This window comes from Mytilus galloprovincialis, chromosome 13 (genome assembly GCF_965363235.1).
Source record: "Mytilus galloprovincialis chromosome 13, xbMytGall1.hap1.1, whole genome shotgun sequence".
Classification (NCBI taxonomy): domain Eukaryota; kingdom Metazoa; phylum Mollusca; class Bivalvia; order Mytilida; family Mytilidae; genus Mytilus; species Mytilus galloprovincialis.
Window position 1 is genome coordinate 23,232,609 of NC_134850.1, and position 144,179 is coordinate 23,376,787.

The 144,179-nt window shown below is 31.9% G+C and overlaps 1 protein-coding gene and 3 long non-coding RNA genes across 4 annotated transcripts; 2 read left to right on the plus strand and 2 right to left on the minus strand.

The window, feature by feature from the left end:
- Positions 1-22,846: 22,846 nt before the first annotated feature.
- Positions 22,847-35,736, plus strand: LOC143056860 (uncharacterized). Its single transcript, XM_076230028.1, has 5 exons — positions 22,847-24,103; positions 27,989-28,119; positions 28,604-28,700; positions 29,220-29,384; positions 35,374-35,736. Exons 1-5 carry the CDS (start codon positions 22,975-22,977, stop codon positions 35,613-35,615), a joined length of 1,764 nt encoding a protein of 587 aa, XP_076086143.1. The 5' UTR covers positions 22,847-22,974; the 3' UTR covers positions 35,616-35,736.
- Positions 35,737-46,287: 10,551 nt separating this feature from the next.
- LOC143057164 (uncharacterized) lies at positions 46,288-49,926 on the minus strand. The gene is made up of 4 exons (XR_012972653.1): positions 49,632-49,926; positions 47,988-48,057; positions 47,315-47,380; positions 46,288-46,463 (listed from the first exon to the last, which is right to left on the minus strand). It is a non-coding gene; the product is annotated as an uncharacterized LOC143057164 (long non-coding RNA).
- A 12,440-nt stretch (positions 49,927-62,366) lies between these two features.
- Positions 62,367-65,363, plus strand: LOC143056516 (uncharacterized). Its single transcript, XR_012972383.1, has 3 exons — positions 62,367-62,477; positions 62,925-63,454; positions 63,952-65,363. It is a non-coding gene; the product is annotated as an uncharacterized LOC143056516 (long non-coding RNA).
- Positions 65,364-81,291: 15,928 nt separating this feature from the next.
- On the minus strand, positions 81,292-83,888 carry LOC143056665 (uncharacterized). The gene is made up of 3 exons (XR_012972450.1): positions 83,819-83,888; positions 82,166-82,275; positions 81,292-81,404 (listed from the first exon to the last, which is right to left on the minus strand). It is a non-coding gene; the product is annotated as an uncharacterized LOC143056665 (long non-coding RNA).
- Between the last annotated feature and the right edge of the window lie 60,291 nt (positions 83,889-144,179).

Sequence of the window (144,179 nt, forward strand, 5' to 3'; positions counted from 1 at the left end):
ATTCTTAATATAGATTTGCGTTTCTGTTTGTTTGGCTTTGATTTTGTTTTGTGTATATTTTATAAAAAAAAAATAGAATAATGATTGTTTTCTAATACTTAAATAGAATTTGGAAAAATTAGAAATTATTTATTAACAATATCTTACTGGTGTCGTTATAACTAGTATACGTCAAAATGGCAAAATTGTGTTCAAAATTGTGATGACTTCTCATTAAAATCAATTGTTATAAATTAAGTTATTTTTTCGATCATTGCGGCAAAATTTTTCTTAAACCCAACACACATTATAATAAAATGCAATGCAGGGCGCAGCTTGATATGACCGCAGAGGTCGAACCCTAAACAGTTGGGGCAAGTATGGAGACAACATTCAAGCTTGATACAGCTCTGAATTTGGATTGTGATTAAATATTTGACACAGCATAGGTTTCTGACACAGAATGAATGTGGTATAAGAACTTAAAAATTTTAAATTGGACATTTACCTATTATGGTCCAATATCCAAAATCTAAATACATGGTTAGATTCAGCATATCAAAGAACCCCAAGAATTAAATTTTTGATGAAATCAAACAAAAGTTTAATTTTGGACTTTTTGACCTCAATGTGGACCAATTTGATAACAGGGCCCAAAAAATCAATAAATATCTAAAAATATCTAAAATTTATATAGCATAGTGATTTAAGGAGTTGTTTAAAAAAAAAACACTTCTAGTCCGAGGGTACAGTTAATTTTCCAAACAGGAAAGATGCCAAGTGAGTGCGATATGATTATCAGTTCTCAAATGCAAATTATATCTTTGCTATCAGGTTATCGAAATTAAAAGTAACTAGAGGATATAAAGACTACAATATAATTCATGACTAGAATCTCATTTTTGTTGATTATTTTTCTTTTTCAATTTCTCTCATCTTCCATATTTTGCCGTACACTTACAGAAGTATAAACATTGCCATTTAAGGGCAATAACTTTCATATGTAACAACTGACAATGCCATCTACACTGAACTATTTGCAGATCCTGTATTTTTGATCAATTTGCTATTCAAAGTTTCTATCAATCAAGGGCAATACCTACAATAACTAGTCGACTGATGATTAAGGATTGCTGATCACTTTTGCTTTTGAAGTAATTCTTTGTCTATTAAAGATTTCAAGATAATAAGCCGTACTTTGACCTATAATGGTTACTTTTACAAATTGTGACTTGGATGGAGAGTTGTCTCATTGGCACTCATACCACATCTTCTTAAATCTATATTAAACAGAAGCTGATCTATGTTACAGGGACTATATTCTATCTGCACATGCCATATCGCAAGTTCATTTTTTTACATTCTTTTATACTATTCCCTCGTTTATTCCTCAGATTAACAAATTCTTATTGACAAGATTTCATATTTGTTTTTATTAAGAATAAAATGCAAGCTTAACATATATATATATATGGAAGTTTTTAACGACCTTGACTGACTATCCAGCCCTTGCACGGTCGGTTATGGCAAGATTAACATGAAATTGGCTTTTCTTTTCTTTTATCATTATTTTTTTTATTGAGGTCAATTCATTTTGTTAAAATAAATTTTATTTGTTCATGTTTTCTAAAAACCTACCCCAAAAAATACAAAACTTAAACATTTTATATTGATATAAAGTTATTACGAACAAAATTTATATAGCTTTAAAATTTGTTTTGTAATTTAGCTTCGTTTTGTCTATGACGTTTTAGGGGAAATAACTCTTAACTATAAACCTTTCGTATCAACGGTTGCTTAATGCAAACAATATTGTTTACTATGAATACTATAAGTAACCACATGAAATTAGTACCAAATTACAGCTAAAAATTCTCAAAATAGTTCTGTATATGATTCATAAAACATACCGCGTACGTTGATATTAAGTGTATACATCAATTATTTCCAAAAGTTAAATGACGGCTCCCAGTTCGTACTACGGTTGGTACGGTAGCAAATCGGGAAACCTCTACTAGACACATAGTGTATACTAAGGTAACCAAAATATGGTTACAGACTCGAATGCAAATCTCTGTACATCAGTTGCCTAGTGAATATTTATTTTACAATATAGAATAATACATTTCCATAGTACATAAAAATGAGAGCGACTGGTGATTGTACACATACGCAGGCTTTTGTGGACAGTAGGAATCATATAAGATTCACACGCAGTAGTTTCTAAGAGGATGCATGCTCAACAGTTTGATTTACTGCCATCAATTGGGCAGGTATAGAATTATATTAAGGTTCCCCCAGAATTTTGTCATTCTAGGTAATAAAATAAACCGCATGTCGTTCTCCTCTCGTTACCCTATATAGGCGTCATAAACTTAGAGCTACCTGCAGACCAAGAGCAAAATGAATCAAGTGTAAAAAGAACTTATGATGATTGTTCGGGGGTTGGGAATATGTATTACACGCTTTTATGTGCTTAAAAACTTTTAAAATCGGTGAAAGCCTATGGAGACATCCGAAAAAAATCATCCAGATTGTAGAGCTTTGTGCAGGTTTAGTAAAGATTGTTTGTTTGTTGTTTAATTTTTGTCCAGTGACAAATATTTCATGCATTTCAGGACGAGATTTAGAAGTGGAGTGACAATTCGATATGTTTCGCAGAACAGTTATTAATATAAAAATCAAATTGGCTTATTATGTGGAATTTTTCAAATCTAGAAGTGCATACTTGAATTACCATCAACCCCTCCCTTCGCACACACGTACACCTTTCCAGTACTAAAATCACAAGCAATGATATCAGAAAATGATTAGTATTCTAAATTAATATATTAATTAAAAAAAAAACAAGACTGTGGTTGGAACCCCCCTTTTTTGACGATCAATGCTTGTGAATTGGGACACCCCTTTGGCTGGATCCGCCCTTGCAAGAAGTGTGTAAGATACCTGGTTAACATCACGCAAATTAAATTTTACCTGAGGTTTAAATCGATAATTAATGTTTTGACACAGTCCCCACATTTAAAGTCTAATTTGTCAACCTCAGCGTCGAGTATATACCTTTTCGTAAAATGTCTAATACAATATAATTAGTTTGACAGTTTGATTTGATAATACTGTGTTTTTGTAAGTGGTGTTAAAGTTCACTAAAGTCTTTCTATTCAACATCATTCAGATTACTCCAGCGACAAACTGCTTTCTTTTTAAACTGAAACTGTAGGCGTTACATATTTAGCATCTCTCATTTCACAAATTAATTAAAACAATAAATCTGTCACCATAATCTGATAACATGAGATTCTGCTACTGTTGGTATTTCTAATATCTGTATACACTTAATATTTTAAATAAATCTTTTCAATTACACACCAATGAGTCATTTAGTTTTTCATGTATTCCCGTGTTTTAGTTTATCAATATAAAAGACAATTGTAAATTTCTAATACTATATAAAAAGTTTATAGAGTGTGATACAGTCTATAGCGAGTTATTGAATATAGATGTTAGAATATGATTATTCCACCAACAATAATACTAACCGATATGAGCAATAGTAAACGCTAGCTAAGACATCAATGACCGATCGTTTTCTTAAACCCAGTGACAAATATTTCACGACATAAATTCTGACCTAATGAAAGGCATAATCAAATAAATGCGATTCAATCCACCCAAAAAAGAAGCTTGGCTTCATTTACAAATACAAAATAGCGTTTTGAGTCAGAGTAGTATGTTCCTTTTTACTATTATAATCATTTACTCACGAAACAACCGAATTCATTTATAGAAATGAAGAAACTGGAAATATCAAACAATACAGAATCACGATATATTTTCTTCGCGATGAGAATTATAAGTTGCATTGAAAAGATTTATCGTGCAGTGTATTTAGGACTCAAAGCTATGTTTTAAAATATTACATCTGCTTAACGTTTGACAGTAACTTGTAATGTACCGCACTGAAGTACGTCCATTATTCATTTCTCATTTATTAAAATTCAATAATGAATATTGAAATCTGAAAAACAAAAGGTCTATAGTCAATATGTTCCACAACGCATATAAGAGGAGTAAAGGACCTAGATATCGAAATACGCGTGAACATTAAGGAATAGCTTATTTTGAATAATGGAACGAACTGCTGCGACCGGTCAGTCCCTTATTAAGGATAACTGTTTACACCATTCGAAAGATTATTGATAGAGGAACAATATGTTTATAAACAATATGTGCCGCAATGACCATTAGAGGGGTTACGGAGGACCTAAATGCCAAAATACGCGTGAAAATTAAGAAATAGCCATTTTTGAATAATGGAATGGATATTTTGAATAATGGAAGGGATATTTTGAATAATGGAAGGGATATTTTGAATAATTGAATGGACTGCTGCGACCCTTCAGCCCCTAATTACAAATATACGTTATATCTCATTCGAAATCTTATTAATAGAGGAACAAAAGGTATATAGTCAATATGGTCCGCAGCGAATATTAGAGGAGTAAAGAAGGACCTATATATCGAAAACTTATTAATAGAGGAACAACATGGTTATAAACAAAATGTACCGCAATGACCATTAGAGGGGTTACGGAGGACTTAAATGCCAAAATACTCGTGAAAATTAAGAAATAGCCAATTTTAAATAATGAAATGGATATTTTGAATAATGGAATGGACTGCTGCGACCCTTCAGCCCCTTATTACAGATGTATAGTTATAAATCATTCAAAAGCTTATTAATAGAGGAGGAAAAGGTATATAGTCAATATGGTCCGCAACGCATATTAGAGGAGTAAAGAAGGACCTAAATATCGAAATACGCGTGAACATTAAGAAATAGCTTATTTTGAATAATGGAATGAACTGCTGCTACCCGTCAGCTCCTTATTTAGGAAAACTTTTTACACCATTCGAAAGCTTATTGATAGAGGAACAAAATGGTAAATAAACAATATGTAATACTATTTCATTATTCATTATTGAATTTTGAATAATGAAAAATTATTAATGCAGCGCGGTTATGTACAATTTTTAAATAATTATAAAGGAACCAAATTGTAATCATCTACGGACATGCGGAAATTGATGGTCTGTAGTAATTTTACATAGTATCAGTTATAAATTGTTCATACATTAAATGTTATGCCTGCATTCTATAGCTGTATATACATTCCGGTCATTTACACTGATCAACAGTATTTACAAGAATAAACATCATCATAAAACATTGACAAATTTCCATTGCGACAGTTCAAACAATGAACAAATAACTTTGTTTAAAAACAAAAACAAAACTCACCTCGTCAAGCTGTCTTTTAATGTTCATTAGACGTCACCGTCAGCTTTACTATTCACACACAAAACAGTTCTTCTAAGGGCTTTGATAAAGTCAAATAAAATATTATTATTAACAATTTCCAGTTTAAAAAATCCATTAGAAATCCACAATAGTAACAAATCCTGAACAAAGATGTAACTCAAAGCGCACCAAATTAATTCCGAACAAAAATGGATTTTAAACACTATTCCGGGAAGATTTTAATCAACAGTTATAAAAAAGAAACAATTTTGTATTAGTTTATAACTAAAATATCCTATCACAATCTGATGAAATATAAAATCTGATGAAAACAACAGGAATAATGAGACTTGATGTACTATAATATCTATAATTAAAACTTGTGAAACGTTCAAAGATAATCTGGTGCACGTGTATATATATATGTTTAACGGCAAATGTATTTTATAGAGTTAAGTGTTGACATGGAGTTGTGGAATAAAGTTTTGAATTATTATTAACAAACAGAAAATGTACACTAAATGTAATTGAAATAAATATGTTTCTTTGAACCAAACAAAACAACAATCATATTGTTTCTTCCTGAGGACACGATATTTGAAATGGACACAATACGACGTTTTATTTTATATTCAACACCTTTACCTTCTAAAACAATTTAATTTTTTGCCTAAATGACCACATCTGACTATTTTTTTTGGGGGCGGGGGGGGGGGGGGGGGGGCAGAACTTTTATTTTGAAATGTTCTCTTTTTAGATTTGTTTGATTTTCCCTTGAAAGTCTTATATTTGTAATTTGCACTCTTCAAGACCTTTCATTTGATATCCGACAAGCATAGCTTCTGAAACTTTTCTCTTTTTGCACTTAATGACCCCATGCACCTAAATGTTTTGAGATCCACAGTATGATATTTGTAATGCAGACTTGATTACCGTTCATTTGATATGCAGAAACGCCATATTCTATAAAGTTTGATTTTTGCACTTAATAACCCCATCCAACTCATTTTTGGAGATCAGGAAATTGATATTTCAAATGTACACATCATGACCTTTTATTTTATATACAACAACCTTATCTTAAAAGAAACTTTATGTTTTGCACTCACTGACCCCATCCAACCCATTTTTGGGGACATAAATTTGATATTTGAAATGTACGCTTTATGGCCTTTCATTTGATATGCGACAACCTAACCATCTGAGAAGTTTGATTTTTTTGCACTAAATGACCCCACCCTTCCCACTGGGATGAAAAAGGGGTTTGAAATGTTCTTTTTTTAGTAGAGCTCATTAAGACCTTCAATTTGATATATCAAATGACCCCATTTGGAAAAGTGCCAAAAATTATGCAATATCAATTATATAAATAGAACTTATGAAACTTACAAAGTCAATCCAAAACATGAAAATTTCAAATTAAATTTTTGTTTTTTTTTTCATTGAATGTTATTGGTATTTGGTCAAACATATGACCATGTTCAACTCTTCATTTTCATAAAGTATCAGGTGGTAACCTGTTGTTGCTAAAAAAATACATGCCTCCGCTCGCAAAACTTCAAACTAAATTATCTCTAAAACTACAGCAGATATCTCAAATCTGCTAAGTGATAAATAATCTGCAGATGAAGGACAACATTGTAAAAAAAAATTGGACGATTCCAAGATTCATGAAGGTCACAATGAATCATCACATATATGATGCAATACCAAACTTGAGAACCGGAAGTCGTGGAGACATGGGACTACCACCATTCAACTCAGGACCACTTGACCTTTCAAATGTCTCAAGGTCAAGGTCATAGTATACTGTGAAGGTCAAGGTGAAATTTCATCATGACCTGATATTGACCTCAAATTGACGGTCTTGAATTACTGATCATCTTTGCAGTTTATAGAGGGTTGATATCTGTTACCTTCAAAAAGATATACACAAAATACTACACTTTAAAGAATCATCCCGTTGTAACTTTTGAACAGACAGTCGGACATTTTTGGACTTATCATATAAAATGTAGAGCTAGTCGAGAGGAACATTTTATACGCTGTATGTATTCAGAAAAGTCTTATCGTTTTCCTAATATGTAAGCTTGAAATTGCAGCGTAATTTTTTTTTGCACTCAGTGACCTTTGACCTTGACTGCATATTAAAGGTCACATGAATTAAAGAGTATTGGTGAAGGTCCCAAGTCTCTACGACTTCTGGTTCTCGAAATACAATTTTTCTAAAATTATGTTCAATTTTTCAAGGGGAATAACTCCTTATAAGGGTTAATAACAAAATGAGTGTACATCTTCATTAATATTGCCATCTGTTCTTGTACATGTTGCCGTTTTCAAATCGATTCTATCTCTTATACTTTTTGAGAAAAATGCAAAGGAAAGAAATTTTTTCAAGGGGATATAACTCTCATAGAGGACGATGAAATCCTATTCAGCTTCACATGGTAATACATCATGATGAGATCTACATTGTGTCCAATTATGGTCATGATATCTTTAAAACCAACGAAAGGGGGCCATGTTGAAAAAAATAAATAAAAGGGAGATAACTCCTAAAGGGGATGATGAAATCCTTAACAGAGTCATTTGGTAATACATCTTGGTGAGGTCTAGCGATGGTCCATATTTGGTCTTAATAACTTCAACAGACATCATAAGCGGGCATGTCAAAAAAATGTTTCGTAATGTAGCTTATACTACCTTTCGTTTGATATACGACAAGCAAACCTTCTGAAACTTTCCACTTTTAACACTTAATGACCTCATCCGCCTACACTTTTGAGATCGGAATTATGATATATATAACACTGAGCAGATGAGATTTCATTTGATATGCGACAACGCCATGTTCTAGAAAGTTAAATTTTTGCACTTAATAACCCAATCCAAGTAATTTTTGGAGGTCGGGAATTTGATATTTCAAATATACACATCATGACCTTTCATTTGATATACAACAACCCTATCTTAAAAGAAAATTTGTTTTGCACTCAATGACCCCATCCAACCCATTTTTGGGAGACGTCAATTTGAAATTTGAAATGTACACTTTATGTTCTTTCATTTGATATGCGACAACCTTACCATCTGAAAAATTTGATTGTTTGCACTAAATGACCCCACCCGTCCCCCTGGGATGAAAAGGTGGTTTAAAATTTTCGTTTTTCAGTAGAGTTTAATAAGACCTTCAATTTGATATATCAGATGACCCCATTTGACAAAGTGCAAAAAATGATGCAATATCAAATATATAAATAGAAGTTATGAAACTTACGAAGTCAATGCAAAACTTGAAAATTTCAAATTGATTTTTTGGTGTTTTTTTCCATGGAATGTTTTTAGTATTTGGTCAATCATATAACTATGTTAACCTGTTCAATTTATAAGACACTTTAAGTGGTAAGCTCTTGTTGATTCAGAAATACATGCCTCCGCTCGCAAAACTTCAAACTGCATTATCTCTTTAACGATAATAGATATCTCAAATCTGTTAAATGATAAATGATCTACAGTTAAAGATCAACATAATAGAAAAAAAATTGGAACAAATTCAAAGTTCACCAAGGTCACAATTAATCATCAAATATATGATGCAATGACAAACTTGAGAACCGGAAGTCGTAGAGACATGGGACTAGCACCATTCAACTCAGGATCACTTGACCTTTCAACTATCACAAGGTCAAGGTCATAGTAATATTTGAAGGTCAAGGTGAAATTTCATCATGACCTGATATTGACCTCAAATTGAAGGTCTTGCATTACTGATCATCTTTGCAGTTTATAGCAGGTTAATATCTGTTACCTTTAAAAAGATATACACACAATACTATACTTTTAAGAATCATCCCGTTGTAACTTTTGAACAGACAGTCGGACATTTTTGGGCTTATTGTATAAAATGTAGAGCTCGTCGAGAAGAACATTTTATGCGCTGTATGTATGCAGCAAAGTCTATCGTTTTCCTAATATGTAAGCTTGAAATTGAAGCGTAATTTTTTTTGGCACTCGGTGACCTTTGACCTTAGTTGCATATTAAAGGTCATATGAATTTAAGATTATTGGTGAAGGTTCCAAGTCTCTATGACTTCTGGTTCTCGAAATAGAACTTTTAAAAAAATATTTATAATTTTTAAAGGGAAATAACTCCTTATAAGGCTTAGTAACAAATTAATTGTTTATGTTTGTAAACATTGCCATCTGTTCTTGTATATGCTGCCATTTTCATATCGATCCTATCTCTAATACTTTTAAAGAAAAATGCAAATAAAAGAAATTGCTTCAAGGGGATATAATTCTCAAAGGGGATGATGAAATCCTATGCAGCCTCATATGGTAATACATCATGATAATATCTACCTATTGTCTAAATAAAATCATGATATCTTTTAAAACATTTAGGGGGGGCCATGTTGAAAAAAATCAATAAAAGGGAGATAACTTCTAAAGGGGATTATGAAATCCTACAAAAGTTCATCTGGTAAAAGTTCATGATGAGGTCTATCGATGGTTCAAATTTGGTATTGATAACTCCAATAGAAGCGGTAGGAGGGCGTGCCAAACAAATGCTGGAAGGAAAAAAAAAAGAAAAAAAAACATTAGAAAAACAATAAGGTCTTTCCTCGGGAAGAGGAAAGACCTTAAAAAGAAAAAAAAAATATACAACAACCCTATCTTAAAAGAAAATTTATGTTTTGCACTCAATGACCCCATCCAACCCATTTTTGGGAGACGTCAATTTGAAATTTGAAATGTACACTTTATGTTCTTTCATTTGATATGCGACAACCTTACCATCTGAGAAATTTGATTGTTTGCACTAAATGACCCCACCCGTCCCCCTGGGATGAAAAGGTGGTTTAAAATTTTCATTTTTAAGTAGAGTTTAATAAGACCTTCAATTTGATATATCAGATGACCCAATTTGACAAAGTGCAAAAAATGATGCAATATCAACTATATAAATATAGAAGTTATGAAACTTACAAAGTCAATGCAAAACTTGAAAATTTCAAATTGATTTTTTGGTATTTTTTCCCATGGAATGTTTTTGGTATTTGGTCAAACATATAACTATGTCAACCTCTTCAATTTCTTAAACATTTTAAGTGGTAAGCTGTTGTTGATTCAGAAATACATGCCGCCGCTCGCAAAATTTCAAACTGCATTATCTCTAAAACGACAATAGATATCTCAAATCTGTTCAATGGTGAATGATCTACAGTTAAAGGACAACATTATAGAAAAAGAATTGGGACAATTTCAAAGTTCACCAAGGTCACAATTAATCATCAAATATATGATGCAATACCAAACTTGAGAACCGGAAGTCGTAGGGACATGGGATTACCACAACTCAACTCAGGACCACTTGACCTTTCAAATATCACAAGGTCAAGGTCATAGTATAATGTGAAGGTCAAGGTGAAATTTCATCATGACCTGACATTGACCTCAAATTGAAGGTCTGGAATTACTGATCATCTTTGCAGTTTATAGTAGATTGATATATGTTACCTTTAAAAGGATATACACAAAATACTATACTTTTAAGAATCATCCATTTGTAACTTTTGAACAGACGGTCGGACATTTTTGGGCTTATTATATAAAATGTAGAGCTCGTCGAGAGGAACAAATTATACGCTGTATGTATGCAGCAATGTCTTATCGTTTTCCTAATATGTAAGCTTGAAATTGCAGCGTAATTTTTTTTTTGCACTCAGTGACCTTTGACCCTGACTGCATATTAAAGGTCACATGAATTAAAGATTATTGGTGAAGGTCCCAAGTCTCTACGACTTCTGGTTCTCGAAATACAATTATTCTAAAATTATGTTCAATTTTTCAAGGGGAATAACTCCTTATAAGGGTTGATAACAAATGATGGTACATGTTCATTAACATTGCCATCTGTTCCTGTACATGTTACCGTTTTCAAATCGATTCTATCTCTTATACTTTTTGAGAAAAATGCAAAGGAAAGAAATTGTTTCAAGGGGATATAACTCTCATAGGGGACAATGAAATCCTATTCAACCTCATATGGTAATACATCATGATGAGATCTACATTATGTGCAATTAAGGTCATGATATCTTTAAAACCAACGAGGGGGGGCCATGTTGAAAAAAATCAATAAAAGGGAAATAACTCCTAAAGGGGATGATGAAATCCTTAACAGAGTCATTTGGTAATACATCTTGGTGAGGTCTACCGATGGTCCATATTTGGTCTTAATAACTTCAACAGAAACCATAAGCGGGCATGTCAAAAAAATGTTGGAAGAAAAAAAAGAAAAAAAGAAAAAGAAACTAGTATCTCAATTGTTTGTAAAACAATTGAAAGGTCTTTCCTGTAAAAATGATGTTTTCGTAATGTAGCTTGTACGACCTTTCGTTTGATATACGACAAGCATACCTTCTGAAACTTTTCATTTTTAATTCACTTAATGACCTCATCCGCCTACATTTTTGAGATTGGAATTATGATATAAATAACATAGAGTAGAAGAGCTTTCATTTGATATGCAACAACTCTATGTTTTAGAAAGTTTGATTTTTGCACTTAATAACCCTATCCAACTAATTTTTGGAGGTCGGGATTTGATATTTCCAATGTACACATCATGACCTTTCATTTAATATACAACAACCCTATCTTAAAAGAAAATTTATGTTTTTGCACTCAATGACCCCATCCAACCCATTTTTGGGAGACGTCAATTTGAAATTTGAAATGTACGCTTTATGTTCTTTCATTTGATATGCGACAACCTTACCATCTGAGAAATTTGAATGTTTGCACTAAATGACCCCACCCACCCCCCTGGGATGAAAAGGGGGTTTAAAATTTTCATTTTTAAGTAGAGTTTATTAAGACCTTCAATTTGATATATCAGATGACCCCATTTGACAAAGTGCAAATAATGATGCAATATCAACTATATAAATAGAAGTTATGAAACTTACAAAGTCAATGCAAAACTTGAAAATTTCAAATTGATTTTTTGGTGTTTTTTTCCCTGGAATGTTTTTGATATTTGGTCAAACATATAACTATGTCAACCTCTTCAATTTCTAAAACATTTTAAGTGGTAAGCTCTTGATGATTTAGAAATACATGCCTCCGCTCGCAAAACTTCAAACTGCATTATCTCTAAAACGACAATAGATATCTCAAATCTGTTAAATGATAAATGATCTACAGTTGAAGGACAACATTATAAAAAAAGAATTGGGACAATTTCAAAGTTCACCAAGGTCACAATTAATCATCAAATATATGATGCAATACAAAACTTGAGAACCGGAAGTCGTAGAGACATGGGACTAGCACCAATCAACTCAGGACCACTTGACCTTTCATATATCACAAGGTCAAGGTCATAGTATAATGTGAAGGTCAAGGTGAAATTTCATCATGACCTGACATTGATCTCAAACTAAAGGTCTTGAACTACTGATCATCTTTGCAGTTTATAGTAGGTTGATATCTGTTACCTTTAAAAAGATATACACACAATACTATACTTTTAAGAATCATCCCGTCGTAACTTTTGAACAGACAGTCGGACTCTTTTGAGCTCAGTGTATAAAATGTAGAGCTCGTCGAGAGGAACATTTTATACGCTGTAAGTATGCAACAAAGTCTTATCGTTTTCCTAATTTGTAAGCTTGAAATTGCAGCGTAATTTTTTTTTGGACTCTGTGACCTTTGACCTTGGGTGCATATTGAAGGTCACATGCATTTAAGATTATTGGTGAAGGTCCCAGGTCTCTACGACTACCGGTTCTCGAAATAGATTTTTTCTAAAATTGTGTACAATTTTTTAAGGGGGATAATTCCTTATAAGGGTTAATAACAAAATGATTGTATATGTTCATTAACATTGCCATCTGTTCCTGTACATGTTGCCGTTTTCAAATCGATTCTATCTTAAATACTTTTTGAAAAAAATGCAAAAGAAAGAAATTGCTTTGAGGGGACATAACTCTCATAGGGAATGATGAAATCCTTAGCAGCCGCATATGGTAACACATCATGATGAGATCTAACTTTTGTTCAAATAAGGTCATGATATCTTTTAAAACAACGAGGGGGGGCCATGTTGAAAAAAATCAGTAAAAGGGAGATAACTTCTAAAGGGGATGATGAAATCCTACACAGCCTCATCTGGTAATACCTCACGATGAGATCTATCGATGGTCCATATTTGGTCTTGATGACATCAATAGAAACGGAGGGAGGGCATTTAGAAAAAATGTTGGAAAAAAAAACATTAGAAAAACAGTAAGGTCTTTCCCCTCGTAGGGGAAAGACCTTAAAAAAAACATTAGAAAAACAATAAGGTCTTTCCCATGTAGGGGAAAGACCTTAAAAACATTAGAAAAAATATACGACAAGCTTACCTTCTGAAACTTTTCGCTTTTTACACTTAATGACCTCATCCGCCTACATTTTTTAGATCGGAATTATAATATATGGAACAGAGTAGATGAGCTTTCATTTGATATGCGACAACACCATGTTCTAGAAAGTTTGATTTTTGCACTTAATAACCCTATCCAACTAATTTTTGGAGGTTGGAAATTTGATATTTCAAATGTACACATCATGACCTTTCATTTGATATACAACAACCCTACCTTAAAAGAACATTTATTTTTTGCACTCAATGACCCCATCTAACCCATTTTTGGGAGACGTCAATTTGAAATTTGAAATGTACGCTTTATGTTCTTTCATTCGATATGCGACAACCTTACCATCTGAGAAATTTGAATGTTTGCACTAAATGACCCCACCCTTCCCACTGGGATGAAAAGGGGGTTTAAAATTTTCATTTTTAAGTAGAGTTCATTAAGACCTTCAATTAGATATATCAGATGACCCCATTTGACAAAGTGCAAATAATGATGCAATATCAACTATATAAATAGAAGTTATGAAACTTACAAAGTCAATGCAAAACTTGAAAATTTCAAATTGATTTTTTGGTGTTTTTTTCCATGGAATGTTTCTGGTATTTGGTCAAACATATAACTATGTCAACCTCTTCAATTTCTAAAACATTTTAAGTGGTAAGCTGTTGATGATTTAGAAATACATGCCTCCGCTCGAAAAACTTCAAACTGCATTATCTCTAAAACGACAATAGATATCTCAAATCTGTTAAATGGTAAATGATCTACAGTTAAAGGACAACATTATAGAAAAAGAATTGGGACAATTTCAAAGTTCACCAAGTTCACAATTAATCATCAAATATATGATGCAATACCAAACTTGAGAACCGGAAGTCGTAGAGACATGGGACTATCACCATTCAACTCAGGACCACTTGACCTTTCAAATATCACAAGGTCAAGGTGAAATTTCATCATGACCTGACATTGACCTCAAATTGAAGGTCTTGAATTACTGATCATCTTTGCAGTTTATAGTAGGTTGATATCTGTGACCTTTAAAAAGATATACACACAATACTATACTTTTAAGAATCATCCCGTTGTAACTTTTGAACAGACGGTCGGACATTTTTGGGCTTATTATATAAAATGTAGAGCTCGTGGAGAGGAACATTGTATACGCTGTATGTATGCAGCAAAGTCTTATCGTTTTCCTAATATGTAATCTTGAAATTGCAGCGTAATTTTATTGTGCACTCTGTGACCTTTGACCTTGGGTGCATATTCAAGGTCACATGAATTTAAGATTATTGGTGAAGGTCCCAAGTCTCTACGACTTCCGGTTCTGGAAATACAATTTTTCTAAAATTGTACACAATTTTTCAAGGGGAATAACTCCTTATAAGGGTCAATAACAAAATGATTGTATATGTTCATTAACATTGCCATCTGTTCCTGTACATGTTGCCGTTTTCAAATCAATTCTATCTCTTATACTTTTTGAGAAAAATGCAAAGGAAAGAAATTGTTTCAAGGGGATATAACTCTCATAGGGGACAATGAAATCCTATTCAACCTCATATGGTAATAAATCATGATGAGATCTACCTATTGTCCAAGTAATGTCATGATATCTTTAAAAACAACGAGGGAGTGCCGTGTTGAAAAAAATCAATAAAAGGGAGATAACTTCTAAAGAGGATGATGAAATCCTTAACAGGGTCATTTGGTAAAACTGCATGATGAGGTCTATCAGTGGTCAATATTTGGTCTTGGTAACTTTAACAGAAAGAAGGGGCGGGCATGTCAAAAAAATGTTGGAAGAAAAAAAAGAAAAACTAGTATCTCAATTGTTTGTAAAACAATTGAAAGGTCTTTCCTGTAAAAGTGATGTTTTCGTATTGTACCTTGTACGACCTTTCGTTTGATATACGACAAGCATACCTTCTGAAACTTTCCACTTTTAACACTTTTAATGACCTCAATCGCCTACATTTTTGAGATCGGAATTATGATATAAATAACATAGAGTAGATGAGCTTTCATTTGATATGCAACAACCCTATCTTAAAAGAAAATTTTTTTTTTTGCACTCAATGACCCCATCCAACCCATTTTTGGGAGACGTCAATTTTAAATTTGAAATGTACGCTTTATGTTCTTTCATTTGATATGCGACAACCTTACCATCTGAGAAATTTGAATGTTTGCACTAAATGACCCCACCCGTCCCCCCGGGATGAAAAGGGGGTTTAAAATTTTCATTTTTAAGTAGAGTTTACTAAGACCTTCAATTTGATATATCAGATGACCCCATTTGACAAAGTACAAATAATGATGCAATATCAACTATATAAATAGAAGTTATGAAACTTACAAAGTCAATGCAAAACTTGAAAATTTCAAATTGATTTTTTGGTGTGTTTTTCCATGGAATGTTTTTGGTATTTCGTCAAACATATAACTATGTTAACCTCTTCAATTTCTAAAAAATTTAAGTGGTAAGCTCTTGTTGATTCAGAAATACATGCCGCGGCTCGCAAAATTTCAAACTGCATTATCTCTAAAACAACAAAAGATATCTCAAATCTATTAAATGGTAAATGATCTGCAGTTAAAGGGCAACATTATAGATGCAATACCAAACTTAAGAACCAGAAGTCGTAGAGACATGGGACTAGCACCATTCAACTCAGGACCACTTGACCTTTCAAATAGCACAAGGTCAAGGTCATAGTATAATGTGAAGGTCAAGGTGAAATTTCATCATGACCTGACATTGACCTCAAATTGAAGGTCTTGAATTACTGATCATCTTTGCAGTTTATAGTAGGTTGATATCTGTTACCTTTAAAGAGATATACACAAAATACTATACTTTTAAGAATCATCCCGTTGTAACTTTTGAACAGACGGTCGGACATTTCTGGGTTTATTATATAAAATGTAGAGCTCGTCGAGAGGAACATTTTATACGCTGTATATATGCAGCAAAGTCTTATCGTTTTCCTAATATGTAAGCTTGAAATTGCAGCGTAATTTTATTTTGCACTCTGTGACCTTTGACCTTGGGTGCATATTAAAGGTCACATGACTTAAAGATGCAAAGGAAAGAAATTGCTTCAAGGGGATATAACTCTCATAGGGGACGATGTAATCCTATTCAACCTCATATGGTTATACATCATGATGAGATCTACCTATTGTCCAAATAAGGTAATGATATCTTGAAAAACAACGAGAGGGGGCCATGTTGAAAAAAAGTAATAAAAGGGAGATTACTTATAAAGGGGATGATGAAATCCTTAACAGGGTCATCTGGTTATACCTCATGATGAGGTCTATTGATGGTCCATGTTTAGTCTTGATAACTTCAAAAGAAACATGGGGAGGCTATGACAAAAAAATGTTGGAAGAAAAAAAAGAAAAAAAAGAAAAAACATTAGAAAAACAATAAGGTCTTTCCTCACGTAGGGGAAAGACCTTAAAAAGAAAAAAACTAGTATCTCAATTGTTTGTAAAACAATTGAAAGGTCTTTCCTGTAAAAGTAATGTTTTCGTAATGTACCTTGTACGACCTTTCGTTTGATATACGACAAGCATACCTTCTGAAACTTTCCGCTTTTAACACTTAATGACCTCATCCGCCTACATTTTTGAGATCGGAATTATGATATAAATAACATAGAGTAGATGAGCTTTCATTTGATATGCAACAACTCTATGTTCTAGAAAGTTTGATTTTTGCACTTAATAACCCTATCCAACTAATTTTTGGAGGTCGGGATTTGATATTTCCAATGTACACATCATGACCTTTCATTTAATATACAACAACCCTATCTTAAAAGAAAATTTATTTTTTGCACTCAATGACCCCGTCCAACCCATTTTTGGGAGACGTCAATTTGAAATTTGAAATGTACGCTTTATGTTCTTTCATTTGATATGCGACAACCTTACCATCTGAGAAATTTGAATGTTTGCACTAAATGACCCCACGGTCACCCGTCCTCCTGGGATGAAAAGGGGGTTTACAATTTTCATTTTTAAGTAGAGTTTATTAAGACCTTCAATTTGATATATCAGATGACCCCATTTGATAAAGTTCAAAAAATGATGCAATATCAACTAATCTATATAAATAGAAGTTATGAAACTTGCAAAGTCAATGCAAAACTTGAAAATTTCAAATTGAATTTTTGGCGTTTTTTTCCATGGAATGTTTTTGGTATTTGGTCAAACATATAACTATGTTAACCTCTTCAATTTCTAAAACATTTTAAGAGGTACGCTCTTGTTGATTCAGAAATACATGCTTCCGCCCGCAAAACTTCAAACTGCATTATCTCTACAACGACAATAGATATCTAAAATCTGTTAAATGATAAATGATCTACAGTTGAAGGACAACATTATAGAAAAAGAATTGGGACAATTTCAAAGTTCACCAAGGTCACAATTAATCATCAAATATATGATGCAATACCAAACTTAAGAACCGGAAGTCGTATAGACATGAGACTAGCACCATTCAACTCAGGACCACTTGACCTTTCAAATATCACAAGGTCAAGGTCATAGTATAATGTTAAGGTCAAGGTGAAATTTCATCATGACCTGACATTGACCTCAAATTGAAGGTCTGGAATTACTGATCATCTTTGCAGTTTATAGTAGATTGATATCTGTTGCCTTTGAAAAGATATACACAAAATACTACACTTTTAAGAATCATCCCGTTGTAACTTTTGAACAGACGGTCGGATATTTTTGGGCTTATTATATAAAATGTAGAGCTCGTCGAGAGGAACAAATTATACCCTGTATGTATGCAGCAAAGTCTAATCGTTTTCCTAATATGTAATCTTGAAATTGCAGCGTAATTTTTTTTTGCACTCTGTGACCTTTGACCTTGGATGCATATTAAAGGTCACATGAATTAAAGATTATTGGTGAAGGTCCCAAGTCTCTACGACTTCCGGTTCTGGAAATACAATTTTTCTTAAATTGTACACAATTTTTCAAGGGGAATAACTCCTTATAAGGGTTAATAACAAAATGATTGTATATGTTCATTAACATTGCCATCTGTTCCTGTACATGGTACCGTTTTCAAATCAATTCTATCTCTTATACTTTTTGAGAAAAATGCAAAGGAAAGAAATTGTTTCAAGGGGATATAACTCTCATAGGGGACAATGAAATCCTATTCAACCTCATATGGTAATAAATCATGATGAGATATACCTATTGTCCAAATAATGTCATGATATCTTTAAAAACAACGAGGGGGTGCCGTGTTGAAAAAAATCAATAAAAGGGAGATAACTTCTAAAGAGGATGATGAAATCCTTAACCGGGTCATTTGGTAAAACTGCATGATGAGGTCTATCAATGGTCCATATTTGGTCTTGGTAACTTTAACAGAAAGAAGGGGCGGGCATGTCAAAAAAATGTTGGAAGAAAAAAAAGAAAAAAAAGAAAAAAAAAACATTAGAAAAACAATAAGGTCTTTCCCATGTAGGGGAAAGACCTTAAAAACATTAGAAAAACAATAAGGTCTTTCCTCGCGGAGAGGAAAGACCTTAATTATAGAAAATTGTATATAAAATATAGAACTGAAGGGAATCATTCATTATAATACAATAATACTTACATTTAATTATGTAGACCTCATATCATAGAAACTACACTCTTTATGCATTAACAGTCAACTTATTAGTGCCAGTTGTAAATCAATCTGCAAAAGAAATTACAATAATTACACAATTAAGATTGATCTGTTGGTGTAAATTGTTTTATAACAAGTGTGTCAAAATTTGAAAAGATTTACACAAACACACATATACTTCAGATACATATTATTATAGTTAATCAATATTAAAAGTACATATTTAATTTAATCTTGTGTCTATATATAAAAAAAAAGATAAGACAAAAAATTAATAAAGACAAAAAATTCAAATGTACACTAAACATGCTAAAAGGGATGATTTAAAAATAATACTATAATGACTTAGCATCAAATTTAAAACCATAAATGAAAACTTTAAGTTGTAAATAAATTATGGCCATGATAATAAATAATATTTCTCACATATAACATCTCATGTGAATGCTTACACAATTTTACTAAATACAGACTGAGGCATAAGTATGATGCACAAAGTCATGCATGCATATATTTTGAATTATTCTTTGTTTTACTTCTACAATATGTTATAAATTGGAATAAGGAATGATTTAACATGCGATCGGTTTTAAGATTCAGGTACAAATCTATAATACTAAAATTACGAGGTCCAATTTGTCAGCCGTCATCGGGTAAAAACGACAAATCAAAGAATTCAACTCTATATATAACTAATATAGGACAATGGTGTAGATTAAAAATTACACCACTACAGACCCTTTTGTTTTCAGCATGAATTAATATTGCCAATAATTAACAAGTTCCGGATCGAATCCGATACCGATACAAATAGTATATTCAGCTATTACCTTAATTATCTGTACGTTCCGCATTTGACAGGCGCACCACCAAACGGTGTATTTAGGATTTTGCTATATACACGGGTCATAATCAAAGGACTGACACTACTAAATTCAATCATTGTCAAATTGTTCCCTATTGTAGTTTTATTCAGCAATCAGCAGACTTTCTAAGATAACTAATATAGGACAATGCTGTTGATTAAAAAATACTCCATTCCTGGATAGCCAGGACCTTTTGTTTTCCAAATAATTAATATTTCCAATAACTGATAAGTTCCAGGTTGACGGGTTCAAATAGAAAGATTTGAAAGCAGAGAAAACGGTGTATCTTATAATCGACATGACTTATCAGATGACAATACCAATTACTAAAATAAGGGCTTAGGCATAGTTATATACTTTAATTCAGTCGCGGACCCGCGATATCACGGGTGTGTACTTGTATACCTAATAGATATTTAAAGAAAATGTTAAGGTGTTTGAATACGAGACTAATGGTCACTAATTAAGGGGGGGGGGGTGATAAAGGCATAGGTGAAAGGATGCGGGCCTCAGCCGGCATGTTGTTCGGACATTTTAACAAATTCTACTGCTTACGTTGCATGGTTGATCAGGGTTTCTGACCACCGAGATCCCAAATTTAAACATTTGACCCGCATGAATGCATCCCTGGTCAGCCTGCAAACTGTCGACGTGAAACTATTTTTATAAAGTCAATAGCTAATAAAGATTGGATTGTTTATAAGAAAGTAAAATAGTGTTAACGTGAAAAATTAATTCAAAGGAAGTTTCAACAGACTGCCCACATCATGCTGACAGCGAAACTTGTAAATAACCAAATTTTTTAAGTAAACATGCAGCTTTCTCTTCAGACTACATTCATAATCGTGAATGAAATGAATATCCAAGATCCTCGGAAGAAGGCTAAAATAATTTAAAACTAACGTACCTCAAAATATAAGCAGCCCACATCTATATTAACGTGTTGTTGTCGAACTGAAGACACTGACTTCTATCATAACAAGGTGCCCGATCAGCTGTTGGTGACAAGCTCAAATTTGACGTCGACGAAACGTTCTAGCCAATCACGTGTCGAATAGTTAGGAAAATGACGTCAGATTTAGATTGCGATGCAAACACCGAAAATCATTGCTAATTTTTTTTAAACTGCATTAACCTGCCTGCGTATTCCTGAGGTAGAAAAGCCTTAGTTTTTCAAAAATTCAAAGTTATGTTAACAGTTAACAGTTAACAGAAACACATCACAAAGAACGGTCGAAAAAAATATTTACGTGAATTTGACAGTTTTACAGTTGTTAACTACTCCTAAATTTCAAAGCAGTAAAACATTCTTGGTCATAAACACATATTTTAGGTGTCTCAAATCCCCATCATTTTTTTATTTGTTTTTTCTATAGAGAAGTTTCGGAAACTTGAGGTTACATAGTTACTAAAACTTGTACACAGGCAAAAAGAGGTGAACATTTAATTGGTGATTTTCTTATATGCAATGAAATGGTATGTGAAGTTTTGTCTATAGTACTTGACTGGATAATACTTTACTCATGCCAAGTATTTCTTTATGCACAACAAAGATACATTCTGCATGATGTTTTGAAAAGTGCAAATTTAACAAAGACTAATAGGGAAAAATAAATGGTGGTATTACACATTGAGAATGGTCTTTTGAGGTCAATGACTCCTATCAATTGGATAAAGTCTTCAATTCTATCACGTGCACTTTTTACAGTCTTATATCATATGGGGATAGAGGCCAATTTTTTTAATATTTTTTATCAATGTTACTCCATGATTAAGAAAAAGGTAAAAATATCTCCTTCAATCAACATTTAAGAATGAGACCTTATAGGTTGTTTTGAAAATGAAAAACAAAAACAGATATCTATTTTCTTTTAAGAATTTGCCTGTCTTAATCATCAACAAATTTAGATACATTCCGGTATAAACGATATATCAATGAAGTATATAGAAAGGTTACACAAGGCTTCAACTAAAGCCTTAGAATGATTTGATGTTCAAATAGTGATTGTATTTATTTAAAATGAGATATACAAATAAATCATAATCCAAACGTTAAAATGGTAAATTAATTGAGATCAAGGATAATTTATCTTATATTTTAAAGAAAAAATATAAAGAATCAAAATATTTTATTAAAATCGTGTTTAGTATCTAAATCTTTATTTAACATGAGATCTCGACAATCATAGCTTTAGAATTGTAGCAGTTTTAATGATTTGATAAGAAGACCGAAACAACAACAACAGGTGCAATATCTTAACATGTAGTGTTATGTATACATTTTATGTGATCTCAAACATACTAAAACTCATTTTTTGTATGATAAATTTCCTTTAACTCTAAAAATTTATACCTTTACGCAAATATAAATTTAAATGTTTATCTGATCAATTATGAAACAGGTGCATTTTATTCAAATATACAGAAACTTTACATCTGATCTCGGATTTTGATAAGAGGTTTTTGTGTTTCTTCCTCTGCACTCACTCATTAACTAAAGAATTATCTAATTGTCTAGTCAAACGAAATGCATTGAGTGTTTGGTACCACAAACAATTTACGTATGTAAAGGAAAGATATATAGCTACAATGGCCTTTGTCTGTATTATTTGCATATGTATTTGTTACGCTGGGTGCTGTGCTAGTTCAATTGGATCCCCTTTGGAATCATCACTACAATGTTCCAAATATCATTTTGAAGAAAAAGTATTGGAAAAACTTATTCGTCTAGAACTTAAGATGGAAATGTATGAAGCAAAAATTAAAACTTGGGAAGATTCGATTCCAACACACCTTGATAAAATTGATAGTGCCAAAAAGAAAACTGAAACATTTTTAGAATCAATGCGGGAAATACTACACCAGGAACAAACACGTTTGAATGGTTCATTCCACGAAACTGTCGAAAATGTATATCTCAAATCGGAAAATAAAGTTAAAAGTGCTTTAGATTTATTATCATATAAAATTGAAGAATACAACGAATCACAGAATAGAAGAGAAAATGCCATTGAACCACTACGGTCTTCTTTACGTCAAGAGAAGAAACAGTTTGAACAGGAACAGACAAGAATAAATAATGCCACCCAGGAAACTGTTGAGAATACATACCGTCTGTTGGAGAGTAAAGTCAAAAGTGTTACGGATTCATTATCAATCAAAATGGAGGAATTCGAGAATAAAAGTGAAAATGTCATTGATCTGTTACAGTCTTCTTTTCAGAAAGTGCGGAAACAGTTTCAACAGATGAAAATACGACAAAATGATTCATTGCAGGAAACAGTTGAGAATGTAATTCATCAGTCCGAGAATAAAGTCAAAAGTGTTTTAGATTCATTATCAACTAAAATAGAGGAATACGAGAAAAGAAGTGAAAATGTCATTGGCATGATACAGTCTTCTTTTCAGAAAGAGCGGGAACAGTTTAAACAGATACAAATACGACTAAATGATTCTTTCCAGGACGCTGTTGAGAATATATACCTACAGTCGGAGACTAAGGTCAAAAGTGTTTTAGATTCATTATCAACTAAAATTGGGGATTACGAGAAAAGAAGTGAAAATGCCTTGAAACTATTACATTCTACTCTGCTCCAAGAGCAGCAACGATATAACGATACCTTTCAGGTAACTGTTGATAATATTGAAACTCAGACTGAAAGCAAAGTCAAAAGTATGTTAGAATCAATATCATTCAAAATGAACGAATTCAGCAAATCTCTCAGTAAAAGAGAAGACGCTCTGGAACTATTACAACATAATTTTCGTCAAGAGAAAGACCGATTCAACCAGTCACTATATTTCATGGAAAATAATATAAAAGAGGACTTAAATACGACGATTCAAAACTTTATTTCGAGAATACCTTGTAAGTTATTTTCCTTTTTTAGTGTTTAAATATACTTGTCATTATTTGTATACTTTTTTGCATACTTGTCGATTCCGCTGCTGGTGAAAAACCAGTCCCTGAAGGTATCATCTTATAAGTATTTAGTACTTGAATACTGACATGACTTATAACAAACGTTTCTAAAATTGTCCGTTTATATATTCAGACATTATAAAGAAACAAAGTTTGCAACTGCCACATGCAAAGTTGACCTCAGATTGATTTGGCTTTTTAAAAGGTTCTTTTTGGTCATATGGCATTTCAACTCTTTCGGTTCCAATGCATCTTTCGCTTAAGACGTGTACATAAAATTTAGTCTTGGTATCTATGATGATATAAAAAAGAAGATGTGGTATGATTGCCAATGAGACAACTATCCACAAAAGACTAAAATGACACAGACATTACCAACTATAGGTCACCGTACGGCCTTCAACAATAAGCAAAGCCCATACCGCATTGTCAGCTATAAAAGGCCTCGATAAGACAATTCAAACGAGAAAACTAACGGCCTTATTTATGTAAAAAAAAAGAACGAAAAACAAATATGTAACACATAAACAAACGACAACCACTGAATTACAGGCTCCTGACTTGGGACAGGCACATACATAAATAATGTTGCGGGGTTAAACATGTTAGCGGGATCCCAACCCTCCCCTAACCTGGGACAGTGGTATAACAGTACAACATAAGAACGAACTATACAAATCAGTTGAAACTCATCAGATGGACAAAAATACAAGTGGACGTGGGTTTATTTACTGATAAAGGACGCATTGGAATTATAAAGTCCTATTTTTTCTTAATTAATCTACTTACATACCACTAGTTTTTTGATTGTTTAAACAAGACAATCGTGTGCTGAATTACTGTCGGCATGATCAATTGAACAGCACAAAACAAACGCAAAATATAATTCACTGTTTTTCAGATTTTCATGCACTTATATTCAAAAAGATCTACGCGTTTTATTTATTAGTAATGTGAGACATAAAAAAAAAATCTTTTCGTGCACAGTATTGTCAAATAACCAACACAACACATAACAAACACATACAAAACCCATTTAGGATATAAGGCTATTGTTGTGTACGCTATACGTTTTGTCTATACACGACCTATTAATGGCCCTTGAATGAAAACGGTTAAATGCCAAACCAATAAGGCAATTGAAAACCAAACATAAACCATAGAAGTTTGTCAAATCTGGCGAAAGCCATCGATGCACTGGGAAGAACAAACCGTTGGTGTTTCGAATGCATTTTAAAGTTTTATAAACAGTAAATTGTCATTAAAAGAATATTTGATGTAATCACAAAAGTGCTAAATACATTATGTACTGGAATGATGATACCAGCGAACATGAAACTTCAATCAGCAACAGCAGTTATTCAGTGGTTGTATTTGTCAGCATCAGGATGTAATTTAAAATCAAAGCAAGAAGTAAAACAAACACTGCACTGTTTTGTAGGTTAAAATATAATGATGAATATTAAAATTTTCTGACGTCAAGGCGTCATACATTCCGACACAATTTTCGATTTCAATTACAATTACTGTATTAGGCAAGTATTGGATACAATTTCAAGGTGGTATTTACAAGAGTAATATTTTTTTGTAAATTCCTGGTAATTAGAAAATGTATTACTTTCAAATAGCCCATTATTGACATGATTAAGCAAGAAATAGATTTTGTAAAACGGTTGCATTTGATATGTCATAGCCTTTTTTTTAATTCTGAATGTTCGTAGCAACAGACAGAACCCCTGAATTCCCCTTTTAAATGATGTTCTAAACCTATACCAGAACCTGTTCTACTTTCTAGTAACACAAATCTCACATTTAATAGATAGTTCAACAACTTGTTTGAAAGTTTACACTTACACGTAGTAATAAAGCAATATATAAAAAAAAATACCAAAGGGGTGTACAGAATTTTACACCGATGTTAAACATTCATACACCCATTCGGCTGCGCCTCAGGGTGTATGAATTTTCAACAATGTAGTATAATTCTGTACACCCCTGATTACACCAAGATAACTAATAATATCCCTGGTGGTTTGTTTGGGTTGTAGGAGGAAAGCACCAAAGAGTGTTACTATTACCAGAGGCGGATTTAGGGGGGAAGGGGGCCCGGGCCCCCCCTTTTTGGGAAAAATTTTGGTTGCTTATATAGGGAATCACTGAAGCGTGACTGGAGCGTGACTGGAGCGGGCCCCCTCTTAGGTCAATCAATGGGCCCCCAATTTCTGGATCCGCCACTGATTACTGTTAATTAACACTGTTCAAATGTTATTTTAGGCTCATAATATATGACAGTGAATCTTATTGACCTTTAACCTTATCTATCGCACTTGTGAGAACATGAAAAAAAAAAGAAAAAACAAGATCTGAAGGATTAAAAAGGGGTAAATAATGATCAGGACTAACGTGTCATATACATTGGGCTGGGTTTTTTCATGTTTGAAATGAAAATTGATTCATGTAGTACACTAAATAAAAACAATTCTTTCTTTCCGTATCTTAAAAATACAATTTCATGTGACAGGGACTGCATCTATTGAATAAGATGTTAAACATGTTAAATATGAGACTCAATTTTACTATTATTATCAATAAGCAGACGCGTATTGTTAACTTTACGTAATAAGCAGAAACTACAGTTTATTTGTCCATTGCTCATACGATTGTTTTATATGTCCTTTATCAACACAGAAACAACTAATTATGGCAAGTCGTTCTCGTCACTACTTTCTGTATACTTTTTTTCGAAATATTTACACACTGAGAATTAAAAAATGCACATTAAAATTCAGAAAGACGCACTGAGATTACAACAAAAAACAAAATAAACACTGAGAATTGAACATTACATACTGAGAATTGAAAATTACAATCTGAGATTTCATAAAGACATACTGAGATGACATTAACTGAAAAACTCACATATATAGTTATCATACTCAATCTGAATACATTACAAGCTTAAAACAACAAAGGAATAGAACTCGTTAGTCCTTCAATTTGGCATCAAATGTTTTACAAGAAACATTAGTAATACAACGTATAGAAAAAACTACGTTATAAAAGACAAATAGAACAAGAAAATCATGACTTACTCTCATTACGAAATATTAACAAATGGCGAAAAACTTGATAACAATTATGAGAAGACATTGGAACAATCTACTAAAAGATGAACAATGCATTGATTTTTTTACCCAAGAGCCTTTATGGCATATACAAGTAACAAAAGTATAAAAGATTACCCTACGAGCTCAGGGATTACTTTAAAAGAATTATGAAAGAGGACCCATGATTAAACCGTTTTCCAGCACAAACTCATGATAAACGGTAAGTATTAATCTGAATCATAGACAACTAACTTTTCAATATAAGTACGTACAGAAAAAAGGTGTTAAATCTAGAAATTTATCACAAATGTTGGTTGAAGGAAACGCAATGCATTTTAATGTCGAGAGTTTGGGAGACAAAGCTATTAATCTGTTGACTTAATAATCACGTGAATATCCATAAGTAATGAACATACTGTGTTTTTAAAGTCTCAGTGTGTAATTTACAATTATAAGTGTGTGTTTTTCATTTTCTAAAGTCTCAGTGTGTAATTTTCAAAATCTCAGTGTGTAACATCGATTTCCCAGTGTGTTATTTTAGGTTTTTGAATCTCAGTTTGTTTTATTCTCAGTGTGAAATATTTTCGAGAAAAAAAAAGGTTTGAACATAGTCTTGACGAGAACGGCTTGCCATTGAATACAAATGATAAATTAGATACTACTATCTGAAAGAGGAAAAAGATATTTGATACAAATGCAATAAGTTACGATTTAATTTTTGCAGCACACGACTCTTATTATATTGATAAAGGCAAGGAGTGCAAAGATATTGCGGATGTCAAATCTGGTATATACACTATTTCACCTGACACACTACACACATTCAAGGTGCGGTGTGAGGATGAGAACTGGACGGTATGAATATTTTTTTTTTCCAGAAAAGTTTGCTTATTTTCACTTATGATAGGGTTTTTGAAAAAGCAATAATTATATAACTGTAATTGTACAAAAAGAAGCAAACGCTGTCATACGACGACAAAGATATACAATATACCTTTTGTTAAAGTAATTGTACATGTTGGCTTCTGTGAATATAGACAATGAAATTCCCATAGGCACTGTTAAAGCTATTACTTTACTGTGCAGAAGTTTTGTTTAAATTATTTATACATTGATATGCCTCGAACTTCTCGGTGTTTAAATTAATATTCCATCTCTCCCCCAAGAAAAGGCGTGGTTTGTGAATCAGCTGAATTTACAAAAAAAAAAATATAACAGTACTGATCATCCACATCTAAGGCAGTTGGATACGATATTGGCTGTAAATTTTATCTGTGCAAAAAGCCGAACCAGAAACGCATTATAATCTATCAACATTTTATGTAAAATCCGTTTTTAGGTTATTCAAAAACGTTTTGATGGCTCAACAGAATTTTACAGAAATTGGGAAGATTATGAACATGGATTTGGTGATCTAAATGGGGAGTTTTGGCTAGGTAATTTTATTTGTATTTGTATTTATTTATACGATTTAAAAAAAAAAGGACAACACAGAAAGTTATGCATTTCTGACAAATTGATGTGTACTTTAGTTATAGTGGGAAATATTACATTCCAGAAAGATAATACATTAAAATTACAAATAACAAATATGAAATTTGTTAGATGGAAAGTTCTTGCAGCAGAATAAGGTATTGTTTAAAGATACGCTAAATATAAGCAGAGAAGCAAATTACTGTTTTAATTGATTGCTGGAAATACGTTTAACGTCTCCATAATGAGTCACTCTTGTAAAACAATTAATTAGATTAATCCAATTTATGTTCGGGAACGCGATATATAAAGAAAGTACAATAGAACTTATCGCTTTTCGGAACATGCGACACTTTACCTGATATTTGTTTTCTCTTATTAAGTTAAAAAGCGGACACATGGTCATAAGATGTACATGGTGTATCACTGTATGGTATACAAAATGTAGCTTTAATTTGCATAATGGTTGTTTTACTAAACAGGTAATAGGAACATAGAATTACTGACATCAATTGGAACACACGAGTTAAGAATAAATCTAGAGGACTGGGACGGAAGTAAAAGATATGCAAATTTCAAGAATTTCAAAATTGACGGCGCTTCGAACAAGTACAAACTTCACATAAGTGGCTATTCAGGCGATGCAGGTACTACATTTATGGTTATATTTTTATATGGGTGTTGATACAATGGTGTATTGAAAAGACGACTCTTACCAGGGACAAAATTGTGTTAAATAAAACAACATACACCGGTTAATTTCAATATATAAATTTACCATTTGAGTTTGAAGGGGAGAAGGTACTAAAGATGAAACTTAAAAAAAGACGGCAGGAGTTTGTGTAAAAAAAACCAACTACTAATTTTGAACTCGAACGTGGTTTCTAAAACATTTATAAGAAATTGAAAATATAGGTTCAAATAACAGAGGAAATACTTGCTTCACTGTCTCGAGATTGGGCAATCAGAAGGCTCCACTGTCCTCTATAGTCACAGATGTTTTGTTTTAACAAGCATTGTTATATTCCTATACCAAAGCATTAGTAAGATGACTAACAGATCTACTCAAAATGTTTTTGTCAAATAAATTTGCAACGAAAAATAAATCTTTTAGATACTTATGCATTCTTCCATTTTGTTGCTGACAATCACAAACAGAATACAATTGATAATGGAAATGGAGAAAGTGCCAACATGTTATGAAAAAGAAGAAATGACAACTCTCCAAAAAATAGGTGTTATCTCCTTACTTTATAAAAAAAATTATCCACTATCATTAGATAACTACAGGCCAATCACTTTATTAAATGTAGACACTGAGCTTATGGCCCATGCCTTAGCGTAAAGATTAAAGGTGGTGTTGTCCAAAATTATTCATAGTGATCAGAATGGATATATAAAAAATCGGTACATAGGTTTTAACATTCGCCAGATTCAAGATATAATAGACTACTCAGAAAAATTTAATATAGATGGGGTTTTATTGTTCATAGACTTTTCCAAAGCCTTTGATTCTATAGAATGGCCCTTCATGTATGAATCTCTACTAAAATTTGGAATACCACATTCCTTTTCAAAATGGGTTAAAACGTTATATAATGATACTAAAGGATGCCTGTCTAATAACGGCTGGATCTCAGAAACCTATAGTCTTCACCGTGGTATAAAACAAGGATGTCCGTTAAGTTCTCTTATTTTTGTAATAGCAGTTGAAATCCTGGCCTGTAGAGTAAGAAAAGATTCAAACATTAAAGGGTTTCAAATTAAACTTGATGAAAAAACACATAGTTTAAAAATTTCCCAATTGGCTGATGACAAAACACTCTTTCTCAGTTCAAAAAATGAAATACACCAAGCATTGAACCTAATAGAAATATTTGGAACACTTTCTGGTTTAAAACTGAGTAAATCTAAAACAGAAGGTATATGGTTAGGTAGACTTAAACATTGTAAAGAAAATATTGAAAATATACACTGGAGCAAAGAACCAATTAAAAGTTTAGGTGTCTATTTTGGATTAAATAAAAGTGAATGTGACAAATTAAATATTGAAAAAAACAATGAAACAGTCAAAAAAATTAATACTAGATTGGGAAAAAAGAAATTTAACAATGATAGGTCGAATAACAGTTGTTAAGTCGCTTATTTTACCTAATTTTTAGCTTCGGTTGTTTCAATACCCCAAATGTACATAAAAGATTTAAAAAAACTTATATACAACTTTATATGGAATAATAAACAAGAAAAAGTAAAACGTTCAACACTTACCAAAGATTACACAAATGGAGGTCTGAAAATGACAGACATTGATTACTTCTTAAATGCATTACAAATTTCATGGGTTAAACGATTAACGGCAAAGGAATTTGCTAACTGGAAAGTCATTCCAATATATTATTTCAATAAATTTGGTAAAAACAACCTTATATTTCATATGATGCCAGACAACATAAAATCATTGCCTAATTTAAGTAATGTACTACCCTCATTTTTACTTGAACATATTAAAAAGCTGGTACAAAGCAAATAATACACCAACAAGTAATACACCAATCATAAATTTTAGAAATATTAGACAGCAAATGTTGTGGGGTAATAAAAATATAAAATTTAAAGGAAAATGTTTAGTTTACAAAAAAATGTACCTAAATTGGATAAAAGATGGTATTATTTTCATTAATGATATAATTGATCAAAAAGGGCACATATCACAAAAAGTTATATTGGAGAAACTAACCTCAAAAACTAATTGGATCTCTGAACTTTTGAAATTGAAAAATTGTATTCCGAAAGAATGGGTTAGTACACTAAAATCTGACAAATCTTTGAAAACTTTTGTAAAAACAAAATTAAACTTGTCCTTGACTGTTAACAAAAAAACAGTATTAATTGAAAATATGTCGTCCAAAGATATATATAACCATTTAAATAACAAAAATGATGAGAGACCAATAGGATTCTCCAAATGGACAAACATCTTCAATCTAGAATCAATCACTCCAATAAATAATGTGCTACAATTTACTTTTACCTATTTAATTAATAACAAATATAAAATGTTAAGATGGAAATTACTCCATTACATCCTCCCATGTAAACAATTATTACTACAATGGCACATACAAGAAACAAGTATGTGTGACTTGTGTTACTTGACTGAAGATTACGAACACTTTTTTCTCAAATGTCAATTCTTTCATGAATTTTGGAAGAAAATATATGTACTTGTAAGCAAAATCAAAATTGGGTCACATATTTTTTTATTTTAAAACTTTAGTACTGGGCTATAAAATACATGATCCTATGTATAATGATATAAATCTCTTCCTAACTGTCTTAATATATTCAATTCATAAAAGTACTCATATATCAAATTATAAACAAAAAGGCATAGACGCTTATGCAGTTTTCAGAAATGAATTTTTAAACACATACCAAATTAACAAATATATCAATGCTAAAAACAGCAAATTTTTAAATGATGTAAAAAGATACATATGATCATGAATAGCTACATATATATTTTCATGTATAGAATTTTTTTTAGCAAAAGTTGACAATATATCTAAACACGTGGTAATAAGCCAAAACAGCATGCTTCGTGAAAATGTACAGAATTTTGTCTCCAAACACATTAATTTTATGCACACTTAATCAAATGAATTTTCAATTACAATGTCGAAACTTACCACATATAATTTTCAACTTAAGTTTAAGTTGTTCGTGAGAATAAATAAAACGTATAAATTAATCCGGACAATTGATCAACCAGCTGTAAAATGTTTAACGGTTTTCATCGATAAGGTTAAGGTCAATGATCATAAAGTTTTAATCTTTAGAAACAGAACCGGACAATACTGTACACGTTCCGTAATCATGGAACAATTTTGTTTTGCAAATGTATACATGTAAGGGACCGTTCAATATTTATCAGATGGATGGGCCGGTGCAAAATGGGGCGGGGCAAGCACTTTTTTTGTGGAAATATTTGGATGGGCGAGAACTTTTTTTTAAATATTTAGTGGATGGGCCAGAACATATTTTATAGGAATTTTTTTTATCCATTTCATCGGTGTGTAAGAAATTTCTTTTGCGGGCACTCAAAAACTGGTAGCTTGGTTCATTTCTGTCAACTTTAAGGATTTAATTAAGGATTAAAAAAGCTAAAATTTTCTGTTCGGACTATCTTATAAATTATTTTGACCTTATGGAATACCAAGTTGTTTAATAGTTTGGTGTATTGCTGTTAAATTTATGGATTTAATTAATAGGTTAGAAAAAAAGCTCAAATTTTTAGTTAGGGATAAATTCAGATAGTCAACTTTAATTTTTTTGTAAATTTTTCAAATCAATTTGGATTTTCAAAAACCTATACAGCTTATTCATTAATATATTGATCTTATAGGAAACCAGGTTGTTTGGTAGTTAGGTGTATTGCTGTTAAATTTATGGATTATATTAATAGGTAAGAAAAAAGCTCAAATTTTCATTTTAGGCTAAATTCAGATAGTCAACTTTAATTTTTTTTATAACTTTTTCAAATCAACTTGGATTTTCATAAAACTCAAGAGCTATCTGAATTATATATTGATCTTACAGAAAGCCAGTTTGTTTGGTACTTTGGTGTATTGCTGTCATTTTTATGGATTTTATAAATAGGTAAAAAAAAATCTAGAATTTTAAGTTTAGGCTGAATCTAGATAGTCATCTTTAATGTCTTTTATAACTTTTTTAAATCAACCTGGATTTTCATAAAACTATACAGCCTTTTCATTTATATATTGAACTTACAGAATGCCAAGTTGATTGGTAGTTTGATGTATGTCTGTCATTCTTACGGATTTAATAACAAGGTTAAAGAAAAAGCTCAAATTTTCAGTTTATGCTAAATCCAGATAGTCATCTTTAATTTTTTTTATAACTTTTTCAAATCAACATGGATTTCCATAAAACTTTACAGCTATTTCATTTATATATTGATCTAAAAGAATGCCAAGTTGTTTGGTAGTTTGGTGTGCTGCTGTCATTCTTATGGATTTAATAAAAAGGTTTAAGAAAAAGCTAAATTTTCTGTTTTAGGTTATTTCAAGATAGTCATCTTTAAATTTGTTCATAACTTTTTCAAATCAACTTGCATTTTCATAAAACTCTACTGCTAAATCATTTTTATATTGATCTTACTGAATGCCAGGCTGTTTAGTACTTTGTGTTTTTGCTGTCATTTTTATGGATTTAGTTAAAATAGCTTTAAAAAAAGCTGCAATTTTAAGTTTGTACCAAATTTGGATGGTGACTGGTCACCTTTAATTTTTTTTTAACTTTTTCAAATAACTTAGATTTTCATATAACTGTACAGCTTTCTCATTTATATATCAATCTTACAGAATGCTAGGTTTTTTGATAGTTTGGTGTTTAGTTGTCAAATTTAGGGAATTAATTAATAGGCGAAAAAGGCTGCATCAAATTCAAAAACATGCCTGCCTATATTTGCTTAAAAGGACAATAATTTCTTTTTCCAAAAGTAGAACAGATAAAGGAATATTCATATTTGAACTAAATGTATACATATATATGGAATTAACTAGCACATTTTAAATTTTGTATTAACACCAAAGTTTATTCTTTGATTTCAAGACATAAAATTTTAAAAACTTTAAAATAGAAAAAGAACCTAAATCATTTTTGATTGTCTTATAGTTTTAGAGGGGCAAGGACTTTTTTTATAGATTTTTTTAGATGGGCAAGGACTTTTTTCCAGAATTTAAAAGGATGGGCGTTAGCTTTTGTAATGAAACAATATTAAGAATGCACCGGCCCATCCATCTGGTAAATATTGAACGGTCCCTAATAACCATGAACTGTAAAACTAACTATCTATAAATATGAATTTATTGAATAAATTCCCTGGTTATCCAGTGACTAATACACAGGGATATTCGGCCAACTGCTGTAGGTCGAGTAATTTGTCACAACAGCAAAGAAAAGTGCAATAAAGATCTTATTAAAAAAAAAAAAAAAAAAAAAAAAAAGAAAGTGCCAACGTTCCAATAACTCGACTAAAGGACAAAAACCAGCCGTAGGCCTCCTATGTGTCTTCAACACAGCGAGAAAATCCCACACCTGGAGTCGCGGGCTTCAGCTTGCCCCAAACAAAAATGTGTACTATAGTTTAGTAAAAATGAACGTCACACTAGAATCCAAAACATATGAATGAACTTAATTAAAAAGAATGCACTGTTTACTTAAAACCACATTTCTTACAAACAGCTTGAATTTAGATTCTTCGAAATTGTAGGAAGAGAGTATCTTTTTTTATGATTTCATGTGATGGTATGACAGAATACAACGGTTATTACTTTTCAACATATTGGTTTAAACGAAAACGCATTTCTAGTGCGAACTCGAATACTTAGTAATAAAATTTAAAAAGTGTGTTAAAGCAATTTACATTCGATTCGAATTTAATTCGAAATAAATAAACGTGCGAACGAGAAATTAAGTTATTTTTCATTGTCCTGGAAAATCACAGAGAAAAATGCATTGTTTACTCAAACCTAGATTTTTTTTTACAATCAACATGAATTTAGTTGCTTCGAAATTATAAGACAAGAGTATAATATTTGTTTTAATTTTCAGGTGATGGTATGACAGAATACAACGGTTCTTACTTTTCAACATATGACAGATTATACCTCGGTAATTGTGCTGCTCACATTAATATAAAAGGTGCGTGGTGGTTTTATGATTGCTTGACTTCACATGGAGCTAGTTTGAATGGGAAATACACTTCTGGACCAAGTTATTATGCAGGAATACGATACCGTAAATGGAAATATAAATCGTTGAAGAAATCTACAATGATGATTCGTAGAGTATAAAAGATGGCGATTTAATGATCATGTTCTTATGTGGTTATGCATTTAAAAACATAAGACTCAACAGATTTAATCGTTTACCTGTAATGTTTTGCTTAAATCTTACATTAACGATTATTTTCGTTTCTCAATAAAATAATTATATTAATAAGTGGCTCGAGAATATCATTTAAAAATGTTCTTTGTATATTATGTTTTATTTACTTCAAAAGCACAAAATGTATTTTACCCAAAATTTGATAGTACTTTAATGTTTTTATCAGGGTGTTGGCGATGACAATTGTCAATGTGTATTGCCTTGAAAAGTTTAAGAATACAGAAATTAAGACCACCACGGATCCAGATCGGCGTAAATGCGATTTTATATGACATACATATGTAGGTGCAGTATCAATCTCTAGCGCAGAGCCCACATCCGTTCCGCACTTACTTCGTATCACTACACTTAATATAAGTGTCATTGTATTGTAGTGTACTAAGTATACGGAGAGGCTGCAGTATATACAGTAGCTACAAATAATTATACATTTTGTTGAAATTATTCTTTCATTTATGTCCGAACCCAAACGCCAAATTTGTTTACTTTGAAGTTGAAAACTTTCAAATAACAATCTATCTAGTTGGAATTTAATATCCACACACGCTGATTTTTATATGCATGGTCGCTGTGTGAAATCAATATAAAGCATATTCGAAAGGCGCAAAACAAACCATCGGATTAATAGGTCTATTGATTATCTAGTGTTAATATCATGAAAGATTTATTTCATTAATGAAAACAGGTAACGCTTATATTTGGTCAAGTATATTATATATAAAAAAGAAAATTGGGTATGATTGCCAATGAGACAACTGTCCACAAGAGACCAAAATGACACAGAAATTAACAACTATAGGTCACCGTACGGCCTTCAACAATGAGAAAAGCCGAAACCTTGTGTGAAGAAAAGAAAAATCTAAATGTCAAAAGAATAACAATACATCTTAAATTATTCACCTTTCCCAACTGTCTTCACTAAGAAAATAAGAGTGTATGCGTTGCCGTCCTAATGATACCAACACTCATATTTCAAATTATAAAAAAAAAACAGAAAGCATCACTGTAAAGTTGCCGACTAAATTTGAAGTCATATTGTTTAGTTGTGCAAAACCGAACATTGTTTAGTGGCCAGCTGAAGCACGCCTTTGGGTGCAGAATTTTCTCGCTGTATTATGACCCAATAGTGACCTTCGGTTGGTTTTTTTCTCTTTGGGCGGGTTGTTGTCTCTTTGACATATTCCCCATTTCCATTCCCTATTTTATTTCTATTGTTGATGATTTTTATTACAGACATCTCTTAAAAATTATACAGTTTACGTAGAATAAAACTAATTGCTGTCATATCGTTTGAAAAATATTTCTCGACCTGTCGTGGGTTTATTTTCACGTTATCAAAATAGACTGTGAGATTCTTGTTTAGCCTAACTTCCTGTGCAATGCAGCGTACAACCACTTTTCTCCAAGATTTAGTGCTTTTTAACTAACGTGTAGTATTGTGAGATTATGAATCAAACTCTAGCAGAATTTAAATACTTAGCAATTCGCCGTTTCAGAATCTAATGCGTCCTGGGTAATATTCCATCAGCAACAGCACCTACTATGCACTTTAACTGGAAACAATCATAATGCAGGTGCGGATCCATGATATTTTGAAAAGGGGACGAATTCCTTAAAGGTGAAGAAAAGCCACAAAGAGTAGCGTGTCGTAGTGAAACATGGACCATAAGCTAAAAATTTCAAATGAATCGTGAAAAACAAGAAATATATTTTTGGTGATAAAAAAAAGAAGGGGGAGGTTGATCTACCACTGACTGTAGAGTACACTCGAATCAAAATTCAAACAAAAATTACAACATTTTCTTTCAAATCATGAAACCATTAACACGATCAACCTTGATTTTAAAACTTGATTTTATTACATTTTAACTATTTAGGAACTAAATATTTCCAATTGCAATGTATAGTTGGCTCTTGTGCGATGGTATCGACAGATTTCAACTTAGGAGATAACTGTATTGTATTTTAAGCTCCGACGGCATCAATTGGGGATTTGATGGTCGCAAATTAAGTTTACTGGCGACGCGTAAGCGGAGACAGTAAACGGGTATTTGCGACCATCAAATCCCAATTGATGCCGTCGGAGCTTAAAATACAATATTGTTATCTCCATTCTAATGAAACTGACAGAAAACAACGTTAAATTAAAACATGTTTTAAAATCTGTCATATGCCGTCTGCGCTTGCGCGTACGTCCCATAGCATCAATTGTCAATTGATGCCATGTAAATAAGTGACGTTATCCAATCAAAATGAACGTTACAAACGTTGTTGCATTAGAATTGAATTTTTTGTATCTGGTTATATTAAGGTCAAAGAGATAGACCCAATCAACATAGTAACGTACGAACCATCAATCTATCAATGGAAAAGGCGCCATCTTTGTGCATATAGCAAAACGTGAAAGATCGCTACATTTTTCAGCTTACATACATGTTACCAGATTGTCCATGTGAGCTGGTGCTGTCATTGGTTGGAGTACGTTGTCGTCTGTTCTTTTTCTGTTTTTTCCTCTTGTGAAACAAAAAGACCATAATCTTTAAATATATATACCTCAAATATACTATTAGTACAACAATGTTAGATCTGCAAATTTGTGAAGTAAATTTTTGTTCTATCAGCGGAATTCGAACCCCTGCATCTGAGACATCGTGGCAACACCGGACAATCTGATACAGAATTTTGTAAAAACATTCAAAAATAAACATCTTTGAGAAAATCCTTTTATAATTAGATACGTGAAAATGTACAAATTTTTGATTTGCATAGGGACTTTCTCTACCTGGGGACGACATAAAAAAAATCAATGAAGGATAAAAAAAACCTTAATTCAAATAGTTATGGGTTAAGGGTCAAAATTGCCGCAAGTTTTGTTTAATTGACATTTTATATCCTTATTAGTCAATCAGTTTTCCCAAATTAAGAGGAACAAGGGGGGGAGGGGGAGGGGGGTCAGTGAAAAAACTATATTTTGATGTCGTCCCTTAGAGCCATTCACCATGGCAATAAATAGTTTAAAAGAATGTTAAATTATTAAACTAAGACATACTGTTTCGAAGAACACCCCAGTCGTGCAAAAGGGATAAACATATGAAACAAGATGATGGCCACTCGAAATTTAATAACAAAAAACCTCAAAGTTCAAAGATCTATATTTAAAAAACGATCCTAGAAATCTTTTCAAAATTAGCATTTTGCAATGTCAAAATGTATTAAATTTCATAAAAAATGTTACTTGAAAACTTAAACATATATATATATAGTTGTCATTTGTGTTGGTTTGTTCAACGTTCACTTGTAAGGCGGAACACCTGTGGTCATTTAGACGTTAAAATATATTACATATCGTATTGGTAGCTAGAATTTCAAGAGAAAAAGTGGCTGCTATCATTATTGGTATTTAAAACGGATTGAAATCCTTTGAGAATCACTACAAGCCGTGAAATTGTCGAATTTCGCTCTTAAATTACACTTAACTTAGATTTTGAGATTTTTGGAACTTTCGAGTCTGTTATAGTTTTTGGTTTTTAGACATATCATCAAAATTGGAAGCTGGAAAAAGGTTGCTGTTATCTTGATTGGCTGCTAAAAGTGGCTGCTAAAAGTGGCTACTAGCTTGAGTCTAGTCACAGAGTTATGAAGAACACTTCGTAAATATGAAATGAATTGACATTAGCGACGGCACAGTTCCATATCCAACTAAGTCAGACATCACGTGACTTTTGTGACGTATACTTGCCGCCATTTTGTATTATATTGCCCCAAATAAAATGCATAAGTGCTTCAATAAAGTTTAATTTTCTCATTAACCTGACCAGTTTTTTAATTTTTGCAAATCAATCTCTGATATTCAAACATATTTCTACCAAACAATGTTGGTCCTAACAGTTTAATTTTTGATTAAATTCTGTCAATTTAGAATCGTAAAACATTTTTATTTCTCCGTTGACTCTATCCTAAAACACCGATACCCATGTCTACATGTACAAACAATAACGAAATTACGTTCATAAAAATAAAACTTTGCAAATCGATTAAGTATATTCAAACATATATCTGGTGAATATTTCGGGATTTTTAAAAATGGCGGATGTTGTATTATCAGATTATTACATGGCATTTTTCATATCGCATGCATTATCAGCCCTAGGTTCAATATCAGCCCAAGAGCCGCATGGCTCGAGGGCTGATATTGACAGAGGGCTGATAATACATGCGATATGAAAAATGACATGTTATGATCTTTTTATCCAAAATTTGATACATTCAATAAGAAATCTTTCTATCATATGCCTCAACAGAGAGAAAAAAACACATTTTAATATAGACGAATCGACAAAAAAATAATTCAACAATATACATAATGAAAATTATTTGGAAAAGTCAACTTTTTTTAAAGTAACTTTCTAAATTATGTTTCAGAAAAACTTAAAAAATGCATTTATTTAATATTTTTTTTTAATTTAATTTAATTATTTTACACAATATACTTTCCAGTATTCATATAATTGTTTTGTACACTACTTTGTAATGTTTTTCACTGAAAACGTAGCATTAAGGTGTATTTTCCGGAATTTGCCGAGTATCACCGGAATGCCATGTGATAACGTTACGGAAAGGCATGTGATAACAATCGAAGCATGTGATAAACTTTTCATATCAGCCCGCTAAGCACCAATTCGAAAAATATAGAAAATACTTTAATTTAATGCTATTATCATACGGTAAAAATCATATGTTATTAAGTCTAAGTATATGATAAATGGAAATATTGCATCAAATAAAGGATTAAATTTATGTCTGCAAATTTGTATAGACATTGTTATAAGTGACCAGTCCCGTTAGTATAGAAAGTTCCTGATTCGGAGGAGAGACTTGTAATCATAAAATTTCTAATATTTCTGTTTGTCTGTCACGCACATGTTTCAAAACGTAATATTGGTCAGGACAACCTTCAAAAATCTGTGTGCATCAGCATATAAAATTGAGAATGGAAATGGGGAATGTGCCAAAGAGACAACAACCCGACCCTAGAAAAAAACAACAACAGAAGGTCACCAACAGGTCTTCAATGTAGCGAAAAATTCCCGCACCCGAAGGCGTCCTTCAGCTGGCCCCTAAACAAATATATACTAGTTCAGTGATAATGAACGCCATACTAATTTCCAAATTGTACACAAGAAACTAAAATTAAAATAATACAAGACTAACAAAGGCCAGAGGCTCCTGACTTGGGACAGGCGCAAAAATGTGTATAGATTTTCCGTTACTAGTCCAATGTACTGAGAAGTATTGCATTCGATAATCTACGAATAGTATTACGTATTATTTAACCATGTTAATGGCTTTAAGTTCAATGTCCATAGTAAGTGATACTTTATTTAAGGAGCTACCGTTTTAGGGGGGGGAGGGCTAGGATGAAAAATGTTACCCTTCTTTAAAAATATAGGAGAATCAATAAATAGCTGGTTGAAAACAAGAATCAAACAGAAATCGGAAAATTTTAATTGAGGAAAGTGAAAAGATGTTTTCTTTATTCAATATACTTCACTTCACTTGATTTTAGTAAATTTTGGCATAAAGTTTGTCGATTCTAAGTTATATTCTACTATGCTGCTTTTGCTATGTGATTCGTGATATCGAGCTACATAGGATTTACATTTGCACTCGAAAAGAACATAGTTTGAATATCGTTCATAACTCGAAATGATATATCGATGATTGATTCAATGAACGCCGAAATCGGAATGGATATACTAAGTTTTGCATGACTGTTATTTGTATATGATGGCAGCACATGTAAAACTTCACAAAATGACCACTTCAAGTCTTATTATTACTTTATGTTAAGGATGTTTGCTCCCCTTGTTTTTTTTTATTAACTAAACCAGATATTCGGAATCCTCTGGTTTTTCCATGTAGGGCCTATTAAAAAAATATTGCCCATTAACCCATATTTTTATTTCCATAATTTGATAACATCTAGAATAAAATGCCGTCTTTGAAAATCTTACAAAACCCTCGTTATTTTTTCATAGTTTTTGAAAGAAAAAAAAAAAGCCAAAATAAATGTTAAATGTATAATGAAAAGTATAGAGAGAATAGTTTCCAGCCAAATTTTCAATGGCTTATATTTCAAAAACAAGCACACTCCTTTTTTTCAGATTTTTTAGTTCCCTTATTTGTATTCTTTAAATATCTAACAGTCTTTATAAAGCTGGTTATTTTTGAAACAGGAAAGGGAACATCCTTAAGTTATTTGATTTAGAATATCTTTTTTTTATTCTATTTCATTTTACTTTCATTTAATGATTTTAAGTCTGCAAGCACACTCATAATGGGTTTTTTTCGTAAACGGCGGTTCTGAGATTCTATTGGCTCATAATGTTTTTTGCGTTTTGACATGTCCTCTGTTGGCTAAACTATTTGTAAAATGAATTATCAGCAATCTAGTTTTAACCTGCAACCTTCACAATATATATACATTGTTAAAACGTCGCCTGAAGATTGCCAGAAGGCATGAAAGCGCTAGTGACAATATTTTAACGAACTGTTATTATTTGATGTGAAATGTAGTTTGCGAATTTAAAAATTTTAATATATATATCTAGTCATAATTAAAATCTGATTGTAAGTCGCATTGTAAATGTAATTATACTGGATCACATCCTCACTAGTTAATTATTGTGTCTTAACATGTACTTTTTTTTTTATTGTACTTAGAATCCGCCGAGTTATTGGTCTGATATTAGCAAAGGAGTATTTATCTAAACGCTCGCTGTTCAATTCATTATTTCGAAAAATCGTTCTCATACGATTTTTTAAAAATTAACTACTCTAAATTGCTTCTGTATAGCAAATTCATTTTAAGAATTGAATGCTTCTTTTTAGGTTGTATATGCGTTGACCGAAGTACATTTTGTATGAAGCCCGGAAGCGCTTCATTTTAAAATGTGCGCACGTTCAACGCTTTTACAACCCTATGAAATTACAAAAAAGCAGCATTCAATACTTAAAATTACATTTTTAGCTAGGATCATGAAAATGCGATTTCTATTAAGTTTTTAATTAATCTACTTGTTCACTTTATTGTGGGACCTCGTGTCAACATAAATTTCAATTTTATTGTGTAATGAATGTTGATTTCAGAATGACGCAATGCTGTTAGCCAATCAAAATAACGTATCAAGCACGACAATCATATCTATCAAATGTAGATAAGTTTTGGGCCTCTCGTCTTAAATTTCTGACTAGAACGTTATGCCTTCCATTGAACGCTGTTTTATTCCGCATGAAATTGAAGGATAGTAATGCATGTCTACGGAGCCCCTTAAGTGCCAAAGATGAAATTTAGAATATTTGTGCGCGCGACTTTAAATCTTGTACGCACAACTTTAAATCTTGTGCGCACAACTTTAAATCTTGTGCGCACAACTTTAAATCTTGAGCACACAACTTTTAAACTTGTGCGCACAAATTTTAAACTTGTGCGCACAATTTTTAATCTTGTGCGCACAACTTTTTCAAACTTGAGCGCACAACTTTTTTAATCTTGTGCGCACAACTTAAAATATTTTATGGTTCAATTGCACTAGACTGAGTTATATTTGAAGAAGCAATGTTTGGTTAGGTAAAACCGGATATAATGGATATCTTTTAGCACCGGACACCATGTGAGAATGAAGCTTCGTTATGTGCTTTGGAAAACCTTGCAGAGATCGACAAAATAAACCTTGCAGATTTTCCTGATAGCCACTCTTGTTAAAAGTGGGAAAACCTGAAAATTTCAACCTATTAATCATAAAGGAAATTCCACATTAAGAACTAGTTCAGCAACCAAAGTACATTATTGGGACTTGGGAACCTTGATCAACCCAACGAAATAACAACAGCTTTACAATACGCAACAACCGACTGTTAAGAACGTTTTGGGAAGCCTTATTTTTTCTTGTAAACCTTTCTTCTGCTGATAGAGATGCCATGCAGTACTTGATAAAATACATCGAAGAAATAGTCCAGGCCAAATTAAAATTGTTTTTATGCTTTTGTACAGCGTCTTACTTAATGTTGAAAGACCTGGCAGATATTCCATTCAGTTTGTTTTACAAGATGGTCTTGGTCATGTGGGAAACCTTGGAAGTAACAAAGAGCTACGAAAATTATCCCTCATTTAGAACAGAATTTAACGGTTTCTTATCGATGATATTTGGGTAATGGACATCATTTAATTACCAAATTGAAGTCTTGATAGATACATGTTTGTTTGCATATCAAAACATATTTTTTTTATTTTTTTTTATTGATGTTGATCATAATTGACTCTTTTTATTCATAGCCTACGTTAACTAGAAAAACGTACAAAATGTAAAACTGTTAAATTCATTATGTGAAGAAAATCATTAAAAATACTACCCTTAACTTTTCTTGCACACATATTTCCCAAATGATGCAAATATTTGATTTATTATAGTATCAATGTGTAGGTCTGTCGTCAATAATTGTTTGGGTAATAAGAAACAATGAATATGGTGTATAAGTTCACGACACAAAGTTTCTACATACTCTTGACAAAGCCCAAAGCAACGGAACGGCAGTGTTATTGCTGCTCTTCATCTCAAAGTCACCTTGATTTTTTCAACGGTCTCAGTTTAGTTCATTTATATGTTTTGGAGTTTAGTGTGGCGTCCATTTTCACTGAACTAGTACACAATTCTATTTAGGGTCCTGCTGAGGACCACCTCAGGGTGCGGGATTTTCTCGCTGCATTGAAGACCCATTGGTGGCCTTCGGGTGTTGTCTGCTCTTTGGTCGGGTTGTTTCCTTTGACATAATTCCCATTTCCATGCATTCCCAATTTTATTCATTCAAGATTTGACTGTATTATCAATGGTGGTTCTAAAGCATATTTTTAAAGCTTTTGTACATTAAGGAATATTCTAAGCCCTTTCCTCATAGATGCTGGTCCAGAAGATTTCTAGGCATTGATTTATATAAATTTGAATATGTATGTCCTATTCATGCTTCATGCAAAACATGACTGCCTCATCATTGCTGTTTCGTGTGAAAATATTTTGCATTTGTTCAAAATTAAATCTTCTATCCTTTTGATGTTTTATGCAAAATATGACTGCATTGCTCCTGTTTGTTCATAAGAACAAGACTTTAAACAAAATCAAATTAAAGCTAATGTTAAACTATGGACCCCAGTTGCTCGGACCCCCTCGGACCCGGACCTTCATTAATACAAACTTGTAACATCATGCTTTCTGATGAGTCAGACAATATGACTGCCTTACTACTGCTTGTTCTTAAGTTTTTTTTAAACTTTAAGTTACCTCAAGTTCTTAGACCCCACAGACATATTGACCACCACTTGAGAAAAAAAAAACCACGAATCCCCTGCTATATACCAAGGATCACCCCTACCAAGTTTGGTCCGAATTGGCCAAGTGGTTTCAGAGGAAAAAATTAAAATGTGAATTGGGGACGGGCGGACGACTGGCGCTTAGTTTGAACATATTTATTTATAGTGGATTGGGAACCAAGTTATTACAACTTATATTAATCCCTTTCCACTTTGCGGGTGCGTTTGCTGCCTTGTAGGGGCATTAGCCTGCTCTTTTCCGAAATCTATATGGGTGTCTTTTACGTGCAAGAGATATTGCTCTCTCTTAACACCGGTCAGCCATTTATCGTGCCCTTCCGACGGACTATCGTCGTTTCTCAAGACTATACTGACAAATGGTGTCTAGGGAGAGCCCACAATTCTGTTCCTGAAATCCCCCCCCCTCCCCCGGAACGGGGATCGAACCAGGAACCTTTGTGTTAGTATTCCGATGCGCTAACCACTACACCACGGCTCTCACGACTGGCGCTTATTGATGAAAATAGGTCACATGGTCCTTCGGCTAACAGCTTAAATATTCGAATAAGCTACAATGCCAGAAAATGCAGTATATGTATATACTTTGTATATACTATGTACAATTTCCTTCTTGATGCAGGGACCGGCATGTTTTTCTCAGAGTTGCCTCGCTTCAATTTATTATCGGCGACATAGCTTTTTTTTTTTGTGTGATGATATTGGAAAAAGGTTGATGAAATGGACAAACGGTATCTGAAATCAGTCATTAAAGCTCGAAATGAGTTGTTGCATGTAAAAGGTCTAAATTAATTTAAATGTATGAAATTTCGAAAGTGTGACAAGTTTATGGGAATATGTATTGTTAGAAAAAGTCTATTATATATAACGACGACGCAGACGCCAACGTGATAGCAATATACGACAAAAATTTTTTCAAAATTTGCGGTCGTATAAAAAGTTATAGAAAAGTATTGTTTCTGAGTCATGTTTCTCCCTATTGCATAAATATTTCTAATTAAAAGAAAAATTTGGCTCTAATTTTGGCCAATTGATGTTATAATCACTTGTAAGCATTAAAATTTTGGTATTAAGTTAAGATTCCCAAATCTTTTTGACTGGAACTGGACAACAGATTGTTTATCAGATAACCCCCCCCCCCCCCTTTTTGCAAAAAAAAAAGGGCGATTCTATATATAGCTAGTTTGAAGGGGTTCAGTAAAACGTTTAAACACAATTTTAAAATATTGATTGAGAAACTGTTGTTGTTGATTTACAAGGCAAAACACTTTTTAATCTGTCTGTCTAAATAATACCTGTGATAAAAATTCCATGCTACTTTTAGAAGTGATGCTGTTTCATTCACTTAAATTCTTGCCTGTGTTACATCACTCTGAAAAATATAAGGTTTCTGATGACGTCATGTTGAATTGCTATTTCCCCTGGTTAATTCTAAGGAATATGTCAAATAAATCTGGCTTTGAAAAGATAAAAAAAAAACTGAGGAACATTTGTAACTTACTACAATATAACTCAGTTATGGGCACATAAAACATTGACTCTGACATGTTTGAGTGATCATGGCTGACCTATACTGTTTACTTCTATGTTCTTTGATCTCTAGTAGAGATATTTTTCATTGGCAACAATTCAGCAAAAATATCTTTTTATTTTTGCCAGTAATAGTTTCTAGGGGTTCAATTATATGCAATCACTTTATGATTATTTTTGATATAACATTTGCTTTCTGTACACCTTTTCATTAACAGTCTGCATTGATAAAATTTCTTTAAAGAATAAAATTGAGAAAGGAAGATTTATTACAACGATTACACTACCTCAGGAATAATGGATGTCAGCACTTCGGATTGTGACAAATTTTTACCTTTTAACTGATGAGTTATGGAACTTTGTTAATTGGAAAATATCGCTTATGTTAGATGTCTTGTTACTTGTGTTTTATATTTGTATATTGGCTGTCTTATATTGTTTATATACTCTGTATGTACTGTATATGAATTTCAAGTAGTGAGACTATAATAAAATATTGAATCTGAATCTGTCTTGATGTTAGATAGCATTGCTCAGCAATTGCATAAATACAAAGTTGATTATAGTTCTTAGTATAAATAGAATCTTCTTAAATGGATTGTTTTGGGGAAATACAGGGATAAATTATTTGGCAAACATTTTTGGGAGAATAAAAAAATTACTAAAGTGGGTTGATGTGGTCTGATAACATACATCTTTTGTTGTTTCCATCTTTTCTGGATATGTTGGCAAATCCCCTTTTCTACTTGTTTATTTAACCTGTAAAATAAATTTTAATTAATACTAACAGGATCTATAATACTAACAGCATCTATAATAAGCTGAAATATTTGCCCGTAATAAAAATTAAATTGCAAAATATAATTTTAAACAGCAATTAATTCCCTTCATTGTATCTTACTAAATATATAAGGCATTATCAGTTTAACAAAATATTTTCTATTTAGTGGAAGTAAATTTAATTTTGATTATGTAAGAATAATAATTATTTACACAACAATTAAATTGATTCAGCTTATTTAAATGGAGAATAAAAATAAGAATCAGCAATATAAACAGCAAATAAGGTTTGTAATTTTTGTTAAAATGATTATTTTTTCATAGACAAAAAAATTTATTATGATACAGTTAAGTATAATTTTTTAAATAAATTTAAATAGGTGCAATTTGTGAAAAGGACAAGACTCTCTAATATATATTTTTCTAGCCTACCTGACTCAGGGAATGTAGCAATAAGTCTCTATCCTTGTTTGTGAAGACTTTGTATGACAAATATGTACCTGTATATCATAGTATTATTGCTAAACACATGCTGAACCTTTGGTGAAGATACAAGGATTACTTTTAAACAATATATTATTATTACCTCATTTCACCTTCAAGTACTGCATCATTGACATCTATTCTTATTTTCTTCAGAAACAAAGTACAACATGCTGGAAAAAATGATAGCAATTATTTATAAAACTACAGTTAAACATTGAAACAAGTTCTGTGTTAACCTATACATGTATTGCTGTTCAAGATTTATTACAGCTAATTTCCTAATGCTTACAAAGTAAAACTTTGGTTTTCTTGCTTGCTTTGTTTGTATAATTGTTTATACAAGCTTTATAAATAAGAATGACATCTTTAAACAATTTATATTGGCATAGTTTAACCTGTATATCATATTTGAATTTAATTGGGTGTTATCCTTATGAGTGTACAATATACAAACAAAGCAAGCAGGCTAACCAAAATTTTATTCTACATGCATTAAGAAATTAGCTGTAAGATTGCATACCAATTATTCATATGTTAAAGTGAAAGGTAATAAACCATACACAGATTTTATTTGCAACAGAGTACTCATCTATTTTCTATCATCATACAATTTTTTTTTCAATATATATTTTTTTTTGGGGGAAGCTGGTTATTTACAGCTTCAAACCATTGTTAAAAGATACTCCTTATTTAGGATGTTTTAAAACCTGATCAAATCTCAGAGATGGGGAGGAGGGATATAGAATTCACATCTAATCTTGGGTCAGGGGGTGGGGAGCTTGATATTGAATGCAAATCAAATATTTATATTCACAACAATGGTGTTATGTAAATAGGAGTTTTAAAGTTTTGACAATTTTACAGCTAAAGTACTGTTTGGAATCAACATCAAATAATTCATAAATTGTAAAAATAATACTAGATTAAACCATGAACACATCATTTAAGAAGCTGAATAGGGTTTACCAAACAAAGAATAATTATTATAAGCAAATTATTGAATTAAAAAATAATTATGAACATTATAATTGGAGATAAATAAGCACACATATTAATTGATCATAATTAAAATAGAGAATAATAGGATGCCAAAGGAAGAAGAATAACTGTGGAAAACAAAATAAGGTAATACAATCAGAGGCGGATTTAGGGGGGGGGGGGGGGCAGGCGGCTGGCCCCCCCCCTTTTTAGGAAAAAATTTGGTTGCTTATCTAGGGAATCACTGAAGCGTGACTGAAGCGGGCCCCCCTCTTAGGTCAGTCAGTGGGCCCCACTTATGAAAATTTCTGGATCCGCCACTGACAATATAGTTTATAAATCTCGGAATGAAGGACAAACATTAAAAAGAAATCAAATTACTACAGAAATCTACATTTTAATTATAAAATCATTTTCCTTAGAATTGTACAGAATAAGTATTTGTTTTAGAAAATGTGTAAAAAGTAAATAATACATAAAAATTAGCGGACCCCAATTCTTACACTCATGAAAGTCATGAAAGGAGGTACATTGTAAATTATATATATGTTTTGAAACTAAATAAATACATAGAAAGTGCTCCTGCTTTTCATTAAAAGACATGTTTGCATTGTCTTAGTAATTGAGAATGTTTAACAAATAATCAATGATGAATGATAATTTTGAAAATCTAAATATTACATAAACTAATCCAAACTATAAAAGGGGAAAAGGGGGGGGGGGGGGGGTCATGTCATGTCAATTTCATTTTATTTTCATTACTCACCTTCTTGTCTAGTTAATAAGATGAATAAAATCCTTTTCCTTCCGTCCACTACTTGCTAGTTTCAGGCTAGTTCTGTAAGGTAACGACTTGAGTCCAGAATCCTTGATGTGGTCAATATCTGGATGAAAACTTTTTGTTGGCATAACATGCGACGTGCACAATTTGAATTGTTTTTTCTTCTTCATTTAATTGAAATATAATATTGATGTGATGATCTAGAGCTACTGATGGTTTAAGACCATTCTCAGAAAAAATAGCAAACATTTGGTACATGTATGTACTGCCTGTGTTTCACTGTTTCAGTGTTTGGGGCAAGAGGTTCATCAAATGAGTTCATCACAATCCACAAACTTTGGAGAGAAATTGCACTCCATAGTACTATCTACCTTGATATATCTTATTTTTACCAACATTATAATGGTTTTATCAGTGTCTGCATTTCGTCTGCACTTTATTTTGGGCATTAACCCTTGTACTTCCTGTTGTTTCTTTATGTTTTCAATGAAGAAGAACCATAAAGGGGAGATAATTCATAGACACATAGTTGATTTTTTCAAGTTTTCAATCCACATTTTTTTTCTTAAATCAAAAAACACATCCCTGAATTTTTTTGAATTTTTAAATGGGGGGTTTATCTTTATGATTTTGACAATATTTTCAAAAAACTATCTCGGAAATTTTTTCAAAGCTTCAATGAATTTTGGTGAAATTTGGTTTTTATTTAGATGTCAGAATCACCCCCTTCTCCAATAGAAAATAAGCATATGTACACAATTGTCAGCCAAATATGTGATATATCTTTAGAAAGGCAAAGGTAACAGCTTTTATATGTGATAATTGTCTGCATCATTTACTGTCAGGATTAAGTATATTAGTTATGTAGTATGTGTACAAAGAATGGTAAAAATCTGTGACATAGGTGTGAACACTAATTTTGGTCCTTAGAGAGAATGGCTCTTAAGATATCGCAATGCACTTTTACAGGTTCTATTATTCACTTTTCCAAATTTTGATTGTCAAAGGTCGGTTTTTGAAAAAATCCCTTTACGATTATATTGACATTTTTAATTATATTGATGTTTTATTTACGTACACTGTATTTATTGTATGAATATAGTTTGTATGACGCAAACACTAATACCTAGTTGGTGTTTGCCCCGATGTAAAGGGGTAGTTTCTCAATAAATATATGTATATATATTTCGGAAGCTCATTGAAATTAGTTGATAAAATAGGTCTGAATTTGATTTTGTTTAGTCAGATACGCAGCTACTAGACTTTATTTCTGTATAATTTGAGGTTTGGCATATCCGTCGAGAAACCCAGTTAACAATTTAACATGGTGTATCATAAGATTTCAAAGTTTACATTTTGACGAAAGGTACGTAGTACTACGCTTGATGAATCATATAACTCTTTTTAAGGATCCTTCATTTTGACATATGTATGTAATCTCAATCGAAGCGTCATGTATTTCAATTGCGTTTCGCCTTAGAGATCGCCTATTAAGGTGGTATGGATGTCTTTCGCCATCTTGGAGTGTAAATAAAAGAGAACCGAAGGTATATATTTTCAATCAAATATAGGAAAAAATGAGGAGGAATGTAGATAATTAATCTGATGTTTAATATAAAATAATACATTTAAACAGATTTTAACTTATAAATATTATTATTTGTACAAGCGTAGATTATTTTTCCATGATTTCTAATGTTTTTGAATAAATATTTTAAGGTGAGATATCTCCGTAATAGTGCATTTCTGAAAGAATCTACATGAAGGTTTGCTATCTTATATTTTAGCCGGGAAAAAAGTACGGTGAAACTTTCTTTTCTTTTGATATTCTCAAATAATTTACTAAAAGCTATCTTCTCGTGTTTTATTTAACAATTCTGTCATTCAATTTACCGTTTAATAACATAAATATGTTTTTTCTGTATAATCTATACAAAATGTGTCAATTTGTTATAATTTGTAGCTTGATGCCACGTTCAAACGTACATTTAATTCGAATTGAATTCGAATCGAATGCGAATCGAATTCGCTAATCGCGTTCACACACTATTCTTTTTTTTAATTCGAATTGATTCGAATTGGCTACTTCGAATTGATTCGAATTAATTAATTCGCATTAGAAATACGTTTTGTTAATACGAATTAAAAGTTTACGTCGTTAGGACAGTAAAGCGAATTTGACGCGCATTTCAATTCGAATTAGAATTGACGTTAGGACGTTAAACGTCTCGAATGCGAATTAAACTAATTCGAATTAGTTAATGCGAATCGAATTCGAATAACGTGTGAACTCAGCATGAAAAAATGACACATTTTGACAAAGTATGAAATAAACTCATCATAGATACAAGGATTAAACTTTGTATTTACGTTTCGTCTACAAAAGACTCATCAGTGACGCTCGAATCCAAAATAGTTAAAAAGGCCAAATAAAGTCTATCATTTTAAATTTATACTCCCATACCACCTTAAGGACCATTACACTGGACGCAACGACACATGGTAAATTCGTGAGATATAAGAATTTCGGGACTTACGAAAATTTTAAATATAATACCATTAGGTGAAGGATATAACTTTACACAATTTCCTAAATATACAAAAAACAAGAAAAAATATTACCCCTAAAATAATTAAGAAAATTACATTATTTAATCTAAGAAAATACAAAGGAAAACAAATTTGCTTCTCCTCTCACCAAAAAGGAATATAACATAAAAAAAACACTTCATAAATTCACAAATTTGCAAACCAAAAAAAATTAAATGAAAAAATGACCTCCAAAACATATTATGCCGGAGCTCGTTTACTAAATGGCGGTGATTTCCCGGCTCTTTCTGTGTTATACCAACTGTCGCGTTGTGATATGCTTATATATCCAAGTTAGGCTCTTCTATGAAATTGTTCTAATAGCATATAATTGCGTTTTGGTTTTGAACATTCATGAAATATATACCACTGGACGTTAAGCGACTAATAATCATCAATCTTCAAAGAAAGTCTCCTATTTAAACATCATTATTAAATGCAGAATATATATATAATGCAAGATTGTAGGTTTGTTTATTTGATATACATTTATAAAATGCAGTTGTAAAAGTGTGTATAAAAAGTAAAATCACAAAAAATACTGAACTCCGAGAAAAAATCAAAACGAAAGGACAACAACTGTCATATTCATGACTTGGTACAGGCATTTTCTTATGTAGCAAAATGGTGGATTAAACCTGATTTTATAGCTAGATAAACCGCTCACTTGTAGGACAGTCGTAAAAGATTCCACTTTGTATGTAAATGAACAAAACCATATTGTATATAACTAGTTGATTTGTAAGTAGTGGTGGATTTAAGGAGCGAGGCGCACCGGAGTGCGTCTACATTACTCCGCAGACATATTCCTAGACTCTTATCCTAGAACTTCGCCTTGGTCTATTATAATATACAACAAATTCAGAGACAGGAACTGTTTAATTTTTTCAAAACACCAAAGTTTACCGTTTTTTTCTTTGAGAGAAGCTTGCTCGTTTTTCTTATTTTTTTTACAAATTAATTCTCGTTATACAGCGTAAACTCTGTAGCATGCATATTAAACTCCAAAACATATAAATGAACTTAATTGTTATTTGAATGGAGTGTTGTCTCCTTGGCACTCACACCACATCTTCCTATATCTATTAAATAAAAAAAAATCACGACTAACAAAGGCCAGAGGCTCCTGGTTTGGGACAGGCCCAAACAATGCGGCGGAGTTAAACACGTTTTGCGAGATCTCCCCCTCCCCTATATACATCCAGACAAAATAGAATAAAAACACACATAGCATTACACAATAAAACGAGTCTTATAAAACAACTTAGCGAAATGACAATGGTACATTAATTAACACAAGCATACTATCAGAGTGTTAGCGCTATAGAACCAGGTTTAATCCACCATTTTCTACATTTGAAAATGCCTGTACCAAGTCAGGAATATGACAGTTTTTGTCCATTCGTTTTTGATGCGTTTTGTTATTTGATTTTGCCATGTGATTATGGACTTTCCCAATTGATCTTCCTCTAAGTTCAGTATTTTTGTGATTTTACTTTTTACTGACATGCCAACTATAGACCTCAGTTAAACTGTTTGAAAGACTACATGTATGGCTTTATCGTATGAAAATCAAGCATACATGTAGTCCCTTCCGAAGATAACTAGTATCATGCCAACAACTGGTTTTAGAATTAGTGTGTTTATTTCCGATGCAAAGACCCTATGAGTGAATCAATTTTAACACCAAAACATGCCATCTTTCATGACATGACAGCAGTATCGTACATGTAATTATATCACTTCTTTATAAATCTGTTTAACATGTTTAAAGGTTTTAGTCCAGTCAATCTAGCATAAATTTGACCCTTACCTGAAAGTAATTGCAACAGAAGATTTTTGAGTTTTAATCTTTAGCAGTATATCCCAAAATATACACAGAAAAAAGTCTGAAATAAAATCTTACTTGAGGAAGACTAAAAAAATCACTGTTTAAAATTCCTTATGAGTTTTGCATTGAAAAGGGAGATAACTCTTGCAAAAAAAGCAGAAATATCAATAATAATTGATATAAAATTATAACCTTACCGCTTCTATTCATCAGAATGTACTGATTCTTGATTTTTTAGCGGTCTTTAGAGTACAACAAACAACTCTAAAGGTGTTTTCATATCTTTTATCAAGCTATAATCTAGATTTCGTAATTCATTAGTTGACAATTTATTGAATTTTTCAACATGTCAAGGTAAAGAATCTCAAATTTGATAAATATAATTAAGCATATATTCTTCTTTTTGTGGTTTAAAATTTCTTTAGATAAGTAAGATGCTAAAAAATATAATATACATATATAAACAATAACAAATTTTCACATTAGTTTTTTCAAAATGGTCACAAAGCTTCAAATTTGCAATTTCTCTTATGAAAAATGCACAAAAAAATAAAACTACCCATAACACTTCGGTTTTGTACATTTTATGAGCAGAAGATTCTTATATTTCTTTTCGTTTTGAGATTTCGTCCTATTTCTGTCGCGGAATACTGAGTAATTCGGTTTTCGGACTTTATATACTGTTTTACGCGCCCTTTTCATTTTATCGAGATTTCACACACCAAACTGGTTCGACAACTTTACTACATTTAGATTGTAATATTATGCTTTGTATAAATCCTAATTCTTTGTATTTTATTTTTGTAGATATTAGTATGAGCACAGTTGAGATGATTATATAGACAATATAATGACGCATGATGTACATGGACTTTAATATTCGATTGCACGGTATACATGTATTTTGAAAAAATGTTATATTAAAACTGTTTGGTGTGTACCTCCTGCCATATTAGTCTTTGTTGTTTCTTTATATAGAATGAGAAATAATTTATGTTCGGACGAGCATAGAGAGGTAGAACAGAATATAATTTATTTAAATACAAACTTATAACCCCATCAAAATATCATACTTTACATAGATTTCAAGAAAATCAACCAAAAACTGACCAAAAAAAGACTATTTTTTTGCGGAGTTATCTCACCTTCCAATGTTTATTTCCATAGGAAATTAAAACTGATGATTTTGAGTTTTCCTCAAGTTAGATTTTATGGGACTTTTTTCTGTGTATATTAAGGGCATAATGCTATAGTTTAGAACTAAAACATTTTCTGTTGCAATTAGTTTGAGGTTAAATCTTAGTTTGACTGGACTATTTAATTTGTAAGCTTTTTAGGTGAAAGCCGACATTGTTTTGCTTTGCAAAGAATATTACCATAAAAGATTGGATATGAAAACTTGCACGTATAAGATGGCTGCATGGCGATTTATATTTACGAATGATGTCCTTGTACCGATGAGAACATTTAGTAAATGTTTTGACTAGTTTTTGATATTGAAAAACACGGTGTATTTTTCAGTAATACAGAGATTCTAATCCCTTACATGTGATGTAACGTATGTTTTCCACTAACTTCTACGCATATCATTGCTAAGCTGCCTTAGTCCATCATTCTGTAAGTATAGCTGACATAAGTGGTAGTAAATAATCAGATCTATTCTAACATTGTTCAGTTGATTTTCTAGGCACTTTGTAATAATTCAATTAGACGCTTTGTATTTCCTAATGATAGGTATAATTTGCAGATGTCAATATACATGGTAAACGTATATCTACATGTATCTATAATAATAATATATATCTACATGTATCTATATACATGTATCTTATATCTGCATGTATCTATATATCTACGTGTACATGTATCTATATATCTACATGTGTCTATCAAAAGGATCATACAGTACAACCAATAGTTGGAGAAATCAGTTAATTTACATACTGATTTTATTAGTGAAAAGATCTACATGTGCGTATATATGTAAAACCTGTCATATTCCTTATAAAATAATAATAAATAATCAATGTAATGGACAATAACAAGGTTTACAACAATTAATTGTCCAGCGTGGTCAAAACATGCCAAAAATGTGTCAAATATATCCAGATACTTGTCGTTTTGATAAATAGCTTTTTCCGTGTATCTGATGAAAACTTTAAATGTTGACACTTGTTAAACGCATGTGATTAACATCTGTCTTAATATATATCTGTGTGGTTTGTTACAGTAGTTGACCCACCGGAATGTAGAATTAGACGTTGAATTATCTCCCTTGTTAAGATACAGATCATTACACTGCTGGAAATGACATCTAAAGGATTTTTCACTGAAAGAGGAATTTTATTTTTCCTTTGTTTCTTAGGTAAGACAGACAATGTTGCTTTTAAGGAGGCTCGAGGGTACAAAAAAAATCAGCAAAACTTTAAGCATTTTTTTTTCATTTCAAGTTTTATTTATTTCACTATTTATTTCACTATTAGTTGTTACTTTATGATATGGTACTACACAAATGAACCAAACAAATCAATTTGTTTTGGCCCCAGATGAATTTTTCAATGTTTATATCATTGAAAAAGCTCTAAATTATCTCCCTTTGGTGAAAAAAAAATGCCCTTTTTTGCATTTAACTTGAAACAAGGATTTGTATAGTTAGAGTCTAACTGAACAAATCCTTGCTTGAAATGAACTAGTTAACTCATCGGTGACCTATATATTTATTTTTCAAGTAAGTCGAATTTTAACTAAAATATTGTTAAATTGAAGCGATTTCTGTAATTTAGTATACTAGGATAATTTTAAAAGTGGATTTATACCCGCGAGCCCCCTGAAGTCCGTTCTTAATTTCATTATAATCTGGAACTTATTATACGCACTATAACTATTTATAAATGTACTATACAGGACAAAACTCATTTTCTCTCTCTATATAAAATTAAAGCTGTCTTTTATGTGCCCTACAAGTAATTGTCCGATGGAGGTACTGAACACGGTGATGCTATTTTATAGATATAAATATAGGTTCGATTCATGCACGATTATAGTTTGATCTGCCTATCTTTCATAAATACAGTGCAACCTGCCTAATTCGACACCTGAGTATTTCAACATCCTGCTTAAACTGACACATTTTCATGGTCCCAAAATATGCCTAGATCCTTGCAGAAAAAACATGAGTATTCCGACACCCTGCTTAATCCGACATTTTTTCATGGTCCTCTAGTGTGTTGGATTAGGCAGGTTGCACTGTATTTTCCTTTAATATCTTTACTTTCATGTATTAATAACCTATAAAAAGTGAAATAAAAAAAACCCCCGAAATCCAAGAGAAATCCCTTATCAAATCAAACACATCAACGAATTCAAACAACACATTACTGCCATTTTCCAGACTTGGTACAGGCATTTCCTTATTACACATATTACATACTTATATAATGAAATTCAAAACAGTGTGGCTGTGGCAATTGATTGACACATTAAATTCATCCATTGACTGGGACAATTTACGTGAACGTTTGTCTGTAACGACCATTGTTCACGACGTACCTACGATAGACATTTAAACTGTGGGGTCACCAAAGGTTTCTTAACGCCTTTAATTATAAAATGATTCGAAAAATTAATCAGGAATAACCTTTATGTTTTGATTTATATAAACATCGTGTTATTTCTGATTATTTTTTTCCAATTACTTTATTAAGGTGTTGTGAACCTTTGGTGACCCCATAGTTTAAGTGTCTTTAAAAAGTACAAAGTGAGCAATGGTCGTTACATACAAACGTTCAACTAAATTGTCCCAGTCAATGGATGAATTTAATGTGTCAATCAATGGCCACAGCCACACTGTTTTGAATTTCATTCTATATAGTAAGATTACACATTTACTTAGAACATGTACTTGTATCACAATTTCTTCTAAGTTAACAATTACAATATAATTATTATATTAATACATGTATTATGAATTATCTATATATTTATATATCACAATGCTTGGTGTTTTTTTCAGATAAAATAAGAATAAATTACAAAAAAAAGTTACCAATTATCAATATTTTTTTTCTTCAGATTTATTCAAATATTCGACATCGTACAGTGTGAGTGATGCAACTTATCTTCACAACTTGTTATTCGATCAGTCTGGTTACAAAACATTGGTACTTCCAGACTACCCGGTTAATGTTAGTGTAGAATACAACATGCTGACGGTTAACTCATTGGTAAGTGACTGTTAGTGTAAAATACAACATGCTGACTGTCAACTCATTAGTAAGTGACTGTAAGTGTAGAATACAACATGCTGACTGTCAACTCATTGATAAGTGAATGTTAGTGTAGAATACAACATGCTGACGGGTAACTCATTGGTAAGTGACTGTTAGTGTAGAATACAACATGCTGACTGTCAATTCATTGGTAAGTTACTGTTAGTGTAGAATACAACATGCTGACTGTCAACTCATTGGTAAGTGACTGTTAGTGTAGAATACAACATGCTGACGGGTAACTCATTGGTAAGTGACTGTTAGTGTAGAATACAACATGCTGACTGTCAATTCATTGGTAAGTTACTGTTAGTGTAGAATACAACATGCTGACTGTCAACTCATTGGTAAGTGACTGTTAGTGTAGAATACAACATGCTGACTGTTAACTCATTGGTAAGTGACTGTTAGTGTAGAATACAACATGCTGACGGGTAACTCATTGGTAAGTTACTGTTAGTGTAGAATACAACATGCTGACTGTCAACTCATTGGTAAGTTACTGTTAGTGTAGAATACAATATGCTGACGTTTAATCATTGGTAAGTGACTGTTAGTGTAGAATACAACATGCTGACGGGTAACTCATTGGTAAGTGACTGTTAGTGTAGAATACAACATGCTGACTGTTAACTCATTGATAAGTGACTGTTAGTGTAGAATACAACGTACTGACTATTAACTCATTGGTAAGTGACTGTTAGTGTAGAATACAACATGCTGACTGTTAACTCATTGATAAGTGACTGTTCGTGTAGAATACAACATGCTGACGGGTAACTCATTGGTAAGTGACTGTTAGTGTAGAATACAACATGCTGACTGTTAACTCATTGATAAGTGACTGTTAGTGTAGAATACAACATGCTGACGGGTAACTCATTGGTAAGTGACTGTTAGTGTAGAATACAACATGCTGATGGTTAACTCATTGGTAAGTGACTGTTAGTGTAGAATACAACATGCTGACTGTCAACTCTTTGGTAAGTGACTGTTAGTGTAAAATACAACATGCTGACTGTCAACTCATTGGTAAGTGACTGTTAGTGTAGAATACAACATACTGACTGTCAACTCATTGGTAAGTGACTCTTAGTGTATAATACAACATGCTGACTGGCAACTCTTTGGTAGGTAACTCTTAGTGTAGGATATAACATGCTGACTGTCAACTCTTTGGTAAGTGACTGTTAGTGTAAAATACAACATGCTGACTGACAATTCATTGGTAAGTGATTGTTAGTATAGAATACAACTTGCTGACTGTCAACTCATTAGTAATTGACTGTTAGTGTAGAATAAAACATGCTGACTGTCAACTCATTAGTAAGTGACTGTTAGTGTATAATACATCATGCTGACCGTCAACTCATTGGTAAGTGACTGTTAGTGTAGAATACAACTTGCTGACTGTCAACTCATAGTTAGTGTAGAATACAACATGCTGGCCGTCAACTCATTGGTAAGTTATTGTTAGTATAGAATACAACTTGCTGACTGTCAACTCATTAGTAAGTGAATGTTAGTGTAGAATACAACATGCTGACCGTCAACTCATTGGTAAGTGACTGTTAGTGTAGAATACAACTTGCTGACTGTCAACTTATAGTTAGTGTAGAATACAACTTGCTGACTGTCATCTCATTAGTAAGTGAATGTTAGTGTAGAATACAACATGCTGACCGTCAACTCATTGGTAAGTGATTGTTAGTATAGAATACAACTTGCTGACTGTCAACTCATTAGTAATTGACTGTTAGTGTAGAATACAATATGCTGACTGTCAACTCATTGGTAAGTGACTGTTAGTGTAGAATACAATTACAATTTGCTGACTGTCAACTCATTGGTAAGTGATTGTTAGTGTAGAGTACAACATGCTGACTGTCAACTCATTGGTAAGTTGTCTCCCCTTTTGGTTTCCATTTGGCTGAAAATTACACATAAAACAGCAAAGCAGGACAAAAAAAATTATAGAGACAAAGAGAACCTGAAATTAAACTCACTTTTCGATTCTTAGTTTCATTTTTTCGAAATTTTAGTTTTTTGAAGTTTTTACGTCAGACGCACTTTTTGTTCACAAAAGACTCAAAAAGTACGCTCGAAAATAGAAATCTAAAATGGCAAAATAAAGAACGTGTGGTCAAGACATTAATTCCTCAGTTTTTGTTTGTTTGTTTTTTTAATTTGTCGTATTTTGCTGTGTATATTCTAAATGATTTCATTCTATTTGAAATTGTTAACAATTAGAGTAACTGTTGGCTGTAAAATTATAATTAAATTTCGATGATTTTTTAACTTAACCTTTTCAAACTGATTTTTATAGTTCGTTCTTATGTTGTAATTCAACACCACTGTCCAAGGTTAGGGGAAGGTTTTTGATCCCGCAAAGGTTATTTGCCTCACGACATTCTGTATGTATGTGCCTGTCCCAAGTCAGGAGCCTGTAATGCAGTGGTTGTCGTTTGTTTTTGTGTTTCATTTTTGTTTTTCGTTAATTTTTTTTATACATAAATAAGGCCGTTAGTTTTCTCGTTTAAATCGTTTTACATTGTCTTTTCGGGGCCTTTTATAGCTGACTATGTGGTATAGGCTTTGCTCATTGTTGAAGGTCGTACGGTGACCTTCAGTTGTTAACTTCTGTGTCATTAGTGGAGAGTTGTCTCATTGACAACCAAACCACATCTTCTTTTTTGTAATTATCGAATTTATTTTAGGACATGAAGTCACAGACATTGTCAACATCAGGATGGTTTACTGTGGTATGTTTATCTATTTAAGGTAGTACCTTATCATTACAGGGAGATAACTCTGTAAAATCAATTGAGCATTTTAATCACATTCTGATTGTAATAGAATATTAAGCTTCTCAGTGATCAAATAAGTGTTTGTCAAACTGCTATTTATTCAGTGTTTTTTTTTCCGACAAAGTGTGATGCTCATTTTTTTTGATTTTTTTATATTTTTGTCAAAAGGTCAAAGAAAATATTTTGTCAAAATTTTAAGAAAATTAAACAAGCCATGCCAATAGTTTTAGTCAAGGTGTTACATGTAGGTAACATCTTAAGTTCAAATAATTATTTAATATGCAAATTAAGGGAGGGTCATTTAAAAATAAATATATTATACATGGTGGTACTATTATAAGATTTGTGTTCATGTATAAAAGTCTATTTAATTAAAGAAAATACATACTTTGAAGCTGATTTACAGATAAGAACCAATGATTAAAAAATGTAACATCTATCCACCATAGGTCAAATGAAGTGGGTATAAGCAATTATAGGCAACTGTATGACCTTCAACAATGAAAAAACCAATACCGTATAGTCGGGTTTCATATGCCCCCGACAGGAAAAATTTGAAAAAGTTAAATTGATCTTACTAACGGCATGCTAAATTAATTTATGACAAAACACTGTACGTAAAACAAATGTAACCAACACTGAATTAAAAGCTTCTGACTTGGAACAGGCACATCGTGACAAAATATATCGAGATAAAAATGTCTGTCAACCCTCCCTTAACCTGAGTGTGCTTAGTTGGCAAATACAAAACTTTTGTTTATTTTTTTGTAAATCGTTTTTATTAACAATTATCTTTTTCTGATTTACCGTTCAACTATGTAACATATTGAGAGGGAAACGCCTGTAATTCGTTTCGCGATACTACGTTCATGCAAAATGAACTATAGGAGAATGTTTATACAACTACAGGACTTTTTTTGTATGTTAAATATGAAGTATCAAACTTTGAGCGATTCTATGGGTTCATTTACAATGCTTCTATATCTTGTTTGCCTGGATTTAAAATGTAAATAGTATGAGCTTCAAAATTAGAACCTTTATAAAAGAGGGACGAAAGATACCAGAGGGACAGTCAAACTCATAAATCGAAAATAAACTGACAACGCCATGGCTAAAAATGAAAAAGACAATCAACAGTATACACGACACAACATAGAAAACTAAAGAATAAGTAACATGAAGCTAACCATTTACTATGCTATACTAGTACATAGATTCTTTTTAAGGTTTGGAATGATACCCGATTGGCCTGGAACAAATCTTCCCATGGAAATATTGAAAATATATATGTATCCGAAGACTCAGTTTGGCACCCTAAACTGATTGTGCAGAATTCGTACGTAGTTTTACTATACAAATAAAAAATACTGTAAAAATAACGCAGCTACCAAATTCGTGCACGTTGTATCTTAAATTTATCATGTTACTCATTCTCTGACAAACTTTTTTACGAGTCCGTCCAAAGGTAGGACCCTGTAGTTCAATTGTTGTCGTTTTTTCATGTCTGTCATACTGTTTTTTTTTCTTAAATAGTTTTGTTACAGATGTCTTTAAGTTTCTCAATTAAACTGTTTCATCTACTTTTTAATAAGGGCATTTTTCTAGCTGACTATACTGCATGTATATCTTCCATTGTTAAAGGCTGTAAGGTTGTCTATAATTGCTAACATCTACTTTATTTGAACTTTTGTTGGATAGTTTTCTCATCGGTAATCATACCATATCTCCTGATTTGTGTATAAGTTTTATTGACAAATAATTATTGTTTAAAATTTCATTGTAGTATTGATGACTTGAGTAGTCTTGGCGATGGTACAACAGTTCGTATACGAAACGACGGAGAAATACGATGGGAACTACCCGCCATTTTGTCTACATCATGTGACATGGATGTCACGATCTTTCCATTTGACAGTCAAACATGTGACATAGAATTAGCAAGCTGGGGTTTCCACATAGATGCCGTCAACCTAACATTCTTGAAAACAAATTTAGATTTAGAAGATTACAGTATCAATGGAGAATGGAATATTATAGCAACCTCCCAGCATGCATCTGAACTTACGGAAGAAGGTCTGGTCTATTCTGAACTGTTGTTCCGAATAGTGTTCGAGAGACTACCAAATTATTACATCATGAGCGTTATAATTCCGGTTATATTAACAGCTGTATTAACATCTGTTACTTTTATACTACCGGTAGAATCTGGAGAAAAGGTCGGGTATATTCTGACAGTTTTACTTGCTCTGGCTGTTTTATTGACAATGTTTACAGACAGCATGCCTACAACATCAAAACATACATCAGTTCTAGGTAAATTTACAGTTTACAATTTAACTCGTTTTAATTACTTAATCTATTTTATATCAAATTTTGGATTACTTTACCAGAATTCGGAAAGAGGTTATAAATCATTTTTCAGATTTTCCCAATTATGACAAAAAATGTCCTGTGTTGTATATATGCAAGATAAAAGAGCAATTTTCATAGATACTGTTACATGTATGCATACTATTGGTATTTTTGTAAACAATATCAAAATATACACGGAAAATTATGTAATTAACTTCTTTTTTTATATTTGCACATCATTGGTACTCATATTGCTTTCAGCAGTTCTGTAGAACGGAATTCCTACTCGAATATTTTTGGGATTTTTTTCGTAACAAATAATTATAATATTTTGCTTTAATATATCCGATTTCATTCAAAATTGAAATACATACAGTCAACCACTTTTATGTTTATCTTTTAATTGTGACTAATTATAATTATTCAAAATAATCATTTTTCATTTTTCTTTTTTTTAGTTGTATTTCTTACAGTGACATTAGGTATGGCCTCGTTTGTGATTTTCGTGACGATTTTGATTATAAGACTGTATCACGAACCAGAGAACTACATTGCTCCAACCTGGATGCATTCTCTAGTGAGGAGATTCAGAAAACCACAAAACAGCGCCGTAGATGCAAATCAAATTGATCAAATTGATTTCAGAGAAAATAACAAACTGCCAGGAAGCGGCCATCGAAGCTGTAAAAAAGTCAGTTTGGACAACATCAAAACAACATACACCAATATTGAATTAGCTTTATTCTTTGATAATTTTCTGTTTGTTGTGTTCACGGTTTTATATGTTTTGATAACCGTTTGTTTCGCTATAACATTATGTGTTGCAGAATAATGGAGGCAAACAAATGAAACATATGGAAAACTTCCAAGAAAATCGGATATCCAGTAAAAACTTTTTTTACTATGATTTTCAATGCGTTTCAATGGGGCAAATACTTGGGTCCCCGTTCCATATAGGTACTCTAGGTCTTACAATAGAAACCATCTGGCATGACTGCCGCGGAAAAATAATGGTAAATTGGATAGGGGCGGAAATTTTGCCTTGCCACATAACACATGTGGACCAATCAAAGAGTTGTTGCACGGGTTCTTCTCGTGCAGAGAGCTTGGCACTTATACATGTGCACCCGTCATTGTGTTATTGTACTATAGTTGACATTTTGTACCTATTATGTCTGTTTGTTTTTTTCACGCATCGTTGTCAATGTGATGGAATTTGATACGACTGTCATACAAGTGAAACGTTAAGCTAGCTTTAAAACCAGTTTTAATCCACCATTTTCTACACAGGAAAATGCATGTACCAAGTCAGTAATAGGATAATTGGTATCCATTCGTTTGACGTGTTTGAGTTTGAGCTTTTGATTTTGCCATTGATTAGGGACTTTCCGTTTTGAATTTTCCTCGGAGCTCAGTATTTTTGTGATATAACTTTTTTCTCTATACACGTCATCGGATGTAACGTACACATTCTGACCGGTCGTGGGTGCGTACTTGATACATCCCGCACAGCAAAACGAAAACACCGCTTTTGCTGGGGTTTAAATGGAAGAAGATCAATGGAGACCATTTTTAGCTCACCTGGCCGAAAGGCCAAGTGAGCTTTTCTCATCACTTGGCGTCCGGCGTCCGTCGTCGTCGTCCGTCGTCGTCCTGCGTTAACTTTTACAAAAATCTTCTCCTCTGAAACTACTGGGCCAAATTTAACCAAACTTGGCCACAATCATCATTGGGGTATCTAGTTTAAAAAATGTGTCCGGTGACCCGGCCAACCAACCAAGATGGCCGCCATGGCTAAAAATAGAACATAGGGGTAAAATGCAGTTTTTGGCTTATAACTCAATAACCAAAGCAGTTAGAGCAAATCTGACAGGGGTTATATTGTTCATCAGAACAAAATCTATCTGCCCTGAAATTTTCAGATGAATCAGACATTTTGTTGTTGGGTTGCTGTCCCTGAAATGGTAATTTTAAGGAAATTTTGCTGTTTTTGGTTATTATCTTGAATATTATTATAGATAGAGATAAACTGTAAACAGCAATAATGTTCAGCAAAGTAAGATCTACAAATAAGTCATATGACCAAAATGGTCAGTTGACCACTTTAGGAGTTATTGCCCTTTATAGTCAATTTTTAACCATTTTTCGTAAATCTTAGTAATCTTTTAGAAAAATCTTCTTCTCTGAAACTACTGGGCCAAATTTAACCAAACTTAGCCATAATCATCATTGGGGTATATAGTTAAAAAAACGTGTCCGGTAACTCGGCCAACAAACCAAGATAGCCGCCATGGCTAAAAATAGAACATGGGGGTAAAATGCAGTTTTTGGCTTTTAACTCAAAAACCAAAGCATTAAGAGCAAATCTGACAGGAAGTAAAATTGTTGATCAGGTCGCGATCTATCTGCCCTGGAATTTTCAGATGAATCGGATAATCGATTGTTAGGTTGCTGCCCCTGAATTGGTAATTTTGAGGAAATTTTGCTGTTTTTTGTTATTATCTTGAATATTATTATAGATAGAGATAAACTGTAAACAGCAATAATGTACAGCAAAGTAAGAACTAAAAATAAGTCATTATGACCAAAATAGTCAATTGACCCCCTAAGGAGTTATTGCCCTTCATAGTCAATTTTTAACAATTTTCTTAAAATTTGAAGATTTTCAATAGCATTTTCCACAGAAAGTACTGTTATAGATAGAGATAATTGTAAGCAGCAAGAATGTTTAGTAAAGTAAGATCTACAAACACATCACCATCACCAAAACACAATTTTGTCATAAATCCATCTGTGTCCATTGTTTAATATTCACATAGACCAAGGTGAGCGACACAGGCTCTTTAGAGCCTCTAGTTCTATTCCCCAGACACCATTGAGGGTATTGAAACTTAGATTCTAGGTACTGACGTCGTTTGTCAATTTAATTAGTAATACGTGTTGCAGTTTTATTTTTATTTGTCTTTGTATATTGCTAACCTTAACTCATTGTTACTGTTTACTTATTTTTTGGGTATATACTCGATATTTATAGATATAGGAAGATGTGGTGTGAGTGCCAATGGGACAACTCTCCATCCAAATAACAATTTATAAAAGTAAAACATTATATGTCAATGTATACCTACTGCCATAGTTTTATTGTGTTATGGCCATTCTTTGTACTCATGGCTGTCAATTTTAACTACTGTACATGTGTCATTTAGTCTATTGTAGAGAGTTGTCTCATTGGCAATTATACCGCATCTTCTTTTTTTTATATTTATCTTCAAAGTGTCTATATGCCATTCAGGCTTTTTTTTTGGTTGAAATAGTTTTAAATTTCGTTTTACAGTGATAAAGATTATAATTTATGAAATATTTACTTATTAAGTATATTTGTTTTGTTCATAAACTGTTGTTAATGAGATGGAATTATATGCAACTGCCGTGCAAATGAGAGGCTTAGTTAGCTATAAAACCAGATTTGAGCTACTGGTACTTTTACTAAGTCCGGAATATGACACTGTTATCAATTCGTTTGATGTCTTTGTGATTTAGATTTTGCCATTTGCCGTTTTAAATTTTACTTTGTATTTTTTTTCTCAATATAAACGATATGTGTCCCTTTATGCAACTAGTACGAACAAAGTCCAACTACATTTTTAGAATTTTGAAGATTTAGATTCCGAATTATTAAAAACTCGATAACTGGAGACATTTATATCATTTTAAGCATGAATGACAATTGTTTAGAAATACAATAATTTACGGGTATCAATAGTTCTAGTTACATTTATCATCGACAATTTATTTACTTCAGTTACCCATATCATTAAGATATTTATGACGACTGGTTTCTCTATTTAGCGGTTAAAATATGGAAAAAACGCTTAGTATTTCAGTAATAAATTTAGTAATACCTTAAAAAGATACTAAGAGTAAACACTTAAGTTCGTGTCAGATGAGGTAAGATGAGGTTCGTGTTGCTTAGTCTTTAGTTTTCTATGTTATGTCTTCTGTACTATTGTTTGTCTGTTTGTCTTTTTATTTTAGCCATGGCGTTGTCAGTTTATTTTTAATATATGAGTTTGACTGTCCATCTGGTATCTTTCGTTCCTCTTTTAAGCGTGTCTCACATATAATTATTAGAAGCCATCATAATGTGAATACTCTTTAAAACTACCACGCTGAAGTACGTCCATTATTCATAGTTCATTATATTTAAAATACAATAATGAATAATGAAATAGTTCACTATTTACTATTCAATGTTAAAAAATGAATAATGAATAATGAAATAGTTTATGTTTCATTTTTCAACTTGAAGCGATGAATAGTGAAATAAAAAAAAAAATTGACTGTGGCACTTTAGCCGTATTTCTAAATTCGTCATTTTGGTTTTATCTAACAAATATTAAAATTAATATCAGAAAATAGTATAAAAACCTCTTTTAGATTTATAATTTCATTTATTCATTAAGTGTAGGAGGATAAACTGTTTGGTTTTTCAAACAGTCTTTAACAGAAATTCCTTGGTTCAATGTATGGACCACCTGAATACCAAAACATACAATGTATATCAAAATTGAAATTCTCTACGTGGTATTTTTTTTTTCATTTTCACTGGACCTTTTCTATTCTCATGATTCTTGACTTCATCCTTTAATTATAGACATTACAAGTCGATTGTGCCGCAATGACCATTAGAGGGGTTACGGAGGACCTAAATGCCAAAATACGCGTGAAAATTAAGAAATAGCCAATTTAGAATAATGAAATGGATATTTTGAATAATGGAATGTACTGCTGTGACTCTTTAGCCCCTAATTATAGATATACCTTATACCTCATTCGTAAGTTTATTAAGAGAGGAACAAAATGTATATAGTCAATATGTTCCGCAACGCATATTAGAGGAGTAACGCAGGATTTAAATATCGGAATACGCTTGAACATTATAGCTTATTTTGTATAATGGCATGGACTTCTGCAACCCTTCAGTCCCTAAACAAGGCAAAATGTATACACCAAATCAAAGCTTATTGATAGAGGTATAAACTGAGTATAAATGATATGTGCTGCAATGACCATTAGAGGGGTTACGGAGGACCTAAATGCCAAACTACGCGTGAAAATTAAGAAATAGCCAATTTTGAATAATGAAATGGATATTTTGAATAATGGAATGAACTGCTGCGACCCTTTAGCCCCTAATTATAGATATACCTTATACCTCATTCGAAAGTTTATTAAGAGAGGAACAAAATGTATATAGTCAATATGTTCCGCAACGCATATTAGAGGAGTAACGAAGGACCCAAATATCGGAATACGCTTGAACATTAAGAAATAGCTGATTTTGAATAATGGAATGGACTGCTGCAACCCTTCAGTCCCTAATCAAGGCAAAATTTAAACACCAAATCAAAGCTTATTGATAGAAAAATAAACTGAGTATAAACGATATATGCCGTAATGACCATTAGAGGGGTTACGGAGGACCTAAATGCCAAAATACGCATGAAAATTAAGAAATAGCCAATTTTGAATAATGAAATGGATATTTTGAATAATGGAATGAACTGCTGTGACCCTTTAGCCCCTAATTTCAGACATACCTTCCACCTCATTTTAAAGTGTATTAAGAGAGGAACAAAATGTATATAGTCAATATGTTCCGCAACGAATATTAGAGGAGTAACGAAGGACATAAATATCGAAATACGCGTGAATATTGAGAAATAGCTTATTTTGAATAATGGAATGGACTGCTGCTACCCATCAGCTCCTAATTAAGGAAAAAATTATTCACCAAATCAAAGTTTATTGATAGAAGAATAAACTAAGTATACACGATATGTGCCGCAATAACCATAAGAGGAGTTACAAAGGACCTAAATGCCAAAATACGCGTGAAAATGAAGAAATAGCCAATTTTGAATAATGAAATGGATATTTTGAATAATGGAATGGACTGCTGTGACCCTTTAGCCCCTAATTACAGATATACATTATACGTCATTCGAAAGTTTATTAAGAGAGGAACAAAATGTTTATAGTCAATATGTTCCGCAACGAATATTAGAGGAGTTACGAAGGATTTACATATCGGAATTCGCTTGAACATTGAGAAATAGCTTATTATGTATAATTGCATGGACTGCTGCAATCCTTCAGTCCCTAAAAAAGGCAAAATTTATACACCAAATCAAAGCTTATTGATAGAGGAATAAACTGAGTATAAATTATATGTGCCGCAATGACCATTTGAGGGGTTACGGAGGACTTAAATGCCAAAATACGCGTGAAAATTAAGAAATAGTCAATTTAAATAAAGAAATGGATATTTTGAATAATGGAATGGACTGCTTCGACCCTTTAGCCCCTAATTATAGATATACCTTATACGTCATTCGAAAAATTATTAAGAGCGGGGCAAAATGTATATAGTCAACATGTTCCTCAACGAATATTAGAGGAGTAACGAAGGATTTAAATATCGAAATACGCTTGAACATTGAAAAATAGCTTATTTTGAATAATAGAATGGACTGCTGCAACCCGTCAGTCCCTAATCAAGGCAAAATTTATACACCAAATCAAAGCTTATTGATAGAGGAATAAACTGAGTATAAACGATATGTGCCGCAATGACCTCTAGAGGGGCTACGGAGTACCTAAATGTCAAAATACGCATGAAAATTAAGAAATAGTCAATTTGAATAAAGAAATGGATATTTTGAATAATGGAATGGACTGCTTCGACCCTTTAGCCCCTAATTATAGATAAACCTTAGACCTCATTCGAAAGCTTATTACGAGAGGAACAAAAGGTATATAGTCAATATATTCCGCAACACATATTGAAGGAGTAACGAAGGACCTAAATATCGGAATACGCTTGAACATTAAAAAATAGCTTATTTTGAATAATGGAATGGACTGCTGCAATCATTCAATTCCTAATCAAGGCAAAATTTAAACACCAAATCGAAGCTAATTGATAGAAGAATAAATTGAGTATAAACGATATGTGCCGTTATGACCATTAGAGGGGATACGGAGGACCTAAATGCCAAAATTACGCGTGAAAATTAAGAAATAGCCAATTTTGAATAATGAAATGGATATTTTGAATTATGGAATGGACTGCTGCGACCCTTTAACACCTAATTATAGATATGCTTTATACCTCATTCGAATGTTATAAAGAAAGGAACAAAATGTATATAGTCAATATGTTCCGCAACGAATATTAGAGGAGTAACGAAGGATTTTAAAATAAAATATCGAAATACGTTTGAACATTGAGAAATAGCTTATTTTGAATAATGGAATGGACTGCTGCAACCATTCAGTCCCTAATCAAGGCAAAATGTATACACCAAATGAAAGCTTTTTGATAGAGGAATAAACTGAGTATAAACGATATGTGCCGCAATAACCATTAGAGGGGTAACGGAAGGCCAAAATACGCATGAACATTAAGAAATAGCCAATTTTGAATAATGAAATGGATATTTTGAATAATGGAATGAACTGCTGCGACCCTTAAGCCCCTAATTATAGATATACCTTATACCTCATTCGAAAGTTTATTAAGAAAGGAACAAAATGTATATAGTCAATATGTTCCGCAACGCATATTAGAGGAGTAACGAAGGACCCAAATATCGGAATACGCTTGAACATTAAGAAATAGCTGATTTTGAATAATGGAATGGACTGCTGCAACCCTTCAGTCCCTAATCAAGGCAAAATTTAAACACCAAATCAAAGCTTATTGATAGAAAAATAAACTGAGTATAAACGATATATGCCGTAATGACCATTAGAGGGGTAACGGAGGACCTAAATGCCAAAATTACGCATGAAAATTAAGAAATAGCCAATTTTGAATAATGAAATGGATATTTTGAATAATGGAATGAACTGCTGTGACCCTTTAGCCCCTAATTTCAGACATACCTTCCACCTCATTTTAAAGTTTATTAAGAGAGGAACAAAATGTATATAGTCAATATGTTCCGCAACGAGTATTAGAGGAGTAACGAAGGACATAAATATCGAAATACGCGTGAATATTGAGAAATAGCTTATTTTGAATAATGGAATGGACTGCTGCTACCCATCAGCTCCTAATTAAGGAAAAAATTATTCACCAAATCAAAGTTTATTGATAGAAGAATAAACTAAGTATAAACGATATGTGCTGCAATAACCATAAGAGGAGTTACAAAGGACCTAAATGCCAAAATACGCGTGAAAATGAAGAAATAGCCAATTTTGAATAATGAAATGGATATTTTGAATAATGGAATGGACTGCTGTGACCCTTTAGCCCTTAATTATAGATATACCTTATACGTCATTCGAAAGTTTATTAAGAGAGGAACAAAATTTTTATAGTCAATATGTTCCGCAACGAATATTAGAGGATTTACGAAGGATTTACATATCGGAATTCGCTTGAACATTGAGAAATAGCTTATTATGTATAATTGCATGGACTGCTGCAATCCTTCAGTCCCTAAAAAAGGCAAAATTTATACACCAAATCAAAGCTTATTGATAGAGGAATAAACTGAGTATAAATTATATGTGCCGCAATGACCATTTGAGGGGTTACGGAGGACTTAAATGCCAAAATACGCGTGAAAATTAAGAAATAGTCAATTTGAATAAAGAAATGGATATTTTGAATAATGGAATGGACTGCTTCGATCCTTTAGCCCCTAATTATAATAGATATACCTTATACGTCATTCGAAAAATTATTAAGAGAAGGGCAAAATGTATATAGTCAATATGTTCCTCAACGAATATTAGAGGAGTAACGAAGGATTTAAATATCAAAATACGCTTGAACCTTGAAAAATAGCTTATTTTGAATAATAGAATGGACTGCTGCAACCCGTCAGTCCCTAATCAAGGCAAAATTTATACACCAAATCAAAGCTTATTGATAGAGGAATAAACTGAGTATAAACGATATGTGCCGCAATGACCTTTAGAGGGGCTACGGAGTACCTAAATGCCAAAATACGCATGAAAATTAAGAAATAGTCAATTTGAATAAAGAAATGGATATTTTGAATAATGGAATGGACTGCTTCGACCCTTTAGCCCCTAATTATAGATAAACCTTATACCTCATTCGAAAGCTTATTACGAGAAGAACAAAAGGTATATAGTCAATATATTCCGCAACGCATATTGAAGGAGTAACGAAGGACCTAAATATCGGAATACGCTTGAACATTAAAAAATAGCTGATTTTGAATAATGGAATGGACTGCTGCAATCATTCAGTTCCTAATCAAGGCAAAATTTAAACACCAAATCAAAGCTAATTGATAGAAGAATAAATTGAGTATAAACGATATGTGCCGTTATGACCATTAGAGGGGTTACGGAGGACCTAAATGCCAAAATTACGCGTGAAAATTAAGAAATAGCCAATTTTGAATAATGAAATGGATATTTTGAATTATGGAATGGACTGCTGCGACCCTTTAACACCTAATTATAGATATGCTTTATACCTCTTTCGAATGTTATAAAGAAAGGAACAAAATGTATATAGTCAATATGTTCCGCAACGAATATTAGAGGAGTAACGAAGGATTTTAAAATAAAATATCGAAATACGCTTGAACATTGAGAAATAGCTTATTTTGAATAATGGAATGGACTGCTGCAACCCTTCAGTCCCTAATCAAGGCAAAATGTATACACCAAATGAAAGCTTTTTGATAGAGGAATAAACTGAATATAAACTATAAGTGCCGCAATGACCATTAGAAGGGTAACGGAGGGCCAAAATACGCATGAACATTAAGAAATAGCCAATTTTGAATAATGAAATGGATATTTTGAATAATGGAATGAACTGCTGCGACCCTTAAGCCCCTAATTATAGATATACCTTATACCTCATTCGAAAGCTTAGTACGAGAGGAACAAAAATTATATAGTCAACATGTTCCGCAACGCATATTACAGGAGTAACGAAGGACCTAAATTTTGAAATACGCGAGAATATTGAGAAATAGCTTATTTTGAATAATGAAATGGACTGCTGCTACCCCTCAGCTCCTAATTCAGGGAAAAAAATATTCACCAAATCAAAGCTTATTGATAGAAGAACAAACTGAGTATAAATGATATGTGCCGCAATGACCATTAGAGGAGTTACGGACGACCTAAATGCCAAAAAAACAACGCGTGAAAATGAAGAAATAGCCAATTTTGAATAATGAAATGGATATTTTGAATAATGGAATGGACTGCTGCATCCCGTCAGCCCCTAATTTAGGAAATATTTGTGCACCAAAGTAAAGCTTATTGATACAGGAATAAACTGAGTATAAACAATATGAGCCGCAATGACCATTAGAGGGGTTATGGAGGACCTAAATGCAAAAATACGCGTGAAAATTAAGAAATAGCAAATTTTGAGTATTGAAATGAATATTTTGAATAATGGAATAGACTGCTGTGACATTTCAGCCGCTTATTAAAGATATATTTTATACTCATTCGAAAGCTTATCAATAGAGGAACTCAAAGTGTATAGTCAATATATGTTTTGCTACGCATATAAGAGGTGTAACGGAAATACGGGTAAAATTTAGAAATAACATATTTTGAATAATTGAATGGACTGCTGCGACCCGCCAATCTATAATACTCTAGTTCAGGGAAAGCTTTTCGTGACCTAGAATTATGAGTGGGTCAAGCGTTCAATTAAAATTCATGCGAGAATATGCGAGATTTGGATAAACTGGGGGCAAAGTTTCAAAGTCATATATGGTGCACATCAATATTCGATGTTTATTAGGACGCCCGCCGCTTTCCCGTTACCTGTGAAGTCGTTGAGTGTCATCTGTTTTTTGTTTGATCATGTTTAAGTTTAATAAAGTAAAATAAAAAATATTGTTAACAATTTCGAGACCCAGTGTTTGAAAATTACGGGAGAAAATTGGAAAAGAAATTTGAAGGAAACTTAAAAATTACGGCTTGCTAATAGCCAAAACGAAATGTTTGATAAAGAAGGAACGAGGTTCTTCAAGTCCTGGAAGCTGTTAAGAACTTTGAGGAAGTTTATGTGCAGAAATATCATCTTTGGCGATTGAGAATAATTTCCAGCAACATGCTGGCGTAATGGCATTAATTGCCAAAACAGTATATCATACAACGGCGAAACTACATAATTTATTGTCTTTAGTTTGTTTCGGGAGAATATATTAGATAAACAATTTAAACCATATGATTGTCATGTAAAACGGAGCTTTTTGAAAAGTTGTTGCTGGTCATAACACATTATAGTCGATATCATGAATGATATTATGCGATGTAGTCCATAAAAAATAACCATGGCTTCATAAATTTTATGTTTTCAATACTGTATAAATAGTCTGATAGTTAAATCTCAGGCTTGGGACAGTGTATATACGTTCCTTGTTCAAACCATAATAAAATAAGTTCCCATAAAATCAAACAGCTTCAGGTCGTCATATGAAATTAAACTCTTAGTAAACTTGAAAGCCTAATAAAATATATGCAATGTCTTTACTCTGACTGTTGCATTTTGAACAAACAAGTGAAAAGTCCACCGCAATGTAGAACAAAACAGTTTCAACATTCATATATATATTATTATCATGATCTTGGCCTGCATGGATATGCATTTAACTTGCAACTGGACGATTAAACAAACCGGTTATTGATGACTGCACGAAAAACTTAAACCTCAGACAAAACATGAAATAAACTGTTCAGGAAAAACGAAGTCCATCTAGTAGTAAAATACGGAAAAATCAAAATAAATATTTGCAATATTTTGCCCAGGATATTGTATTTTGGACATTAAGAAGCTTCTGTCCTAATTTCCCGAAATTCGATGATATAAAAAATAAGATGTGGTATGATTGCCAATGAGACAACTGTCCACAAGAGACCAAAATGACACAGACATTAACAACTATAGGTCACCGTACGGCCTTCAACAATGAGCAAAGTCCAGACCGCATAGTCAGCTATAAAAGGCCCCGATAAGACAATGTAAAACAATTCAAACGAGAAAACAAACGGCCTTATTTATATAAAAAAAAAAATGAAAGAAAAACAAATATGTAACACATAAACAAACGACAACCACTGAATTACAGGCTCCTGACTTGGGACAGGCACATACATAAATAATGTGGCGGGGTTAAACATGTTAGCGGGACATGCTTGCTTTTTACACTTTATCTCCATCTATAATGATATTCAACTTACTAAACAAAACTTAGCATATTTAAAAGGATATATCATTGTTACAATATGCATGTTATGCTGGTCATGTCTTTAAATGGTTTCTTGGAATATTAGGCAGGGGTGGCACCTTTCCATTATTAAATAACGGGTTGTCTTGATTGGTCTGAAATTTTCATAGTCCATAGGAGTTGTCTTGATAAACATTTTTACTCCTTGTCGGATTTGCTCTACGTGCTTTCGTTTTTTTGAATATAGCCAAAAACCGCATTTTACCCTTATGTTCTATTTTATGCCATTGCGGCCATCTTTGTTGGTGAGCGGGGTCGTTGGACATAATTTTAAACAAGATACCATCAGGATGATTAAGGCCAAGTTTGGGTAAATTTGGTGTATTAGTTTCAGAGGATGGTATTTTTGAAAAAAGTTAACGGACAACGGACGCCAGACGAGGAAAGCTTACTTGATCCTTTGATTCAGATGAGTTAACAATGAAAAAAGATTAAACCCAAACCTTAACACTGCTACAAAATTATTTAAAACGGTAAAAGTCACTCAAATTGAAAAAATAAAGGCCAAAGTCACAAGATGGGATGCAGCTGTGCTAGATTATTTCTGGAGCGTGAACTGCATTCCAAGATCTTCCAAGTTTCATTAATCTAGGTAGGAATTGTAATTCTTTGAATATGGAGATGTAAAAATACCTTAAAATTGATATTAAAACTATTGAAAACAGTCAAATTTGGGCAATCTTGAAACAGACAATCTAAAAAAAAGAATAAGGATGCAGGTGTGCTAGACTACTACTGGGGCACCTGTTTATTATGTAGGAGTTATAGATCTTTTAGATGTGCAGGTGCCAAAAAACCCTTAATAATGCTACAAGAACTATCAAAACTGTCAACGTCGCTCAAAAGATTTCAAGGTCAAGGTAAAATGATTGGTATACAGCTGAGCTAGACTAGTATTTTGACATATGTATAAATAAGGATTAATAGACAAGTTCTTAAGATATGGATGTTTAAACAATCTCCTATTACTGAGCAAACTTATCTCCCGACACCCCGAGCCTATATGTTTTGCTTTTTTGCAGATGACATGTTTTCATAATTATAAATTCTCTGTTCTCGGTATTTGAATTTAAGCTACGGCTGTTAGTGGTTCAAATTTAAGATTTAAATAAAACACTACGAACACATTATACAGACGCAAAGATATACAAACGGAAAGATATACAGATGCAATCTTGATTTAATGTAAAAGGAACACATAGATTTTTGGTCCTCAACAACCGATATATTGTGTTCTTCGAACGGTGATGATCCATTTAAAACGAAATTATTTTAAGAAATCGCTTTAACTTAATTTGAAGGAACGAGTATATACTTCTTTAGAATTTAATTTTAAGAAAAAGCTATAAATAAATGTTTAACCTTAACAGGTTTTAGTGTTTTATTGTTGTAGAAAATCTGTTTTGGAAATTGATATGACTACAGGAGATAAGGTGATAGACCTCGGATTTTTTAATAAACGACATTCATTTTATTTACTCTTGACACTAAAAATAAATTTGTTTAGAAAGGTTGAAGTGCAAATCGATTTATCAGGAAAAGTAATCATTTAAATTATTTATAAAGTAAAACAAAAATAAAAATACTGAAATCTCGAAATTCAATCTTATTTTGCATTATGTAAGCAAACATCTAATTACACACAACGTGTAATGAATTAATTCCGGTGAAAGTCTTCATTGTTGAATTCAGAGTATTTGCCGTTTTTAAGATTATAGGTTTAAAATGAAGGTACTTGCAACTTTACCAAGGCCAAATAAAAATATATGTATGGTTCCAGTTACCTTACCGTCCCAACTTTTTGTCTTAAAAATAGCCTACCCTAAAGATTTTATTGTCATTTTTCATCAAGCACTGTTGAAGTCAGAATGATGCTCCCATAGATTCAATGTAAAAAAAAAAAACATAAAATAAAAAAAAAAAAATCCCTACCTACCTACCCCAACTTTTTTTCAGATGTAACTGGAACCACGCATACTATTTTATTTGGCCCAATGAAACACATTTAACAATATCACAGGGACTTTTCACTAGGTCCGTTTGCTGATAATTTGATTTTGTGAATAAACTCATCATAGAGACCAGGATTGAAACTTTATATTTACGCCAGATAAAATGTAAAAAAGGCAAAATAAAGTACGAAGTTGAAGAGCATTGAGGACCAAACATTTCTAAAAGTTTTGCCAAATACAGCTAAGGTAATCTATTTCTGTGGTAGAAAGCCTTATGTTTCAAAAATACTAAGTTTTGTTAACTGTGATTTTCAGTTAATTTGTAATTATGAACATATCAATGATAACTGAAGTCAACACAGAAGTGATGATTGCAGGGCAGGTGATACACTCGAGGAATAAAAAAACTCCAGTGATTATGGACTCCCCCTTTTTTTGTAACTCTTTATATTTTAGTTACATTATTTACATTTTTTCATTTGATTTTGAATTAAAAAAATGATATATAAAATATTGTAATTATTCTGAATCTGAAGAATACACTTTTACTTTGTGAAAAAGGATTACCTTATGGTAATTTCCAAAGTAAAATACTGTATAGCACAACTACAATAGTACCTTTATAATATAACATACATTTTAAAATCACAAAAACACATGGTTTTACTACCGTTTACATAAACACATTCAACAGTACATGTACCTTTTACTTATACGACGTATAATGTAGGGAACTATTATGTTTTTTATATATTATGTTGATACTTCATAAATATTTGGCCCTGTAAGAGCATCTGTTTTCACAAATATTCCTTTTTTTTACATCATTGTTCAAATCAATCCGTTACATATACATGTAACCAATATAAGTACTTTTCCAGATTAGCAACAAAAAAAAAAAACCCAAAAATTCTCCGAATATTCAGTTGAATTACAGGTAAATTAAGTCATCAAGTTTACATCATGAGAAGTACAAGTCCTTTATTCGTGCAAAATTCTTAATATATCATTTTTCAATTAACAAGTTCAAGTAATTACGTTGAAAGTAGTTAAATATTACAGGTAATATCAAACTAGTTTTACTGTGAGAATTGTAGTGTGTTCATTTATTTCCACATTGTTAAAAGGTAAAGAGAGAGGGTTGGCATCTCACTAATCATGCATAACCCCGCCGCATTTGGCCTAATTTATGAACAAAATTGAACGAACAACAAATATGTGCCTGTTTCAAGTCAAGAATATATAATTCAGGTGGCAGTCACTGTCTATCGTATTTATTTTTCATTTTTCACTTTATAATTATGTAAATTTAATACATGAAGTTCCAAACCCTCCTTTAACCTGGGACAGGGGTGTTACAGTTCAACACAAGAACGAACTATAGAAATCATATGGATACAAATAGAAATACTACACAGAGTGAACGTGCCCATATGTATGCTTGATTTGTTCACATAATGATGTCAATATAATGGAATGTTATGCTACTGTTATACAAATACGACGTTTAGTTAGCTATAAAACAGGTTTCCTCGTAATTCGGTATCAGTGTCATTCTACCTTTTACACACACTGAGTGTTGCAGGGTTTCAGGTGCATGTTACAACACTGGATGCTTAACATGTTTGTTTGGAAATTCAATACTTTATTAAATATCTCTTCTACATCAATTATATGCCACTGAATACATTTTTGATAACATTAATATCTATGCGTGACAACATTGCAATTACTAAAATTGAAATACAAACATTTATTTGTATTTTTTTAAAATATAAATGATACGTTTTAAAACTTGCATAGTGTTACCTTGGACACATGCACATGTAATTTGCTTTAGCACAGTATTCAAACCGGCTGCGTTAAATTAATGCATCCATTATACAAATAGGCAGAACGGAAATAAGCAGGTAAAACGAAATGAAGGCATTTCATGCCCTGAAATCTAGTTATTAATTCTAAGAAAAACTAATCAGTGAACATCATTTGTGCTATGTTATTCGATGAATAAGTGACAAATATCGACTTGCATTATACATTTAAGAAACGTACTACTTTTACTAAACTTATTACATTATGATATCATCGAAACATACATATATTTTATATTGAATTCCTTGAGTGTATCATGTTGAAGTGCTCAGAACTATTGGGAAACATAAAAGAACCAAAATATATAAAACTGTGAAAACACCAAACAGGAAATAATCAAAGAATTCTGCTAGCTCCTTGTTTGTGTAAGGCATAAATTCCTTTCTACTTTCCAAGCAGACTCTGCCGTCTTTCGGTAGGTCATTTTCAGTAATCTGACTTTGACCAATATGATCAAGATGATTTATTCTTCCGGCTTTGCATTTTAACTTTAAGAATTTCCTCGCCAAAGAATGCATCCACTTTGGAGCCTTATCGTGTTCTGGTTGATGGAAAAGTCTTATGATAAATATCGTAAAGACAATCACAAGACAGGCCATGCCCAATGTTACAGTAAGAAATACCACTGCAAAATAAAATTTCTATTAGTTAAAAACCATTATAGTTTTACTTATATTTATTGATCAAAACAGAAACTGCATCTTTCGAAGGCAAGTGAGAAATAATTAATATTATGCAACTGTTTTGCTGACATTTTCACAATACTTGCCAATAGATATGCAATCGTAAAGGAATTTTAGTCTTAAATGATCATTTTGATCTTACCATCATTTAAAAAGTATTATCAAGAATTAAATCATTCGGTCATGTTCAGTCTTTCAGTCGATTGTGGGACTCATTTGCTCTGTTCAATCAGATCTGGTTAGATTATTTGTTTAAAATCAATTAAGTTCTATTCAGTAGCTTTACGGACATTTGAATATGGTGTTGATGTGAACAGGAAATAAAAATATCTACCGAACAGTCTGAATACAAATTTAACCTTAAAATAATCATTTTCAAGATTAAACCATAGTGAAACGTGTTTTAATACAGAATTGAGTCGACTCCATTAGAAACAAAATTCCTTGACACTTAAAAAGACAACAGCATGACATATGTATCCTTTGCTGAATCTGGTTGATAATGTAGACAAAACAATTATTGTTTATGTATATCTTTCCAATAAATGTAACTTTACCTAGAACTGATGTATGTTTTGATGTCGTAGGCATACTGTCTGAAAATAACGTCAATAAAACCGCCAAAGCAAGTAACACTGTTAGTATATATCCGATTTTGTCTCCAGATTCAAGCGGCAGAAAAAATGTAACGAATGTTAGTATGGCAGTAAGAATAGCCGGGAATATTACAGTCATGAGGTAATGACCATAATATCTTTTAAACTCCATTCGAAACAAAAGTTCCGAAAAGACCAGTTCATCCTCAGTTAGATAAGATGTTTGCTGGGAGATTGTTATAATTTCCCATTCCTCATCTGGTCTAAAATCTTCTAGATTTATATGAGTTTTGAGAAATTCTAGATTGACAAAATCAACAGAGAAACCCCAGCTAGCTATTTCTATGTCACAGGTTTGACTGTCATATGGGAAGTACGTCACATCCATATCACATGACGTGGACAAAACAGCGGTTGGTTCCCATCGTAATTCTCCATTATATTGTATTCTAATAGTTTGGTCGGCACCAAGATTTTTCCGTAATTGCACAATGCTATGATTAAAGTAAAATAGTATTTTGTTAGATATTTGTTTCATAAGAAAACGAAAGAAACTTGTTATTTTTAAATCGTTAAGTTGGAATGAAGTAATAGATGATCCAAACGGCAGAAATATACAAAATAAATTGGATATATTTACTTATGTGTATAGAGAATATCATATGGCTTTTTCAATATCGCATCCGTATCAACCCGAGACACCAATATAATCCCAAGAGCTCTGCTCGAGGGATTATATTGGTTGAGGGTTGATACGGTGTGTGATATTGAAAAAACCATATCATATACACTTTATTATATACATTTACCTCAAGTAGATGTTTTTTATGTGACATACAGATAAGGAGTTTTGAAATGACGTCATACAGATTATAGGTTTGACATGACGTCATACAGATTAGGAATTTGATAAAGCTTTGCAACAGTGACTGCAATCAGTGACGTGACGTCATACAGATTAAAGGTGTGATAAAGCTTTTGCAACCGTGCTGATATCGTTATCATCACGGGTGGTTGATACAGCACGCTTGCCATTTATTGTATTACACATACAATTTATCTGTATTTACTACTAAGTATATAATAAATACTAGTTATCATAGCTAGTCAATATTTACTTTTCAGTCAAATTCTGCTTTTATATACAAACTGAATAATATATTAATATATGAAAACAATTCTGTACGATACAATACCCTTACTTTTTTTTTAATTACTGTTAATAATTACAATACAATAAAATTTGATTACGTACGAATTCTGCACAATCAATTCAGGGTGCCAAATTTTGTCCACAGGAACAAATATGTAATCAATATCTCCGTAGGATGATTTATCCCATGTTAATCGACTATCATTCCATACCTAAAATTTCACATAAATTGTTCAGCTACAGTAGATAATCGAGTTTAATTTTAGTTTTAAACGTAACGCTTACTTTAAAACTGAGAAAGGAAATGGGGAATGTGTCAAAGCGACAACAACCCGACCACAGAGCAGAAAACAGCCGAACGCCACAAATGGGTCTTCAATGTAGCGAGAAACTCCCGCACCGGAGGCGTCCTTCAGCTGGCCCCTTAAAAAAAATATGTATACTAGTTTTGTATATATAACGCAAATTCGCAGATCAAACATTGTTAAATAAATTATGAAGTAAGCCCTGTATTTTAACTTGTTACTCGATGAAGAAAATATGTCAAACAGTGTTAAATAAATTATGAAATAAGCACTGTATTTTAACTTGTTACTCGATAAAGAAAATATGTCAGAAATAGTCATATATTTTAATGTATATGATTTGATTTGAAATCATGTTCCGTGCAACAACCCTCGATAAAGTCGACGAGCAAAGCATTATTCGACTAACGAAAACTATATTATATAAAAAAGTTGGCCGAATGGTGCATGGCGCTAGACACAGTACATGTAGTGTTGCTACACCAGGGGAGCAAACAAATAAAGGTTTGGAATGTCTGGGGACTTTGTTACCATTTAAACTGTTACTTGTATTGTGTTGCTATTTAAATACCTTATACACAAATGTAGATGTAAGGGCATATTGTTCACAAATTATTTGGATGGAATATTTAAATTTTTTAATAAGTATAGAAAATTCTCTATATAGAAATGTGTATGTTCCTTAACCCCTGCGAAAACGTTAAAATAAATCAAAAGGGATAATTGGTAGAAGCAGCATTTAATTTATCAAATATTTAATAATATATTTTATTATATCTTCATGAAATGATAAATCGTACATGTAACTTATTTGATATAAGTTGTGTATATTAGAATGTAATTTCACATGTTTCACATGTTTCACCCTAAAAATAAAACAAATGAAAAAAAAGGATGAAATGTAATTTTATTGACCTTTTTGTTTGTAAACCAAATTAAATGTCCGTCATCTATGTTAATCTTGTTCAAAATGACATAAAGATTAAAAGAAAAAAAGTTATTTTGTGTGCTTAAAGAGCCCATTCACATAGACAAGTTCAAAATGTCATTTAAGATAAACGTATGCTGATTTCATAATCCGATATTTAACTAATAAAAGGCCATTATTGGAATGTCAAACGTGCCAATTCACGTCTACATCAGTTTGGAGTTGTAAACAAAATCAGTCATGCCTACAAAGTATAGACTTTTGTTTTATTTTTAATATACAAGAGTATAGTAAAATAGTCACACGAATGAGATGAACTGATATTATATTGACACAATTATCATTGAATTAAATTTGCTATTTTAAAAATGTGTCACTATATCTGTCTTTGTTTTCGACGATAAATTCAACATCTCAAATGTTGAAGACGAAAATATTATATCAGTACATTCACCATAAAAAATAATATAGAAATAACTTTTGATCAATTTAAATGTATTCAAAATAAAATGTTTTACTGACCACGGTAAACCATCCTGTTGTCTCCAATATCTGTTCCTTCATATCCTTAAAAAGATAAGATAAAGTCTGTTTTATTGATGAATAAACTTTCTCAGATATAAATAATAGTTTCTAAACAGAAAAAAAAAATAAGAATGGTTGTCGTTCATTCTGCATATATTTTAAAATGTTCTTTTTGGAAGGCACATTTTCTTTTCATTTTAAAGGATACATCTTCATATTTGTCACTGCAATATGATCCTGTATAAGAATGTTATTTTTTTATGGATCGAAGCAGTGAATCAAATGCTTAACTTTGTTTCACTGTCAATGCTGACATTGTTTTCTTTTAATAGCAGACAACACATACCAATCATGCATAATACATCTTTACCTAAGGGGTTGCATGGAAGTTCACTTGAATATTGATGCAATGAGGTCGAATTATTCACTTGCAAGTTCGTCATCATCGATCGATGTATCTTGGCTTATTTTGACAAAAATGAACCATTCTTGCTGCTAAAGGCGAATGATATTTGACTATTTTACTTTCACTTATGATTGAACAAAATAAATCTTAATTTTAATTGTTTACGTATCTCGTAGCTAGTGCCCCTTTAATGATTTGCATTTTCATGATAATTTTGCAAATTTCCGAACACAGAAACTGAGAATATACTTACCAAAGAATTAAGGGCCAAGAAATTGTACTCTACACTGATATTTACTGGATAGTCAGGTAGTACCAGATTATTGTAACCTTCATCAGTTGAATTAAATAAGAACTTGTGAATTCTATTTGCGGCACTAACAGTGTAAGATGTCGAATGTTTCAATAAATCTAGAAAAATATAAATTACTCTTTACTTTAAATAAAAGAAAGCTGCAATATATATATAAACACAGATAAATGCTTAGATAAAACTTACCCGTTGATATGAGAATATAATTCCATTGTTTGTATGTGATTACTGCAGTTGTTTACACCTGTCCTAAGTCAGGAATCTGACGTTTAGTGGTTGTCGTCTGTTTATGTGGTTTATAAGTCTTTCTCGTTTCTCGTTTTTATATAAATTAAACCTTTCGTACTTTGAACTATAATGGTTTACTTTTATAAATTAATACTTGGATGGAGAGTTTTCATTTGCACTCAAGTACAAGTACAGCGATTTGTTCTCCAATCTATTCAAAACTTTGATAAAATAAATAATTATTTACTTTATCCAAATCAATTGTTTCTATATTGTATCACCTGTTCGTTTCTGTCTTAGGCGTCTAATCAACTATTAATTGTAAAACAACGATGTCACATAAGTCGATTTGTTTTCTAAATTACTAATACGACAAACGTTCACGAAATCGGAGGTTGATGTTTTAAATATGAATCTGTTATATATTGCTAATATATAGGTTGACAGTGTAACCGAATTGTCTGTCATCCCGGCCACGTTGTGTATTTATTAGTTAGTTACAAAATGCATTGTCTTCTAGTCATAGCGGTTGTTACTTCTTCTTGATAACATAATCAAAAAAAAAAAAAAAAAAAAAATAATGAACCGAAAAATAAAGAAACAAAGTCGCTGCTTACATGATTTATATTGGAAAATGAAAAGGCATTACTCACTTAATATGATTTATCTTTATCTATGAATATTACTAAGGTTGAGTTATCATATTTATTTGCATTTCTGGCTAGATATATAATCTATGAATAACTTAAGCACTCTTCTCTCTGGTAAATTACAAGGACATCAAGCCTCGTCCGATCATTTGCGCGAATTGTACAGTAACCTTTAGAATAAGTTATTTTAATTTGGTGCCCATATTTATAGCAGCTAACATATCGAACCTCAGATACAAGTAACCACACATACAGTTTAGTCTGCCTAATATATTGACATAAATCTATGAAATATTTACACATACAAGAAGAACTGATAACATATTAACGGGTATTTTATAGATATCTAAATGGTATGGATTTTGCTCATTCTTTAGTACTGTTCAGTTACCTTTATTTATTTATTTTTTGCTTGCGTTGGATAGACAAAAAATACCATACCTACATATTTGTTAGTAAATCATTGCAACTTTGCATCTTCCCAGACAATTTTATGAAGCACATCATTAGAATCTTAGAATGTGTAAGGATGTCAATACGTATTGCATGTATTCTCCTTTTTATTAAATATTTTTAAAATGACTGAAATTACGTTTTCGTATTTAGTCAATATCAACGAAATAATGCAAATATTTTATGATGATATTTAAAATGATACAACGTCACTGTAAAATAATATACACCTTTTTTCTGGGTGTGAGGGTAAGAGTAAGTTTGTTGTCCCTGAGCTATCGACTATTGCCGAGAGCAATAGTTGGTATGGAAGGGACAACAAACTTGCTATTATCCGCACAACCAGTCATTAGGTGTTTTATTATACTGAACAACACAGTCATTAAGTGTTTTTATATACCAAATTAACTAATTTTCTAATAGTGTACATTTGTTTATATCATCTGAAAGAAAGGAAAAAAATGTCACATAAATTGACATGCACAAGATGAACCATACGTTTTTTTATAGTTCTTCTTGTATGTCTAAATATTTCATTAATTGCAATCAAGACTAGAAATACTTGTGTTAAATTTTCCGTGCACATAATAAATTTAAGCTAAAGTACACCAAACGCAAATTCACTTTTCGAATACGATGACTGAACCAATATTATGAATAAGGTACTATATTTTAGATCTTAAAAAAATGCACGCGACGATTTTCTCTCTTTTACAATTGCTACTTGTAAGTGAAATTACAATCGGCACAAACAGATTATACCGTTTGCAATATTAGAGTTTGAAGTTGCTAAGCAAAATAGTCAATGACATCATTATTGTCCAATAAAAAATAAACATGAAAAAGTGCGAGAAAGATGATTATGAAACTATTAACCGGAGTAATAGTCTTTGAAACTATTGACTGGTAAATAGTCTGTGGAATGAAATGGCACAACTATTTCATTATTGTTTTTACAAGAAAAAAAATACTAAATATATTTATTAAAGTTATGTACACCGGTATATGAACATTACCACGCATATTTGTTTATAACTATACATGTGTTGAAAGTATATAATAGGTTAAATGTTTTTCATTGATCGAGTTAGAACTGACCGTAATATTTGAAGAAGGTCAATTCAAATAGTTCGTGCTATACCGTTGGCTGCTATGCGAATTTAAGATATTGTCATTCGAGGTTCGCTATTGGTGTCGTAAAGTTTCCCGCCCTCACACCCGACTTAATGTATTTTTCATGTGTTATTTTTTATTATTGTGAATAATAATGTGTGGAAGACAGAATCTTTAATTTGATTCATAATATGTATTTGAATACATAATGAAAATTGTTTTTATTTTTGTAGAATATGATCAAGCCTCTTGGTAAGAAATGCAAGGCATGAAATACATTACTTCTAAGGAATTATGTTCATTATCTGTCATTACGATATTGTTGAGTGTCAGCATACATTCTTAACCAAAATCACATTGAACTGCGAGTATTGTAAAATCGTGTTCTTTTGTGACTTTTTCCTGATATTTCTTATTCGTTGATTCTTCATATCTGCCTGAAACCTGCAAAAAATCTTTATATAATGGTAGATAATTTAACCCCTTGTGGGAGTGATTGTGTTGGATTTTCATCTGATGGCCTTCGTCTGTCATGTACTTTTTGGTCTGGTTGTTGACATATTCCCCATTTTCATTCTCAATTTTAGTGATACCAATTGTTTTCTATACAAAGAAGGCAGCATTTATGTTGGATTTGTTTAAAATTTAATTACTACTTTTTGCTTAGGCTTACTACTGTTCTCTCTTAACTACGCTTATAGTGCAAAAAGGGATTGGTCCGCATTTTGAACAACTTATGTGTAGCGATATATTGTTTTGCCGACTTTTTTTTGGCACTTTACAATCTATAATTTTACTATTATATTGTTTCAACAAGTGTCAAACATCAATATCAATCATCAGCGAATGCCAGTATCTGCTATCATGTATATCAGGCCTCACGGTCATAAAACTTTCGAGCATGATTTTTGTACTCAGATTCGAAAATCAACCAATCAAATTGCTGGGTTTCATGTTTCGAGCATGATTTTTGTGCTCCGAGCACTGAGCAAAGTTTTATGCCTTCAAGGCCAGGTATCAACAGTCAATTATAGCTATGTTGCCTTTTGATAGATCTAGATTTACTGATCATGGTTATTGTCAAAATTTCTATATTTTCTTAATGGTTAGTCCCGAAATGCAAAATAGGTTGAAACTTTTTTTTATCGACAACATCATTTTTGAGCACTCGACTATCAAACTTCGATATTTGAATGATTTTCAGATAATCCAAGGACAACAAGTAGTCGTCAGAACAGTTTGGTTAAAAAGACAGTATACAGATCTTGTTAATCTGCTCATTTTATCTATCTTAAACGGTTTACATACACGCAACAACATTTGCGTCTTTCCTCTTATAATCAAGTTTTAGCCTTAACAGCAATGTTGATTTACATACAGGATCCTCGGACTAATGTTTAAACAAGTTACTATTAAAATAACTTTGATCAGTAATTGGTCCAGTATCGGTAGAGGAAATAAGCTAATGAAAAATATTCACACCGACCCTTTTATTTTTTATGTCACTTGATGTAATAGAATACACATGACCTTTCACGTAGCACCCTCCACACTTACCTATATAAATAAGGAAACGTAAAAGTCCTCTTGTGCAGAATCCTTTAGACATTATTTTCCTAGAAAAATATGCAGCAGCAGCAAATTTATCCGTTTCTCGATTTGATTTATAGAGTTTTAAAAATAAATGGAAGTAACTTTATATTATATCGTCTCTATCGCGGATGTCTGTTTTAATAAAAGTTTAAATCTATAAGAGCAGAACTCCGACATCAAATGAATTGAACTGTTTTTAGAATTACAACAAACGTCTACAAAAATCAACGGGTAATGCTTAAATGATACATCTAGAGCATATGGCTTTATATAACTTGCATAGTAACACATTCATGATATTCCTGATTGATCGCAAAACTGAGTTATCAAAATAACTTTAAAATAATCTATATTGATTAATATACATCTCCACAGAGAAATAGTATCAAATTTCCATTTAGTGCTAAATGTCATTTTTTATAGTAATATATGTTGCTTTAAGTTAATCTAATTACAAAAAAATCAGAAGTTTAAATACATTTTTAAATTCCTTACAATAACATGTTTATCAATTTGCATTTATTTGTCATTATTTTCATAAGCAGTTACCCCCCCAAGACGAATTAATTTGCACGTCATTTGATGCTAGATATCGTTTTAGAAGGAACTTTTCAAAGATTATGTTTCTTTTTCCTGTTTCTTTATCCTTGGTAACAAACAACTTGTATAGTTAATTAAATGAATCGAACGTGACAAAATTAAACGAGTCTCAAATTTATAAGGGTTTTTATTTCAGGTACAATAATTAATTAATAAAATTAAATTCTAAAAACAAACTAAATCGGTTAATCGGTGAGTCAATCCCCACACTTTCTCTCAGTTAACATAGTTACAAAGAAACAAATTCAAAAAAGTTTTGTTTTCATGAGTATTTTCTGTTCTGTGGTCGGGTATTTGTCTCTTTTGTACATTACTCTTTTCTATTCTTCATTATATTAAGACAGGTTTGTCAAACGGTGATAGTTCAGGTAGCAAAATAGGAAATTGTGCATCCCCCTTTTATTTAGTTCAATCTATTTTTATTCAATTTCTGGGGTTAAATTAATCAAAACAAAACCGGGGATAGACCAAAGTGTACCCGATTCGTTAGCAGTGTGTGCTCAATGTGTGAAACCAGTCGTATTAATTTTGTAATTCTACGTTATATGCTGAGGGTTGGCACTAATCAATAATAACATTTGATATATTCAGACTTAGAGGAACACACTATGAAACATGTGAAATGCCGACTGTCAGTTGTCACCTAATTAAACAACTAAAAATAATAATAACAAAACCGTCAAAGATAACAACTTGCATGAAAAAGCCTTTGTAGATTATCTTCTGTTACATAGATATAAAATGGAGTATGAGTGCCAATAAGACAACTCTTCATCCAAGTCGCAATTTGTAAAAGTAAACCATTATCAGTCAAAGTACGGTCTTCAACACGGAGCCATGGCTTACATCGAACAGCTAGCTATAAATGGTCGCAGAATAACACGTGTCAAACGGGAAAACTACTGGTTTCATTTATATAACAAGCAGAACTAGATCAACAAATGACACCTATCAGGTTTGACACATGCAAGTAAAGGTGTTTTGATCCACGCAGTAAATGAAAACAAAGTCAAGTATGAGTATTAATTGATTCTTGAATGTTGATGTATACGATACGATTATATGAAGTACATACATTCTAAATCATAAATAAGAGTGAAACTAAATTCCAATAATCATAAAAAGATAATACAGTGTATTTATTACTTCTCAGTCGACAATAAAAGATAAAGAAACATGTTTTCCAATAAAATACGAAAGATTAAATCACGATATTTCATTTATGGAACATTGTAACAATTAATGTTGAAGAAATAATGTTTCAGTCAGATCAATTATATTATTACCGAGTATGCTCTCTTATAAATCATATTGCGTATCTAAATACAATCCAAATAATAAAACTGCCGTAAATAAATTGAAATAATATCATCATAGAATTAACGTCAAACATACGGGCGGCAAAGATGGCAAATAATGTTAGCGCCGTAAACGTCAATTATTGTATAGACAAATGAAGCTTTTACAAAGAGCTTACATTTAAATTAAATAGGCAATAACAGTATAGAAAAATGTAGCTTTTACAAAAAGCTTACATATGAGTTAACTAGTGGCAGCTAAGTGATAAAGTATTGTTCTGTTACTGTTTATATCAATGTATCTTTTAGCAAAATTATATAAAAAACAAGAAAAAATAAGAATAGATATAATTCTTACAAATAGGCCGTTTCCATTCGTAAAAATATCTCTAATTGTTTCATTTATTTTATACATAAATCATCAATATCGAATTATTTTTTTGCATATAATTCTTACTTGTTACATTTTTGTGTACTGTATTATTGTCATTTCAGCGGTACATAAATCATTGGCATACAATGTGATGTTTGGCTAGCCAGAAAGCCAGATTCAATCCCCCATTTTTCTTAAAATGTCATGTACCAAGTCAGGAATATGAAAGTTGTTATCAATTCTAAATGACGTGCTTCTTTCGCTTTGTGAACAAACCCATGCTCTTAATCCTATAAAATTTGTTTGCACATGCGTATATTGACTACTTCAGAATAACGAGTTCTTACAAATTATCATGCACTTAATATATTTAAATAATAAACACTGAAATGGTGCCCTTGATGTTACTAATTCATTTATTATGACTGTAATGTGTTGCATTCCGAAATTGACATATTTGATCTAGATACGACAACCGTTCATGCTGGCTTTTCAAACTCCTCCCTCTAAAATATCACAGTGCCAGATTTTAATAAGCGGTAGTAACAGTTTGATGAACTAAACAAAAGAGTAATTAATAGTTAACAGCATTGTCATTAACAAAGATCAAATAAAGTTCCATTTCCAATTTTCTTTAACAGCTCTTTATATAATCTAAATATAAATTGTTGTTGTCCGTTTATATGTAAAATGGGTACCTTTGGGGTAATAAATTCTTTTGGGTAATTTAAACCTTTTATAATAATATTATCGTGTTGTGGTTTTAATATGATATACAGATAGTTGATATCTCCCAAAAACGTTTCCAACAATTTTAATCGGACAACTATTTAAACAATTATCGACTTTTGAAATATGACCGTCTGTAAAGTGCATATCTAGCCGGAGTTATAAACGGGCGTTTGCGCTAACTCGCCTTTTTTTTGTTTTCCACCAAAAAACTGATATATATCACATATATTATTATTTAAGCATAGTGGTGGGAACTTTCTGCAGTTTTCAATTAATTTTTCCCACGAAATTGTAAAAAATAGAAAAAATATTCGACATATATATGGGTAGCATGTCTAAAATTTTATATATATTCTTTTGAAAATCTTATTCGGAACACCTTTGGTTTCATTCGCTTCGATTTAATAGGACAAAATGGCAGCTTGCAGGTAAAATCGTTCTGTTTATATATCATTATTTTATATGTCATTCTTTCAACTGGTTTTGGACGTTCTGTTTCAGGTAGATGTATTTTTGGTCGATTGAAGAAAGAATTGTTTTTCCTTTTTATTCATTCGTTACTCATGCATGTTGTAACGGACGCTTGCTTCTGAATGTTTTGTCGGATATAAATCATAAATAAAAAAAATATACTGATAGCCTCCTTCATTAAGTCAAAGATTTATATATTTTATATTTGTTTTCAAGACGATTGTTTAGTAAGGTGGTGAGATCCAGTGAAATTTATATATACGTGAACTTGTGAAATTTGAGCTTTAAAAATTGGCTATTAAAACAGCTTGCAACTATGAGCTTGGATGATCTGTGGCAGGATGGACATCAATATGCGAGTGTGTTACTTGGTTTTCTTTTAAATGTACATGTATGTTTGTTCCTTGGCGCAAAATGGTGAGTTGCCTTCTTCAGATATTCATGATATATATTCCCAAACATGTTACTGTCATTTTTGTAAAACATAACAAGTCTGGTTTCCTTTCTTAGTTGTTAGGGGGTTCATCATGTCTGTGACACTAGCAGTTGTCACATACCTTGCATCCCTTCTTTGTATAAAAAAATGTTCTATTTAGTCATGTTAGTACTAAGACAAAATGGTAGATGGATTATTTTGTGGCAGCTGGGTCCGATACAGTTGTGGCATATTCAAGTTGCGGTATTACTGGTAATATTTTTTCAGCCTGAAATTCTTTCAACTTGTGGCGATAAAGATGGTATGTTGATTTCATTTTGATAGGTGTCTTCCTGTTTGTTACCCTTTAGACATTGCATTGGTGGGGAGAACATTGCATACACCATGATCGTTCCGATATTGCAAGTGTTTCGACTGAGCATGTTTAGCATGGATAGATTCTATGCCCCTTTTAGCTCACCTTGTCCATAGGGCCAAGTGAGCTTTTCTCATCACCTTGCGTCTGTCGTCATCGTCCATCGTCGTCGTCATTAACTTTTACAAAAATCTTCTTTTGTACTTATCAAAACGTTATATATTGAATAGAATAAATGTAAATCGTAATTTAAAAGACGAAAAAACAAAACACTTAACTTATTTCACTTTGATTTTTTTTGGTGTTTATTATTAGTTAAAATATAAGGAGGCTCGCAGGATTAAATCGATTTTTTTTAAATATAGGATTTCGCTTTTTTTTCTATAAATGATCATTATCATACATGCCATATACTTAATAGAAAAATGAAATAAAAAGATGGAGTCACCGTTCATTACTCACCATCTGCCTTCGAAAGAAGCATGCATTTATATTAAGGTACTTTTTTTCTGTTGAACTAATAGGACAAATAAAGGTAAAATCGGAAAAAAAAGAAAAAAAAAGAACTAAATTACAGAAATCCCCTAAATGTTACAATTGTTGAGTTTAAATACAGTTTATCGGAAAATAGTGATAAAAAATACAGGTCACCGATGAGTTAAAGACGATCTTTTAATTTTAATGCCAAAAAATGGCATTGCTGCACCAAAGGGAGATACTTTAGGAATTTTCAATGATATACACATTTTAAAACTCATCTGGGGCCATATCATTAAGTAACAATTAATCGACGTGCAATGCATAAAATTTATAATGAAAAAGAAAATACTTACTTTTTTTCTGAAATTGTTTGTACACTCGAGCCTCCTTAAGTATGTATGACAGATAAGCTGAAAAGACAAATTAACATACAAATGTTTTTGATAAAATATATTACGAAATACTGTATTGAAATAAAATATAGACCGAGAAAAATACAATTGACCTTCCTGCTTGGTCATCGTATTCAGCAAATGCATGGTGTCTGAAGGATTCTCCACAATATATGAATTTTTGGGTGACGATTGGAACAATGTACTCATTAAAACGTCAACACCCACTGCATTTGTTTGGACTTGTCCTAAGTCACCTGATGTTAAGTGGTAGTCGTTATTTGATGTTTTTTTTCTGTTTTACTTTCGAATTCATATATTTATTACAGACCAGGCTAGTATATGTACATTGCAACTCAATAAGTGTTTTATTTGTGTTCTTGGAAACAGATTTGTAAAAGCAAATTTGCTTGTTTCTGAATCCAAAATACTTACTAGAAATGTAATGAACAAGTGTATCGACTGGTCAACTAGATATCTCGTAATATACAGGTACATCAAATACAATTGAGGTAAATGTTTGTATCAATTAGGAGCATCTTTGATTGCATATGTAAATGGAGGGCGAGTAATTCAATCGTTGATATGGAGACAAAGAAATGTTGCTGTATGCTATTTTTGTTTTTGTTTTGTTATTAACAATTCTAATATGACGACCTATTATCGTCAACCAAGGCTAACGATCAGAGTAAAATAATTGAATATAAATGCCAAACCCAAATGAAAACAAATCTACGGCTGCCATGAATTATTTCTTACAAAAAAACATATGTTTGTCCCACGGCGAGAAATACTATTATCTGCTATGTTCAGGGCATTAAAGAGTAAGAACAAATACTGAAGGAGTAAGCTTCAAAATAATGTTTCCATTAAAGAAGACATGTCATCTAGCAGACGGTCACCATTTATTCTTAAAATGTCCTGTACCAATTCAGGCAAATGGCAGTTGTTATCTTATAGTTCGTTTCTGTGTGTGCTACTTTGCGTTTTTTTTTTGTTGCACTTTATTGTTTCAGTTGTTTTGTTGCTTTCCCCTCATATACACATGGAAAAAAGTATTGCAACACCAAATTGAAATTGAAATTAAAAAAACACTCTTTATTTTTTTGTGATATACTTTGGTAAAATAGAACTAGTTAAACATTATTTAAGTATCACCTGAGTTTAATCAATAAATATCGACTCGATAAGTTTTTATCTGCACATGCAGCTACTGTACCCGTAAACAGCAAAACATATGTTTTTACCCTCATTGTTTTCAACACTTTAAATAACCAAGTTTTTAAAGTTATGTGATTGACACCTTGTAATGGGTCCTTGACAACTCTTAACTGCAGCAAGATGGCAGATTATCAGCATAAGAGAAGCAGGGATGTCGCTGTAACAACTGCACGTATTGTTGGTCATCTCCATTCCACTATAAGTCGTTTTGAGAATAAAAATCAGGCAATAAACGCTGTTAAAGACCTTCCGAGATAATGAAGACCCCCTATACCATTTGCTAGAGAAAATCAAGCATAATGAAGGTTGGTCAGAAGGAAACCCATTGCATACAAGACAATCTTAAAAAGAGAGTGGTGGCAATACAGGAGCCTTTTAACAAGAACTGTTCGAGATCAACTCATCGCTACTGGTTATCGTGCGATAAGACTATTTCGGAGACCTTTGCTAACGAACAGACACACAGTTTTCCGTATCTAATGTAGTGCAGAGCTCGCCAAAGTTGGAAATTAGCATCGTGGAGGAAGATCCAATGTTCAAATGGAATTTGGTTCATCTTCCTTGGCTTGATCGTAGTCCGACTTTGAACCATATCGAGCATATATGGGACACTATTGGGCGGAAAGTGCGCGAAAGGACACCCCAGTTCAAACACATCATGAAATAAACAATGCCCTTCATCAGAAATGGTTGCTGCTACCTTAGCAACAAATTAGTCGATTTATGGCAGGAATCAGAAGACGTTAAGATACAGTTATCCGTTTGAATGGAGGCTGCGCACAAAGTACTAATTCTTTGGCATATAACGATCAACCATGATGTGAACAGTCATCTGAAGATTAATTTTGAAATGTCTGACATTGTAAAGTTCAACTACAGTAAACGTTGTAAAATGCATTTTTTTGTACAAAAAAACACTTCATTTTTTTTATTAAAATTGTGGTTATATAAATCATTTTTTTTTCAAACATTTTTTGTTCGTTTCAATGTCAATGTTATCATAAACTATGTTTCAATAATATTATACACATATTTTATGATATTTCATCCAAAAAAAGAGGCTGATTTTTCAAGTTTTAACAAATCAAGGTGTTGCAATACTTTTTTCCGTGTGTATAGATGATGTGTTTCCCTCGGTTTTAGTTTGTAACCCGGATTTGTTTTCCCTCAATGGATTAATGACTCTCGTAACAGTGGTATACTACTGTTGTCCTTCTTTTCCTTGTGAATTAGCACATGAACATATCATTTAGCGTGTTGGTGTAAATGATAATTATGTTATCGAAGTCCACTAGGTCTTTTCTATACGTTTTGGGTATGGTTTAATGTCTTAAAATAGTGATACAAATGGTCCAGTCAATTATTGGTTTCTAGATATTGTCATACTTCCAACTTTAAATGATATCTTATATTATACACCATAATAAACTATCAAATTTTCTAAAACCACGAAGCGGAAAATTAAAACTTAAAAATATAACGTTAAGTGTGTGCGTTGTAAATCCCGTTGTATACTCAGATTCTGAATATTAAAATGCAAAGGCGACCAAAAATGATTTAGTAGTAGACAAAAAAAAAAAAAAAAAGAACAGGCATGTCGAAACATTTTATTCTATTTTTCATAAGTATATATCATGTATATAACAAGTAAATTCCAACAAATATATCTAATATAATACAATAAAAAAAAATCAAATCATATAGATTATTCCACCTAATCCTTTTTTCATTTTTTAGTGTAGGGAACAGCAACTGTTCTCCTGTTCTTCTGTCTGAACCATTGATTCAATGACATACCAATTATTCAGAGTGTTATTGATATAATGGTTTATTTGAAGTGAAAGTACAAAAACATGTAAGCAATTAAAAAGAAAATGCAAATCGTTTGGTCGGCTAAAAAAACCCGAAATGAAACTAAAAAAAATGTTGATTTTAATAGTATACATATTAAAATATATTCAACAAATTAAAACAAAAAATTGAAAATGTCATAAATCATCTTATTTATGGCTGCAAGTTTAAAAATTGTGTCAACCGATAAAATTTGTTGTACATATAAATGACGTAACAACTAATAGCGATATGATTGACCATTTGATTATTTTGATTAATACGGCTTGTAAATATGTGCAAAACATATATAATTTATATCTTTTAACAAAATATAAATGCCTACCACGCCAAATGACACGCATGGTACAGATATATCTGCATTAGATGCACATTTTTCAACTGCATATCTCTTCAGTGGTTTCCATAGGCTAAACTACTTAAATGACCGAAATCTAATACAATAATTGAAGAGCTTATACTCTATTTTAACTCTCTCTTTTACATATAATTTCGACGGCGAAGTTTACATTTTTGAAAGCATCAATTAGTAAATAGATTACCAATTATAAAATGACAAAAACAAACAAGTGGGTGTTTTGTTTACGAGAATGAAGCTGTTAAATTGTTTCCATTGATAATAACATGCAAATGATGATATTGAAGTACAATCTTCAAACTAGCTTATTGTATAGTTTTTGTATAACAGACAATATCTGAAAAAGTCTAATTTCCATGTCCCATCTTTCACCAGTAATTATTTTTTTTTTATTCAGGCATCTTTTTGGAAAATTTTAAGTTTGAGTAATAACAAGAGTATATAATGCACCAACTGCACCAAATTAAACATTCATTTTAATATTTCTTCAAATAAAATATTATGATTTAAATGGTCAACCCCCAAAAAATCATGTTGTCCCTGTTGTTTTCAGCAAACAGCCTTCTGATTTTCACAAATCTGATAGATAATATATAAAACCTCTCCATTACTGGTCTGATTTTTTTATAACTAAAGCATGTAAGAAAATTTTACACTTTTAAAAGTCTTTTAAATGTTGTCCCCAGGGGTAATTTCCCTCCTGTTACCGCTGTTTTTTTTCCACCTGTGGACACGTTTGAAAGACCAAAAATGTATTTCTTGTAATGCAACGTGAAGAGCATCATTTACTGAATGTACGACTCCATATGTTTAGGTGAATAGCAGCCAGTTTGAAAAGTCTGAACTGCCCAAAGATCAGAATTCGGAGAAAAATAATTGTGTTGTTCTCTCCTGTTGCAGCCTTTTTGTGTACCTTATGATAATATTTCATTGTCAGCACTATAACAGTACATGTAGGATGTTCAAGCCAATTTCACTGATGAATCAAAAAGTTAATCTAATATATGCCAATCATTTCATTTAATATAAGTTATCATCCCCATATTAAATCAATTTTAAAATAATATGTATACAGTATATTTAATGAAAAAAATTGTTTTTTTTTCTTTTGATTACAGCAGAGAACATTGTGCAATTCTGGTATAGTAGATAGTAACAGAAAGGAATTTATTCTAGAATTTTTCATTACCTAGGCAGATTTTTCATCTTGCAAATACAGTTTCAAAGAATAAATGACATTGCTGTTATCTTCCATTTGTGACCAATCTGAAATGATGTATTTTTCTTAAATTGTAAAATAAAGCAATTTTTGGAGAAAAAAGTCCTTTCTGTTACCAACTCTGTCCTGTTACACAAGATTTTTTCATGTTACCGACATATCTGACTATATTTTAGTACACTTCCAAGCCTTTATATTGCAAATGCTAAAATCAATAATTGGCATTTGATAAATTATTGCAGGATATACTAGTGTGTTCTTTGATTTGTGCTCTTAAAATACTGGATCAAAAGACATTTTTAAAGTTTTTTCTTATTGCCAAAAATTAGACTTGTTCAGATAGTGTCTCATAAAACAATATTCAAAAACAAAGAATAAAGATTATTGAAATGTTTCGACGAAGACCTCTTATTCATTAGTAGAAAACGAGAGAATTGTCTTTAACCACTCTATAACAATAGATCACTGTTATTGGGAAACTTAAGAGATATAAAACAGTGAAAACAATAAAAAGACAATAATCAAAAAATTCTGCTAGCTCCTTGTTGCTGTATGGTTTTAATGGCTTACTTTTCCTCTCTTTCTCCTTTTGTTTTGTTGATCGGCCATCTTTTCTAGGCTGTTGCTGTTCAGAAGGATTTATTCTTGTGGCTTTGCACTTTAACCTTAACTTTAATGTCCGGGTTTTCGTTACAATGAAATGCATCCAGTTTAGAGCAATGTGGGGTTTTGGTTTATTGTAAAGTCCAATGACAAAAATCGTTATGATAACCAATAAAAAAGCCATTGCTAATGTTACCGTGAATAAAGCCACTACAACAGAAAAAAGAAAATAAATAAATGAAGATCGCGATTCTAAGTAAGAACTAGGCTTTAATTTTAAACTATCTTAAATGCGTGTATCGGAAGGCTTACGCTCTTTTGCATGTTTAAATTGTTGGACAAAATTGTAGACGACTTAATACCTATCATGGTTATGATGTTGATGCTTTATAATCACAGGTCATCCGATAATTGAGAACATATTTCATAAAGGTGTCATATGTTTAGACGTGTATAATAAAATTGAAATCCGATGTGGCGGCATGGTAAGTAAAATTACGACAGATACATTAGGTGGTATGAAGGGTACAGCATCTACTTGCTACTCTACATCATGTTCCATGTGAACTCCGCGCATGAGGGTATGCAATTAACTTTACAAGTTGATTGGAAAAAGTTATAAAATGAATTGCTTCCTGAACTTTCCAAACTGCAAATCCTAGCCTTTTTCTACCTAGATTAACCTAATTCTTAAATTCGACAGCAACACACCAAACAACATAATAACCAGGGATTCAGTAAGATCGTTATATAACTGATATCGCTGCATAGTTTAAAGAAATTCCAAGTTAATTTGAAAAAGTTATAAGAATAATTAAAGATGCCTATCTGAATTTTATCATTTTTGTTTTTACCTATTATTTAGATTATTTAATTAAAATGAACCAAACTTCCAAATAAACTGGAATTTTGTAAGATCTATATTTAATTTAGTTAGATGTCTAGACTAAATTTGAAGGTTTAGACTAATCAAGCAATGTGGCGTTTTGGTTTATTGTAAAGTCCCATGACAAATATCGTTATTGTGGAAGGGTGAAATTTAAATGGTGTGTATGTATATAGTTTTAACTTTCATAATTGTACTTCGATCTATATGATGTTATGGTTTTCTGTATAATAAAATATCCATTGGAACGTATTTATTGGATTTGTTTACTAATTTACAGAATAAAATCTTATGTCAATAATAAAAGAATAAAGCATGATGTTTTGTTTATCTTTATATGCTAATTAAGGTGATGACCTGAGTTCTGGTATGTGAACCCTTTAAATGCCTATTCATTGTATCGATGGTCAGTATTGGTCACTTGGTATATTCTCATTGGTTAGTTACATCACATGTATATGTGTGGAGGGAAATCTCTTTGTTCTTAAAAGTATTCTTTTGGTTTTACTCAGCATGAAGGCAGACATTTTGAAATATACAAACTAATTCTAATTCTAATGTCCATTTGAGACTTTATACTCAGCCACTGTGTTACTTTGTCACCATATTATTCATTTAGGTATTTATGATTACTCACATATATTTAACTGTCATTTAATTAATAATTCTAGTGTATTTGAAATGAGTGATTGATTGACTGACGGATAATACAGCTAAATTGATTAAATGGTTGAAAACTATACAAAGTATTAAAAACGTTTATGAGTAAATATTTAAAACCATAAGATATTAATATAAACTCTCTGAGTAGTATGTTTCATTAAACTAGTAAATATAAACTAAAAGTAAAGTTTCATGTACAAAATGTGTATTAGTGTAATTGTGCATTTTTGTGGCACAATAGTTATATTCCTTATTTTATATTCAGGAGTTACTATCATGACTATGAACTGTTGATTCCATCCCATGAGGGGATATTGTTATTGACCTTCGCATCTAAGTGTGAGGTAAGCATTGAGTTTGGTTTTTATATGTTTGCTATCAATGCTTATTATTTTGCTTGCTTATGCTTATTTTTAATTGCTTTGCCTTTGCTTAACATTAGCTATTTAGTTTGTTTCGTGTAGAATTTAGTTTTGTATGTAATTATATTTTTAAGGCATTAATAATAATTGAATACATGTAGTTTGTAAAATCAATAAGCGACTTAATTAAATTAGATTACATTGATATTTTGTTAGAATAATAAAATAGGAGAAAGATTAAGAACTTGTATTATTTATTTTAATTGGAAATTCATTGAGTTCATATTGTACTCATGTTATTACTTTTGAACCATTGGTTATAATTTTATATTTAATTACAGGGTCTTTTGTTTACAACTTTTTCGTTATCATAATAAACAGAATCCAACCTGAGGAGTGTTTTATTTGTGTATTAAGGCCAAGAAAACCACTCGACAACACAAGTATCTACACAACTGAAATAACGAGGTCCAATATGTAAGCCGAACTGACATAAAATCGACGAATCAATGAATTCAACAATATATAACTAATATAGGATAATGGTGTTTATTGAAAATCATACCATTCCAGACCCTTTTGTTTTCCAAATTATCAATATAATCAAACATTTACAAGTTTCGACTCGAATCCGATACCGATTCCAATAGTATATGTCAAATGTAGCTTCCGGTTGTATGTATTTTCCCCTTTAATAGGAGCACCACTATGTAAAGGAGGACATTTAACACACTATATTGTTACAGATTTATCGTGAGCATTTGACATCCCAGTTTCCCAGCATGGCAGCGACGAGACTTCATACCAATAAGATAACTTTACCCCAAAACAATAAGTGTAATCTCAATGTATACAAACATGAACATGGACAATTTACGAGATATAACCAAGCATTTCTTAGATCAAATAGATCGAACAAAGTATAACTTTAAAGCACCAAACAAATTAGAGGTAATATCTTTTGCAAAACTTATATTGGAAAACAATGAGTTCCAATTTAATGAGACCTTATATAAACATGGTATAGGGGAACCTCAATGTTAAATATTATCACTCAATGCCACCGATCTGCATCTGTCAGCAATAATTCCACAAATCTTATACATATATCAATCTAGAAAAAAAGCATAAGTATGATTTCCCAATATCTTGACCACGGCTTCATGATTACAGAGTACAACACATCACACTTGTTCGAATACAGAAGTGACGTACTTAGATACTGATGTGTACAAAAAGGAGTGTTTTAAATCAAAAATTGTCATTAACATAATGTTACATGTCAAACCAACTGAAACTTATTAGTATTTCCCAATTACAAGTGCACATCCTTGACCTACTTTTAAAAGTATAAGAACAGAAATTAGTCGTAACATAACACACTAGAACAATGAATCTGATCTTGATAAACATCTGATGTCTCTGGAAAATAAACTTATAGATAGAGGCTATGATAAATAAGAAACTGCAAAAAAACATAGAAGATGTGAAATACAAGAGTAAACGATGCAGTACCCTGTCAGATAATTTTAGAAAAAGGGAAATTCCAGCTACTTACACTGGTAACTGAATATCTTAACAGAGCTATTAAGAAACATGTAGAATTGTCAAAGAGATGAATATTGTAAAACAATGTTCAAACATAAGCCTATCATTGCGTTTAAACGCAGTAAAAATTTAAAGAGCACCAGCAAAAACAAGACTTTTTAATAGGGAGACTTTTGAGATTTGACCTTTGCTAAGATAGAACTTAGCTAAGAAAAGTCCGAAACACTTTTAATTAATTATATATATATTTACATATATTTCTATATAATTTCTAAGAGAGATTTATTTGTTTATATAATAACAGGTGATGATATGACAGAATACAACGGTAGATATTTTACAACATATGACAGAGATCATGACACTTGGTACAATTTGAATTAGCTAGTTTGAATGGAAAATACACTTCTGGACCAAGTGACAAAGCAGGCATTATATACCGAGCATGGACATCTCAATCCTTGAAGAAATCTACTATGATAATTCGGAGAGTATAAAAGACGGCGATTAAACAATAATGTCTTTTATCCTTAAAAAAAGTTAACATCAAAGTTAAAGCTGAATTTTATGCTGTCAACATTTCTTTCCTCTTTGTCATGAATACCACACAAAATAACAGATATTCATAATGTACAATCATTTATTTTCGTGAAAACCTTTTTTTTATAATTTTCGTGGAGAGCAAAACATTTCTTATTTTCGTTAATATTTGAATATGATTTTTTTTCTTCCAAAAGCGCATACAAGACTATAGAAAATATCTACGTCGATGAATGTTAGAATTCATGGTTCAACTATTTATATGAAATTTGGTTTCTAACAAATGTTAATAAACCACAATTGAAAGTCATCGAGTTACTCACAGGATGAACTAGAATAGATCAAAGCCGTTGCCTAATTATTAGTTACAATTTAGATGAAGAAGTAGCAAACCAAACGTTTGTATAGTGTCGACTTTAAAAGACTAAAACTACATGTAGGTCATATACCAATGAATAAAAATCCCTTTAGTTGTTATTTTCTCTCAAATAGTACTTTATAATATCTAGATAAATTTTAATGTTTACAAGTAATCAAATAATAAAACAATATAATCTTTTTGTATTATTATGCGATAACTACCAACAAATAAATTGGAAAAATGTACTCTCTGTCAACATGGCAAACATAGAATTTGGTTTTAAGGATACCACATTGGAAATAGAACAATTACATATCAGATACTCGCAATAGATTGATCACACCATGTAAATAAAGTTATTGAAGATGTTTCACTGGGGACAAATAATGGTGTGGATAGGTTTAAGAGGATACGAATAATTGAAAAGGAAACAATGGGCCGAAAATGTATGAATAAAGAAAAATGGAGTGCTATAAAATAAAGAACATACAAGAATAGGCAGACAAAGAATACGTGGCAATTGCTCGAGAAATTAATCAATACAAAAATAGAGGCAAGATCTGCGTTAATGCGATTGTACTCGAAAAAGATGCAGTATATGCAGTAGCTACAAAATTTTTGTTAAAAAAAATATTTCCATTGTCCGTTCCCAAAACAGGTAATGCTTAAAGATAAAAAAGTGAGGTTATTAACAAATCCAAATAGAAACCTGACCAGAGACGGACGCCCGGATGCACGGAACAGAAAACAAAAATGATCCCCATTATACATCTGTTAAACTGTTTATAAAAAAGTAAGAAAAAGATAACACATCAACGTTTTATTCAAACAGGTTTCTTTTTTCAATGATTTTCATTTACAAACATCTTTAAAAATTGATAAAGTTTACGTAGAAAGAAGCCAATTGCTGTCATATTGTGTGAAAACTATTTCTCGACATTTTTACGTGATTTTAATGGACTGTGATATTACTGCTTAGCGTAACCTCCTGTGAAACGCACAGTACAGCCACTTTTCTCAAAGATTTAGCCATGTTTTTAATGCATTCTAACTTACATGTAGAATTGTGAGATCACTCCAACAGAACTAAAATACTTACCAATACTTAGACACACTTATGACATATAATCTCTTAAAATTTCCTGGCGGCCATTACCCAAACGAGATTATTAAAACAGTTACAATCGTAAAAGGTTAGTTCCTGAAAAAGTAATAAGCCTGTACGATATTTACATTCTAGTTTTTTTTTCAATTTTAACATATCAATGAAGATTCAGAAACAAAAACCTACAATTAATTGCGTTAAACACGTAGACAAATGCCTATTAAAAATGTTCCCTACTCGTTGACCTATCTGGTTTTTTTTACTCGATAGAAATAAAATATGTATATCTAAAGAGTACAACAGAAGACAAAATGTAAAAAAAATGCTGTTTGCTTATTAAGATAATCTATAAAATACATGTATAACTTGTAATCATGTTCCATATTGATATTTGACAAATTTCTGTTCTATGAAAGCTAGCTATTGTCAATTTATGAAAATGCATATCTATGAACACAGGATACATTGATCATATGAATATTTACGAGTAAAATGTTCACTCTTTTTTGCTGTTTATTTATAAAGATTCGTTTAAAAAGTCTTCAAAAACAATAAACCAGTAAAACAAGTATCTGAGCACGTAAAAATTACAAACGGGAAATAGTGTTTTATATAATAGAATTTTATGCGGCTGTCATATTAGTGACAGGTTTGGCTAGCTATAAACCCAAGTTAAATCCAACATTTTCTATATAAGAAATGTCTCTACAAAGTGCGAAATATATGAGAGTTGTTGTCCATTCGTTTGATGTGTTTGAGATTATGATTTTGCCATTTCCTTACTTTCAGTGTGGAATTTTTCTTGGAGTTTAGTAATTTTTGTTATTATACTTAATGTTTTTTACTTGCACAGGGGACTACAAGGACTATTTTAGAATGTTTAATTTTATTTTGAAAAACACTGTAAGTCTTTGGTTTGCTAAAATATTTTTTTTATTTTTATGCAATATCATTATAAATAAGAAGATGTGATATGAGTGCAAATAAACCGACCCTGCTTCCAAGGCACGATGTATAAAAATCTAACCATTATAGGTAAAATATGTTATTTAAATATGTCTATAAGAGTAGCAGACACAATTTTAACTCAAAAGTATCAAACTCTTACACTACGGTAACAAAATTATAGGCAGGAACTATATATCAATTTCCAACAATGATGTAATAAAAGGGTATTTAAAGTCGTCAATAAATATATAAACATTTCACAGACTCAGTACTCTGATAAGATCAGATATATTGGGTTCCGAAAGATATCCGATTACAGATAAAGATAAAAGATTGGACTCATATCTTGACAGGTAAGTTGACAGTAATATTTGTGTAATACTTTTTGTAAACTTTTGTATAATAAATATTGTTAAATTTTATTATTGATTTGTGTCTTTTGTTGGCTACAATTTAAAAGTGATTTCTGGCCGTAACAGAAAGTTTTAGTGTTGAATTGGACATTCCAATAAAAGGGCGAGTTTTGGCTAGCCTCGAATCAGGTTCAACCTACCATTTTTTTCGTAAAATGTCCTGTACCAAGTCATGACAATGACAGTCTCTATCTTATAGGTCGTTTATCTGTGCGTTGCATTGTCGTTTTTGTGTCGCACTTCAGTGTTTCTGTTGTTTCGTTGTTTTTCTCTTTTATTGATGTGTTTCCCTCGGTTTAAGTTTGTAATCCGGACTTGTTTTCTCTCAATCGATTTATGACTTGTGGACAAATGTAAACTACTGTTGCCTTTATTTGTGAACAAAATCAACAAACGACAACTACTGACATCAGGTTACCAAATGTCACCAAAAGCAATTCAACAACACACAACTACGTATAAAAATGTATCAGATTTTCGTGCACTTGAAATTCGAATTGAATAACGCCTTACCAGAGATATATACATGAGTTATTTATCTCTGGTTTAACTTACTAAGTTCGTAAGATGTCCAAAAGTCCTTTTTAAGTAACAATATTGTAGAGCAAACAGAACACACCCACAGACACACACACACATGAGCTGCTAAAAAGGGGCGAAATATACTCGCTGTTACGATTACTTTTTATACTACACAAATTTCATTTTAAAACCGAACATGTATTCCTCTGAATAGTATTATCCTTCCACCTTAACAATTGCACTGTCACTAGAGAATACAAGCAGAATAAAATAAAAACACACATGAAGGATTTAAAGGGGACCGAAACATTTTTATAATTCACGTAGACATGAACGCTATAAAATATTGCATATTAATCTGCTTTAATATGTCCACATTTTATCCTCTGTACTATGTGTGGTCTTTGATTTTAGCAACTGCAAGAGCATGATATATTTAGTATTAAACATGGAAGTGTTTTAACGGTATCTTAGGCAAATACCAGAAAATGAAAGAAGGATAAAAGGTCCTATAATAAAGCAGTTGTTGACTTTTGATCTTAGTTGATACATACGATGATTTATCAACCCGATATATATATGCATTCATCCTCGACCGTTGGCCTCATTGAATATCATATTTCTTGGGTAAATTAATCATTGTATTAACACCATCAGAAGTCAATTATTGCATAATATCCAATTGTCAAGAGTTGCTCAACTTATCTATGTTACGGTCAACACACCTATTGTGTTCATTGCAATTTTTTATCAAGCCAATTGCACATTACAGTATGACGTTAATTTCATTTTCCGGTGTCAAACTTTAGCATCAACCTTTTGAAAACCTTTTTGTACGCTTCAGAATGTAATACAAATTGTTAAAACGAAGAAAAGGTGAAAAGTGCGAGTGTTTTGTATATTATTGAAGCAAACCCATGTCCGTTGCCATAACAAAAATGTGCATAGTCTTAACGTTTGAACGTTATCAATAAACTAAGGAAAAGCCAATGGAAATGTCGTAATATCGTCTCATAATGCTGGATTAGCGAATCGAATTAACCATTTAACGCAGTTTTTCATATAACATTTTCGTATCACCTTCCGTCTAGTGTGTTGCGAGATATATCTCTTCGTGCAATAAATATATAAAAGGACACCGCGGTAATAGAAAATGAAGTATATAGTATCATATGAATGGGAATATGATAATTGATACAGCTATGATTATATATTTATTTTTTACTCAAACATGACTTTTGTTACATAGATCAAGGCAAAGAGTGCAAAGATATTGAGGGTGTCAATCTGGTATATACACTATTTCACCTGACCAAATCTACACATTCAAGGTGCTGTGTGAGGATGAGAACTGGACGGTAAGAATAATTATTTTTTCTAGAACCGTTTTCTCATTTTGATGAAAAGTTTTATCAAATAACAATATTTATTGAACTGTAGTTAACAGTACGAAAAGAAGCGAACACTGTCATATGACGACAAAGATATACAATATACCTTTTGTCACATTTTGGCTTCTGTAAATATAGTCAATAAAACTCCCATATGAACTATTAAAGCTCTTACTTTACTGTGCCTCGAACTTTTCGGAGTTTAAATTAATATTCTACCTCTCCCCCCAAGAAGAGGCGTGGTTTGTGAATCAGCTGTATTTACAAAAAAAGTACTGATCATCCACCTCTATGGCAATCTGATACGATGCTAGCTTTAAATTATGTCTGTGCAAAAAGCCGACCCAGAAACGCAATATAATATATATACATTTTATGTAAAATCAATTTTTTAGGTTATTCAAAAACGTTTTGATGGCTCAACAGAATTTTACAGAAATTGTGAAGATTACGAACATGGATTTGGTGATCTAAATGGGGAGTTTTTGCTAGGTCATTTTTTTTGTATTTGTATTTATTTATACGATTTAAAAAAAAAAGGACAACACAGAAAATTATGTATTTCTGACAAATTGATGTGCACTTTAGTTATAGTGGGAAATATTACATTCCAGAGAGATAATACATTACATTACAAATAACAAATATGAAATTTGTTAGATGGAAAGTTCTTGCATCAGGATAAGGTATTGTTTAAAGATACAGCTAAATATAAGCAGAGAAGCAAATTACTGTTTTAATTGATTGCTGGAAATACGTTTAACGTCTCCATAATGAGTCACTCTTGTAAAACAATTAATAAGATTAATCCAATTTATGTTCGGGAACGCGATATTTAATGAAAGTCCAATAGAACTTATCGCTTTTCGGAATATGCAACATTTGTACAGATATTTGTTACCTCTCATGACGTCAAAATGCGGACACGTAGTCATTAGGTGTATGAAGCTTTAATTTGCATAATTATTTTTTTCACTCAACAGGAAACAGGTTCATTTCATTACTGACCTCAATTGGAACACACGAGTTAAGAATAAATCTAGAAGACTGGAACGGAAATAAAAGATATGCTAATTTCCAGAATTTCAAAATTGACGGTGCATCGGACAAGTACAGACTTCACATAAGTGGCTATTCAGGCGATGCAGGAAAACATTTATGTAATTATACATGTATATATTTTTCTTTAATTCTTACCCGATCAATCCTTTTCATAACCTGTTGATTTTTTGTATTCAATAAACGTTGTTCCGATTGATCTCAGTTTGATATTGGTCAAAATTCGATTGTGACGTCTAATAAATAAACTCATCATAGATACCAGGACTAAATTTAGTATATACGCCAGACGCGCGTTTCGTCTACAAAAGACTCATCAGTGACGCTCGAATCCCAAAAAGTAAAAAATGCCAAATAAAGTACGAAGTTGAAGAGCATTGAGGACCAAAAATCCTAAAAGTTTTGCCAAATACAGCTAAGGTAATCTAGGCCTGAGGTAGAGTTTTCTGGCTTTCCTCTGAAATTCCCATTGTGAGGTTATAAAAAAGGCGACCATGTCTGATGACGTCACTTTAAAAAGTTACATAATTTTGCAGATAATTTAAAAAAGAAGGATAATGGTTGTCTCTATATCGTCTACAATCATTTGAAGAACAGAGTCCATCACCAAATCTCGTGCAATACGACAGTTACAGTGTACATTTTAAATATTTAAAACGCTCAGCGAGCCTCGTGTTTTAAATTCGAGTGGATAAATATAGTACCACACTTAAGGGCAAACGATACAGTTTTGATCCCGTATTTACAAGTTGATAATCATTTGCATATAGGCTATTTTTTGCTTGATTAAATCAAATATGTCATAAAAATTAAACCTTCATGTGCTACTTTTTGAGTTAAATGAGGTCGAAATTTTGTATATTTGCTCAAAATTAGGATTTGTGGCCGTATTTTCCCTTTCGAAAAAAAGACATCTTTTTTTTTTTTGTTTTAAAAGATAAACACAAATTGTTTTTTTGTTAAATAATTTGTAATTTCCCGTTATATAAGTATTCTAAAAATTTATGCATTTTTTTGTTCAGAAATAACTCATATTTATCAAATAGTCATGCATTGAGAAAAAAACGTAATTTTTTGCTGTATATTTTGTAAAATTAACAAAATTGCACTATTTACAGTTTTATCAAATTTGGTCCACATCATCTCCTTGCAAAATGAAACAAACTTTGGTTTTAAAAAATGGGGGTCCATTCACTCGTTTTCAAACTAAATCAGTTTGAATGATAAAAATCAGTCGAAAAATGCATCTTTTCCCGATATGTCATAGTTTGGCGTGGGGAAAATAACATTTTACGTTAGCAACGTCATTACCTCCCGTGTAACTGTATCGTATGCCCTTAAAAATAAATATTAAATGCACTGAGTTATAAATTCATTACGACCAAAATGATTGAACTCCGATAAAGTGGTCAAGCAACTCTTTATTAAAGGCCATCTGCGCGTTTACAAATGCAATGTTTCTATAGGTGGTCGTATTAGTGTGCGCACACTGGTCCGTCGACTTCATAGAGGCAATCGAATGGTAAGTCGTGTTGTCAAGAGACATGCCCTAACAGGCAGGCACTGTTTCGGCAGGTTCCAATAGAAAAATGACGATGTATTCTTGAACTTGAGAAGCTGGCAAAACGCTCATTGGTCAAATGAGAGACGGATTATGTTTCGACCAGTAGACGCCATAATACGAATTGCGCGGGGAAATAAAACGGTCTATGACCAATCCAACATTTGACCAATGATTTCTGTCGGTTCTGGTGGTGTTACAGTACGGGGTTGCTGCTTATACCTGGATGCCATTGGCTGAAATCTCAATCGCGGAGACCCACTTTTACATAATTTTGTCGATTTAGAAGTGGCAATTATTGATGAATGGCTTAAATTTCCTCAACTAAAGTTTTCAAGGCTTGTAACGAGTATCATGACGTCGGATTTAAAACTGTTTCGGAAGAGAGGTTGTTACACATGCTTATGACTCAAATATTGACATTAAATTTGTCGAACATACCAAAGATTATTTGTAGAAAATTTTAATGATGTTGGGTTATTAATTGTTGTAAAAAAGTAAAATCACAGTGAAACTTAAATTCCGTTTCTGATTTGTGTAATTTACACTATTTCTATGAACGTTAAACCTTAATGCATAGAACCGTCATAAGTGACCAAAATTATATTTTTTGTTTGTTTATGGTATATGTTAGCAAAATTGCTACATGGATGTTTTCTTTTTTTTCAAGGAATAATTGATTTTTAATTGGAAAAATTTCGATGCAATACATATAGGTGGTGCTTAACTTTTGGTGGACTGTATATATCGGTGTTGATACATGGGTTCTGATATTATATGGAAGAAACAAAATTGTAGAACGGTACTGATACAAAATGAATAAAGATACAGTCTTTCGACAAATGAAAAAAAGCTTTCTTTTAGATTTTGACTTTGTTAAACTTATATACATAGTTTTCCTGATTGTATATTATCGCAATTTCGAGACGATCATTTATCTATTTAGTTTCTTCATAGTCTTTTTCCTTATGATACATTAGAAGTCTCTACATAATTAGAATACCAACGTCCAATTTGTTAGCCGACATGATGTTAAATAGACGAATCAGTGAATTAAACTATACATTACTAAGAGGGTACGAAATATACCAGAGGGAAATCAAACTCATAGATCAAAAACAAACTGACAACGCTATGACTAAAAAATTATCCCTGAAAGTAAAGCAAAAAAGTTATATAGCAAAAAAAATAATGGTTGTATAATATCATGCATCAATTGTAGATAAAAATTCAGGGCTCTGTGTTGAAGACCGTACTTTGACCTATAATGGTTTACTTTTATAAATTGTGACTTGGATGGATAATTGTCTCATTAGCATTCATACCATATCTTCTTATGTATATATGTATTAAAAAAGAATGCATCATTTACTTAAAACCACATTACTTACAAACAGCATGAGTTTAGATTCTTCAAAATTATGAGAAAAGAGTACAATATTTGTGTCAATTTTCACGTGATGGTATGACAGAAGACAACGGTTATTACATGTACTTTTCAAAAAATTGGTTTAAACAAAAATAAATTTCTAATGCGATTTCGATTGCAATAAAAAAAAAAAGAAAAGTGTGTGAACGCAATTGCATTCGATTCGAATTTAATTCGAAATAAAAAACGTGTGAACGAGAAATTAAATTATTTTTCATTTTATTGGAAAAGTACAGAAAAATGCATCTTATGTTCTTATTCAAGACTTCAAACGAACATAAAGCATACATAAAGTAAAACTCAACACCGTTAGCTCGCCCCGACAGCACAGAAAGCTTATTGTATTATAAACAATAAACAAATGTCCAATTTGCTGTCATCGATCACATATAAACACAATCTACAATAGAAAAATGTTCTATAAGTTGAAGAAAAAATTTCTTTACAGTAATACTTACATGTATCTTATCAACTATTTACTACTTAACATACTATTTACATTCTTATGAAGTCTTAAAAAAGGGTGGGTGGGTGGGTGGTAAACGAACTTTTACTGTCGGATAGGCGAACCTCGAATGACAATTCTAGACTTTCTTATTATAATTTTAGCGCTAAAATTCAAGCATGAAGTTATCATGATTGATATGACTTAATCAGGTAATAACTTACTGATTGTCCAATCAAATCAAACATAAACATGTTTTGATTTAAACACACATGCTAAAAGTAAACAAATACACGTGTTCCCGAGTAACCTTTATAAATACATTTATGTTCTTATTCAATACACCAAACGAACATAAAGCATTTATAAAGTAAAACTCAACACCGTTATTTGGCTATCAGCTCGCCCCGACAGCACAGAAAGCTTCGATTGATAAAGAAGGGACATATGGAAAAAGTGGGGGGGAAAAACAATTTATATTACAAGCCTAAATTCTTAGATACTGACTATCTGTATAGTATACTCTCTTTATCATAACCATCTTTGGTTTTATCACTTTTCCATCTCCCGTGTTTCTTAAACAACCGATCATCTATTCCAGCTTCTGCCGTAGCTCCTCCTGACTTCAAACTATGTCAGCCAAACTGTTGTTTATCAAGACCTAAACTGTCAAGTGCAGATAACAATAACTCTCTGGCTCTGGTGTAAGAAATTTGACTACTCTTTCTTAGTTTGTATATGTTCATAGATTTACAATAACATATAGATATAAAGATGAACTCATTCGATTCTTCAGGAATGTTAGCTAACTTTAGATAACGCTGACGTACATCTACCGGGCATGTAATATTCCATGTTTGTGAAATGACAACATCTATCCCTTCCCTTTATACGTCAGTTTCACTCTTGACTAAATAAAGTGTAAGGTAAGTAGGGGAAAACTGTATATCAGACCTTCTCAAGTTAGCTAACTCGGAGAATCTTAAAAAAACCAGCATAGGCTAATAAACACATACATGCTATGCTTACATCTTTTAAATTAGTATTATTAGCATATTTACGTACAATATTTTTCAAAATATGTGGTGGGATAGGTTCCTTTTTTGACAACTGAATTACCTATTTTTCTATGAGCCCCTTCAAGAACAGATTCAACTAGATTATTTTCACTAGGATCAATTTAGCCAGCTAATTTGTGTGCCCATTTAATGGCGTAAAAAGCATCATTTAATTTTGAAACAGATTTTGCAGTTTCAGACAAATCAATTAAATATAAAGAAATATGTAAATGAGATGCCGGCAATGGTGAAAAGAATATTGACTAGACCACTTACACCATGAATTGAAGGCATGTCTATATTTCTTCTTAGTACTCTCAGCCTTGGATGAAAAAAGGAATTCTTATAACTGGTTGAACAAACTCCTGATATTATTATTAAAGGCAACTTGTGAATTAAAGTCAGACAACTGTCCTACTGGAAAAATATCTGAAAAACGTAAAATTGCAAAAGCATTTTATAAACATATACAGAGGACGAATTATTCGCATATTTCAAATATCTATACACAGAGTAAAATATAATGTATATTCAAATATTTCTACGCCAGCTACAATATCCTTGTAGATACTAGGGCCATGTACTGTAAAAAAAATGACCATGCCTGCTACAATATCATTATAGATACTAGGGTCATGTCAAATAAAAAACCATGCCTGCTACAATATCATTACCGATACTAGGGACATGTCAACATAAACAACCATGCCTGCTACAATATACATATATATATACATATACTAGGGCCACGTCACAAACAGACCATGCCTGCTAAAATATATTTACATATATTAGAGCCATGTCTAAGATGCATCTAGCAAAACAGCCAAAACTGGCGAACCAAACGGTTCAACTCCGAATATCATATTCTTATTCGAACCTTGTTTATAAATACCATCAGTATTTTTAAACACAATAACATCTTTTACGTAATTTTGAAAAATCAAATGTTTATCGAATATCAAAGGCCAGAATGCAGCCGAAGTCCACTTAGGCACAACTAACGTGCCTCGAGCTTTACAAGCTTTAATGTGTTTAATCGATCTAATCACAAGATTAATTGGTGGAACTAGCCAATTATTGTCATTCGTCCGAACTTATAAAATAAGGAGTTAAATCTCATAACTTTTCTATTTTCGACACTTGCAAATCTTTCAATCAAATAAGGACCCCACATATCATTTACAAAATTGCAAAATATATGTGTGACTCCCCAGTCCTAGATATCAACCATTTTACTGATATAATCAGCTTTTTTATTTTCTTTTCTTGGAATCCATTGAATATCAATTGAGATTCCTTTTTCAATGCAAAATGAAAAAAAATTTTGCTAAAATATGAAGGTTTTCTTTCATACTTCCCGAATTAACTATTTTGACAAAATTTTAATTGTCAGTAAACCACTTTATAGTTTTTCCTGTGAAGCTGTTCTTAAAAGAAAAAGGGCTATATATATAGCTTTCAGCTCTCTCCAGGTGGAGCTTTGCACTGTTTCACTACATGTCCACATCTTATGGGAAATCTTATTTTCTAATTCAACGGTTTATGCACCGGCCGCAATATTACTAGCATCTGATTAAAAAAAAATGTATATGACAGCAGAAGATTTACTGTAATGACTTAATTTACGATAGTTAATCATAGTGACATTTTCTTACCAGAACTTGAACTCTGATAAAACGACGGGTTTGTACCCTGTAATGGGAATATCCCATCCGATTCTACTTTTAATTTCCATGTAACAGAACTTTGACATGATTCTAGCCACATTTCCGATTACGGGAGTCATTGAAATAATTATGCCTACCCCCTGAGCTAAAGATCTAGCTGTAACATAGGGAAATTTATGGAACGCCACAGCTGTCTTATGTAGAACTCTGATATTACTTGATGTTGTTTTGTCTTTACTTAATATGGTTTTGACATTACGTAATGATGTTTCAATATGGATAGTCATTACTTAATGATATTTCGATATTACACGATATGGTTTCGTTTTGACTTGATATAGTTTTGTCATTACTCGATATTGTTCTGTCATTACTCGATGTGGTTTCACCATTATTTAATATGGTTGTGTAATTAATCAATACGGTTTTAATATTACTTGATGTGTATGTGACTTAACGTAATGTAGTTGTTTCATTACATGATGTGGTTTTGTTATTCCGTAATGATGATTTGTCTATTCTTTATATGGTTTTAACATTACGTAATGAGGTTTACAATTTTACACTATTTGATGTGTTTGTTTCATTATTTGATGTGGTCTTGTCATTCTTTGATGTGGTCCTGTCATTCGTTGATGTGGTTATCCCATTACTTGATGAGGTAAAACCACGTGACCAATTCGGAAAAACCTGTTCTATTTTTAGATAGATTTCCATGTTGTATGATCTAATTAGTGTTCAAATTAAAATTCGGGTTACTGTTTGAGTTAAATTTTGAGTTAATTTTCGAATTCAAGTCAATCATGCTTAGAATTAAATTTCTAGTTAGCATTGAGTTTTGAGTTGGACTTCGAGTTTGAGTCACATTTAAAGGCAGAGTTCTAGTTACAACTTTCAATTTGAGTCACTTCTTGAGGTAGAATTTGAATTAGATTTGAATTTAAGTCTCATTTAGATTAATTAAGATTTCGAGTTGAAATTTCAAGCTATTTCATATGTCTTTTTGAGTTCGTAATTAAGTTTTCTATCGCGGAACAGGGGCTTTTGCTCGGGCTTCCGAAAAGACTGCTCCGGTATATGCTTACTAAATAAACAATGTTGCAGTATACAAAACGCAACATAGAGATTGAAATAAAGTTAGATGTGGTGTGATTGCTAATGCAACAACTATCCACCAGAGTGTAAATGTAGTGGATGTAAGACATCATATATAGGCAACCGTACAGCCTTCAACACTCCGTATAGTCAGCTACAAAAGGCCACTATGCACTATGTGAAAAAAAACCTATTTTTTAACAGATTTCACTATGTCGTTTGTGTAGTGTGCTTTGAATGGGTATCGCCAAAGTTAAAGTTCGAATTAAAGTTCGAGTGCTTGTTCAGAGTTATTTGGTATGAAAAAGGGGAACCGCAGATAATAATAAAAATTATAAAATCCTAAAATAATTACAGTATTTCGGACATAATTAGGATATCCCCAAACCACTTGGTCCTGTTGTTTGATCCGAAGTTCTAAAATAGAAGCAGTATTATAATAAATTTATAAAATAGTCCACGGAACGCCTGATATTTTTTTTCTGTAAAAGCGTAATGTTGATCGTGTTACATAATTGTGTAACAATACCCTGAAGCCAATAAATGACCATGTCTACTGTGAAATAACATGTATCCGTCAGAGGTTAATTTCATAGTTTGACAATTAACCACAGACTAGTGATTACTCGATAACCAGACGACTATGTAACCGGCCTACAGCTATAGACATTTGTATGGACCATTGGACTATAAAAGATCCCTCAATGGAATACAAGGACAGAATTCGATTAGACCACTATTCGATTAGGACAGATTGATAACGGAGATTCCGCCAAGGTCTCCCCCCTCGTGGGTAGGCTGAAACTCATGCGCTTAATATCCGAAATACTCTAACAGGAACGAACAGTTATACCACTATACGATCACGTGCCCGTGTGAGATATTGAAATTCGAACAATTCAACTTTAAAGACAGTTTGTGAACATTCAAACAATTGAACTTTAGAAACATTCTTGACTTTGTAATTACATAATAAAATATATTTAATAATTACTGACTTCGTCACAATCGGCTGTACATTCATCGGTCAAAAAATTAAAAAAATGTTTTTCGGTTGAATGTTTTTTCTTGATATTGAAGAAAGACTCCTATACAAGTTTTAAAACACTTCATGGAAGTAATAAATTTATCATGTCAAAACAGTTTAATTCGGTTTTATTTAACTAAAGCAAAACTGTATGGTTTTCAACAATGAGCAAAACCCATAACCCATTGTAAGCTATAAAAGGTCCCGAAATGACGCCACTTTCGACGACGTTGTTGTGTCTTACTGACGCTACATTGATGTTGCGGACTCGACACAAAGCGAAGGACTAATACTTTTTATACGCCCGTCAAAATTTTGACGGGACGTATTATGGTATACAAATATCCGGTGTCCGTCCGTCTGTCTGTCCGTCTGTCTGTCCGTCTGTCTGTCCGGCGTAAAAATGTCGCACCGTAACTTGAGAACGACTTATCTAAATTTCATGAAACTTTATATAGTTGTTTTTTATGATGGTCAAATGATCTGTATACTTTATGGTGATAATAAGATTTAAACTTTTTGAGTTACGGTACTTTGTAACTAAAACAGGTGTGTGGTTTTTTTCACATGTCACACCGTATCTCAAAAACGATTTTTGAGAATTGCTTAAAACCTTACACACTTCTTAGTTATATTAATCTTAATATCTGTTTACTTTTTGGTGATGATTCAAAATTTCATTTTTGAGTTATTGAGTATTTTGTAAAAAAGGGGGAGGGTTTTTTTACATGTGGCGCCGTATCTCAAAAACGATTTATGATTATTGCTTAAAACTTTACACACTTCTTTGTTATATTAATCTAAGGATTTGTATACGTTTTGGTGATGATTCAAAATTTCATTTTTGAGTTATTGAGTATTTTGTAAAAAAGGAGGAGGGTTTTTTTACTAGTCGTGCCGTATCTCAAAAACGATTTATGATTATTGCTTAAAGCTTTACACACTTCTTTGTTATATTAATCTTAAGATCTGTATACTTTAAGGTTATGACTCAAAATTTAATTTTTGAGTTTTTGAGTATTTTTCAAAAAAGGGGAGGTTTTTTTTACATGTAGCGCCGTATCTCAAAAACAATTTATGATAATTGCTTGAAACTGTACACACTTCTTTGTTATATTAATCTAAAGATCTGTATACTTTTTGGTTTGATTAAATTTTTTTATTTTAATGATATTTGTAAAAAAAACAGGGTGCCGGGGGGGGGGGGGATTTCACATGTCCCACCGTGTCTCAAAAACAATAAATGGTTATTGCTTAAAACTTTTATATTAATGTAAAGATCTGTATACTTTTTAGTTTGGTTCAAAATTCAAAATTTTATTTTAGTGATATTTGTAAAAAAAAAAAAACAGGGTGTGGGGGGGGGGGTTACACATGTCCCGCCGTGTCTCAAAAACAATAAATTGTTATTGTTTTAAAACATTCTCAGAAACTATTGATGATTATTGCATAAAACTTCCACACAAGACGTAGGGCGTGTCAATACGAAACCATATCGTGTAATATCGAAATATCATTAAGTAACGACTATTCCATATTGAGTTATATTAAAACATCATTACGTAATGTCAAAACCATATTAAGTAAAGACAAAATATCATTAAGTAATAATAAAACAACATAAAGTAATATCAGAGTTCCACATAAGACAGCTGTGGCGTTCCATAGAAATTTAGTCAAAATGACATTCAATGAGGAAATCAAATCGTCAACTCGACGTTAAGTAATAGATAATTTATATTCTTTCGAGTTCCAAACTATTCCCACCCATTCTAACTCGGTAACAGGTTTAAAAACAGACTTCTCCTCGTTAATAAGGAAACCAGCATCAATCAAAGACCTTTCCACGAAGGACGATTGCTCATAACATGTATTTTCATCTGGACTCATGCCAAATCCATCATCTAAATACAAAACAACTTTTATACCGTGTTCACGCCAAAATTTTACTAGTGGCCTTAAACATTTAGTAAAAATGTACGGACCGGTAGTAATTCCGAAAGCCAAAACAGTATAGCAATAAAATTGACCTTCCCACTGAAAACCTAAGAAAGTCTGCTGCTGTGAGTATATGTCCAAGTGAAAAAAAAACAGACTTTAAATCCAACTTATACAGATACATATCTTTGTCAAAATATTGTATAGCTAACTTCCAATATTCAAATTTTATATTTTCACGCTTTATGTGTTTATTCAATTGATTCATATATAAAATAAGTCGTTTCTTACCGGACTTTTCAGAAGCAACACTCATTGAATTTTCCACATATGGTCGAAAAGGCACTTTAATTACGCAACCTATTTAAACTAAATCTTCAATTGACTTTGTGAGAAATTCGGTTTTCTGCCGTGCTGATCTAGTATTTCTGTGGTACATTTTTAACGGTGTATCTAAAAATGGGATAACATAACCATTTGTTATTGTATCAAGCAGAAAAGGACAAGCACCTATATTTTCCCAATACTTTACATGACAAGCTAATCTACCTTTCACCCCTTTTAATTTGTGATGTAACTGACAATTTTCAAAATATTGAACTTGTTCTAAAAAGATTCTGTATGATTGTTATCAGAAAACATGTAGAAAATTGGTCATTAATAGTGTCTAAATACTTATCATTCACAATGACTGAAGAGTAAAGTTCAGGCTCTTCTTTACTACTTCTGGTAGGTTGTGGAGTTGCAGTTTGATGACCTGAGGCTGGCGAGAAGAGGACATTTTTTTCTCCAGTGGCCTTGCTGCTTGCAGTAGTGGCACATGTCGATTGAGCAAGGCTCACGCCTTGCGAAGCTCCCACGAAAGGGCTGTTGCTGATTACGATGATAATGCTGAGCTTAAGCAGGGTATATACGTAACCATATGATTCCGCAGGTTGTTGACGAGGCGGATTTTTAAGGTAAAGTTGCTGGCGAGATTTAGACTTCTCCTTGGAGGTACGGATAGCTTTAGTCTCAGCTTGTCGTATCTTTCTCTCATTTTCATAATCTGAAGCCACGGCATTGGCTTCGTATTCCCTAACGGTACCCCAGCCAGCAGGGGAAGAATCAGCTATGCGAATTTTCTTATTACGGCTTTTGATCTTATCAGTTATGTCAAGAACTAATCTATAGGCTTGTGTATTAGAGTTAGGGATGAATTTTGAAAGTTTGTTAACAGTGTCTAATAATTCCTCGTTAAAGGGGTACTGAATTATGTTTCCTTCCCCCTTAAATTTTAGATTGACGTTCTCCTTAATTTTTCTCTTAAGGCAATCTTGTTCTTGTATGAGTTCAGATTTCAACTCACCTAATTTGCTGTCTAAAATTGTCTTAAAAAGCTCCACAGTATCTACCAAATCAGACGACTTATCAGCTGCTTTATGAATATTAGGTGGCGGTATACTATTAAGTAGTATGTCTTCATTCAATTCCAGACGTGGAGAAGATTCGGATATTTTACCTAGTGTCGATTTACGAAAACGAACCTTTACTGTCGGATAGGCGAACCTCGAATAACAATTCTAGACTTTCTTATTATAATTTTAGCGCTAAAATTCTAGCAAATTAAAAATAAAAATGTTTTGATTTAAACACACGTGCTAAAAGTTAAAATTCACGTGTTCCCGAGTAACCTTTATAAATACATTTTTATTCGAAACTAGATTTGTTACCATGCTTACAAACAACATGAACTTAGTTTCTTCAAATTATAAAAAAGTATAATATTGATTTTTTAAATTTCAGGTGATGGTATGACAAATTACAACGGTTATTACTTCTCAACATATGACAGAGATCTTGACAGAGTCTCCCGTTTGAATTGTGCCAAAATAATGAATGGTGCGTGGTGGTTTAGTAATTGCTGGACTGGAGCTTATTTGAATGGGAAATACACCTCTGGAGGAATAAAATACAATAAATGGAAATATCAATCGTTGAAGAAATCTACAATGATGATTCGGAAAGTATAAAAGATGGCGATTAAACGATAATGTCCTTATGTGGATACGCATTAACAAAATATATACATCATAGTTTACGCTAAACTCGCTATGTTTTGAAGATTTGTTTCTTCTTTATCATGAATACCACACAAAATGACAGATATTCATGATGTATAATCATTATTTTTGTAAAAAACACAATTTTCGTGAATAGCAACTATCTTTCATTTTCGTTAATATTTGATTATGAGTTTTTTTCCAAATCTGAATACAGGACTGAAGAAATATTATACGTCGATGAATTTTGGATTTCGTGGTTCAACTAATTATATGACCTACACCAAATTTGGGTCTTACAAATATGAATAACCCATAGTTGTAAGTCAGATAGTTACTCACAGGATTATCACAGGGATTATCTAACCGCCATGAACTAAAATAGATCAAAGCCATTGCTTAATTACTTGTTACAAATCAGATGCAGTAGCAGCAAACTCAACGTTTGTATAGTATCGATAGAAAATAAATGGATGTATTATGTCTTATATAGATATAGGAAGATGTGGTATGAGTGCCAATGAGACAAGTCTCCTTCCAAATAACAATTTATAAAAGTAAACCATTATAGGTCAATGTACGGCCTTCATCACGGAGCCTTGGCTCACACCGAACAACAAGCTATCAATGGCCCCAAAATTACTAGTTAAAAACCATGTAAACAGGAAAACCAACGGTCTAATCCATATAAAGAAATATGTTTACAAGTTATCAAATAATAAATCAATATAATATTTTGGTATCATTATGCGATAACTACCAACAAATAAACTGTGAAAATGTACTCTCTGTCAACATAACAAACATATAATTTGATCTAAGAATAATATATTGGACATATAATACAATCCCATATCAAATAATACTCGCAATAGATTGATCACAATATGTTAATAAAGTTATTGAAGATGTTTCATTGGTGGCAAATGATGGTGTGGATAGGGTTAACAGGATAAGATTAATGAAAAAAGAAACAATGGGCATAAAATTTGCGAAAAAAGAAAAATGGAGTGATATAAGATAAAGAACATACAAGAATAGGCAGACAAATCAAAGAATACGTTGCAATTGCTCGCGAAATTGAAGAATATAGAAATAAAGGTCTACCCCGAATTTATATCTACGTTAATGCGATATACTCGAAATAGCTGCAGTATCAAAACAGATGACCCCCTTTTCTTAAACAAAATTGATAAATATGATTTAGCTTTTTTTTGCTGAAACACACATCGGATATGAGTCCAATATTCATAGAATAGGTCCTTTCAATTGTTATAATGTATGTAGACCTAAAACTAGGGCAAACAACAGATTTTTTGGTGGGTTGGCAGTTTTAGTTAAAAAAAATATCAAACCTTATGTAAAAATTCTCAAAAACACTTATACTGACATTATGTGGATAAAGTTAGAAAAGGATTTTTTCGGTTTTCAAAAAGACTTGTATATGTGTGTAGTGTATAACCCACCCTCAATGTCATCATATACTCAGGGACTCGACCGGGACATTATTGAATGTTTCGAACAGGAAACTGCAAAATATATGAAAATGGGTAATGTTTTACTGTGTGGTGATTTTAATGCAAGAATTGCTAATTCCCCTGATGATATTTTAAATAATGATCAATCTTATTTACCTCTTTTTAATAACTACCCAATTGATAAGCAAATCTTAAAAAGACAAAGCAGTGATACAACAATTGATTCAAGGGGAAAGAGTCTACTAGATCTCTGTATTCTAAACCAGTTAAGGATACTAAATGGTCGAGTCCTAGGGGATGTGTTTGGAAAGTACACATGTTATACGCCAAACGGCAGTAGTGTGGTTGACTATGTGATGGTGTCGGAGAGTATTCTGGATCAAATTTTATATTTTTATGTTCACAACTTCATGCCTACTATTTAAGATTGTCATTGTATACTGGAATGGGAAATGTCAAGTACATTTACTGTTGATGATAATGATTGTAATATTAATATATGTTTGATAAATCTCCAAACTTCATATGGTCAGATGAATCACCTACAAACTTTCAGACAGCTTTATTAATACCAGATATACAAACACAAATTGATACATTTAATAAAATTATAATCAAAGAGTCTCAATCCTCTGTCGATGAGGCTGCAGCAGAATTATCTCATATTTTCTTGTCTGCTGCTTCTAATTCTTTAAAAAGAAATAAACTAAGAAATAAGAAAATAAAGACAAAAAAAAAAATGGTTTGATGGAGATTTGTGCCATCTCCGAAACAAATTAATAAGTTATGGTAAAATATATTCAAAATTTCCTTATGACCCAATAGTGAGAGGTCACTATTATAAGCTGAATAAGCAATATTCTAAACTTAGAAAATTTAAGTATAAAGAATAGAAAAAAATCACTTGTTGAGCAGTTACAGAATCTACATGATGATAATCCTAAATCATATTGGAAGTTAATTAATGATTTAAAAAATAATGATAATAAGGATCATAGTTCTGCTGTGGCAACATCTGCGTGGGTTTCACATTTCAATGGATTATATCAATTACATGATTCATTCAAAGAAAGAGTGGCTAAGTTGGAAAAAAAGCTAGATAATCTTGAAAAAAATGTTTGTTTTAATAATCTTGATAAAATTATAACAGAGAAAGAAATTTCTTTTGCCATTTCTAAACTACGTTGTAACAAATCACCAGGATTGGATAACATTTCAAACAATATGATTAAACACAGTCAAAATGTTTTACTATCGTCTCTTTCGAAAATATTTAATTCTTGTCTGTCTCATGGTTTATACCCAAGAAATTGGACCGAAGGTTATATCACAGTATTACATAAGTCAGATGAAGTCACTGACCCAAATAATTATAGAGGACTTACCATCACTAATGCAATTGGTAAGCTTTTTAACAGTATACACAATATAAGGTTGGATAGTTTTTTAGAAGAAAATAATGTAATTAATGATTGTCAAATAGGTTTCACAAGAAAGGCAAGAACATGACCATATGTTTGTTTTAAAATGTATTTTTGATAAATACTGTAATACTAAGGATGGGAGAGTGTTTGCTTGCTTTGTTGAATTTCATAAAGCTTTTGATAAAGTAATACATACAGGAATTAGAATTAAGCTGTTATAGATTGGAGTTAGTTCAAGGTTTTATAGCGTTATAAAGAATATGTATCTTGAAACTAGATCTTGTATAAAAATACATGATAGAATAACTGAATTCTTTCAAACAAAACTTGGTTTTAAACAAGGAGATAACTTGAGTCCTAACTTGTTTAAAATATTTATAAATAACCTTCCAGATTATTTTACACAAACCAGAGATCCAATTATGCTGGATGGCAAACTCATTCATTGCCTTATGTATGCTGATGACATTGTAATTTTATCTAACTCAGCAGAAGGACTACAAGAAAAATTAAATAAACTTCATGATTTTTGCAATAATTGGTGCTTAAATATAAATACTAAGAAAACTAAAGTGTTGATATACAACAAGGCAGGCAGACATATCTCTCAACAATTTATTTTCAACAAAGATGAGCTGGAGTGTGTATCTAATTATAAATATTTGGGTATCCAATTTAATGCATCATGTTCTTTTTCATATGCTCAGAATGATTTATACCAAAGAGCCTTAAAAGCATACTTTAAACTATGTAATGATTTTTTAGTGCATAATCCTACTGTTAAAAATACAATTCATGTTTTTGACCATACAATAAAGCCTATACTTTAATACGGGTGTGAAATTTGGGGATATTTCAATCCCTTTACTGCACGTTTCAAAAAAGAAAACATATCGGTGGATACAATTTACTCAAGGGTACTTTGTGAAAAACTTCATATTAAATTCTGCAAATATATTTTAGGTGTTAATCGAAAAAGTACAAACTTTGCAGTTTTGTCTGAATTAGGCCATTTTCCACTTCACTATGATATAGTCAAACATGTTTTAGGATATTGGCATCATTTAGAAAATATTGGCTCATCATTTTCCTTGTTAAAAGCTGCATATAATTGTTCTAAAAATCTATGTGAAACAAAAAAACCCTCTTGGTATGGATCAATTAATATTTTAAGGGAAAAAATGTCAGGTATAGAAAAGCATATTCCTGAAAAATATTCAACATTTAAACTACACTGTAGTCAGATTGTTAAGGGATACTATACTGCATTGTGGAAAAAACAGCTAGATATTCATAAAGATGGTAAACCATGAACTTATGTAACATTCAAGTGCAACTTCGGTTTTGAAAATTATTTGTCAATAATTCAACATTTTGAGCAAAGGAAATAGGCGAGCGCCAAAACAAGGATTCAGAGGTTTTTAATGCACCTACCTAACACACGGCTATATGATATATCATTTGAAAGGTCATTTATCGTACATTCAGAATTGCCTGGTCGTCATATTGGGAAATGGTAACATTTTCCTAAAAACGTCAAAAAAGGGGAAAAAATATAAGTCATAATTTGACGATATTGTTCGAAAAATGCAGTTTAAAAACAAATTCATTTGCAATATAATATGAAATATATCATTTGATAAACTATAGTCATTCTAATTTTTGTTTCTGAAATAAAAAAAAAAAAATGTGTCTAAAATGAAAAATTCTCGTACTTTTATGAAAATCATAAATTTTACGGGTATTGACTCAAAACGCTCGATGATATTTAATTTTGCATCGAAAACACACAAATTCTATTGGTTTTATATTAATAAAATATTTAACTAGTTTTTTAAGCTATCTCTAATGTCTCGTCTAGCATGTCTAGCATGTATTTTTTTATACCGACAAAATATTAATAAAACTATATTAAAACATATCGTAAAACTGCTTTTAGCGCATATTTACCATGTTTACAGTACAGTTAGAAATATATGTTTTTTTGCTTTCCTGTTAGTTCGATAATTTTTAAATACATTATGATTTAATTTTCTTAAGCTTGCCAACCACGTCAAGGTCGAAGATCACGAACAACTTTATGTTGCCCTTTGCTCAAATGCTCTTTCGCTTTTAGTCAATGGTATCGTTTTCATCTTCATCATCGTCATTCATTTGATCATCGAGGTCTAAGTCCTCTTTAGAATATATATTTTGGCAGGTATCACTACTCTGACATGGACAAAGCTCAGTGCAAGACATCAGCTGCTCTCGGCAAACACATGACTTGTTACTTAAATATTTCACCTTATTAAATCTTTCAGGTAATCGAACGTCAGTCATGCCTAGAAAGTAGACTGGATCCGGGCCCTGTGAACTCTTTTTCCATCCGTATTCATAAGGACACAAAGTATTTGGGTGTTTGAGATGTGAGGACATCACAAATTGTCGTTTGAAGAAATGACCGCAAAACATGTTCTTTGCATGCAGGTTCGCTTGGTGGCAATCGCAACAAACTTGTGTCTTTGCATGTTGCAGTTAAGTCGACCTTATATCTTGACTTACATCTAGAAATTGAAAATGAGGGCCGGTTGAAAACAAAACTTTACCACAAAAGAGATGATTTCAGCTTTCCAATTGTGAACTTTTCATTTCTTAGTAGCAACACTCCAGTAGCACCTGCATACGAGGTATATCTCTCCCAATTGATACGATATTCCCGTTTTTGCATTTCCTATCATGATTTTCTTGATAGAGGGTTGATGCTTATTCTTTAGTATTCTATGTTGTGTCATGTGTACTATTGTTTGTCTGTTTGTCTTTTTCATCTTTAGCCATGGCGTTTTCAGTTTATTTTCGATTTATGAGTTTGACTGTCCCTTTGGTATCTTTCGTCCCTCTTTTGCAAGTTTAACACGTAACTGGTTTAAGTCAACATGTAATGAAGCGAATTTGTCTTTTGGGTCATACAAGCTTAAAATAATCTCTCTGGCTGCTGACAACGATATGGAAAAATCAATTTTGTCAAAGTTGTTGAGAATTGTAAACTTACTCGGAGATTTTCTTATCAACATGAATTCAGTCTTTTTGCCAAAACCAAATATAGCGGAAATGGTATCACAACTAGTTAAAGCATGAACTGCAATGAGAAATTAGCTAGTAAAGTTGAAAGAGATTTACTTAACTCATGGATTGGTATGTACCTTCTACAGTCAGAAACCACATTTGTTCAGTCGACACAAAAACATTGAAATAATGAACACAGAGATCAAGAACATCTGTATCGAAACAATTGACTATGATTCGTCCCCTTCTATTCAACTGCTGAAAGATTTTATCAGAGTGTATAACATGAAGCAAGATTCTTGTGTCTGCTTCTTCGTGTGAACAGAAAAGGTCTGGGAGATCGATTACATGCTCATTAGAGAGATGTCGCACTATTTCTGGATTGGAAAACTAAACATTTATTTTCCTCCTGGAACATATCAGACAAATTGCTGCTCAGATAATCACCAAGAAAGTAATCAGAGCTTGCTTGTTTCTATTGGTTGATAAAAATAAACAGTTCGGCCTTCGGCGATATGATAAACTTTTTGCGTAGTTGTTGTTGCCGATCGTCTATGTTGCTCTGTTGATTTTGTGGAATTTTCAGTGTCCTAACGATCGAAGACATCAACAACCTTGTCTGTGAATCAGAAGCATTATTGTACCTGCATAATGTAAGATTTGGCCAAGTCTCCAAATGTGGACATCATTTTAACATCAAATGACTGAACTGAGCTCATGTCATCTCTTATTAGTAAGATAGCACTGTAGTCGAATGGAGGAATTTTAGGGACTGATCCTACTAAATTTTCCAATTCATGGGCAAGATCAGACTTATTTGTCTTCCTCATAGTTCCATTGTCATGAAATAATGCAGTGGGAATGGGACAAATTAGATAGGACAAAACAGTTTCCACAGATACGGCATCTCTACATTTAGTTAGAGATAGTGCACGTCTTAACACAAGCTCGGGATTCAGATCTTTTACAACTTGCCCAGATTTGCATTTTAGTTGTACTTTGGGGTTCAAATCTTCAAAGGTCTTCAGTCCTGATCTTTGGATGGGATAGTTAAAGCTATCTGCCTTGTCTGTTGATAGAGATGACTCAACAAATATCTTCATTTTAGTTTTTCCAGTTTCAACTGATTTTAACAGCGAATCTTCAATATCAAATGCCAATATGGTAACACATATACGAATATTTATTTAGTAATTTGTTAAAACGCGACTTGTGTTTTGGCAAATCAAATGTTACTAACTTGTGCATATTAGATACTCGATTTATATAAATTTTGAGCGTCTGGGATAAACACGATACAGATCCGGAATACCGTTTAAAAATGCAGATTTTAGAGAAGTCGTCAAACATTTACTATCCATCATTGAGCTTCGATGTGTGTCGCAATCTTTTCAAGGTATATGAAATTTATAAAAACAAAACATATGAGAGTTTTAATAAATCATTGACACTGACAATCTTAAAAAAATATGGTATTTTTTTTTTACATTTTAGGGTTGGTCTGACAGATGCCTCTGAATTAACTAATTTATCATAAAATCTTCTTTTTTTTGGATTCAATGTCCTTTAAGAATGTATACAAAGCTATCTTAGATAAAAAGGAATAATATATTTACAACAATGTCAATATTTTCAATGTTAAATGTCACCGTATAATCCAAAGTATTTCTACATGTCTGTGTTCTCGTGAGATTTGCAAGAAACGTGACCATAGGGAACTTTGACGACCACCCAAAGCGTATGCACTAGAAGTTTGTCTTTCAATTGATACCAAAATTAGCTGTGTGTTAGATAGGTTCATTAAAAACCTTAACGAGAGGCTTTTTCTCAAATCGGCGCTCGCCTAAAATGTATTACTAGATTAAGAATATCTGCTCACAAATTACAAATTGAATCTGGTAGATACCAGGGTACTCTTCGACAAAACCGAATTTGTCTCGGGTGCACCTCAGGTGAGGTTGAAGATGAAGTTCATTTTTTATTTAAATGTGACACTCATTTATTAAAAAGAGAGGAATTGATGCAAAATATATTAAAATCATGTCCAAACTTTCAAAATTTAAATAATGATAACAAATTAATTTGAATAGTGAATAATGAGGATCCCAATGTACTATTTGCATTATATATATATATATATATATATATATATATATATATATATATATATATATATATAGAAGATACTAAGAATTGAAGGACAACTTAATCTGCAATAACTAATTCATTTTAACTTTTTAATATGAATTTGGATACCCTGTTAAGCCTGCACAGGTCATAAGAAGAATTTCAAATTCTCTGGCACCGTCCCTTGATGATCCTTGCTGGCTGGACACTGAATCTATAATCTTAAAATATGTTTTTAAAATATATTTTAATAATTTAGGAATTTGACTCATCTGCATTAAGTACAAGTAAGGACTTCCCTTTAAGCACCGACTCTTGGTGCTTTCTGCAGATAAGTCATATTAAATATCCTTTATTAAATATACTTGTTATTTGCAGTATACCTCATAGTCAAATGTGCGAGTGTTTAATTGTTTTTTTTTTTGGTGTTGTTATATTTTTTGTGTTTTTTATATTGAGATTTCTCCGCACAAACTACTAATGCCTCATGTTTGTCTTTTCAAAGTGAAAATACACTTACCGGGTGCACTTGAGTCAATGTCAACATAGTATTTATTGAATAATAATACATTGCTACTATTTTGTTGAGTGTATTTTCTGTGGTATATTATATTATTTTATTATTTTTATAACACTTGTTACATATCTTTTATTGTTTGTGTATTGCATATGTTATTGTTGATAATAATATTGTCTGTATGCTATATGCCCTCCTGGGGCCCTAATTTGGTGAATAAAAATATTCTATTCTATTCTATTCTATTCTATTCTATTCAAGCAGTAGCTACGAACATTTTGTAAAAAAATATTTTTCCATTGTCCTTATCCAAAACATGCAGGTAATTAAAATTTTGTTTACTTTAAAGTGGAAAACTTTCAAAAATGAGGTTATAACTTTTTTTAATGCTTTCATAATATTCATTTAATAAACGGACTACTTGCGCTGAAAAACAGACAATACAAATTGTAGAAAGAATATAGAATATTTATTACTAATAATACAGCAAGTATATGTACAACATATGTATGTGTGGATATTTAATAGGCCGCAGATAAAATGTTTAACCAGTTCCAGGGAGACAAACAAACCGATAGCCAAAGGATTGAAAAGAGCATATCGGTGACCCTATGATAACATAAGTGTCAAAACATCCCTCCTACGTGCAAGAGTGGACTGGACGGAGAACCCACCTCTGTTTACACAGACCTCTGAAAACAACAGTCTCTCCGATTTTTGAAATGCAAACAACCTGAATTACGTGTACTGCGGAGATGACACCTCCCTTCTGATACAAGAAGTGGAGGGGATTCCTCTTGATGACAAGAGTGAACCCTAGGAAATTATTTGATACCCTCCACTAAAGAGCCAGTAGGGTAGAGATATGTGCCAGAGGGGGACAGTTCCAAGTCCGTTTATTGTCTCCCTGAACCGCCCACTAAAGGATCTGCGACATCCCAGATTTTGTATAACCAAAATATAATCTTTAAATTTAAAGTTAGATTCATAAACAAAAATTTGAACTACGCTAAAGTAATAAGTCAATTATAAACTGATAATGTCTAATCATCGCAGACAAATTAAAAGTCAATCATACACTGCTTCCCAGTGGGCACTCAACGTTGTGACAACGTTGAAATTTGGTTGAAATATGGTCGTGACGTTGATCGACCTAAATTCAACGTTGATCTAACGTCATGGTATTCAACGTTGACTTCACAACGTTGTTTCAACGTTGAATATACGTCGTTAAAATCAACGTTTAAACAACAACGTTAATTCAACGTTGGGTTAACGTCAGTCAATCGCGACAGAAAAATCTTATTGTCAAAATTGAAGGGTACAGATATATTGGATGAGCAGATCGAACAAGGAGCAGTGCTGCAGTATTATAAACGATTGGATAATAAGTGTCTAATTTAGAATTTATAATACTTATAAGGGGGTCCACTGACTGCCATAAGCGTGAGGGGGTTTCCTCCTGTCATGCTTCCATGATCCCTATATAATCAATCATTTTCCCATAAAAAAGGGGGTAGAACGAATTGCATTGTTTATGCATGGAAAGGAGTTTTGGACACGAACAAGTGGTCAGGACTCTGGAGACATCACCAATAACAAATCGGCTTTTTCAAATTAATTTTGTTTTGTGTTTATTTTTTAAGTGTCTTTAAAAAAATCAATTCTAACCAATCTAATTTTGGTTTATTAATTATCTATATTTTGGGAGATCTCAAAACCTGTTCATGCTATTTAAATTATATGTATATCTGTATAAATATGATATATTCTTAGTTTATATTTTTTTTTAAATCAAATCGATTTTTTTAATTGCTTTCATTCAATTAAATAAATAGGTGAAATTATTCGGTATATTTATTTAATTATTTTTACCGATTGATATTTAAAATATAAACTTAAAATATCATCGATGTACAATGTAATCATAATAATTGAGAAGTTTTTAAATTTTCGCGGTTTTTCAACTGGAGTTCCGAATATTTATATTTGGATGCGCACGCAAGCACGCGCACCTCTTTTTAACATCCGTTTAGAAAATTTTGAAAATCATCCTCGAGAAATTATCGCACCAGACTGATGAACAAATAGTGAACAACTGCGTCTAAGGAATATAAAGAAGATAGAAAACTTTTCTGTATAAACCTCTTGATATTAGCGTAAGTCTATTTTACAGTTAAATTAACGAAGAATCATAATATAAACAAACACATTCAAATTATTTATCAGATTATCTGCATGTTTACCTTTACAGAAATTATGAGAAGATCTTATCTTACTGAATCTAATTCAGTTTCATGTCGAAACATGATTGCATATATCCCCTAATTAGCAAACTAACATAAAACATATCTAGCCATGCACAGAGTCAGTAATATCAGAAAAAGGGGGAGGGGTGTCATTGAACACTAGCCATTCGTTCCAATACAACTCGATATGGTGTGTCTGACACATATAGAAATGGTCTGCTCTTAAACACTGTTTTGGTCTTTTATATTTTTTCGTTAAATATCTCTCATCTTTGATAGTTTGATCTGTATATGAACATTATGGTTATTGCAAAACACAGATCTGGTTTAAAGGATTCATGCTTTGTCTTGTTATTATGCAAGCTGGTACAATTGTTTCAAATGAACATGTTGTTTTCTATGATTTGAAATAATTGTTTTATAATTGGTAGAATTTGATAACATTTCCGGCTTGTAAAAGTACACAACTTTATTTATGTAATTCAAATTTATGTTATTTCTTTTCCATGCTTTCAGATGCTGTTCTAGTTTGCCACAGAGAGACACCAGAATCCAAAATATCCGAGCAGTGATCAGGACATTCGAAGAGTGCCCCACAGAGAGCAGAAGGAGTTTCTAGGCAAAAAGAATAAATCATTAAAAGAAAATAAATTTTTCATTTTAAAAACCTCTTTTTTTAATTTCTATAGTTAATTTAGTGCCAGTAAAAAAAGGCAGTGACATTTAGAAATACGTTATTTGGTGCATCTTTTTTTCTCCGGTTTACTCAATTGTATCGGGTGTATAGAAAATGATTGAATGAGTAAACAGCTTGGTGATGGTATGGTTTGTTCCAAATGCCTTCAAGATAAATTAAAAAAAAAAACATATGGTAAACCCTCAAAAAGTCAAATTTCAGATCAACAAGTATCAATAAAAATGAAAAAAAGACAATAAAAAAGAAGTAAATACATGAAATATCGGATTACAAAAACTTAAAATGAGAACATCTTTTTTTTAATGGTCCTGCTATGTATTCACATAAAACAAAGGAGGCATTTGGTGTTACTGTGTCAAACTTGCTGCATTTACATAATTTTGTATAAGTTGGAAAACTTGATCAACCAGTGTGCTGTAGTAAGTTTTTCTTTTTTCCTTAGCTTTGAGAAATTTGATGTGCTAGAAAAGTAAGCTTTGTTAATATTGATATATTTGGTTTCAAATAAAATTTTGATATTGTAACTGTCTCTTTCTTTGTTTCTGATTGTTATTGTCTTCTATTCTCTTCTGGAGTCCCTTAGTGAGAAAGGAACTGTTGATGGACACTAAATTGAAATAAAACTTGAAAGTGGCTTTTTCATTTCATAATTCAGGTATTTTGTTATTGTATTTGAACACGTGCCAATTAGGATTAATGTACACCCCAAAACCATCACTTCAATCAACTTACAAATGACTCAACTACAACCCAACTCGACCTGATTTCAACCTAAACCAGACTTGATTTCAACCTAACTCGACCTGATTTCAACCTAAACCCAACCTGATTTCAACGTCACTGGACCCGATTTCAACATGTTATCAACGTCAATGCAACGTTGAAACTGCAACGTTGATTCAACGTCAGAATTTCAACGTCATTACAACTTTCAAAACTAACCCAAATTTCAACGTTGTAACAACGTTGAAGACTGACTTTGGATCAACGTTGATACAACGTTTTGTGCCTGCTGGGTTATGTCGTATCAGCATTCAAAGGAATAAAAATGTCTTTTTATCAATTAATCTACACTTTTCTCCATATCTTCTCAGTAAACAAAGTCCATCGAGACATCAACATCTGTCACACAGCGTGAAGCTGAAAAATAGCAGCAGTATCGTTCAAATAAATGCATTCACTACAATAAGATATAAGTTACAGATAACTAGTAATTAAAATATTTAAAAATAGATTTATTGGGAGGCGTGGGTGGGATTTTTTGTTATAACAAAATGTTTGTATAAAGCTCATTACCTACAAACCGAAAACTATTTAAGGAGTTTGTTATAATGCTTTTTACTTCTGTTCTGTATGTACATATAAAGAAATTGAAAATTTTGAAATTATTTTCACCAAGGAAAAGTCCGTCGAGACATCAACATCTGTCACACAGCGTGAAGCTGAAAAATACAACAAACTGGCACAGCAGTATCGTTCAAATAAATGCATTCACTACAATAAGATATAAGTTACAGATAACTAGTAATTAAAATATTTAAAAATAGATTTATTGGGAGGCGTGGGTGGGATTTTTTGTTACAACAAAATGTTTGTATAAAGCTAAACAGATGCTATGTGAGAAAGTTATAACGTGCTTTACACTCTTAAGAACAATATGCACGTGATAGTAATCATTCTTAACAAGAGGCGTTCCCAAAATGTAAGACAGGGTAAGCGGACACTTTTGATTTATAATACAAACACGTGTACATAATCCAAAAACAACATACGCCAGTAGCCTCATTAAATTCAATTATCTGATAAACAATAATTGCTATTATTTTCGTGGGTATCAATTTTCGTGGATTGAGGGAAAATTTGTATTTTCGTGAATATTTGATTTCGTGGTTTTGACACTCTCTGTATGCAAAATCTTTACAAAATTTGTAATTCGTTGAACATTTGAATTAGTGGTTCAACTGTACCCACGAAACCCACGAAATTTGGTTTCCAATGAATAATAATCAGAATCCACAGTACTTAGAATATTGGTAGTATATTCAATAAGAGCAAAACAAAGCATTGGACAGATCTATAATGTGTTAACCTCTACAACTCTTTGCTGACAAGCTGGAGACTGCATGTTAAATCATGCTGTCAAATTCTCCGTGCAAAAAGAGGGACAAATAAATACATGAAAGAACGGATGAACGGACGGAAAAGAGGATTTAAAAATAACCTCAACTTCTATATTTGGGATATAATTACATACTATATCTCGCTATAGATTGCCAATATATTGATGCAGTATTTATTGGAACAAACTTAATTCTCTAGGGTCTTCATATTTAAAGTTATGCAACAAATATTTCATATACGCCACTTTACACTTTATTATTTTGTTACCTGCCTGAAAAAAATACTTGAATTGTCATTTTCCGCATATAAAAACACCGTTCTAAAGTATGACCAGAAAGAATTTTACTACTGTTTAAAAAAAATGTATTTCATAAATAGATATAAGGAGATGTAGTATTGCCAATTAGACAACTCTACATCCAAGTCACACTTGTAAAAGTAAACTTCTATAGATCAAATTACGGCCATCATCACAGAACCTTGGCTCACACTGAATTAAAGGTCTATTAATCTATATAAAAACGAGACACACGTATGAACCACCTCACGAACGACAACCACTGAAAATCAGAAAAATCTAATTGCAATTTTTATGACTTTAAAGTCGATTCATTGGACTGAACTAGTTTATGAAGCAATGAAAAAAGGGCTCCTATCATTTTTCGTAGCATGCACATGTTTTAACCATCCAGTATTGTGTTAAATGTCAATTTTGTTCTTCATACAACTAACTGAAGATAAAAAACAAGTATAATAATAGATAGAAAAAATAAATTATAGAACACATCATCATTATCCTATATAGCAAGTTTCAGAAAATAGTAGCTCTAATTTTAATCGAACGTAACCGTAAACCCAAATTGAAACATGACTAGGGACGGACGACCGGACGCAAGGAATAGAAAACACAATGATCCCCAATCTACATCTGTTAAAAGTAAGACAAAGATAACGCATCAACATTTAACTGAAACAGTTCTCCTATTTTAAATGATTTTTATTACTGACATCTAAAAAAATAAAAAAAAATAAATTGAAGTGAATTGCTACCAAAATGTGTGAAATTTATTTCTCGACACAGCTTTTCCCGTGATTTAAATAGACTGTGAGATTCCTGTTTAGCGTACTTACCTCCAATGCAATGCAGCATACACCAATTTTTCTCCAAAATTTAGCACTGTTAATGCATTTAAACTTACATGTAGTAATGTGAGATCATGAAGTAAACTACATTTGTTAAACGGTTTATAAAAAAGTAAGAAAAATATAACGCATCATGCCGGCACGTTGAATTTGGAAGCAAGTGAAACACTTTTAAGCAGAAATGTGTGAAGCAATTAAAACAAAGGAAACTATTTAAATATAGCTTTTTGTATTTGGAGGAAAAAGAAAATAACCGAAACCTGTAAAACTGGCATTTGTAATTGTTGCATATATTATTCAATATTTTATAAATAACGCATTAGGACATATGAGACACACTTATCTAACATGTCCTATCAGCTCTTGAAATCTTACCCTGGCGACCATTATCAAAACCAGATTATTAGAAGAGTTGAAATCGTTAAAGTGTAGTTCCTGAAAAGCAATCAGTCAGTACGATATATGTATTTGATTGTTTTCGTTTTTAACAAAGCAATGAAGATAAAGAAAAACAAAACCGTTTAGCTTCTTTCCTTCAATTAATTGCTTTAAATACGTAGACAAATGTCTATACAAATGTTCCTAACTCGATAACCGATCTGATATTTTACGTTATAGACAATAAAGCATGTACATCTAAATATTTTTACTTCAACAGAAGACAACATGTAAACAAAATGTTGATGACTTATTAACATTATCTATAACATACATGTACATCTTGTATTCAAGTTCAATATCGATTTTTTACAAATGCTGTGTATAAGAAAGCTAGCTATTGCCAATTTATATTTATAAACATGATATATTAATCATGTGAGCATTTATGAGTACACTATGCACTCTATTTCATAATACATAGATTCATTTAAAAGTCTTCAAAAACAATACAAAAGAAAACAAGTATCTGATTACCGGAAAACGAGGCTTAATAAATAGGAAAACAATTAAAAACTGGGTACTGTCTGTAATATTATAGAATTGTTTGTGGTTGTCATACAAGTGACAGGTTTAGCTAGTTATAAACCCAAGATTAATCCACCGTTTTCTACATAAGAATCAGATATATTGGGTACAGTAAGACTGTTTGTAAGATCAAACATTTAACCTCTTGCATGTTAAGAACTATTCATTGGTAAACCTAAATTGTATCTGCACGACAAAGGTGCATCTCCTTATATATATATACAATAGATGAAATGTTACGATAGTTAAGGTTTTATCGTAAGACAAATGGGATATATATGAGTTGTAATACTATATTGGGGTAGACTAGTGCAGATGAATACATAAGGTGCAAACTGTACTGTGTGATACAGTTTATCTGAGCTTTGATCACAAAATATTTGAACAAAATAACACTTAGAAGACACCGACCCATCTTCGTCAAAGGGAAGACAAATAACCAAGATTTGCTGTGAGCTATAATTGAACAGTCATTACACCCCGCAAAATGTGTCACAAATTTTATAGAACTTTGTGTATGGCATTTTTACAAAATGATAACTTGTACACATAACTTTGTACACATCATATATATAAAAAGACTATCTACTCAGAATGAACAAAATACTGGCGAAAGGACAATAACTCGATATATTTTTAAATTCTTAATTACTGCTGTCTCAGCTCTTTTAACAATTAGATAACAAGGTTAAGGTAGTATCGTATTTAATGAAGAGTAACATTTAGAATTGATTGATTGATTGATTCAATTATTTGATTCTAAAGAAATTATATCTACCTAAGTTTCGTCAATATTTCAGATTCATTTAGTTGATGGCAATTGATTTACTTTACGTGCAGTGACAAACATTTCAAGCATGTATCATTTGATCTATAGCTTCTTTTTGGGAGAAATTTATCGAAATGAAGGGTGGAATATTTGGGTTATTACTGAAATTTAGGTTATGATGATATTTTTCCTACAGCAAGCCACCAGTAAATGATATCTTTCTGACATTTTCTCTGTATGCAGGTGCGCTACCCTTCCCACAATACGACACTGGTTGGATTTTGTTTTATTTCAATACAAAAGTGCCTTGAGAATACTTAATAGGGTTCTAATGATGTTCATAATCTTTTTATAAAATTAACAATTCAGATTATTTAAAACAAAAAAGTTCCGATTTCTTCCATTAAAGTTGATGACCCATTCGATAGCCATGTAGTATCGCAAAATTTTCAAAGTTCAATAATATCAAAACGGCAAGACAAAATGAATATTCGAAATTTGCCGTTTTGTTTATATTCCAAAGAAAAACTTCATTCCAAGCGATATTATCTATTGTTTTATTGCGTTTATTAGAAAATTGGAATTTTGTGGCAAAGAACGTTTTTTTGCAGAAAATCCAGACAAGAGTTTTTCGTTTTAAATTTTAAACATAAATTACTCTTCTGTTTGTGCATAGTTGTCTCAGTCATTGAAGTCGAGGATATTCTAAGGTGTACTTGAATTGGTTCATATTTATATCTGTTTTGACCAATTGCAATATCTTTATTTTTTACTTTGTTTCAAGAAAATCATTGCATGCAATAATGCTCTATTGAGCACAAAGTTGTCAAATATTAGAGTACAAGGGAAAAAATCTTTGGAACAGTAACCCTGTAGAAAAAAAACATAGAAAAGATAGAACAGTTCAAACAAAGTTATTGTAATTTCTTGTTTCTAATTTAAAAAGCTAATTATCAAATTTATATTTATTCTAAAATCCATATATGTCTTGTATTTCATTAACATGATATTGTATGTTTTTCATTATTTTTGCTTTGCATAAAAAGCTGTATGTATGTTTATGTATATCTTACAATCTTGTGATATTTTGAGTTATTCAGAGTGCATCAAGGAAGATTAATATTGTACTTTACCGCATTAATAAAGTATTTATCATATTAATATCATTTAATTTATTATTAATGCTGTGGATTTTCTATAAAAAATTGAAAACAACACGTTTAATAATTGCATGCGTCGAAAGCGCTTTTCTTCATCAGGAACGCTCAAAGCCAAGCATTAGAAATCTGAGGATGTATAAGTACCAAAACCTTTGAAGAGCGAAATGACAAATATACTTAAAATAAATAGTCAAATTCATTCAGTCAACTTAGCCTGAGGGAGTTGAAACCTAAGATTCTTAATCATTTCAAAATTTATAAACGCAATCTTAAACATTTCAATAAATTTATTATTGAAATAACAAAAATATTTGTTTAATAAGAGATGCAAATCTAGTTATCAAGTTCTGTCTTCGATCGCCACATCTCCCAAAATGTATAGCATAACACGCGCAGAGGGGCCGTCTGTTCTCATTGCTTGCCGAGATCGTAGTTATTCTTAACGAAAAAAATCCATAATACTTTTCTGCGATTATCCATCTTGTTTACATAAACAAAATAAATAACAAACAAGGACCGACCACGCACGTTACTTCGAAAAGGAATTGGGCATCATCCTCACATCCTCATCCTTGTTACATTTACATTGTTTGTATTACTGATGTTGATTCTTCAGCATCTGATAATAAATGTAAGGTACTCTACTTTATGTGACGTGATTCGAAATATATATTTGCTTATATTTTAGATACAAACTTGGTTCTCTTTACCGTTGAATTTGCTATTTATGTTGAAGTTAGTGACAAAAGAAATGAAAGAATAAAAGCTCCAAACAATTAGTGAACTTTTAAACAAATTGTTAAATGTGTAGCTTAATGTTGTGTATCCATGATCCACTGTAAGTGGGCAAGATGGGTTTTTATTCACGATCTCAAATAAACATCTTGTTTGCTATGAACACAGCTCACAGTAATGAAAATAAAAATATAAAAATATCAATTAAAATAAAAATTAAAAATACAAAAAAATAAAAATTTGATCGCTGTTTATAAGTGTTAATGCGCAATCATTCAAATATTTGATAATTTCTGCTACGATAGTACATATAATATGACTAGTTAAAGAGCAACAACTCTTGGATTTCAAATGCCAATTTCTTGGTATAATATGGTATTTTTCAAATGAAACGTAAAATGATGAAAACAAATATACGGACTATTTACCGATGCTCTTATCTCATATTTCTTTTCTTTAATAATTGTGATACTCATGCATCAACAAAACAGTATTAATGTTGTGCTAAAAAACTAAACAAAGCTCCCCCGGTGTTTTTATAAAAACTATTCTGAGGGTCAAGCCATTATCTGATTACATATAAAAAGGCGCACCAGTTGAAATGGCATTACATGAATTTGCCGTTTTTACAATTTTCAAACATATAATAATATACCCATGCACGCAGACTGGAATTTGCTTATGTATTTACAATTTACATCCACAAAAATAATTATATCGAATTAACAGACTTATTTCGTATAAATGTAAGTACTTGGAGGAAACATATGATCAAGATATTTCACTGTGATATCACAAACAATCGACGAGTTGAAGGCTTAAAATATGTGTCATATGCAGTGTGAATTAATATATATATATATACCAGAACTTCAACTTTTTCATGATAAGAAGTTTTGATATATTGTAATATATATGACAGCGTACCTGGCTAGAATGTTTCCCCTAAAATTATATCTGCAAAAGAATTGCTAACAAATAACATGATCAACAAGATATACTAGTGAATCATCCCAATGTTTATCTATCTATAATTTCTGAAATGTGCATCACCCTTTCAAAATTTGCTATTTTTATAAACGCACTATAAACTGTTAAACATGTGTTACAATTATTGCAAAAACACATCATAAAAAAGTTATCAAATGTTTTATCTTTTGTTTGCACAACAATAAAATAAGAAGATAAGTTAAGAACAATATGAATCGTTCATGATATAAATTCAAAGTAAAGGGATACAATTATAGTTGGTTCACTATTCTATCCAATTGTTGCTCATTGTTTTCAATTGTAAGTTAAAATTATTGATGTAATTATTTCTCATATCAGTATAATGCATCTTTAAAGGGCTTCATCAGAGAGACAACAACCTGACAAAGGAGCAGGAAAAATTCCCAAGGTCACCAATGGGTCTACAAAACCATAATAGCAAGGTTGCATTTTACCTACGGGTCCATCATATGACCGCGAACACAGTGTCTGTATTAGTGACCTTACGTAGATGCTAGTTATGCACTTTGTATAGCAAATAAATAAACTCATCATAGATACAAGCATTGCAATTTTATATTTGCGCCAGACGCGCGTAAAGCTTATAATATTTTCTATAATAATATAATTGTTTATATGACAACAATCCACCAATGCCCAATATGAAAGCCACATGGGTCTTGGTTTGTTAATGGAAGATGACATATTGGTAACTGATTAGAAAGACAATGACTCAAAACGACTTATCGACCAATATGTCTGACTATAGCCGACCTAAGTTAGGAAGAAGATGAATTGAGTAACACAATAGTTATATGTAATGATAGCGACTCTCGAAATTAACTTGTACATTGTATTTGCCAGGATATATGTTACATGCACATGAGTGTACAAGATTTTCAAGGGATTTGAAAATCACTTATTGTTTAGGTTCTGTAATATTCCTACATGTATAACGAAGTCTTCTCAAGATTACAACTGGTTAATTTATTAATTTGATTTGTACAAAATACGAAATGAATAGTAATTTACAAACAAATTTGAATTGTAAAAAGTTCTGGATTTAAAGATAATACATGTTATTTTTTTACAGAAAACATAAGAACGCGACCACAAACCGTAGTTACATTAATATTATGTTGATCAAGAGCTTACGAATTCAATAGATTTGGCATTAAAAAGATAACAAATAGCAGCACGTACACATATCTTAACATGTAGTGTTAGGTATACAATTGATGTGATATATAATATGCTGAAACAAATTGTTTGTTTGAATTACTCAAAATTCCTTCATTGTTATCATTTATTCAAATTAATATAGACATATGTATCTAAAAGATATTGCAAAAAATTATTTTTTCAGCAAAAAGATATTAAGAAAGATACATTTCCAATTCATTTTAGAATGTGGTAAACGCATTTTTGTATTTATTCCTACCTCGCTTTTATCAGTTTAATCGGGGGCATCTTAGTGTCTAGCTGAACGAGATGTATAAATTGTTTTGTATACAATTATTGAGGACCATTAAACGTACGTAAGGGAAAGACATAGTCGCAATGACATTTTCTTTGGCTATTTGCCTTTGTATTTGTTACGCTGGGTGCTGTGCTAGTTCAATTGGATCCACTTTGGATTCCTCACTACAATGTTCCAAATATCATTTTGAAGAAAAAGTATTGGAAAAACTTATTCGTCTAGAACTTGAAATGGAAATGTATGAAGCAAAAATAAAATCTTGGGAGGATTCGATTCCAACAAACCTTGATAAAATTGATGATGCCAAGAAGCAGACTGAAACATTTTTAGAATCCATGCGGGATATACTACACCACGAGCAAACACGTTTAAATGGTTCATTCCACGAAACTGTCGAACAAGTATATCTCTTATCGGAAAGTAAAGTCAAAAGTGCTTTAGATTTATTATCATATAAAATTGAAAAATACAGCGAGTCACAGATTAGAAGAGAAAATGCCCTTGAACTACTACGGTCTTCTTTCCGTCAAGACCAGAAACAGTTTAAACAGGAACAAATACGACTAAATGATTCCGTCCAGAAAACTGTTGAGAATATATACCTTCAGTCGGAGATTAAAGTCAAAAGTGTTACAGATTCCTTATCAATTAAAATAGAAGAATTCGAGAATAAAAGTGAAAATGCCCTTGACCTGCGACAGTCTTCTTTCCTGAAAGAGCAGGACCGGTTTAAACAGATGAAAATACGACTAAATGATTCATTCAAGGCAACTGTTGATAATATATATCGTCAGTCGGAGGTTAAAGTCAAAAGTGTTTTAGATTCATTATCAACTAAAATTGGGGAATACGAGAAAAGAGGTGAAAATGCCTTGGAAGTATTACATTCAACTCTGCTCCAAGAGCAGCAACGATTGAACAATTCCTTACAGGCAACTGTTGAAAATATTCAAACTGAGACTGAAAGTAAAGTCAAAAGTATTTTAGAATCAATATCATTTAAAATGAACCAATTCAGCGAATCCCACAGCAAAAGAGAAGACGCCCTGGAACTGTTACAATCTAATTTCCTTCAACAGCAAGAACGATCCAACCATTCGTTTCATCTCATGACAAATGATATAAAAGAGGAGTTAAATAAGACGATTAAAAGCTTTATTTCGGAACTATCTGGTATGTCTTTTTTATGCGTTTTAATGCATGCGCACTTGACTTTTTTGTATTTACTTAAAGACATTTTGTGAATACCTGTCGATTTCACGAACGGAGAACAATTACTTCCCAAGGGTATAATCAACTCATTTGTCACTTCGTCGTTGACATTCCCCAGTTCCTTTCTAAATTTTATTATAAATTTTATTTTTCAATTTATGTTTATATATTCAAAAAATAATTAAGAAATTAAGGTTTCAACTTTTTGAGGCAAAATTTATCTTAGACGGCGTTGGTCAGTTGTTTTATATTCTTTTTTGTCATAAGGCTCTTCAACTGTTTTGGCTTCGAACATTTCTGAAGAAAACCACTCCAGAAAAAATGCTCCGGACGTATTAAAATTAAAAAGTTTTGTGTTCACATACATGTAAGTTGTGTTGATTCTTTCTAAATAGATTTAGGTATAAAAAAATACGCTACGTTGTTTCGCCAATAAACAATATGTAAACGTTGAAGGTATTTTTTTTTTCATATTTACGTCACATAATTAATTTGGTTGGATAAGCAATTCAACAACACACAACGACATCAAAATGTGTTAGAGTTTCGTGCACTTAAATTGAAAATGAATTACGTTTTATAAAGACATACACTATGACAATTATTGACCTTCAGCCTTAGGCATTGCAATTAGGGAGTACAAGTAAAATAAAATAAAACACATCTTTCGAAGAATTACATGGGGGAAATAATGAATATAATTCACGTAGATATGGTCTCTATGTACGTTCGGAAAATGAAAACATTTCATATTAATCTGTTTATGTCCACATTTGTTGTGTGTATTTTTCATGTTTAAGGATGTACTAATGTGAGGTTAAGGAATATTTGTCAAATGTTCGGACTCCTTTGTTTTTCCTGTGATACAGGGTCAAATAGTTTGCCCCATAACCCCCATTTTTGTTTCTTTTGTATATAAGACTTTTATAGCTTATAACAGTCAATTGTTGCCAAAATTTAAGCAGATTCTAGATGTCTTTCCTTTGGATTTGAGACCCAAATAATACCAATGTAAATTTAAGATAAAAGTCCGAGTC

Coding starts and splice junctions, on each gene's coding strand:
- LOC143056860 (XM_076230028.1), top strand. CDS start 22,975: ATGGAAATGTATGAAGCAAAAATTAAAACTTGGGAAGATTCGATTCCA. Junction 28,120..28,603: donor GTGAGGATGAGAACTGGACG/GTATGAATATTT, acceptor ATCCGTTTTTAG/GTTATTCAAAAACGTTTTGA. Junction 28,701..29,219: donor AAATGGGGAGTTTTGGCTAG/GTAATTTTATTT, acceptor TTTACTAAACAG/GTAATAGGAACATAGAATTA.